This window comes from Mixophyes fleayi, chromosome 10 (genome assembly GCF_038048845.1).
Source record: "Mixophyes fleayi isolate aMixFle1 chromosome 10, aMixFle1.hap1, whole genome shotgun sequence".
Taxonomy (NCBI): Eukaryota; Metazoa; Chordata; class Amphibia; order Anura; family Limnodynastidae; genus Mixophyes; species Mixophyes fleayi.
The window spans coordinates 84,488,120-84,632,298 of record NC_134411.1 but is presented as its reverse complement, the minus strand read 5'-3'; positions in this window follow the sequence as shown (position 1 = coordinate 84,632,298).

Below are 144,179 nucleotides of genomic sequence, written 5' to 3'. Positions count from 1 at the left end.
AAAAATATGTTTTGGTCACATAGGATAGTATTGATTGTTTTATGCATTTTTGGAGCTTTTTAGCACTAGTGCTGCTTGTTGCCTGCTCTTTAGAAGATAAGAATAACTATTAGCTGGTGCTGTTTGGATGATGTCTGAGCAGTGTTACAATTATTTGTTCACCAAGGGATGGGATGAAACCGATAAACTTCTATTTTCTCAAATTTTAGACCTGATAACCAGCAACAAAAAAGTGTGCATGGGGTAAGGCTTTCAAAGCCAATATGGAAATGTTATCCTTTATAATATAAACAGACCTCAGGTGTTGACTATGTTATATAATTCACACTGCAGGTGATTTACAAATATCCACACCAAAAAAACCACTCAGATTTATTTCAAATTATTTATTCGCATTCTGCATAACACTGTGAAATTTATATAATATTGATCTTCTACAGATAGAAAACACATTTAGTCTCGGAAATTTTTATATATACATAATTCATTTCTAGTTTCTTCCACTTGGCATGAGACCTTAGTCTGTTTGGGCATTGCAGCATAATTTCTGATTAATTTGGATACACTTCAGATGCACGCTGTGCTTTACAGTGCAAATAACACAATGCTGTTTACATAGTTTAGTTATCTGTATTGTTGGCTAAAAATGGTTTAGCTAGTTTGATGGCTTGTGGGGTATATGTAAAGCTGTATAAGTAGAATGTGATTATTTTTGCATGAAAACTCAGATTGAAGTTAGCAATATCTAGAATTTGTCGCAGTTGTGTGATAAACTGGCTCTGACAACTTGAGTGGAATCTGTTCTTAAAAAGGATTCTTCTGATCTGATATGAATCACGTTTTATCATTTGATGATTATTCAGCTTCATACACCAAATAGTAAGCACCATTTAACGGTTGCGTAAAACACTGGACCTCAAGCGCAAATGTCATTTTGTAATGTCATGTTCTATTTTTTTCTGCAAATGAATCCATTCATACTGGTAAGTACATAAATTATCAGTGCCAGATGTAGGCGTTCACGGGGTGTAAAATGTTGTATCTTCTGATATAAGTGGCTTGACCGGGAAGGTAATGACAAAGAGTGGTCAGGAAAATGTAATTAATGCTGACATGATTTCATTTTACAGCACGAGACATTTAAACGAGATTGAAGTGTTGGATTATGGGGTTGTTCTCTGTTGTTTCCTCTGTAAAAGACTGATTTTTCCTTTGAAGTATTGGAAACCAAGTCTCCAATACTGTTCTGCTTCTCTGCTGACCAATGCGGAGCTTTCTTTTCAAATACCAGCTCTGTTAGTGGTTGATTGGCAGTTGGTGATCACTATGAGGAAGCAACCTAAGTTAGGTGAACTCTGGCTGTTGGGCTCAATACTGAACATTTAGCCAGCATTTATGCCAATCACACTGCAGGGGCGGATCCAGACTTTTGCTATACCCCGGGCGATTTTAGGGGGGGGCGATTTAGGCCCCGCCTCCTTTCTAATTTCTAAGGCTGCCGGCGGCTGCACAGTATGTGCAGGTCTGCTCGGCAGTGACAGTGTGCTGCTCCGCTGCTCTGATTGTGTTTAAAACACAATCAGAGCAGCCGGGCAGCACACTGTCACTGCTGAACGGACCTGCACAGTGTGCAGCCGCCGGCAGCAAGCCCCTGCTAGGGGGGGGGATCGCCCCGATCGCCATCCCCCCTGGATCTGCCACTGTCACACTGATGGTTGCTCTCACGTCCCTCATACCATGCGGGACACCAGTGTTAGCTATGTTCACACAAAAAGCCTGTTTATATTTGCAGTTGCTGCACAGGAGAACCACTTAATAATCGTATAGTCATTCCATTGATATAAATACATCCCCCTAGTTCTCTCCAGCCCTTTCTCATGGTTTTCTCCAGCCACACCCTCCCCCCTGTTCTCTGTGACCCCAGTGGTTTACTTACTCCTAGGCAGGGCCGGTGCTAGGGTCCACTGCGCCCTAGGCATTTTTAAAAAAGCGGCGCCCCCCCCCCCCCGCAAAAATCGCCGCCCCCCCCCCCCGCAAAAATCGCCGCCCTCCTCCCTCCTCCCTCCTCTCCTTACCTTGTCTCACCACCGCCGCCTCTCTGCTCCGTCTCCTCCCCTCCACTCACTGACACTAGTAAGTGGAGGGGAGGAGACGGAGCAGAGCGGCGGCGGTGGTGACAAAATAGCCTCTTCCCCCCTCCCCGTGCTTCTGAATGCTGTGCGGCGGCCGTGACAGGTATGGTCAGCGGTCGCCGCACAGTTTTAAAGTATTTTAGAATACTGTGGCGCCCTCCAGAGCCCGGCGCCCTAGGCAAGTGCCTAACCTTGCCTAATGGGAGCGCCGGGCCTGCTCCTAGGTGTACCACGAGGAATGGGAGGGGGCCCAGGACTGCCACCAACTTGTTGTGACCTTGCCCCTTTCAGCCGCTATGAAAGGGACCCCAAGAAGTTTCTGTACTAGGGCCCAAATTTTCTCTTGGCAGCCCTGCTTACTGCTCTTATCCTCATATTAGAATCTCTCTACCCTCCTCAGTGGATGGTTGAATCCTTTTTCGACTCTGTGATATACCTCTATACCACAGTACACAGACCGGGGACTCCTACTACTCAGGCCTGCTTAGTGGAATCATTATGCCGTAGTAGAGCTTCTTCCAAAAGGTTTGATATCAACCACTAATCACCTCCTTATCACAAACAACCAAGCACCAAGGGATCCCCATGAGATGAAATGGGAGGAGGCTCTGGAGCAGAACTTGGATCCGTGGGCAGCATGGTGGCTCAGTGGTTAGCACTTCTGCCTAACAGTACTGGGGTCATGAGTTCGATTCCCGACCATGGCCTTAGCTGTGTGGAGTTTGTATGTTCTCCCTGTCTTTGCGTGGGTTTCCTCCGGGTGCTGCGGTTTCCTCCCACACTCCAAAAACATACTGGAAGATTAATTGGCTGCTATTAAATTGCATTTAGTCTCTCTCGGTCTGTGTGTGTGTGTATGTTAGGGGATTTAGACCATAAGCTCCAATGGGGCAGAGACTGATGGGAATGAGTTCTCTGTACAGCGCTGTGGAATTAGTGGTGCTATATAAATAAATAGATGATGATGGTCAAATCTTCACAGGTACCAACATTAATGAAACCAGTGAGGGATACCATGTCCTATGTTTGATTGAATTGCCCTAAGGATACTCCCATTGGAAGAATGTAAATTGTCTCCTCCATGAAATATCAAATATTCAGATTCCTGATTCTTTTTAATACAATTTGCTTCCTTGGCCCATTCCAGGTGTGCTAAATCACACGCCGAAAATTATTTGGCACTTATTGAAAGCTACAAAATGTCAAATAGTGACACACTCTTCTATGTTTAGGGTATAATTCTATTCAAAGAGGAAGTATCATGCAACTGTAACTGAAATATTATGGCATTGTTACATAGATTTAGGGGTAGATTTACTAAATCTTCTAAAAAAGAAAAGTGAAGGTAGAAAGAAGACTTGATTCAAGTTAATATCCACAAATCCTAACAGCAAATGTCCCAGTGAAACAATTATAGCTGAAAGAGGTTGGATTTTTCAGCAAGACAATGATCTAAAACTAACCTCAAAATCAACCAAATACTTACAGCTATGAAAGAATAAGAATTCGGAACGGCCTTCACAGTCCTCTTGCTTGAATATTATCGAAAATCTATGTGAAGATCTCAAACACACAGCGCCTGAAAGGCAACCTAAGAATATTTCTGAGCTAGTTAACAGTTATGCAAGCTAAGAATAGAAAGACTTTTAGCTGGTTACAAATAAAAGTTCTAAAGCAGCAAAAAATAGTAATCATGCATTTAATGTTGTATAATGCATACTACCTGGATGCTGTCTGACCTTCCAGGAGGTTTCTCCAAAACAGGGTTGGTTAATGGTAAAAAGAGGCCATATTATTTAAAGAGGCCATATTATTTACGTTTCTGGGCCATAAGAGGTCCAGTACATCTTTGGTCCAATAGAATTAAGGCACACACTCATACAGTCATATTCTCGTTGCAAGTAACACTTTGGGGTAAATGTATCAAGCTGAGAGTTTTCCGGCGGGTTTGAAAAGTGGAGATGTTGCCTATAGCAACCAATCAGATTCAAGCTTTCATTTTGTAGAATGCACTAAATAAATGATAGCTGGAATCTGATTGGTTTTTCAAACGCAACGGAAAACTCTCAGCTTGATACATTTACCCCCTTATGACTAAATGCACAAACTGTTAGTTGTGATTTGCAAATAAGGCATTCCTATATATCTACAATCAAAGATGACTTCACTCAAAAACATATTTTCCTCTCGTCCACAATTAGCATCGACCTTCTGTTCGGAGGAAAAAAAGAAAACAGAAAAATGTATCATTTATTTTACATTTTTGTATAAATTTTGCTCTTTTGTGGGTCACTTGTCTTCCCTTCACAAACCATTAATCTGCAGAATATAAACTTTTATAGATCTCTACTACCTTCTAGCTATTTTCAACTTATAAAATAAATGGCTTTATAAGTTATATGTACCACATCATAAGACAACATCATCCGCCACAGATCAGGTGTCTCGGTTGCCAGAGATTTAGTCCCCCAAGACGTCTTACACTAATGACAGAAAACAGTAGAAATTGTATTTTTTTTTTCACATGTAATCTGTCACCTAGTGAGCATTTTAAATGCAGATTATAGCCTTGAGCAAAAAAAACCAAGTATATACCAATGCGACCTTTTGGGTCAACATTCTAATTAGCAGACAATTCATGCTGTCTAAGGAGAAAGACGTTACATGATAATAAAGTTAAAAAAAACCCACTAAATGTAATTATCTGGAAATCTTTGTCAAAATAAATGCAATAACTGTTTAAATAGCCGCAAGGCACGTTACTGTCATTTTTTAAAGGGAAAGTATTTCTTGTGCAGCTGAAAATCTTGTTTTTGGGCTCTGAGACATAAAGTGAATATGTATCAATCATCTGCTAAGACAGATTTAACTAGAGATGGGCGGGCTCGGTTTCTTGAAAACCGAACCCACCCGAACTTCGGGGATCCGAGAAGGGAGCAGAGTCGGCTCAGTACTTTCGCGCTAATGTTGATTCCAAAAGGAGGCAAAACGTCATTGTGACGTCGTCGGATCTCGCGATTTTTGGAATCTATAAATACCACCCTCCACGGCGATCTAGCGCCATTTGAGAGAGGGATACAGAAGGGGTAGGACAGAGTGGCAAAGAGAAGAGCTCCATTTCTGAAATACTAATCTACAAGTCCTCGCAGGCTTTTTTTCTGAATTTTCACTAATAAGTATGGGGTCTAATATACAGTTATACACCCAAATAGAAGAGCTGCCTTGGTAATTTTGTCATTGCTGAAATACTAATGTTATACCTTAATTATGTGATTTTAGCCCAAAAAATGGAATTTTGGAAAAAATAGCTAAAGAAAACCAAAACCAAAACACGCAAGGGCGGTTTTGGCAAAACCAGAATCCGAAGGTAATCCAGATCCAAAACCAAAACCAAAACACGGGGGTCAGTGACCCTCTCTAGATTTAACATTCAAATTGTAACGCAGTCTTAAAACAAACTACTTGTTTCCCAAAATGAATGTCCTTACATGGGCTATCAGCAAAGGAATAGGATGCCCAAAAGTTCTTTCACCCTTTCTAAGACACTAAAGTAAAGGCATTATCATAAGTCGACAGACTCTTACACAACGGAGGCAGCCTTTTTGGGACAGAAGCACTGACATATCCCATCTTCACAGGTATTGCAGAATCGAAAAAGAATTATCTCAAAGGGTAGAGTGCTCACTTAACATGCGAGCGGCAGTGGAATTGATGCCTGCAATCTCCAGCCAGTTTTTTGAGACAGCACAGTGGTACAGTGGTTAGCATTGCTGCCCAACAGCAAATGGGTCTTGGTTTCAATTCCAACCAGAGTCCTATTTGTGTGGAGTTTCCTACAACAAGCTAAATACATTCTAGTAGGTTAATTAGCTTCTAAAAAAATTAATCCTATCACGAATGTCCATGTAATAGGGCATAAAGATTGTAAGCTCCTTTGGGGCAGTGACTGTTGTGAATGATTAAATTGTCTTTGTAATGCACTAATGTCTCTGATATACACTTAACATTCTACCCCAGATTCCAACATATTCCAGTAATATATATACACTATCTCTTACTGTATAACGTCATCCCAACCACTCATCAATCCTTGATGAGTGTTTATTTGCTACTGAAATGTAAAATATTCACCCCAACATCCATATTTCAGGCTTTGGTGCTAGTAATGAAAAGTTTCATAATTTAGCTATTCTATGACATCTAGTGTGGCAGAATTGAAGTTTCTACTAGAGAACCTGGTCATGGTTCCAGCAAGCTCATGGGCCTAAAGTAGCATACTTTCCCCTCTAGACTGCCCTGAAGTACTTTGGTGCCCCCAGGACTTGGATAGCACAAGGGAATTACAGTAGGGAAAACATTATATACATATATTAAAATAAAACATGGTTACATGGAACTACAAATCACAGAAAGATCCAACAGCCAGGACTTGTGGTAGTACAAGGTCCAACATACATTGTGTCAGCCATGTAACTGCCATGCTAACAAGTAGATACATGAATTGAGATAACTAGGCCACCATCCGTTTTTGGCCTTGTTAGGCTAGTGAAGTAGGGATGGCTTACTCTTCCATAATGTCTCTGTAATACACGGTGCACACAGTTTCACATATTTATGTAGAAGAATTCCACTGTGTGCTCTTTCCTATACCACAGAGCCGTAACTTAGAATTCTAGGGCCTGGGGCGAGAAAGACAAATGCCGCCCCCCTAGCCCTCAATTTTAACCAAATGAACCTAAAATATTCCTAAGTTTCGCCCCCCTTCAGCGTTTCACCCTGGGCGGTCGCACCTGTCGCAAAGCCCTAGTTACGGCCCTGCTATACCGTATACCGAAAACTCATGGGAGATCCAGCTGAAGTTTGCTGCTGTCTACACGTCAAGCAGTACTCTGCCATACACCGCTTGAGGAAAAGGGTGATACTGTCTCTTTAAATCATTCCAATGTTATGTTGCTATCTCAGCAATATCATTTATAGGAAACCATATTGTATGTTTATAAGAGGTTGCAATCCCTATGCAGCAATTTTCAAGTCACTAGAACAGATTTAATGAATGCTTTTAAGCCTAATTATTTTTACTCACATTATGAATACCATAAATAGAAGTGCAGCTTTTTATTAATTTGTATCTAGCCCTGCAAAATCTTCCATTATTTAAAATGCAGCATTACAGAATTGATTGCTCCGCTACGGTAAATATACAAAGAAAAAGAAAAGACACATTTTTTCTTATTTTTTATTACAAAATTTGCTTAGGATTTCAGACTCCCTCAGTTGTGTCTCTCTTCAAGCCAGCCAACGTCTCATTGTATTTTTATTTCAAGATATAGGGTTTACCACCGTTGTGTTTGCATCAAAGCTGTACTGTCACTTTTATCCTTTCACTATAGTGGCCTCCGAAATACAACAGGTTTATTTTTCTCAAAGAAATGAAGAAAATGCCCCGAGCATTCTCTCTCTCTCTCTCTCTCTCTCTCTCTCTCTCTCTCTCTCTCTCTCTCTTTCTAATTCCTACCATTGACTCTCCTTGTCTTTTAACCAAGAAAAAGTTATATGTGTTGTTCTATATTTGCCACCATTGTAGCTGAAAATAGACACACACCTTTCTAGTTTTGATTGTTCCCTTGTATAATAAACAAAATAAATTTCAACATTGAACTTTGCAGATATGAACGATCAAGGTGAAACATATTGTTCAATGATAACCTGACATATGTCACTTACCTGCTCCACACTCCTGTGCTGCTGATTCCCTCTGTCTCTGTGTACAGGTCAGCACTTCCTGGTTCAGGTGGTCAGTATTGTATTTTGCATCCGGGGGGCGGCCGGCCAGCCTACCCCCCGGCCCTAATAGCAACCTGGCCGAGCAGCCCGGGGGGGCGCTGCCCCCCTGCCCCCCGGGCCAGCCCGCCCCTGGTGGAGATAAGGAGGGGAATGGAGGTATGACCATAAATCATGCCCAACATGCATATGTGTATTACTGAGCTGCATAATATACATGAAACTACTGAATTGTTTATACTTAATTAAGAATGTTAATTAGTCTCTCTTTCTCTTCTCTGCAGCAGGTGGACATACTACGAGCTTCTCTAATTAAACACTCAGATGATTGATGACATCAGATGTGGCCGCGTCAACGCACAGGCGGCCGCATCACATGACAGGAGATGCGGCCGCGTCATCAATGACGCGGCCGCATCCCTTTTCATGGGATGCGGCCGCCTGTGTGCCCCCCGGCCACGCCTCTCCCAGCCCGCGCCTGATCTCCACCACTCTTATCTCCTGAAATAGTCTGTCATACTTTGAACATTCTAAAGATCTGATTGGCTACAGGTTGCTCCATCCACACCCACTTTAACACCTGGGACACACTGCTGTACAGGAGATCACCTTAAAAAGAAATTGACTAAAACTTGCCCCTATACTGCCCAGTACATATTCAGCAAGACAATAGAACAAATTTACTTTGCATGATGGTCAAGCGGTCATACAGTGAGTATAACCAGAATGAATACAACTTCTGAACATTCAAAAATACAGCCAGTGCCTCTGCCTTGCAAACATCAATCAAGATATGCTTACATAGTGTATATTTTTTATATTTCAATTTACAAGATTTTTTTGTCTTCTAACTTATTGTTTTAATGTATTTTCATGCTAACTCTAGTTTAATTACTGCAGGCTTAGTTTTCAATGATAAGAAAATAAATTTGTATCAACAATAGTGGATTTGCATTCATGAAACACTTGTCCTGTTCTAATGATTTTGTAGATGAGACAGTGATAATTGTTAGTTAGAAAAGATGGGGATAGGAGATGACAGCTAAATATAATTGGACTTTGAAGAAGGCTACAGATTGTATGCACAACATGTTAATAGCGGTGTGATTGTAGCTGCAGATAAGAGATGCATATTATACAGAGTTAAGTAATAACACAAATTTGCAATATAAAATAATCTTCATGCAAATGAGGTGGAATGTTGACTGATGCATATACTGAACTGTGATGAAATACTGGGTTCTAATTAGAGTTGCTTTTAAGCGCTCTTTTATTGGACACTGTAAATGAATACACCAAAAATTAAAAATTGTGCAATTATATGATCATGTATCTCTAACCAAAAGCCAAATTTACTGGGAAAAATAGGTACTATTTTTAGGGTTCTCTAATAATCAGCATACGCATACAATAATGTTTGGCGTCAATAACACTACTAGCACTATGGAGTAGATGAGGAACAAAATGGAATGTGTTTAAGAATGGAAACATAAATATGTTATACATTGCATTTTGCATCAGCAACTAGATTTTACTGCCCTTTGCAATTGCTGTGTGACTGGCATTACACAAACTTGCAAAGTAGCTTTGGTGAATGTGCCTTAACAAAGTGATTGGTATTTTTGGATAGGGCCCCTTCTTACACAATTGGGCCTTGCCTCCCGTCATTCTGCCTGAAGCTACATTTGCAGCATAGCTGCCACTCCTCCTATATATCAGTCCCAGGAAGCGCGAGTGTCACATGACCACATGCAAGCTCTTCTGCAGTCATTGTACAGGCAGTACAGTGACAGACTGTGGTAATAGAGGGAAGGATAATTCTTCTTCCATTCCATTATCTGTAGTCACGTTGTTCGTAACACTGAGCTGGTTTTTAATTACTGGGAAAAAAACAATCAAACCTGAGCTGGAGATTGAGCCCATAGAGCTTTAGAGTATACGTGTGTGTGTGTGTGTGTGTGTGTGTGCGCGTGTGTGTGTGTGTTTATGTGTGTGCGTGCGTGTGTGTATCTGTGTGTGTGTGTGTCCTGGTGAACGAAAATGCAGTGGTGAGCAACATCAACCTAAGGGGCCCTGAGGTACTTAAAGTCGTGGTGCTATAGGTTAGGTTCTTACCTATACACACCGTGGAAGAGCTTATACCCAGCCATCTTCCAAGTGCTTGCACTGCCAAAGGCTCTGTCCTTATCCTTTATACAGACTGCCAAAAAACAACGTCCAAGTTTATAACCATAGCCAGTGGATTCTACAATGAGGCTGCAGAAAGCAGTTAATGTCAAGCTCCACTATACAGGTATGTACTCTCCCAACAGCTGTTATGCAGTCATTGCTATTTAATATGCTGCATACCAGTGGATTGTTTCACACAAACAAACAAATTGTCAAGCCCCCCCTTCCTGCATGCAGCCTACCAGTCTGCTCTGACTATGGAAAGATGACTTGGAGAGTGAACACGTGAACACATGATGTTCTGACTTCTGCACCCTCCACTACTCTAAAACAGCCCTGGCCAAAGTTACAAATGACTTCCCCTCGGCCAAATCCAGTGGTGACTTCTCCCTGTGCATTCTCTTGGACCTCTCTGCGGCCATTGACACCGTGGACCACCCCTTCCTTCTAGAGACCCTTCTTTCTCTCAGCCTCTCTGGCACTGTCCTCACTTGGTTCACCTCTTACTTTGCCAACCACTCCTTCTCTGTTTCCACTCCTGACTCATCCTCACTCTCTTCCACCCTCCCCACTGGAGTCCCTAAAAGCTGTGTTCTCAGCCCTCTTCCTTTCTCATTGAACACTAACTCCCTGGGTAATCTCATCTCTTCCTTTGACATTCAACTCTACATCTCTCCTTCTGACCCCCCCCCCCTCCTCTCTCATGTTTCCGACTGCCTTTCTGCCATCTCCTCCTGGACGTCCTCATGTTTTCTCAAAATCAACATTGCAAAAACTGAACTCATTATTTTCTCTCGTTCTAAATCTTCACCCCACCGTGAACTATCCATCACTAATAATACCACCATCTCTGCTGTTCCCCAACTCCGTTGCCTGTGTGTCATCCTCGACTTCTCCCTCTCTTTTTTCCCCCCACATTCAATCTCATGCCCAATCCTGTCGCTTTCAACTACGGAATATTGCCCGCCTCCAGCCCTTCCTCTCTCAGGATGCTGCCAAAACCATCATCCATGCTCTCATCATTTCCCATCTCGATTACTGTAACCTTCTCCTCATTGCTCCCCTACACTCCCACCTCGCACTTCTTCACTCTATTGTTAATGTGGCTGCAAGAGTTATCTTTCTTTCAGGTCGCTTTTTCTCTGCCTGCCCTCTCTGCCGTGCCTTACACCGGCTCCCTTTTCCCCACAGAATCCTCTTTAAACTCTTCATTGTCACTTACACGGTCCTCTCCCATTCCACTGCCCCTTATATCTCTAATCTCCTCTTTATCCACACTCCCGCCCATTCCCTGTGTTCGGCTAATGACCATCACCTTTCTTCAGCAGTGATCACCTCATCCCATGTCAGAATTCAAGACTTCTACCGTGCTGCCCCCTCCATTGGAATGACCTCCCTTGGTCCATCTGTCTGTCCCCTAATCCTAGCTCCTTTATACGGTCTCTCAAAACCCATCTGTTCCTCAAGTTGTTCTGCTCACCTCCCACTTCCCTGTCTCCTCCTATGTCTATTGACCCCTCTCGTGGCTGCTGTCTGATTCCCCTCCCCTTAGTATGTAAGATCTTATGAGCAGGGCCCTATTCACTTCTGTCTCTACACCACTGTACTTGCTATGCCTAGAGATATTGAAGCCTTGGTTATACTCATTTAACTCTGTACTGTTGTACCCTTGTATACTGTCTGTACTGTATTTTTGTATTTTGTATTTTGCACAGCGCTGCGTATACCTTGTGGCGCCATATAAATAAAGAATAGTAATAATAATAATAATAATAATAATGATAATAATAATAATAGTAGTAGCCACTAGGGGCACTATTTTATTGGAATCTATAGCTGACATTTCAGAAGATCAAGCAGTATTACATCTTCCGCTCATTTGATTAAAAGCAGATATGTAGAGAAATATTGATGTAGGAATATACAGATTAACTAAACCTTACTTAATTATAAGTATTATATATTTTCTACATGAGCGAAGTAGGCAGAAAAGAGAAAAGAGATGAATGACTATAAAGTAAAGTATTTGGGGAGGGGAGAAAGTGCACTTGAGACCATCAGAAAATAGAGGCTGGTATATTTTAGGCTGAACATTTCACACAGTTTGAAAAAGTGGAGATGTTGCCTATAGCAACCAATCATATTCTATCTATCATTTATTTATTACATTCTACAAAATGACAGCTAGAATATGATTGCTATAGGTAACATCTCCACTTTTTCAAACTCACAGTTTAATCAATATACCCCCCAGAGAGTAGACAAGTAAGGATTGATATTATAGTCATCTTTCATATTATTTAAAATAATAAACATTTTTTTAAAAAAATATTGTAAAAATATACATTATAAATACACATAATATGAAAAAAAAGGTACTTGTCATGTCACCGTGATAGATTATCATCTTTATCTGAGTTACAATGAGAGGATGATTGTATGTGAAGAAAATAAAGACATTGATATACAATAAAGAGTTGTAATATAAAACTGAAATGGATGATGAAAACGATTCTGGGAACAGATTTGAAAGAAGTCAGCAGCAATAAGGGAAAGGAATACATGTGAATTCCCATCTGCATCAGTCTGAGTAGAAAAACAACATATTTGTTGTGGGATTTGTTGTTCTCTAGATCCAAAGGACTATGCAATCTGTTTTCATTGTGTGGAAAACCTCCACTGGAAACAAATGGTAGTCAGAATGGAAATATCTGCTATGAAAAGTCATTTGTGCTACTAACTCCAGATAAACATTTCTCATACTTCACATGAGTTTTCTGAACACGCATTTACAGTAACTATTGTACAGTGTTCTGATAGGGATTTGCCAGATGCATTGGCTGTTTTTATATTTGTTAGGACCAGGGATTGACCAGTGTATTGCAAAAACTTGAGTAAGGGTCTAGAGATGCTACTGTAGTCTCCTGGGCCCTCCGTCCTTCTCTAGATAGAGCTGAGAAGCAGCATATTGGGCAGCACGGTGGCTCAGTGGTTAACAATTCTGCCTCACAGCACTGGGATCATGAGTTCGATTCCCGACCATGGTCTTATCTGTGTGCAGTTTGTATGATCTCCTCCTGTTTGCGTGGGATTTCTCCGGGTGCTCTGGTTTTCTTCCACACTCCAAAAACATACTAGTAGGTTAATTGGCTGCTATTAAATTGCCCTTAGTCGCTCTCAGTGTGTATGTTAGGGGATTTAGATTGTAATATCCAATGGGACAGGGACTGATGCAAATGAGTTCTCTGAACAGCGCTGCGGAATTAGTAGCGCTATATAAATAAAAAGATGATGATGATGATATTCCGAATAAGCATGGTAAATTGCATGTGCCCCCAGGGGCAGGCTGGGCCGTGGGGCATCTGGTCCCAAACTGGGCTACCTTGGGCTGGGTCACTGAGCCATCTGCATTTTTTCCTCTTTAAAATGTTCCTAATAGGCTGCTGAGTCTAGTCTTGCCCCCTGGGCAAAAATTTGCTCTCCTCTTTGCGCCCTCTATGCATTTCTTACTTAGAGGGGTGCTGCAGAAACTTTGGAGGGTGCAAGAGCCTCAGAGGGGAGGAACTGGCCTCAACCCATTCAACCATGGTAATTCCATCACTGCGTGTGTAATCTCTGGCTATTTAAAACAGAGAATTTAAGAATGAAACAGATGCAGTAGACACTTTACCTTCAGGGATGATGAAACGTGTCCTAAAATGGACACCATTGCTAAATATAGTGTTATCTTTTTCACTCTTTTATAGAAAGGATGTACATCATAGATGATTATGCAATTATTCCTGTTTTTCATGTATAATACATTGATACAATGTGCGCATCTCTAACATGGTAAACATTTTCAGGGACTGGGGCGCAGAAAAAGGTGTTGTACCCAACTGCACTCAGAGTGCATTTAAAAAAAATTAAAACAAGCTTCTAATTGGTTGCTGGGGATTACAGTGCCTTTGTCCCTATACCACTGTTTTCAAATGTTTTAATTTGAACAGACGGTAGCAGAAATTCAAAACTTTATTGGAACATATTTGGTCCCTGTGTAGATATTCAAATTCATTTTTACTGGTGAATGGAACCTGAAACAGTTAGTAGGGAGTTCAAACATTACATTTAGACACTGTAGGCCTGAGTCATTAAGGAAAGTAAAGCAAAAAAAAAGGAGCAAGGAGTGCAAATTAGTTTATTATTTTGCACATAAGGAAAATACTGGCTGTTTTTTGCATGTAGTACACAAATACTTGATAGTTTTATTTTACACTGAAATTTAAAGTTGATCTAGAACATGCCGTACCCTAACTATAAATCAGCCCCCACATTTTAAATTTACTTCCCCCTCCAATGCAACATGGTTTTGCCCAGGTGCAAAGTTACTTCTTTTTAATGCTTTGCTTTCCTTAATGACTCAGGATCTGTATGGTTACTGTATAAATTTTATTAACCCTCTCGTGGCTTGCCTCTTGGGTTGAGCAGCAAAACCATTGTGTGTATGGTTAGCATTAGAAACATCACAAAGGGTTAAACAGTCATTTCTTGTATAGATTATAAAATAAAGGGTTCCCCATTAAATTGAAGAAAAGTCTGTTAGGATCTACTAAATGGAAAGGTGGTAGTATATGCCATAATTAAACAAAATACAAATACACCATCCTTATATCTGAACTAGTCCATTTTTATAGGCCTATATACCGTTAAAACAATGGGCTAACTAATGCAATTTTAAGAGATAAAAATGAATGATGATCAAACGGTCTCATTTCCATCCGACAACATCATTGTCTATTCTTGTTTGCAAATGAAAAGCTAAAGCACAATTTTTCACGAGCCCCTCTTTATGGGGGGCTTAGGTTAACTTAATATTCTTTTTTTTTTTATAAGACTGATGTTCCCATCTTTCAAATATCACTATTTCATTTGCTATAAAACATGCAAAGCCGAACTTCACATCATAAAAGCTTAGCAGTTCTTTTTAAGATACACTTCGCCATTTAGCAATACTCTACATCGCTGATTTAAAAGACTTAAGTGATTTAATTTAATAGCTTGCATGCACCATTGATTTGTTAATCTAAAGATTGGTTTTTGTGAACTGGTTCAGATGAACTCTTGTCTGAGAATATATTTAAAAGAACATAGAGCACTTTGTACATGCAGTAATCCTTTGTTGTCTATTATGAGAACAAAAATGCTCAAAATCCAACTCACCCCTTTCATAAGGCACTAGGATAAAGTGTAATTGATTGAAAGAAATGGTTTCCAAAATAAATTGATAGGAGGGGAAACATGTTTTAAGTTTCAAACCAATGTTTTTTTTTGTTATACACTTTTTCTTTTCTTTTTAATATAAATTTTAAACTGTGAATATAATTCATCATCATCATCATCTATTTATTTATATATTTAGCGCCACTAATTCTGCAGCGCTGTACAGAGAATCATTCACATCAGTCCCTGCCCCATTGGAGCTTACAGTCTAAATCTCCTAACCTGCGCGCACACAGACCGAGAGAGACTAAGGGCAATTTAATAGCAGCCAATTAACCTACCAGTATGTTTTTGGAGTGGGGGAGGAAACCGGAGCACCCGGAGGAAACCCACGCAAATACAGGGAGAACATACAAACTCCACACAGATAAGGCCATGGTCAGGAATCAAACTCATGACAGCAGTGCTGTGAGGCAGAAGTGCTAACCACTGAGCCACCATTCTGCCCACAATGTAACCCCTTTCCACAGGTGCATATAAGGTGTGGGCTCTTCACAGGTGACCTACGTCCATCTCAGGCGTACTCCAGGCTAACTCAGTCTTTTTACATTCCGGGGATCTGTGGGTTAATATGGGCAATGGGTCCTTGCACATCAAAACCAGTTTAGCTTTCGGACACCACAGGTGTAGAATACAACTCACATCACAGTTACTATAATGAATAATTGCCAAACCATATCTTGATTAAATCCTTTATTGAACACCTTCACTATATAATAAATAGTTGCAAATAAATATTTAAAGTGTCCCATGGATGTTGCGCAAGAGCTGACACTCCATGATTTGGGGGTAATCACTCTCACTCACTTTTTCTCTACATCAGAGGTGTCCAAGTTCAGTCCTGAAGGGCTAGCAGCAGGTCATGTTTTCAGGATTTCTGTCTGTAGAAACAGGTGGGATAATTACTGAAATCCTGAATACATGAACTATTGGTCGCCCTTGAGGACTCAACTTGGACACATCTGCTCTACATTGTCTTCTGAAGCAGCACCCCTGATCTCCTAGCATTACGTTGCTCCAATATCACTGCACAAAACAAAAACAAAGCTGCCATAGCTAAGATTCATTGCTCAATAATGATATACACATCTAAACATACCACAGACCCTACTGTCTGAATATTATAGATTGCAAAGTTAATTAATTTCCATAGGAGTACTAGATACTGAAATAGTGGTCATATGATGTTACCAGAAGGTCTAAACTTGTCACACCCAGAGTCGTAGCGAGGGCAGAGTACCTGGAGCAGTGGCTCAGGTGCCCAAGGCAGTGGGGGGTGCCGCCCGGCACAGTTCTATGGGGGAATATGAGCAGTGCTCATAAGCAAACCGAGGGACGGGTTTCCTAGTGCCTGGAACCCCCCTCTAAGCCTGGGGCACTCTATAATTGAGATGTCTGGACCCTGCTCCTGCTTTACATAGCTCTGCTTGAAAATGGAGAACAGCGTGCACCTAACAGTAGTGCACGCAGCATTGCCCATGTATATTATGAGAATAGGAAGAGTTGGAGAGCAGCCAAGCACTGTCTAAAATTATAGCCGCGCCCCCATGCATGCTGGTCACGCCCACTGGCGGCGTTGTGTGGAAACCCCCCTCTATAAATCCTGCGTTTGCCCCTGGTGCTGTGCGCTCAGTGAGAGGCTCTCACTGATTAATGTTCACGGTACTGCACTCTGACGCCACAGAGCCACTGTGTGGAAGAGCAGTGCTGGAGTTACACTGTGAATCCAAATTTATATTGGACAAAACATGATGTCTTTGTAAAGTAGCCACAAAGCTCAACTCTTAGTTAACATTGTAAGATTAGAGAAGTAATGTGTTAAGTTATGATGCTCTGACTGAGTTATTATATATTTTTATTAAAAGTGTGAACTGGTCAGTCCAGTTTATTGAATATTAGAACATTCTACTTCTTTTCTGCATTGGGCTTAGCAGTTCCTTATTATTACCATGACATCCTAAAGATGTCATGACACTGCTTGCGATTTGTGTCTTCTGCCTGGCCCCCTGGGAAGTTCATGCCACACTTCATGTATGTTACGTTTTAAAAGTATATACTTATAACCATAATATATATTTATGTATGCTATATGCTATCTATCATTTGATGCTGCTGTAACTGAACAATGACTGATATTAACAATGTTAATATTTAAGCAGAACTAAAACTTTAATCATACTTCAGTCTCATTGCCCTGTGGGAACAAGAAAATTGGGGGTAATTTGGCAGGATTTAGTACTTATCTTTTAAAAAAATGAGACAAAAAGCTTTGTTGGTAGACAGCTGCTTACACAACAGATACATCTCCAGGCACCTGTCATAGACAGAGATTTTCTTGTAACAATTCTATTCTAATAATTTTAATAATAGAATAATTATATTATTCTATTATAGACTATTAATCTGTTGTCACTTGTAGTCACATCGCTGTAGGTCCACCACTCGGTGGTGGTAAACATGGGGTAAAATTGGTGCAGTAAACATGAGATAATATTATAATATAATATAACTTATAGATTTATGCTTTTTTTTTCCCAACTTCAATTTACCCCTAAATGCTGGCTTCACCCCCTATCTTGCACTTCGGGAAGGGGCCAATGCATGCCTTTGCTCCGGGTACCATGGCTCCAAGCTATACCTATGGTCATACCCAATACAGTGTGTGGCAATAGATTTATCAAAACAACTCCCATCGCCTATAAGGTTTCCTCTTGAGCCCCTCAAATATAGTGTGGGGGCAAGATAATAATACACCAGAATCATAACTCAAAATTTAAGAGCCTGAGGCAAGAAAGAAAAGTGATGCACCATAGTCCTCAACTGGAGCCTGTCTCTGCCGGTCCTCGTGTCCCGTTGCCTAGCAACGAACCGCTATCCTGCCCTTTCGGGTCACAGCGCTTGCATGCGCGGTCCCGGCCGTGTCCCATTGCTAGGCAACTGAACATCTGTACTTCCGCTCTGCGATAAACTACCCACCAATGAAGAACACCCCAGGGAGATATAAGGGAGACACTAGCACCATTAGGGTGTCAGAGTATAGGTTTCACCCCTGCTCCAGCTCTTGTACTGTTTGTGGCTCCTGATATTGTTATTGACCTGGCTTCCTCTGACCTTCCCTTCGGATTCTCCTTGGTACCTTGTAGCCTGTCCTGGTTTCCTGATTTTGGCCTAATCCTGACGCTTCTTTCGGATTCTCCTTCTGTACCTCGCAACCTGCTGGTTCTGACCCGGTTTGATCAACTATGCTACCCTCTGTTTCTTTGCTGGTGGCCATCTTGGAGGACCGCAACCTCTGCACCCCTTGCAGCGAAGCTTAAACTCCCTTGCGGGGGTCTCTGGTGAACACCGGTGGTGCGTTAGACTCTGCGTCTCCTTGCATGGCTGCACCAATACCAGCTAGTATCAGTGCGTGACAAAACCAAATCACCCTATAGCATTCATTATTCTTATAGAATTCCTGTCACACAGCCCTAGTCGTGCCCTCTGCATTGACCAAGCAACCTTGAATTTTGTGATGGTTCAATCCTGAGAGATTCTTCTACTCGTGTTGAAGAATGTAGTTGATGAAGGGACTCTAGGCTTTGGCTACTAGTTAATATTCCTATTACCACTCTGCACCAGAAGACTGGAGTGAGATCGCAGCACTAGGATGGAGACTATTTTATTTAAACTGATCACAATATTTGAAATTATTTTTATTTGAATAATTTTGCACAGATGAGTCACCCGGTCCTTAATGCAAACTTGCACTGAGAGATTCTGCTGGAGAAATGCCATGACTACAGATTAAATTATTTTATAATCCAATGATGACCTCTATCACCAAAACTAGGTGCTATAGAGTGTTTTAATAATTATACATAAACTATTTACATTTTATATAATTTTGGGCATATTTTCCATTGAAAAAGTCCCTTGCTAAATATGCACTAATAATTAGTGTTCAATATTGGACTGCGTGCCCCATGAGTGATGAGTCTAAACTGCATTTCCTTGTACGCTATCTATATTTACAAACAGAATTACGCGAACTACTTTTCCACATCAATCTGGGTCTGAGAACTATCATGTTTGGAATTAGTAAGGTCATATTCCTTTTAAATGATTACTGATTTTATATCTTATCATTGACTACTGGTCACTTCAAAGGGATTCGGGTCGATAATCTTGAAGTCTCATGCTATTATACAATCATCAGTAGACTAGTAAATGGAAATACAATATTTCGGCTTGATTGTTATCATGATCAGTAGAATCTTATTTGATAAAATGAGTCTTTTGCTCTATGACCAGTGGCATTCAAGTTTCAATCTCTTTGACTTATGTTCACTTTACTCATTCCTAAAACAATGAGTAAATACAGAAATTCCAGGAATAACACTTTTATCGTATTTCTTCCTGGAACTGATTTATCTAGTAGAAATAATTCTTGACACTGATAAATCAGAAGAATCAAACAGATCTATGATGTAAGTTTGATCTATAAAACAAAGACTAGTTGGTCTTGTTTTTATAACTGTTTAAAATGAAAAGATTGTGTAACTATTTAATTTATTTTTTTAAAATAAATATTTGGTAAAACAAATTAAAAAAATAAAGTTAGAATTTTTAAGATTTTTTGTTTTTTATCTGAATGTTTACAAATAAAAAGGTAAGAATTTTGAAAAGTTAATCCCATTGCTCTGACTCACCATTACCTAGATTTTTTGGCCACATAAGGCCAATTGCATTGGAATAGTGATTGGTCGGAAATGATGCAATGATGACATTAGTTGGCAATGCCGACATAGGGCTCAGGTTAAGTCCTATTCATACATCCAGACCTCATTTTTTGGGGGCTCGATAGAATCATGGACTCCACAATCACAGAGAAGGAATCTCTATAACTTAGTTAAGAAGTAGCAAGGGAGGGGGTGGGAAACTTTTTGAAGCAACTTTTATAAATGCAGAAGTAGACTTTAATGTGTATGAGCTACCAAATTTTATAATTTGGCAAGATGAAATAAAATATTCAACTCAAAGAACAAAATGAAGAGCAACTACAAAAATTGGTGAACACATTACTGGGAAATAGCTATGTTAACCATTGCAAACTAGGAGATTCTAACTTATAAGTCTAGTACAGTTTAGGAAATGCAAGCTGGTTGGGTTACAGGAATTTTTTTTGCCCAAGTACTTATATCTATGTCATCATGGAACTTGTGCAATTCAACATGAAGCAAGGTCCTAGAAAAATAGCATTAATAATTAAACTATATCTATACAGAATGGAGAGGTGCTGGATGTTATAATTCCAATGAGGAATAAAATACAGTATCATCATCATGATCACCATTTATTTATATAACGCCACTGATTCCGCAGCGCTGTACAGAGAACTCACTCACATCAGTCCCTGCCCCATTGGGGCTTACAGTTTAAACTAACACACATACACAGACCGAGAGAGGCTAAGGGCAATTTAATAGCAGCCAATTAATCTACCAGTATGTTTTTGGAGTGTGGGAGGAAACCAGAGCACTCGGAGGGAATGGATGACTAATTTTGAACGCTGCCCAATTTCACTGTTCCTTATTCTTCATTCACTTTCAAAAATGCCCAATGAGAGTCATTTTAATATATGGATCAATGATCCCTATCCTCTAATTTAGTTAGTGCTGCAGAGGGTAAATCATGTATTTTCTGAATTTAAAAGTATTCTTCTACCAATCCCAAAAGTGTTACATCTGCATTAAAGATGGGACTTATTTGACTAAGTAGGGAAGTGTTATCCTTCAAGTACAATCATATATTTATTAAAAAAAACAGTATAGAAGTAAAATTAAACAAGTTCATAGTCATGGAAACTACCACCTATAAGTACAATCCGAGGGGAGTAGTGAGGGGCCACTTGGTCGAAGGACGAAGGAGAGATGTAAAATGGTTATGGTTCCATAACAATGAGATCTCTGCTTATGAAATATACAGCAGTATAAGTGGGAAACCAGGGAAGGCCATGAAATAATCTGGAAACAATAAATCACGGAGCCGACTTCCCTGACTTCCTCTTTACAGATCGTGAAGGAATCTTCTAGTGAGTTCATTATGAATTGGTCATTTTGGTGACAATATCCTGTCTATATGTTCTGTTCATGATCATCATCATCATCATCAACATTTATTTATATAGCACCAGCAAATTCCATAGTGCTTTACAATTGGGAACAAATATTAATAAAGCAATTGTGGGTAATACATACAGACAGAGAGGTAAGAGAACCCTGCTCGCAAGCTTACAATCTATAGGGCAATGGGAGTTTGAAACACAAGGCCATGTGCTACATCATATTGCACATTGGACCAGCTAGAATGCAAAGGTAAAAGTATTGAGAGGGCTATGTGATCAGTCACACAGCAATGTTGGCCAGAGGGCTGTTGTCTTGCGTTAGCTGTGTAGAGGGTGGTAATACGGGAGATTAAGATGCTGGTTGAGGAATATCATAAGCTTGTTTGAAGAGGTGGGTTTTCAGAGAATTCTTGAAGGTTTGAAGACTAGAGGAAGGTCTTACTGTGCGAGGGAGGGAATTCCACAAAGTGGGTGCAGCCTGAAAAAAGTCCTGTAACCGGGAATGGGAGGAAGTGATGAGAGGGGAAGAGAGACACAGAACTTGTGCAGAACGGTGGTGTCGAGTTGGGAGATATTGTGATACAAGTGAGGAGATGTTAATCGGTGCAATTTTGTTGACGGCCTTGTATGTAAGTAGAATAATTTTATATTGGATTCCTTGAAATACAGGCAGCCAATGTAGAGATTGACAGAGTGGCTCAGCAGAGAAAGAACGGTGTGCAAGGAAAATCAATATAGCTACTGTGTGCAAAATAGATTGTAGGGGTTCAAGTCTGATTTTGGGAAGACCAGTAAGGAGGGAATTGCAATAATCGATGCAGGAGATGATGAGTGCATTAATTAAGGTTTTTGCAGTGCCTTGTGTGAGATATGTGCGTATTCTGGAAATGTTCTTTAGATTCTATCAACAATTGTGTCAATGCTCTATGAAGCATGGAGAAAGTCTTGATTTGGTGGGTATTTCGACTCATCCGAGTATTGGAAAATGATTCCTTTAAAGAATTGTTTATACTGTATTTTTTCTGAACATGATTGTCTTGAAATGTACGGTACTTAGCACAGATCCCTAATTGAGTGCCAGCGTGTATCACACTGTTTAGTTCTAAATATGATGAATTTGTCAATTTATATAGCATACAACACACTAATAGTGTGTTTAGGTGTTGCTCTTTAATGAGCTTTCATACAAATTGTCTACTGATCAGATGTGTGAATGCTAAAGACCAGCAACATATGCTAATAAGTGTACCAGAATAAGTACTTTTACAGTGAAGTGGAAAACACTGATTAATTATAAACCCACCCACATAGATCATATGTCTTGGTAATATAGCAGAGAACTACATAATCACCAATATTCTTGACAAAAAAATTCATACACATTATAGGTGCCGGGACACAATAACATCATAAAGTAAATAATAAGCAAAACAACAAATAAACTGTATTAATTATAAACACTTAAATCGGTGACAGCAATAGCTACTGTTAAAATAAAACAGCCACCATTACTGTGCATTCATCATAAAGAATCAGGTAAGGGGAAGGGGGGGGGGGTAGTGAGTGTACTTCCGGCCAACATAGCAAACAATGGCTAGGGGGACGACCATTGTATGCCTATATTTGCCTATCAATAGAACAGAGCAGGGGGTTCTTCTGAGCATTCGTCCAGTGCACATTCACATGTCAGAACAGGCCTCCACTCTTCCTGTTAAATTTATCCATAGCATTATATAATATACTGTATAAGCTGCTGTGGACTGCAGACCAAATGTTGCTCTACTTGTCAGAATCAAAATATTACAATAGGACATTGGTCTTGCCCCAAACATCTAACACTCCGATAGAACCCTTTGATGAGAGTTACTCAGCGGTAATATTATTATTATTTTTATTCTTTATTTATAGGGCGCCACAAGGTTTCCGCAGCACCGTAAAGAATACAAACAGTTGACCATACATGGTAATACAGTACAGAACCTTAAACGAGTAAAACCAAGACTCCAATAGCTCCAAGCACAGCTAGTACAGTGCAGTTGAAGGAGAAGAAATGCTCTAGAGACAGGAGGGAAGAGAGCCCTGCTCGTCAGAGCTTACATCCTAAAGGGAGGACAAACAGACAGTAAGCACAAGGGGAGTTAGTGGAGGAGATCAGGCGCAAAAGGAGCGCGTAAAGGGGCAGGGGAATAGGGAGGTGTGGAGATCAACCATGGAGAAGGTTAGGTGGTTGGTTGGTAGGCTTTGAGGAACAGATGAGTTTTAAGTGCCCATTTGAATGTGCTCAGATTAGGGGACAACCAGATAGAGAGAGATTGTTCCTGTGGAGGGGGGCAGCCCGAGAGAAATCTTGAATTCCGGTGTGGGATGAGGCAATCAGAGTGGAGGAGAGGCGACGGTCATTGGCCGATCGCAGGGAATGGGCGGGAGTGTGAATGGAGAGGAGTTGAAGATATATGGCGCAGTGGAGTGGGAGAGGGCCTTGTAGATGAGGGTGAGGAGTTTGAAAAGGATTCTGGGGAAGGGGAGCCAATGTAAGGCAAGGCTGAGAGGAGAGGCAGAAGATGATTGGCGTGAAAGGAAGAGAAGTCTCGCAGCCGCGTTGAGTATAGAGCAAAGGGGGGCAGGGTGAGAATGGGGGAAACCAGTGAGGAAAAGGTTACCGTAATACTAATACTGATAATGCCAATGATACTGAAAAAGCTCACCAAGATATTTCAATGTAATTGATTAACTGTATCAATTCTTGTGTATAAGTTATCTTTAATATTAAAACACATAATTATAGGAACATTTTTATGTTTTCATTTCATGTCTCTAATTCCCCTCCCTCTACATTTTATATTTAATTCATGTATTTTGCAACATCCAGACGTCTGCTCTGGTTGCAGTCCCCAAATGTCTTTATTTAATGTATTTCCATTAGCCACCTATCAAAAAAACCTTTCTGATGACTCTTAATACACCCATATTTTCACAATTGATCCAGCGCAGCAAGAAACCTATGGATCTAATCTCATATTTATGAGGGCACACTGTTGCCGTTTTCAATCACTTGCTTTTTTTTCCTGCCAGTGTAATTTATAGCATGTTAAGCTAAGCCCAAAGTACCTTTAGCAGAAAGAGAAAGAAAGAAAATCAATTGCTTGCAAATTCTGTAAAACCCTCCATGCCTTGTCAAAATTGTGAAAAGTTTTCATAAACCACTAGAACATAGCGGAAACAATATCCTCTTTTGTTATTAATATTTCACGTTATGCGCGTCAATGTTTTTATTTTAACTTTGGTATAAAGTTATGGATTGAAATAAGCCTGGCAAATGTGGAACACAGTAGATTTCCAGTTACAACAAAGAGCACGTTTACATTGTCCCTCGGTGCGGATTGCATTTTTGAGGAGTTATAATGCAACATGTAGTGCTAAATAGAACTGAAGTGAAAAGCATATAAAACCCATTGTGATCATGCTATCCATTATCATATAGTATCATTAAATTGCAATGTCAGTCAATAATATAGTAGGACTGATTTTGTTTTTACTAATAATTACTTTTCTTTTTACAGTCTTTATAGATAGCGCGGGAACATAGCATTTAGAATACAAAAAATGCAGTGCTTTAAAATATCACATTATAAGAGAAATACAATGTGGCTTCTAGAATATTCAGTCTGAAACAGTTTTCACACATTCTGATTGGATCGTTTTACATAAAAGCATAAAGCTGGGTACACACTACACTGTTTTCAGCCAATAATGGGGCCAATCAGACGATAAATGACTGATTGGCCCGATATCGCAGTAGTGTGTACCCTGGAACGATGAACGATCATTGTTCCAAAGCACAGAGCATCATTTGAACAGATTGGTCGCACTGCTTAAAAAATCTTGTTTGGTTATAAACAATGTCGGTCCAATTCTGCAGTGTGTATGGAGAATTGGACGGACATTGCTTGAAACACCACTTACCTGTCACTGGAAGTGTCCGGTGCTTCGCTGTCATCTTCCCTCTGTATCCTCCTGCAGACCCTGCTGGTGCTTCTAGCTTTCACTTTCAGAACGCAGAGGCTGCACACAGTGGCGGATCCAGGGGGGCGATAGGAGCAATCTCCCCTAGCAGCACAAGTCCTTTAAATTTGGGTCCAAGACGCCGATCAAAACGTGTGGAGGGGGCAGGGCCAATCGCAGGTGGTGGGTGGGGTTTTCCGGGGCCAGCCAATTAGAATGAAGGAGGGACGTGATTATGCAATATCGCCCACCTAGAAATTACATCTAGGTCCGCCCCTGGCTACACGTAGGGGAGGGGGAGGGTGACCTTTGTGCTGATGGTGACCTTTGAGCTGTGTGTGCACGGCTACGATTTTTTGCATGATTTAGCACCTGGGCTGTGGTTTTTATCATTTGTCATAACCTTGTCTCAAAAGAATGTGACTCTGTGCACACAGAAGCAATATAAATAAAGCACATTATTGCCATTTGATAGACGTTTTGACACTGCACCATGTGGGAGACAGAGACAACATCATAAATTTAAGCATACACGCCCATAAAGGAGTCACTGTTTGAGGAGCTATCAGCAGTTGGTTGTGCAATTGGTTGTGATTTTGAACACACTGCAGGATCGGAACGACATTGGAACCAGATTTATAGTTCTGCTGAATAATCACATGAAATGATGATCGGTACTTTGTAATAACTATCGGTCATAATTTAAATGTACACACAAAAGCGATATTGGCCCTAACGGTTGTTTATCACTCAATTGACCCAACAGTGTGTACCCAGCCTTAGGTGGACTAAATATATATATATCACCCAGAAGGAAACATGGTGTAGGCTTTTTGGGCTTTATAGGCACCATGTCAAAGGTTTAATGAAAGAAGTCCAGAAATAGGTTCACCAGGCTTCTAGGTAATAAGGCACAGTTATTTCTTGTGCGGCAACTGAATATTTCAGGCAAACTCCTAATGTGCTATCGCTGGGAAGCCCCATTCCAGGAGCAGCAGCTGCCTAGAAAAGGAGCCTGCCACGACCCCTATTATATCTTTTTGGGACCAGTGCTGGTATGGGCCCCATACTGCTGTACTCCCTGTACTGTACTCAGTTGTGCTTGATTTTGAATACGGACAGAACTACTCTTAAGTTTAGTGTTCTTTTTTTAAAATACAACTTGCGTGCAAGTTGTGTCCAGACTTAAATCACATACAATGTGTGCATTGTACTCAGATACTCTCCAACACCCACACAGCACATGTCATTGATGCATATCTTGCACTGATGAGATCTATAAAGATTGAAATAGGCTGCCTGGAAGCTGGATTATGACTTATCTCTGGCTATTTCTATGCTAGTAATACAGCAGTTGGGATGCATATTTGCCGAAAAAGGGAAAACAAGGAGGGAGGGCTGTGTTTATCCAGGTTTCCCAGGGAGACATATAGCTCTTTGGTACCATTGCAGGGGCAAACGCAGGATTTGTAGAGAGGGGTTTCCACACCATGCCACCAGTGGGCGTGACCAGCATGCACGGGGGCGTGGCTATAATATTAGCCAGTGCTTGGCTGCTCTCCATCTTTTTCTATCCCTATAACATACATGGGCAATGCACTACTGTTAGGTGCACGCAGCTCTCCCTTTTCAAGCAGAGCTGTGTGAAGCGGGGGCAGGGTCCAGCCACCTCAATTATACAGTGCCCCAGATTTGGAGGGGAGTTTCCAGGCACTAGGAAACCCCCCCTCGGTTTGCCTATGCATTGGATAATGCTGGATGTTATAAACTTGCAGTGATTATACAAATAATTTACAGATTTATTACAGGTTCTTACAGATTTATTGTTAGAGAGCTCTTAGGTTCATTCTAACCCACCTGAGGACACCATTCGGAAAAATGTTAAACAAGTTATTGTTCCTTGCTGATAAAGTCTAAAGATCCTATTCATTATACTCCTACTAATGTTAGGAAACATTTTTCATACATTTCTTATAGTGGGTCTGGCTTAAATACAATCTTGAGTAATAGTAGGAGAAACTCTACTGCTGATGTAATGTCTAACTATCACCCTAGCAGCTACTAATATTTTTTTTGCTTTAGGAATCTGAGCTCTATACTATGAATTAGTCAATAGAAGCGTGTACAGATTTCCTAACAATATGAAAGGACCTATTTATAATACAATATTTTGCCTTAAATTCTGTGAAAATTGCTCTTTCTGCAGGAGTAGGGCAATGTTTAGTATTTATTATGGCCATGCGTGCCCAAAGAGTAGACTGTGGCGGAACCCAGAAATAATCTCTTTCGCGGATATGATCAGAGGCTAGAGTTTAGACTTTACCTTTTGCCGAGACAGCTGCTTATCAGAGCAAGTATCCCGACTTTAGTTTCTGGGCAGCACGGTGGCTAAGTGGTTAGCACTTCTGCCTCACAGCGCTGGGGTCATGAGTTCATTTCCCAACCATGGCCTTATCTGTGTGGAGTTTGTATGTTCTCCCCGTGTTTGCGTGGGTTTCCTCCGGGTATTCCGGTTTCCTCCCACACTCCAAAAACATACTGGTAGGTTAATTGGCTGATATCAAATCGACCCTAGTCTCTGTCTGTGTGTGTGTGTATGTTAGGGAATTTAGACTGTAAGCTCCAATTGGGCAGGGACTGATGTGAATGAGTTCTATGTACAACATTGTGGAATCAGTGGCGCTATATAAATAAATGGTAATGATGATCATCTCTCATCACTGCAAATAGCGGCAATAGGATATGATAGTTAACAGACAAAATTGGCCATGGGTCTTAAATAGGGAAATGGACTGATTGCTGAATTTGCTTAAAAACTTACTGTTGTTAGGAAATGTACCCATGATTGACCCTTGAAATAAATCAGGCAGAAAAAATGTAAAAGATATTGATAAAAGTGAACATTGTTTTCTAAAATGTGTTTAAGAGAGTGCAAAAGCCCATCATATCCTATCAATAGTTTACTATTTATAGGCAGTGTATTATGAAACATCCCTTCAATATGATTACATGGGTGGTGGTCCTTTCTCGGTACTTCGTCATATCACTACTGACACTGGAGTCTATCAGGTGCTTCTTATATATATCACAGTTTTAATATTTGTAGTATGTGTAACCAATTCTGTCAGACTGTCCATCTATGTGAGTGATCTAATCTGACTCTAAAGACTAAGGGGTATATTTACTAAACTGCGGGTTTGAAAAGGTGGAGATGTTGCCTATAGCAACCAATCAGATTCTAGCTATCATTTATTTAGTACATTCTACAAAATGACAACTAGAATATCTTTGGTTGCTATAGGCAACATTTCCACTATTTCAAACCCGCAGTTTAGTAAATATACCCCTATGACCCTGCAAACTTTTCATGTGCACCCCAGTGCATCTGAAAACTTCCATGAGCTCACACTGGTGGGGGCATTTATGAAAACTGTTTTGCAGGTAATTCTGCTGAAAAAACTTGGGATGCCCACAGCAGCTAATCTGTAATTTTTTCCAGTACAGTTTAAAGTTTTCCTAAAACTCCAAAGTTGTTTTTTTTTAACCTAACAAGCATGTGAGTAACTTATATGGCTCTCCTAAAATAGATCTGCAGAAAAACTTTTACAAACATAGGGCCTGATTCATTAAGGATCTTGACTAAAGAAACTTCTTATTTCAGTGTACTGGACAAAACCATGTTACAATGCAAGGGGTGCAAATTAGTATTCTGTTTTGCACATAAGTTAAATACTAACTGTTTTTTCATGTAGCACACAAATATTAACTTTAAATTTTAGATTTCAGTATAAATAAGCTATCAAGTATTTGTGTGCTACATGAAAAACAGTCAGTATTTAACTTATGTGCTTAACAGAATACTAATTTAGACCCCTAGCATTGTAACATGGTTTTGTCCTGGATACTGAAATAAGAAGTTTTTCAAGTTAAGAACCTTAATGAATCAGGCCCATTATTTGCATATTTTATTTAGATCCAGTTAAATCCTGTACAGCTACATAAATAATAGTAAATATAGGTAAACTTGCCATCAAGCACATTATTTTATGATCATTTAAATTTATTTTACAATTTATTTTATAAAAGACAAATTCCATATATCGTTCGTTAGTGACCGCAATACAATAAATACGTATGGTTCAGTGAAAACGATCAGTTTGAAATGTCTTTGATCAAATGTTATCTGAAATTCTCTGAGCCCTTTTTTTCTGTAAAATAATCCCTTATCTAGGTCAATTGATTATTGACACTGAATATCCTTGTTTCTCAAAATCCAAGCAGTGAAAAGTACTGCCTAGTGAGAAGAAAGGTTGTTACATTATATTAGATTATTACACTTTCAAACCTAATTAACCCCATAGGGACTCATTGGTAGCTTAATGCGGATCAGTATTGCAGACTGTATCTCCCTTTCAACTTCTTACAACCGTCAGATACAGACAAGTCTAGTGTTATGGATGATTAGGTCTTTATAAAACCATGAGATTTTTTTTTGTACAGATAATCTTCAGTTGGAATAAAGTATCTTCTATTTCTCAATCTAATATTTTTACTTTGCAAATAGAAACAAGTGAATAGAGGCATTTTAGCTGAAAATACTTTTTACCATACAAACACGCAATACTTGATTTACTTACTACTCCTGTTTCTGCTACATCCATTATATTAGTGGTAGATATGTTTTAAACACCAGGAATTCTAGTAGATGCCAATTTGCGAAATGCGTTAAATTTCGCGAAACGTCAATCCTAGCAGCAAATCAGTGATTTGCTCAAATTTGTTAGTCCGAAACAATAAATCTCAAATCACCTAATACAGTTTACAAAATTCAAGTGTTTTTGTGGAGTGGAAATGACTGAGTGCCCTTCCACAAAGTAAGGAACTCCTTTAAAAGTACACTCTATACCTCTTAATCTCATTTATTTTTACAGCAATAGTTATTAAAGTTTTTCAATTATTGGGGTACAAAAAGCAAATAAGGGACCCATAAAGGTCTAAGGGAAGAGGGTACATAGTGGAGAACCAACATTAAGACACACAAAACAGTATAATCTTTGCCGTTATTGAGAAAAAAACATTGAGAGATCAAAAATGCTGTGTTAGAAAACCAAGAAAAGCGTAACTGGTGGAGAGTCAGGTGAGTGTGTTTGAATCCCTTAATCTCATTTTAATAATCTCACTCTACAAAATCTTAATTTGAGTCCACAAAAGTAGGCAGAGTCCGCTCTTAGTCAGAAAAACCAATGCCAATGCTAAATGTAGCCATCTTGCCCTCTAAATGCATGCACTTTGGTAGAAATGTAGGTGCATTAGTGAAAATCAAAGAGAATTACCCCACCAAAGAGTTCATATTTTGATCAAAACATTTAAGCCTGCATTTGTTATTTCTCTGGTTTTGTTTCAAAATATTGCCTTATTGTCATAGCAGCCGCTCATCAAGCCTATCTATGGCACATTTGGGTGTGGCTCACAAGCTAGCCCTTGCTAGGTATAAACCCCTATACCTGGGAGGTGAGTACATCTGATTTTAACTGTATTTTAATGGTGTTTAAAGCATATAGGTAGTGTAGGACCTGCATATAATGAGGTTCCCTTGACGTTGGGATGCAGGCTTAAGTCTTTTGATAAAAATATGAACTAATACCTCATGTTTTCATTTTGCTAGACACACACAGATATGCAGTGTGAAGGATAAACGCTGACAACTGTCTTTTTGTTTTGTATATAGATATGTATATGTAATTTTAGAAAAATTAAAAACTTGAAATACAACATCAGTCAAAAATGTTCATATATTTTGTCTAGTAGAAGTAGCAAGACAGACAAACTAACCAAAAACAAACAGTACAACATAATAACAGATTGATACATATAACAAAATGTTGATTTTTCTTTTCAATTTAAAATAAAAAAAATAACAGCACTAAATTAGTTTTCATTTCATAAAATACATTTCAGTTTCTCTCTCAGTGGTAGTTTGTCCATAAAATATAATACACAAAGCTGAATTCCTCTTTGATATGAGGATGATCTGGTTAATAATTAGTAAGATCTTAGCTAAAATTGAGAACGATGGAATTTCATTCCAAGCTCTAGTCTTGAAAGGATCCCGTGACACAATCATAAAACGTAATTGCTTTGTTAAATGTATTCCGGTTGAAGACCTGTCAATTGGACATTCTAGCTCTCTGTTTTGCATATACATATATATTTAATATGCATTTTATTATAGAAATATATATTTGAAATAAATATTAAAAACATTATGAGGAATTATTAATGCTCTGCTACCATCACTGTATATAATGTTAAATATTATGTAAATATCAGTTAATACGCTGGAAATAAAATTGCAATATTAAAAAGTATAAATATACTTGAATTTCATCTATGGTGAAACAGAATTGAAAAATCTTAGCCCTTGTTGCTAATTCGAGTCTGGTTAATTTATCAAGTTACTGCTCATTATAATAAGTAATAACAGGCCAGAAAATAAATGCCTTTTTTGCTCTTCAATCACGTAGAAAATCAAGCCCAGAGCAGTTTCGTTCTGGAATACAGATTTTGAAAATGTCAAGCCAGTGGGAACTTCTTATACACAATGACTTAAAAACACTAAGTGATAAATTGGGATAACAAACACAGGTATGCTGTCACATTCCCATTAATCTAAATCCAGATGGATACTTGCAAAAATGTACAGTTATGTTCTTTTCATAAAATGTATATTTAGTTGCCTTCGTTAAAAGAGCAATAACCAACCCTATTTTTTTATACTTTGCATTTTGATTTACATGGTTTATAAATAGAAAATATAACTAGTAGCATCAACTTTTTTCTGCAAGGCATGTTTATCCCTGTTTTTCTTTAAAAGGTCAAAATGGTATTTTATGCCAGTACTGGGGAATAGACAGCATTTAAATTAGTCACACTTAGACCTTCTGCTCAGAGAAACTTGTCATATCTTCATGTCAAGCACATAATATTCATGGGGAAAATTCAAGACCATGTAATGCACCAGCAGATATGATGGTGATCTTCAACCGTGCTCCTTAGTGGGTACTATGGTCCCCGAACATTCATCATCATCATCATCATCATCAGCTATTTATATAGCACTATTAATTCTGCAGCGCTGTACAGAGAACTTACTCACATCAGTCCCTGCCCCATTGGAGCTTACAGTCTAAATTCCCTGACATACACACACACACAGACAGACAGAGACTAGGTTCAATTTAATAGCAACCAATTATCCTGCCAGTATGTTTTTGGAGTGTGGGATGAAACTGGAGCACCCAGAGGAAACCCACGCAAACACGGGGAGAACATACAAACTCCACACAGATAAGGCCATGGTCGGGAATCAAACTCATGACCCCAGTGCTGTGAGGCAGAAGTGCTAACCAATAAGCCACCGTGCTGCTCCCATTGCTGATTTCCCTGCACATATCTATGGGGTGTGAGGTAATATCGGCGAAGATACATTGCCTCAGAGTGCCTTCACATCCATTCTGAAGGCATTCTGAGGCACCTCACGGGGAATTGAGCTGACCCTCATAACAACTACATGTTGAGCATGTTTAACAAATCTAGCCAATGGTTTGATTGAGTGGCTGTTGCAAGGAATGTCAGAGGCATTGTTCATGTCTAACCCATTGTACAACCATCAGAGTACAACTTGAGTGACCAGGGTTAGTGCAGAATAGTATGGAACATTCTCCTTGCACCTTCTTGGAACTGTAGACATTCCGCATGATCAACCAGATACTGTACTTAAATCCAAGGGATGTGCCTTAAGCAACTCGTGATGAGATATAATCTATTGCAATTCTGATTAAGACTGAACACTTAAGAAATCACAATATTAGTGGGTGGGGTAATTAAGAAATCCCTTTACTACATTTACTTGATTTTGAAAAATAATAATAATCCTTATTACAATATTCCAAGTAAATTTGGTGGCTGTCCCATGGAAGTGTTTTGAAGGTTCAATATTAGTTTATTGACAATATATTGCTTCTTTGGGCCAGCACAAAGCAAATATTGCTATCCTTAGTATACCATATGAACATTTTGGAGGATTACATTTTAATTCATATTTTTATCTAAATTCCGTTCTGGTTTTGAATCTGACTGTACAGCATACTCTGATATTCAATACCATAAAACTACTTTGTATCAGACAGTTTCATTGACTCTTTCTCTCTGTCTGTATGTAGGTGTCTATGTTAGGGAATTTAGACTGTAAGCTCCAATGGGGCAGGGACTGATGTGAGTGAGTTCTCTGTACAGTGCTGTGGAATCAGTGGCGCTATATAAATAAATGGTGATGATGATGATGATGATGATGATGATATATGATATATGAGGGGTAAAATGGAGAGATCAGACTAAGTTCTATATAAAGGTCAATTTCTAACGAAAGTACCTTTTTATAGAAATCTAATATTGTTCTCTGTGTTCAGTTCCGCTAATTTCAATCTAGCCTGCAGTCTAATACATTTTAGCTGAGACAGTTTCAGGTTTTTTTTGTCCTCAAAACTCATTAATGGATCAGTGCATGCTCTGTGTTACTGCTTTATCCACACCACTCCTGCTTGTGGAGGCTGCATTAGAACAACAGGCACTGTCCTTCATGCTGATCGTTTATTGGTGGTGCTTGTTGCTTTTTCCTTCCCTAAACATTTGTTCAAACATATGTTTAAGTCACACCTCCTACAGTATGAATGGGGGTGGAGGCGGTAACAATGTTTATCTAACAGGTCTCCGCAATTTGCAAAGGCTGGCCAAGCCAAAGGGATCAGTTATATGATCATTAATGACTTTGCAGATGACCTAGAAAGTATGATGCCCTTATTTCCAGAGGACATTAGAATATGTAGCTTTATTAACACATAGATGGATAACAGCTCATTAATAAAAATTAGATGAAATCGTAAGGTGACCAAGGAAATGACAGGTTAGGTTAAATCTAGATGCAAAATAATACATCTAGGCAATGATAATAATTAAGTTACCTACAGATCACATGTGATAAAATCAGGAAAATCAGTGGATTGCCTCAGCGTCAGATAGCTGCTGCAAAAGCTAATAAAATCACAATATAAATAAAAAGTAGGAAAGATGCACAAAAGGAAACTACTGTACTTATTCATGCACTTATCATCTCCCACATTGACTATTGCAATTCCCTCCTTACTGGTCTTCCCAAAAACAGACTCAAACCCCTACAATCTATTTTGCATGCTGCGGCAAGACTGATTTTCCTTGCAAATCGTTATTCCTCTGTTGAATCACTCTGTTTATCTCTACACTGGCTGCCTGTTTTGTACCGAATCCAATATAAAATACTTTTACTAACCTACAAGGCCATCAACAAAGCTGCACCAACATACATCTGCTCTCTTGTCTCAAAATATCTCCTAACTCGGCAACTCCGTTCTACACAAGATCTGCGTCTCTCATCCACCCTCATTACATCCTCCCATTCCTGGTTACAGGACTTTTTTCGGGCTGCACCCACTCTATGGAATTGTCTCCTTCGCACAGTAAGACTCTCCTCTGGTCTACAAACTTTCAAGCATTTTCTGAAAACCTACCTCTTCAGACAAGCTTATAATATTCCTCAGCCACCCTCTTAACCTCGCTACCTTTAGCCGGTTACACAATTTCACACAAGACAACAACCCCTGACCAACATTGTTGTGTGACGGGATCATTTAGCTTATGAGTCATTTTTACCTTTGCAGTCTGGCTGGGCCAAAATGCAAAATGTAGACTTAACATCATGTGTCAATATCCCATTGTCCCATAGATTGTAAGCTTGTGAGCAGGGCCTTCTCACCTCTTTGTCTGTTTTACCCAGTTTGTTTATTAGTTTATTATGTTTGTCCCCAATTGTAAAGCGCTACGGAATATGTTGGCACCATATAAATACATGGTGATGATGATGATGATACTTCTATCATTGTATATATCACGGATAAGTCACCTCTTGAACATGTAATACAGGCTTCAGCACCTGTGTATGAGACAAATTTAAGTGAATTTTGAGACAGGTTACCATAATAAATAAGGAATAGATGTGTTAAATTGTATCAGAAAGAAAATCAATTTGGGATTGTTTATATTACCAAAAAAGGGCAACTTAGGGGTGATATAAATAATATGTAGAAACATATTTTAATGTAGATGCAAATATTTATTATAGAAAAACTTCTCCTATTCAATACTTCATGTGACAAGAGGACCTACACCCCATCTGGAAGAGAAATATTGTTGTCACAAACATAGAAAGGGGTGTTTTATTGTGATCATAGAACATGTACTAAATGAGTTTTAAAGTTAATTAGAAGCTTTTGCATTGATAACACTCAAAAAAGAAAGGTTTTAGTTCTCATGTAATGAACAATTACAACTACCACTGCACTAACTACCGAAATGGGATCCAGAAGTTAATTTAGAAAAGCGATCATACAATTTTAACAATTTTGATTACACAGTACTTGAAAACTATTGTATTACTTAGTGGATGGTCAGATTGAACTGATAATTTCATGGCATGCTCAGAATCCTACAAATATTTAGATGTCCAATGTGCGTTACTTCTTTCAATAATTTTATTTGGTATATGAAGCATGTTCTGTCTAGAATAAGGCTGGGACTGGCTCAGGGAAGGACTTCCAGGTCAAGGGTCTGGTCACAAATAGGAAGAGTTGTGGTAAGGTATAATAAAAAGCTATGAACTGGATTAAAGCAATTATTTACGCAGTATCTGTCTCCCCAAAGTTAGCTATCCCAAAGTCAGCTATTTCTACTATTAAAATATAAAATTGGTTTAAACCGTTCAATGAAGAATTAGATTGTCTGCTTAAAATGTATAAAAGTGGTGTGTGTTGATAATGAATGAGATCTGTAGGAAGAAGAAAGAAGATGAAATAAGAAAGAAGAAGAAAGAAGAAAGAAGAAGATAGAAGAAGAAAGAAGAAGAAAGAAGAAAGAAGAAGAAAGAAGAAGAAAGAAGAAAGAAGAAGAAAGAAGAAGAAAGAAGAAGAAAGAAGAAGAAGAAGAAGAAGAAGATCCTACCCAGATGGTGTTGCAGCAGATGCCCTGTAGATGAAAGTCTTTTCAAAACATGTAGCTACTGACATGGATTCACTATGTCGACCTGTACTGAAAAAAAGATGGTGCAAATTATGTCACAGCCCTAAGTATCTCTGTTTGAATTGTTTGGGACTCGTTTTTTCTGTAAGTACAATTTTTTACTTATTAACTCATTAATTGTAACAAAATAAACTTTTCATCGATTGGATTCTGTTTATGTTGTCCAGTGCACCTGGTATCCTGATGTTACCATCTCTGTGATTTGATTTAATTCCATAAACTGCAACTATTGATCACTAATGCCATGACCTTCTTTTAACTAATCAGACATGGTTGGTGTAACAATGTTCGACTGGTGCATTGTAAGTGCCCCATTGGACGGAAAAAGTCCAAATCTAGTGGAAAATCAATTATATGTTAGCTGTATTTATTTATTTTCATAAGTTATTTAAAAATGAAACTATTTAATCAAATACATTCTCTGTTGGCAGAGACAGAGTTCTTTATACAGTATAAATATATATGAAATCAGTAAAAGTTTTATGTCTTTAATTGCACATTAATTCCCACTTTGATATGTCCCCCAAAATGTTTAGAATGTCACATGTTAATTTTCATTGTAATACTCTGACAACAAAATGGTCAAGCGGACAGATCATTTTTTATTTTGTTCTGAATGGCATGACCTATATCTGGCATGTCGGCTCATTAAAATAAAATATGTATCTTGTGTTTCTGCTCAAGGATGAACCATCTAATCCAATTAATCATGAAAATCCAAACAATTACTTTACATCTGACAATGTAGCAAAACATCTTAGTTGTCGCAGGAAAATATGTGTAAATAACATGTAAAAAGATCAAACACTTAATGTCAACACAAAGCTAAACTCAGGCAAACAAGTCTAATTATGTTTAAAAAGTACGGGAAATAAATTGGTACAGCAAAAAAAAAACATTTAGAAAGATTTTTTAAGAGTAATAAACAAAGTAAGAGAAAATAGCATTGTCCATGCCATAGATGTCATGCTTCCACAGTGTGTCTGTGTGTTAGTGTGTGTCTATATTAGGGAATTTAGACTGCAAGCTTCAATAGGGCAGGGACTGATGTGAATGAGTTCTCTGTACAGCGCTGTGGAATTAGTGGCGCAATATAAATAAATGATGATGATGATGAAGGATTATGCACTGTTTCAGTATTCTGCTATTATTTAGTCCATGTGTCCATGTTTACTTTTATAGGTCATGTCTACAATGGTTGTGAGAGTAGCAGTAGTTATAACAGATGGATACACATATGTTAGCATGCAGCAATGTCACTTAGGCAGTTATTGTCTCTTAAGCTCTGGAACTGTGTGTTCTATTCTGACACAGGCTGCTGTCTACAGAAATTCTCTGGTCTCCTCCTACGGCTCAAAGATGTATTGGTAGGCAATTCCATGACTATTATTGGTGCAGGAAGTACAGCTGCCACATATTCTGCAGAAAATGTTGAACCAAAGTCTTTGTTCTATGTCCAGTAGCAAAAATAATACAAAAAGAAAAACACGTGGAAGAAAGCTACTCCAGACCACAAGGTAAGGGCAGAAGAATGTCTCAACAAGCCCAAGATCTTCATTGACGGCCATGCAACACAATCACTTGACATTTCAAACTAAATTCAATAAGTATCCAGCCACAGGAGGGGGCTCTTGACATTGATGGCAATTACCCAACACCTGAATTGCACAAAGCGAAAGTCTCATCCAGAACGAGAAGAGGAAGAACGTTTGGTTAAGGACAATTATGTTTGCCAGTAGCTGACTATCTTAAGATTTCTATAAGGACTAGATTATAATTCATGTCTCCACCTTCCACAGTTTTGCATCATAACTGTTACACACAACCAGTAATTACCCAAAACGGGCAATGGCTGCTTTATTATTGGTAGCTAATAATTCTGCTATCCACATACACTTTAACCACCACGAGTTACAATTGTTGTTCGGCCAGCTTATGTGACACCTTAAAGCTCGCTTTGGGCAGGACCATATTTATTGTATCATTGTAAGTAATTTGTGTCATGAACCCCTCAATGTACAATGCTACGCAAGATGTTTGCGCTGTATAAATAAAAGATAATAATAATAGTAATACTTATCTGGAGAGTAGAGTTGCAAGATGTAAATAAGAGACTGTAAATAAACTAGCTCTTTTATTTCATCCTAATGAGAGGGCCTGGTGTATATTTATGTAACCACTGGTAACTGTACCTCACTACACCTCCTGCGTCTGCTTCATTGTTACTAAACCAGCATGTGTTGGGATTTCTGTCTGCTGATGTTTGACTCACAGAAGCCTAAAGAGAGATACACTGAGCTGTGAACTGGGTTACATTGCAAGAGCAGACTTAATCTTATTATTGATAAGACAGGGTAGCGCTAATATCAATCTTCGGTTTGTTGGCAATGTTGATGGGATTTTTACATAGTAAAATACTTATTAATCAGAGGTAGCTTTCAAGTATGTGATTCAAACAATGTGTAGGTTTTTAGTAGTATAAATGGGGAGGTGTCATGATCTGCCTCCTGCAGCTCCTGTCTGCCAAGAGCTATGTTGGACTTTTGCATTTATAGGTATCCAGCTTGCAGTTCCACTGTTCTATCAAAGTAGCCACTGTGGTACTTGGACATATCTCCTACCTGCCAGAGCTAAGCTCGTTACTCCAGGATCCTTAGTACCTGTCCCCGGCCTATATGAACCTGCCTGTCCTAGCAGCCTTTGCCAGATCATATGTTGCCTTGACCTCTACTGGTTCTCCTGTGAGTTATCCTTGTTTGATTTCCTGGTTTTGACCTCCTGCTTGTCCCTTCATTTTGGCATCTCTTCCTGTGACCCCTGACTCGGCTTTGTTATGACAGCACCAACAGTTCGCATCCCGTTTTCAGTATCTCCTGTGTACCGGTCTGCAGATTATTGCATCCTGTGTGTCTTCTTCACTGTCTAGTGGTAACACCTCGCAGACCATCGCATCCTGTTTCCAGTATCTCCTGGGTATCGATCCACACACTATTGCACCCTGTGTGTCATCTCCTTGCTATAACGGCCATCCTCTGCTGACTTTTCATGCCTTACAATTTATTGCATCACTTACTTATGTAACCCGTGTTAAATAAAAACCACTTGTATTTTCTCAGTGGTTTTTATATCGGGAATCCTGACAGGGGGGGGGTGGCAATTCCACACTTCACCTTTTACACAAAAGAAAAACTAGAATTGCCCTTGTATGGCAATTGGAATAGCGCCCATGAAATTTTATATTTAGACTGTCATTGTTTGCATTCAACCATACCTTTACATTTATAACCCCCTGTCCAAATCCAGTCTTTGCCTCTATTTTAACTTGTAATTTAAAATATTTTTACTTATAGATGTGCTACTTTGTGTTGTTTATAAAATTCACCCCATGCTGTAATTACTAACCTGTTAAGCAGTATGATAAATTAAAACTGAAGTCTAATTATTTAGAATTATTTAGATCACACTAATTGCAATTACTTGTTAAAATGTAAATGAAAAACAAAATTGCTTATTTAAAGTGTAAGTTCACCTTTGTGGACTTTTTAAGGGTTAAGGGTACAAAAATCAAAGCTTAGAAAAGGTTATATTTAATAAATATAACCTTTATCCTTTATCTGTTTGTTTGCCAGATACACACTTGAACATAAAAGGACATAGTGGGCCTGATCTGTTAAGGAATGAAAATGATGATACTTGCTGTATTTTGATCAATATTGCACTGTGCAAGCTCAGAAACGGACTATACGCTATTGAATGCAAGTGCATCCAATTCTTCTTTGAATGAAAAGGACGCTTCAACAGCCTATGATTTTATGGACGGAACGGAGGAGGGAAGGGGCATATGCATGTAGTCAATGTACAGTAAGGGCATGCCATTGACAAGCTCACACACTGTAATGGTCTGAAGACTGAATAGGGGTCCAGTTGGAAGAAGGAAGGCAGGCCACAAGAGGATTATATAATAAAGAATGGTCAACAGTAGCCAGGTTCGGTACACAGTAAGGCAATAAGCAAAGGGTTCAGGCAGAGGCGTAGTTTAGGCACAATCCGAGGTTGGTAAATGAGTAGTAGATAACTGGAGGCAGAATGCAGCAACAGGAACAGGAACTAGATCACTGGCAGGAGTACAATAATCTGGTAAGGAAGACAGGAACAGGCCAGGCTGTTATAGTTAGTCAAGGGGAGAAGCTAGAACATGCTGGACAATCAGGAGATCAGTAAAACTGAGCTAGAACACAGAGTAAAGGCAAGGAGCTGTCCAGCAGCCAGAATAACTTAGTCAGCAGTGCCACAGTCCACAGAAGCAGAAGACCCGGGTACAAATCCTGACAGTACTCCACTCTCTCCAGTACGTTCTCTGGACATTTCAGGAGCAGACATCTAAAGTGAAACAATCTGGTTAATCTAGAGGCATGACGTTTTTCTACAGTCTCCCAAAAAATTTCTTCCAGACCATATCCTCTTAATTTTACCAAATATTGTAATCTATTTCTGTGCATTCTGGTGTCCAGGATCTTTTCAATAATAAATTCTTCTTCTCCTTCCTTAATGACTAGTGGTGGTGGGGCTAAAATCTGACCAGGAAAGAGGTTGTCATGATACAGTTTAATTAATGAAACATGGAATACTGGATGTATTTTCATAGAGGCTGGAAGTTCTAAGCAGAGAGCAACTTGGTTAATTTGGGATAGGATCTTTAACGGTTCAATAAATTTTGGAATTTCAGTGAAGGTATCTATTGTTTGAGGTTTTTAGTAGATAGCCAGACTTTGTCTCCAATCTGAAAATTGGGTACAGCTCTACGATGTTTGTCTGCAGCTTGTTTGTAATGTTCTTAAGCTTCTCTCAAATTTTCAATAAGCCTCTTTTGAGTTTCTTGTAAAATTGCAATTTTATCAGTCATAGTTGGAATTGGTGGGGAAACTGGGAGGTTTGTAATAAATGTTGAATGGAATCCAAAGTTGGCAAAGAAAGGACTTTTGGAAATTGAACTGTGTTCAGAGTTATTGTAAGAAAATTCAGCAGTGGGTTGAAAATCCATCCAATCATCTTGAAGGTAACTAATAAAACATTGCAAATATTGTTCAAGAGTCTGATTAGTCGTTTCAGTTTGACCATTAGACTGTGGGTGGAAAACAGAGGACAGATTAATCATTACCTAAAGGGCAGTGCAAAAACTCTTCTAAAGCTTAGAACACCTCAATCAGAAATGATATTTTCGGGGATGCCATGAAGCCTGAACATTTCCTGAATTATAAGATCTGCAGTCTGTTCAGTAGTGGGTACTCTTTTAACAGGGATTAAATGAGCCATTTAAGTAAGACGGTCCACTACCACTAGAATTGTTGTCAACCCTTTTGTAGAAAGTAGATTGACTAAGAAATCCATAGAGATAGAGTTCCAAGGACGAGATGGAATAGGAAGAGGTTGGAGTAAACCCAGTGAGGAGCGTGGAGTTTTGTCTTGGGCCCATGTCAGGCACAATGAAACATATCTTTTAGCATCTGTTTTAAAATTTGGCCACCAGAAGGAATGAGCTAACAGTTCTTGAGTCTTGTATGCTCCTAAATGTTCAGCAGGTTTGGAAAAATATTTTAATACTTCTACTCGTACTGACTCAGGTACTTAAAGGCGATGAAGCTGAGTCCAGTAACCATTATGAAATGTTAAATTACCATCTGTAGAAGGATTTCTGATGAGAGAATCAGTGTCATAACTATTCTTCAAAAGAGAGAGTAAATATGTAGAAACAGTAGCCCCTAAGAAGTTGTGTTCATATAGAATAATTTTTCCAGAGTTTTCTTCTAGATGAGGCTCAGAAAACATTCTAGAGAGTGCATCTGCTTTGCTATTTCTGGATCCAGGTTGGTAAGTAATTATGAAGTTAAAATGAGAGAAGAATAAAGTCCATCTGGTCTGTCTAGGGGACAATTGTTTAGCAGTGCGTAAAAATTCCAGATGTCTGTGATCGGTGAGAACTGTCACTGGATGGACAGAACCCTCAAGAAGGTGTCTCCATTCTGAAAAAGCACACTTGATGGCCAGTAATTCCTTGTATCCAATATCATAATTTTCTATGCTGATGTCATCTGGCGAGAAAAATAAGAACAAGGTTGCAATAACATGTTCTCACCAATACGTTGAGAAAGAATTGCTCCCACTGTGGAATCAGAGGCATCAACTTCGGCAACAATGGGTAAATCAGGATTTGGATTTATCAAAATTGATGCTGATGTAAAAAAAAGTCTTAAGTTGGGTAAAAGCTTTTTGTGCTTCAGGTGACCATTCAAATGGAACACACTTTTTGGTGATCTGCACAATAGAAGAAATTATTCCAGAAAAGTTTCTTATGCGTTTCCGGTATAAATTTGCAAAACCAATAAACCGCTATACTTTATTTTCATTCTTAGGTACAGGCCAATTACTTACTAATCGATCTTACTAGGATCTATGCTCAGACCATCAGGGGAAATTATATATCCTAAGTATTGGATTTTAGCTTGTTCAAATTCACACTTTTCCAATTCGATATACAATTGGGTCTTCCGAAGTCTTTCAAGTTCAGTACAGACATGTTTGCAATGTTCATCCAGATTATCGGAGAATATAAGAATGTCATCCAGATAGGTGACAACAAGCTGATCTAATTGATCTCATAAGATGTCATTGATGAAATGCTGGAAAGTTGCAGGGGCATTGCAAAAACTGTAAGACATGACCAGAGATTCAAAATGTCCATATCTTGTCCTAAAGGTGGTTTTCCACCCCAAGTCGAATACGAACAAGATTGTATGCTCCATGTAAATCAAACTTCATAAAGATCTTTGCCTTCTGCAGCCTCTCAAACAATTCAGGAATTAAGAGTGAATAACGATTCTTGTTCATAATATTATTCCGTTCCCTATAGTCAATACAGGGGCATAGAGTAGAGTCTTTCTTTTCAACTAAGAAGAAGGCTGCACAAGCAGGAGAAGTAGAATGATGAATGAAGCCTTTTTTTAAGTTTTCATCCAGAAATTCCCACAGGACTTTTAACTCTGGTTCGGACAGAAAATAAAGCCGCCCAACAGACAGTGATGATCCCGGTATTGGCCCAATAAGACAGTCATAAGGGCGATGGGAAGATGATACATTTGCATTCTTTTTATCACAGACATCATAGGAAGTCAAGGGGATAAGCTAGAACATGCTGGAACATCAGGAGATCAGTGAAGCTGAGTTAGAACACAGAATAAAGTCAAGGAGCTGTCCAGCAGCCAAAATAGCTCTGTCCACAGAGCAACAGTCCGCAGTAGACCTGGATTAGAATCCTGACACGCACATTCATCCGATTTAAGCTCTGGGCAACTCTCAGGTATGTGATATTCAGCCATACCACTTGCCCCAGCTACAGGGCAGGCGTAAGTGCAGAGCGATAGTGATGACGGATGTGTATTCATGCTAGAACATGTGTTTGCAATTAGGAACGACTGTAAAAAATCATTTTATATACAGCATGGATTGAGAACATCTCGATAAATGTATTTGGTGGGGGAAAAAGAACAAACATTTTTTAAAAAAAAATTTCACTCTTGTTCTTAATGATTATATAAATATCAGGTGACAATAATTTAATACTTGTTCTTTCTGTGCATTCTGATGGGACTTTAAATTGCACTTATATGTTATTTGTATCATGCACTGTGTTGTGTCTATCTCAATACGGTAAGTTCTATATATGCAGAGAGTACCTACACCTTTTCAACAATAAACATTTATTCAGATTTGCTTGTAGTTGCATACAGATGTGCGTTTGTCCGAATTACGCGTGTCTTCTTAAAAACACACATACGTTTGTTGAGCGTGCCTTTATGAATCAAACCCAGTATACCTGGTGCACAGAAGTTAGAGAATCTTCAGCAAGGAAAAATTCTAGATACACTGGAGAAGTAGATAGGTGTAGGCAGGAGTTATATAAGTAAAACTATTTTGTACATGAAACTACCAGCATTCTGAAACAGTATATCTATGGCATAAGACAGAGCAGCCAATTAGAAATAACTTTTCATTGTGCACCACACTGATGAAATGTTTTATTTGATTGGCTGCCATAGGTTAGAGCCGATTTAAGACGTTTCTCTCCTCTATTTAATAAAGCTTAGACTAATTTAGATAGCATGTTTTCTAGCACTCTATGTAAATTGACATACTTCACAGAATAGATTTACTGACATCAAAATGAGAGCATTAGTAGTGTTACTGTGCAAAATATTTCTTGAAGCCATGACATGATATCTTTATGGATTTCAAATTTATTGAACATTTCCATACCATCCCCAATTAGGTTAGTAATTATGTGGAAACATAATGGATTCATGTAGTATTAATGCACTAATGGAAATGCCATATTTTTAATGTCATTTAGGAAGAGTAATGGCGTAATATTATTTCACTGCCGTGCTGGAAATAGATTTCACGATTACCACCAACAATGCACAGTGGTATGACATTTAATATCTGCTTTCATTTTTTTTCAAATGCACATCTATAGAATATCAACGTAATGATTCCCAAAAGAATATTCTCAAGTACAAACATTACAGAATGGTTTTCTAATAACTAAATATAGACAGGTCCTCCACTTATAGAAATGTCAAAATAGTTTTCTATCTTAGGAGCTGACCCAGACACGTTTTCTGTTAGTCTGATCACGCATTTTTTTGGGTTCATTTAAGAATGGTGCTTTTTGCACAAATGCAAGTAACACAGTAGCCAATCAGAAGCTTGCTTTCATTTTCTAAATAGTACAAGAAAAATGACATCTGGTTGGTGCTATGGGTTGCACATTGTCATTAAAAAGTAGAGATGGTCACTGACCCCCGTGTTTTGGTTTTGGATTCGGTTTTGGATCTGGATTACCGTCGTGTTTTGGTTTTGGTTTTGGTTTTGCAAAACCGCCATTGCGTGTTTTGGTTTTGGTTTTGGTTTTGTTTGGTTTTGTTTTGCTATTTTGTTGGAAAATACATGTTTTTGTGCCTAAAATAACCCAATTTAGTGCTCCAACTGTTTTAGAGATAAGTAATCTAATTGTTGAGGTAATAAATCATCCAAAAAAACTGTTTAATTCTTCGTTGGTAGGCCTTCATTTATTCTACACACAAAACAGATTGTCTTCCTATCCCTCTATGCATATTGGCAATGCAGCCATCGTCTTTGGATGTATATTACACCCTACACTTATAGTTAAATATGTAAAGAAATGGAAAAAGACAGTTTGCTTTCTGTCTCTATAGCCCCCCCTCCACTTTTTTAAAAAAACAAAAAATTCAGCCATTATAGACTGTACAATATTAATTGACATGGAGAAAGCCAGTTTGGTTTCTGTCTCTCTAGGCCCCCCTCCACTTGTATAAAATACCAATAAATTCAGCCGTTATATACTGTACAATATAAATTGAAATGGACAAAGGCAGTTTGGTATCTGTCTGCATCAGATCCTCTCTCCACTAGGAGTAAAATAGAAAACTATTCAGCCGTTATATAATCTAGAATATAAATAGAAATTGAGAAAGGCAATTTGGTATCTGTCTGCATCATAATCATCAACATCATCATTAGCGCCCTCGTCGCCTACACAAATCTCCCCCTCATCCTCTTCTAATTCCAAAGTGGCATCCTCAATTTGGGTATCACCGGCTACACTCGGGCTATTAAGGCACACATCAGCAGAATGCTCACGATTAGACATCCCACTGTTGGATGGACTCTCCACAGGGATTGTTGTCATTTGTGAATCAGAGCAAATATTCTCCTGTAATGCCTCACTGGTATCTTGCAGCTCAGCTTTGACGCGTAACAGTAGTTGTGCACCAATTGTAGCCTGGGTAACTTTTTGGGATCTGCCACTAATAGCCAAAGGTGAAGGCCTCATTCTCTCTTTGCCACTGCGTGTGTAGAATGGCATGCTTGCAATTTTTTTTTTATCGTCACTTAACTTTTGCTCAGTTACACTTCTTTTTCGCTTCAATACAGTAAATTTTTTTTTGGTTTTTGTTTTTTGCACTAATTTGAAAACACTCTGTTGTTTGACATCGCCTTGGCCAGATGACGTACTGGGAACACTAACATCAGGACTGGTGACAGAACCTGGTTGCTCATTTAGATCATATGTGGACTGCTTTGAATCCATTGCGTAGATACTGCTGACAGATATGACTTTTGACAGCCAGAAATATTAATGCACAATTAGGGAGGACACCCCAAAAACACTGAGGAGTGCTAAAATTTATTGAGTAGATACTGCTGACAGATATGACTTTTGACAGCCAGAAATATTAATGCACAATTAGAGAGGACACCCCAAAAACACTGAGGAGTGCTTAAAATTATTGAGTAGATACTGCTGACAGATATGACTTTTGACAGCCAGAAATATTAATGCACAATTAGAGAGGACACCCCAAAAACACTGAGGAGTGCTTAAAATTATTGAGTAGATACTGCTGACAGATATGACTTTTGACAGCCAGAAATATTAATGCACAATTAGAGAGGACACCCCAAAAACACTGAGGAGTGCTTAAAATTATTGAGTAGATACTGCTGACAGATATGACTTTTGACAGCCAGAAATATTAATGCACAATTAGAGAGGACACCCCAAAAACACTGAGGAGTGCTTAAAATTATTGAGTAGATACTGCTGACAGATATGACTTTTGACAGCCAGAAATATTAATGCACAATTAGAGAGGACACCCCAAAAACACTGAGGAGTGCTAACATTTATTGAGTAGATACTGCTGACAGATATGACTTTTGACAGCCAGAAATATTAATGCACAATTATGGGGGACAACCCAAAAGCGCTGGGGAGTGCCAAATATGAAGAAAAAATAATAAACCTCTATCCTCCTCTCTGCACTAGCGATTTTGGTTAGAGCAATTGCAAGAACAATATTGTATTCTTTCTCTGTCCCTGCTCTAATTAGCCTATGACTACACCCTGCTCTCTCCCTCTGTCAAATGGCGATGGATTGCTGTGGAGGCGTGTATTTATAAAGTTGAAGTATCGCGAGAACCGAGTCCCGAGATCCGACGACGTCACAATGACGTTCGGCCTCGATTTGGATTCGGAATTGGCGGGAGAGTACCGAGCTGCTCAGCTCGGTACTCGGATACCCAAAGTTCGGGTGGGTTCGGTTCTCGGAGAACCGGACCCGCCCATCTCTATTAAAAAGACACAAGTTAATGTTAGTTTAAATTTATGCGATTTTACTAGAGATGTTCACTGACCCCCCTGTTTTGGTTTTGGATCTGGATTAACTTCCGGTTTTGGTTTTGGCAAAATCGCCCTGGCATGTTTTGGTTTTGGTTTTGGATTTCTATTTTTTTCTAAAATTTCTATTATTTTTCCTAAAATCACATAATTTGGCTCTTTTTTGTTCCTACATTATTATTAACCTCAATATCATTATTTTCCAATAATTTCCAGTCAATTTTTGTCAAGTGACAAGAACACTGCCACCCCTCTGTGTGAGCAATGGCTCTGGATCTCCTTGGGAGGGAGGTACTTATGGAATCCAAAACCCGCGAGATCCGACAATGCAACAATGACGCTTTGCCTCAGCTCAGATCCGAGGACGCGCGAGAGTACCAAGCCGGCTCGCGAGCCTACTTGGATCCTTTAAGTTCGGGTGGGTTCGGTTTTTAGAAAACCGAGCCAGAGCATCTCTAATTCTGTCACTGTGATTACACTTTGGGAACCAGTCAGGATATTGGTAGGATAAAACAACTCTGGTTTGGTTAAGTATGCTGGGAAAACTACAAAAATGTCATTCTTCATGTTACAAATACACTATAAGGTTATGTTGGTGATGGAGGATAGACTGATTAACAGTAGGAAATGCAGGGAGTAAATGTTTTCAAAAAAATGCTCATCTAACACAAACGTATAGCTGGGAATCATCTGCAGGAAACCAATTGTCCATAAACTAACCATTAATAGGTAAAGTATATAAAAACATATAGTATTAAATACAGAACGCATTTTACATAGAAATATGTGCAAGGTCAGACTAGGGATAGTGACTATGGGAATCAATAACTTCCCATTGATCTGTATGGTCACACGCCTCCCAGACTGCGTGCACGGTCGAATGCACTAAATAACAATAATAACTTACTTATTCTCAAGTGGTAATTGCGGGGAGCATGATTAATAGCGTCACTGCGCAGCGGGGTGCGTGGCCATGATGACCCGATTCGCAGCACCTTGCGTCATCATGGCCGCCGTCGACTTCACTAGTAAAGTGTGTGGCATGCGGGAGGATGGTCTACTCTCCCAGGGGTCTTGGAGGGCTCCCCAAAATACTGGAGTCTATTGGATGTTCTGGGAGACTAGTCAAGTATGAATAATAATAACAATAATACATATTTTCTGAGTATTAATTGCAAATGCATAAACACACAATGTTTTATTTCCTCGGGGAGGAAGACATTATTAGAAAGGCTCTGGTCTTAGTGTTGGGAATGTGGCTTACGCTAGATAAAATGTACAGAGACTATGGGGTATATTTGCTAAACTGCGGGTTTGAAAAATTGGAGATGTTGCCTTTAGCAACCAATCAGATTCTAGGTGCCATTTTATAGAATGTACTAAATAAATGATAAATAGAATGTGATTGGTTGCTACAGGCAACATCTCCACTTTTTCAAACCCACAGTTTAGTAAATATACCCCTATAACTTTGTAATAAAGAAAGCTAACTTATTCTTTGGATAAATTAGTGTAGACCTGGTACCCCAAAGGACGTGGAGACATGGCTCGCCATTTTCACCCAAATGAATCAGATACTATACTCCTAGAACATTGCAAGACCATATCCAATGTGATTGGGAAGATGAAAGCAGGCGAGGAAAAACTTCCCACACTATGATTTCCAGTACCAAAGTAAGTTAATCAGTTCTGCATAATTCAACTACAAGGAAATAATCTGGAGATTCTCTACAATCTCTAAGGACACAAACAGCCTCTCATGGATTACAAACATGGGTTATCCTCCTTACTCACCCCACCACTGTGCCTTTCACCTCAAAGGTCATGTCTAGTAGTTCCTACATGTCTAATAGTTCCTATTGGGAGGGAGAAAAGCTCCCACAACCCCACTTTTGACACACACATTAAGGGCTAAGGCTGAAACAAAGATGGAAACAAGCACCACAGAACGGTATAAAGAATGAGGATACAGTCAGCCCCATACATTGTTTAATAGACAGGTATGTACAGTTTTTGTGTATACTACAGGAGGGTGGACAACTCCCACCAAGGACTAGATTTACTAAAATGCGGATTTGAAAAAGTGGAAATGTTGCCTACAGCAGCCAATCAGATTCTAGCTATCATTTTTTTTTAGTAAATTCTACAAAATGACAGCTAGAATCTGATTGGTTGCTATAGGCAACATCTCCACTTTTTCAAACCCGCAGTTTAGTAATTATACCCCCCATGTCTGCTTTTATACCCAGCAGTAGCTAAAATACTAGGCCAATTTAGGACATACTACGGCATGAAAACAACTAAAAAGCCACTGTCAAGGTGTTTATGCTGAGCCAGGTTGGATAACCAGGACTATTATCAAGCTCAGTTAACTACAAGACAACATAGGCAATTGTCAGGGATGTGGAGGTGTCTGACAGACTACAGGACTTAAATACATTTGTGGTGGTTCTGAGAGAGGAAGCTATTCTTCATATATTAATGGATGCTCTCATCTAACACAAACAGACAGTGAAATGTATTCAAGCCGACAACATAGATATAAATTACTTTAAAAGTGTCTTGAAGACTGGCAGTGGAAATATTGGTGGCCAAGAAGCTGAACCATACTTGGTTAGCACCCAGCAGAGTCTTGAGTCTTATGCAAGAGCTCCAACCAGACATAGTCACACTAGAATTCTGGGTCTCTGATCTTAAGCATGCAATGGGTCCCATAGATTGTAAGCTTGCGAGCAGGGCCTTCTCAACTCTTTGTCTGTTTTACCCAGTTTGTTTATTAGTTTACTGTGTTTGTCCCCAATTGTAAAGCGCTACGGAATATGTTGGCGCTATATAAATAAATGATGATGATGATGATGATGAATGGGTAATTCTAATGCCAAATACATTTATACACTAAATGTATGGGAAACACATCTATACTTTAGTTTACTCCTTTTAAAAATATATGTGCCATATATGTGTTCATACTATACTCCTTAGCTGGAGCTTATAGTTCCCTGAGAGCCAATCCTCATAGAGTAGATTGGTGAAACCATTCAATGATACATTGAGTTTGTTCTTCCATACTCTCACCTAGAACCAGAAGAGGCAAAGACGGCCTTTAACACTAGGCTGTAGTGATCCCTCTGCCCAATTCCCCATCACCTCCAATTATTACTGACCCCCGCACTACACCAAGCAGGGTTCGTTAGAACTTTCCTAACGTCTGGCAAGACCTCTCCTCCCACAGCCAGAGGGGTGTTTAAATTTTTAATTAGTGTTGTTTGCATTTTAATTCTGAGCAGGAGGACAAGGCAGGACAAGATCACAAAACTCTTTTCGCTCATAGATTACATAGGTGTGAGGTGGCTCATTCTATATTTAATTAACTCAAATTTTGGTAAATGTTAGAAATTTTATTTAGACCCTTTATTTAAAAAAAAAAGCTTCACCATTCCTTGTTTCATTGACAACTCTACTGTCATTATCTAGTTTGAAAGTTTTAAAGCAAAAAAAAACAACAATATTTCAACCTATTTCAAAAATGATTGAACGGATTATCCTCAACATTTCCACAAATCAATTCACCTTGCCAAAAATCTCTACATGTCCATTTATATTAGAGATGGTCACTGACCCCCGTGTTTTGGTTTTGGATTCGGTTTTGGATCTGGATTACCGTCGTGTTTTGGTTTTGGTTTTGGTTTTGCAAAACCTCCATTGCGTGTTTTGGTTTTGGTTTTGGTTTTGTTTGGTTTTGTTTTGCTATTTTTTGGGAAAATCCATGTTTTTGGGCCTAAATTAACCCAATTTAGTGCTCCAACTGTTTTAGAGACAAGTAATCTAATTGTTGAGGTAATAAATCATCCCAAAAAACAGTTTAATTCTTCGTTGGTAGGCCTATTCTACACACAAAACAGATTGTCTTCCTCTCCATCTATGCATATTGGCAATGCAGCCATCGTCTTTGAATGTATATTACACCCTACACTTATAGTTAAATATGTAAAGAAATGGAAAAAGCCAGTTTGGTTTCTGTCTCTCAAGGCCCCCCTCCACTTGTATAAAATACCAAAAAATTCAGCCATTATAGACTGTACAATATTAATTGACATGGAGAAAGCCAGTTTGGTTTCTGTCTCTCAAGGCCCCCCTCCACTTGTATAAAATACCCAAAAATTCAGCCATTATAGACTGTACAATATTAATTGACATGGAGAAAGCCAGTTTGGTTTCTGTCTCTCTAGGCCCCCCTCCACTTGTATAAAATACTAAAAAATTCAGCCATTATAGACTGTACAATATTAATTGACATGGAGAAAGCCAGTTTGGTTTCTGTCTCTCTAGGCCCCCCTCCACTTGTATAAAATACTAAAAAATTCAGCCATTATAGACTGTACAATATTAATTGACATGGAGAAAGCCAGTTTGGTTTCTGTCTCTCTAGGCCCCCCTCCACTTGTATAAAATACTAAAAAATTCAGCCATTATAGACTGTACAATATTAATTGACATGGAGAAAGCCAGTTTGGTTTCTGTCTCTCTAGGCCCCCCTCCACTTGTATAAAATACTAAAAAATTCAGCCATTATAGACTGTACAATATTAATTGACATGGAGAAAGCCAGTTTGGTTTCTGTCTCTCTAGGCCCCCCTCCACTTGTATAAAATACTAAAAAATTCAGCCATTATAGACTGTACAATATTATGAAAAATGGACAAAGCCAGTTTAGGGTCACTCTGTCTATGACACCCTACCCTTAAGGATAAATTGCCCTAACAGCAGCCTTTCAAGATGGTATGTGATATGGAAATGCCACAAGTCCCTTTCCTCTTTGGGGGTAGATTGCACCCTACACTTACATAGAAAGTTTTAAAAAGATGTTATCGGCATCATCTTCAGCTTCATCCTCACCCTCATCAGTGTTATCGTCATCATCACAGACTATCAATTCATCGCCGCTTGAATCCGCCATTAGAGAACAGTCAGTGCTTGCATGTCTTGGATGGTGAAGGCCTTCCTCGTGGAAGATGTAGTTCATTTTTATAAACATCATTTTCTCCACATTTTTGGGAAGTAACCTTCTACGGCGATCACTGACTAAGTTCCCTGCTGTGCTGAACACTCGTTCAGAGTACACACTGGAGGGTGGGCAGCTTAGGTATTGCAAAGCAAGTTTGTACATGGGTTTCCAAATAGCTTGCTTTTCTTCCCAGTAAGGAAAGGGACTGTCTGACATTTCCATATCAACTACCTCTTGAAAGTAATCCTCCACCATCCTTTGCATGTTTATACTCATATTGGATGGACTTATGGGCAAAGTGACACTTTTTTTTGAAAAATCCTTCAAACCAGCCCAGATGTTAAATTGTTCTCGTCTGCCCCCTGTGTCTTCCCTGCTTCTTTTTTGGAAATTTAATTTTTTACGAGCAACAGCTTGAGAAAGTGAAGGAGGACACGTCGTCAAGCCGAGGCCCAGTTCAGCGGCCAACTTGCTGAGCAATAGCTCCTTGCAAAAGTTCACATCTCGCTCATTTACAAGTAAAGACTCAATGTAGGTTTTAAACCTTGGATCAAGCACAGTGGCCAAAACGTACTGATCCGAGTTCAAGATCTTAATAACTCGAGGATCATTGTGAAGCGAATTAAGTACTTGATCGACAAGGCCAACATACTTTGCTGAATTGCTTGCTTTCAGCTCCTCCTTCATTTTCTCAAGCTGCTTTTCCAATAGTCTAATTAAAGGAATGACTTGGCTCAAACTAGCAGAGTCTGCACTGACCTCACATGTCACAACTTCAAATGGTTTCAGCACCTTGCACAGCACTGAAAGGATTCCCCACTGTGCAAGAGTGAAATACATCCCCCCTCCTTTCCCAATGTCATGACTTGTGCAATATGCTTGGATGGCTTTGCGCTGTTCCTCCATCCTCTGAAGCATGTACAGGGTGGAATTCCACCGAGTTACCACCTCTTGCTTAAGTTGGTGGCAGGGCAAGTTAAACTGCTCTTGGAGCTGCTGTAATCTCCTACATGCTGTGGCTGAATGCCTGAAATGGCCTGAAATTTTACGGGCCACCGAAAGCATCTCCTGCACCTCACGGTTGTTTCGTAGGAAGCTCTGCACCACCAAGTTGATGGTGTGAGCAAAACAGGGAATATGTTGGAAATCACCCAGCTGTAATGCTCGCACTATATTGTTGGCGTTATCTGAAATTACATACCCTGGGGAGTGTCCGAGTGGTATAAGCCATGCATCAATCACATCTCTCAGTTTGCGTAACAAATTGTCAGCCGTATGCCTGTTAGTGAAGCCGGTGATACAAAGAGTGGCCTGCCTGTGACAAATGTTACGTAGTGGTGTACATGCTGCTGCTGTTCCTGCTGGTGAAGGTGAATGACCAACCCAGTGGGCTGTCACAGTCATATAGTCTTTGGTTTGGCCACTTCCACTTGTCCACATATCTGTGGTTAAGTGAACAGTGGGCAGAATGGCATTTTTCAGCGCAATCTCTACATTTTTACACACTTTTTGGTATAGTTGTGGAATAGCTTTACGGGAGAAATGGTGTCGCGATGGAATTCTGTAACGCGGACACAAAACCTCAATTAACTGTGAAAAACCAGCTGCGTTTATGGTGGAGATTGGACGCAGATCTAACACTAACATTGCAGCCATGGCGTCTGTGATTCGCTTGGCGACTGGGTGACTGCTGTCATATTTGCTTTACCTCGCAAAGGATTGTTTCACAGTTAATTGCTGAAATGTAGGACTGCTCATTTTATTCACCTGCCTCTGGGATGACGATTCACCCCCAGCAGCAGCAACAGCAGCAGCAGGACTAACGCTTTCTTCAGAGGAATCAATAATAGTGCCGGAGTCATCCAGCCTTAAGTGGGATGCCGGGCTAACTCCGAGCGCTACTGAGGATATTGATGAGGATGGTGTGGTGGGTGTATTTTGTGGCCGTCGGTATGTCGGTGAGCGGAGGGTCTTAGCTGATGAGGGAGTGCTTGTATTCTTTTGGGAAGAACTTTCAGCTTTTCCCAACACTTTGCCATGAACTCTCGTTAAATGGCGTAACATAGACGAGGTTCCAAGATGGTTAAGGTCCCTCCCTCGACTGACTGTGGCTTCACATACACTACAAATGGCTATACAATTGTTGTCTGGATTTGGGTAGAAATAATTCCACACATAAGAAGTGGATTTTTTTGTTTTATGCCCAGGCATGACAATGGCCTTTTTCTTGTCACGTGCCAGAACTGCTGCCACTGGTGCAGGACTTACACAAACAACCTCATCCTCATCAACATCCTCATTAGCGCCCTCGTCGCCTACACAAATCTCCCCCTCATCCTCTTCTAATTCCAAAGTGGCATCCTCAATTTGGGTATCACCGGCTACACTCGGGCTATTAAGGCACACATCAGCAGAATGCTCACGATTAGACATCCCACTGTTGGATGGACTCTCCACAGGGATTGTTGTCATTTGTGAATCAGAGCAAATATTCTCCTGTAATGCCTCACTGGTATCTTGCAGCTCAGCTTTGACGCGTAACAGTAGTTGTGCACCAATTGTAGGCTGGGTAACTTTTTGGGATCTGCCACTAATAGCCAAAGGTGAAGGCCTCATTCTCTCTTTGCCACTGCGTGTGTAGAATGGCATGCTTGCAATTTTTTTTTTATCGTCACTTAACTTTTGCTCAGTTACACTTCGTTTTCGCTTCAATACAGTAAATTTTTTTTTGGTTTTTGTTTTTTGCACTAATTTGAAAACACTCTGTTGTTTGACATCGCCTTGGCCAGATGACGTACTGGGAACACTAACATCAGGACTGGTGACAGAACCTGGTTGCTCATTTAGATCATATGTGGACTGCTTTGAATCCATTGCGTAGATACTGCTGACAGATATGACTTTTGACAGCCAGAAATATTAATGCACAATTAGGGAGGACACCCCAAAAACACTGAGGAGTGCTAAAATTTATTGAGTAGATACTGCTGACAGATATGACTTTTGACAGCCAGAAATATTAATGCACAATTAGAGAGGACACCCCAAAAACACTGAGGAGTGCTTAAAATTATTGAGTAGATACTGCTGACAGATATGACTTTTGACAGCCAGAAATATTAATGCACAATTAGAGAGGACACCCCAAAAACACTGAGGAGTGCTTAAAATTATTGAGTAGATACTGCTGACAGATATGACTTTTGACAGCCAGAAATATTAATGCACAATTAGAGAGGACACCCCAAAAACACTGAGGAGTGCTTAAAATTATTGAGTAGATACTGCTGACAGATATGACTTTTGACAGCCAGAAATATTAATGCACAATTAGAGAGGACACCCCAAAAACACTGAGGAGTGCTAACATTTATTGAGTAGATACTGCTGACAGATATGACTTTTGACAGCCAGAAATATTAATGCACAATTAGGGAGGACACCCCAAAAACACAGAGGAGTGCTAAAATTTATTGAGTAGATACTGCTGACAGATATGACTTTTGACAGCCAGAAATATTAATGCACAATTAGAGAGGACACCCCAAAAACACTGAGGAGTGCTTAAAATTATTGAGTAGATACTGCTGACAGATATGACTTTTGACAGCCAGAAATATTAATGCACAATTAGAGAGGACACCCCAAAAACACTGAGGAGTGCTTAAAATTATTGAGTAGATACTGCTGACAGATATGACTTTTGACAGCCAGAAATATTAATGCACAATTAGAGAGGACACCCCAAAAACACTGAGGAGTGCTAACATTTATTGAGTAGATACTGCTGACAGATATGACTTTTGACAGCCAGAAATATTAATGCACAATTAGAGAGGACACCCCAAAAACACTGAGGAGTGCTAACATTTATTGAGTAGATACTGCTGACAGATATGACTTTTGACAGCCAGAAATATTAATGCACAATTAGGGAGGACACCCCAAAAACACAGAGGAGTGCTAAAATTTATTGAGTAGATACTGCTGACAGATATGACTTTTGACAGCCAGAAATATTAATGCACAATTAGAGAGGACACCCCAAAAACACTGAGGAGTGCTTAAAATTATTGAGTAGATACTGCTGACAGATATGACTTTTGACAGCCAGAAATATTAGTGCACAATTAGAGAGGACACCCCAAAAACACTGAGGAGTGCTTAAAATTATTGAGTAGATACTGCTGACAGATATGACTTTTGACAGCCAGAAATATTAATGCACAATTAGAGAGGACACCCCAAAAACACTGAGGAGTGCTAACATTTATTGAGTAGATACTGCTGACAGATATGACTTTTGACAGCCAGAAATATTAATGCACAATTATGGGGGACAACCCAAAAGCGCTGGGGAGTGCCAAATATGAAGAAAAAATAATAAACCTCTATCCTCCTCTCTGCACTAGCGATTTTGGTTAGAGCAATTGCAAGAACAATATTGTATTCTTTCTCTGTCCCTGCTCTAATTAGCCTATGACTACACCCTGCTCTCTCCCTCTGTCAAATGGCGATGGATTGCTGTGGAGGCGTGTATTTATAAAGTTGAAGTATCGCGAGAACCGAGTCCCGAGATCCGACGACGTCACAATGACGTTCGGCCTCGATTTGGATTCGGAATTGGCGGGAGAGTACCGAGCTGCTCAGCTCGGTACTCGGATACCCAAAGTTCGGGTGGGTTCGGTTCTCGGAGAACCGGACCCGCCCATCTCTAATTTATATGCAAATTGCTTCTACTTTTCCAAGTTATTTTTTACCTGAAAATAGGGGGTCTTTTAGCCTGCTTTAGCAACATGTCAAACCTAATGTATATAACAGCAGGAAATAATTAGCTAACGTTGATTCATGTTTATGATTTTGGATTAATGTTTTGATTTAAGTTCAAGTTTGCTCCTTTCAAAATTCTTGTTTTATCCCAGAAATCGGATGGATCTTATCTACTATATAAATACCTAGTGGCGTGTGTGGAAAAAACAAACAAGCTGCAGCACCACCTGCTGGGCAGAGTTATACACTGACCTATATATTTCTTGAAGGAGAAGTGACAGTTGGGATTGGTTGGTGGTTGCCGGGGGTGACAGTGGGGAGTTTTTAACACCTTAAGTAGCTTGATGAAGGATGTAGCGATGAAGATGAAGGATGAGGTGATGGAGAAAAATGATGAGGTGGTGACATGTGGACAAAACCATGTTAAAAAAGGGCACTTGCGTCGGGAAGTAACGCTCTTCCCCTGAGGAGGCCTGGGCTAGGCCCAAATGCATGACAAAAACCTTTTTAACACCTTAAGTAGCTTGATTTGACTAGAGTGCATGAGTATCATGCACGGGTTAACTTGTTTAATATATGACCAATAAACCTGTTCCAGTATTTTACATAGTAATTTGCCAATCCACTCCATTTGGGAAAAAAATGTCAGTTTGATGTTAAATAATTTCTCAAAATAAATGTAGGCAATTTCTATTAGGTTTCATATCCTTAAAGTAATTTAACTTTGAGCTGGCAAACTGTAATTAATAAAAAAAAATGATGTAACCAAAAGTGGATTTGATATATGAAACTTTTCCGTCAGTGAAGACAGCAGCGCACTTCATTTCTTCGGGCAATAAAATATACATTTAAGTCAGATGCATGTTCTTACACGTCTGCTACTTTTGATGTTTCCAATCTGTTTCAACTCTAATCCTTAAATGGGATTACACTAAATGGGTGAGAAATAACCCAAGCCTCTGTGTTGTGAAATCTGACAACTTCAGGTGCAGTTAGAACACATGCAATCCTACTAAAATGTTCTGGGGGATATAAAGCATGTATTTTTTCAGCTGCTGCAGGCTGCTATTACTTAAAGTACTGCCTGTCCCATCATGCCATTTTATCAGTGCATGCAGCGCTGGTGGCAGCGTACTCAGTGCACCACATCACATGCAGTGCCAACTTCCTAGAAGCATTGCTGCATCACAAAGCAGGATGAGCACAGAGTGCGCGTAGGTTAATTTAAATATTTGAACACACCCTATCCTTTCGGGTTGGGTACGTTTTAACGATCGCTATTAATGCGACATCGCTAATGCCTCCAAAAAACCCCCCGAAACAATGAAAAAGCGACTTGAAAATAATGAGGCATTCCGATTGGAGAACTGACCGCTAATGCAGCCTGACGTCATCACGACGTCTGCCACTAAAAATTTAAAGCGGCAATGTGAGGTCAAGTGTTTAAACACTTAACCTTAGGGGTCCCCACATTGCCGCTTTAAATTTTTAGTGACAGATGTCGCAATGACGTCAGGCTGCGTTGCCGGTCAGTTCTCCAATCGGAATGCCTTGCTGTCATTATGCTGCTTTCTTTGGTGATCTCCAGCGTCGTCTTGAAGGTAAGTCTGATTATTTTCAAGTCACTTTTTCAGTGTTTCGGGTTATTTTTGGAGGCATTGGCGATGTCGGAATGGTGGTAATCGGAAAAACGATTACCACCGATCATTCATTGTCAGCATGTCACACTTAGGGGCCGATTTATCAAGGCATGCATTCTGAGCGCAACCAGAGTTCAGCATTATCAGCACGTATTTAGGCTTTGCATCCGCATGAACTCAGCAAGGCACGGATCCCAAGACACGTGTGCTTTTGAAATCGGGGGCAGGTCTGCTGTGCTCTGCTACAACGGATGCAGCAGGATGCACCCAATACCTATGATTTTAAATTTACAATAGAATGCAGAGTAAAATAAAAAAAAAACTTGCATTATTGTTACCTAATAATAATAAAGGCGTTAATGTTAAAACAGTAAAGAAGATAAAAAAAAGTGTTTTTTGTTATCTTGTTCCCCATGAAATACATTTATTAGAATGTTGTTAATGTCTACTGAGCAGAAAATAAATTTTTACAGTTGCTTGGCATTGCAAACACATGTTATAGCATGCATAAGAGACTGTCATCATTGGTAATGAGGACATAGACTAGCCCTTTAGCTGGAACAAGAGATACGGCAGAAAAACAAGTACATTTTAGACACTCTGAGCTTGATTGGGACGTGGTGCGTGCACTTGAGTTTGGCACACCCCTTCTGTAAATTCACTATGGCAAAATGCCCCTTCCCCACCCCAGTTCAGTTCCCGAAATAGTAGGCTGTAGTTGTAAGTGTCCTTTGCACTCACAGGCGCTCGGATCAGGGCTGCATTCATGGACGTTTCTGACAATTCTGGGCATGCGCAGAGTGAATTTGAATACAGTACGCTCAATATCAGCACATACGTACCTTGATGATTCAGGCCCTTACTCTAATTAGCCCGAAAACTTCACACAGATGTCAATCAAGCTAAGTGGCAGACAACTGGTCCTGTCTGCTAGATGGCAGTGAACAATCGTCTGAGCTCAAGTACTGAAAAGTGATAGGAAACATGTTCACTACAACAAAAATGGATGCTAGGGGAAAATGAATAAGACATATGTGTAATGCACAGGAATTTATTTTAAACATTTAGGTATATGGGCTTGATTCATTAAGAATCTTAACTTAAGAAATTTCTTATTTCAGTCTCCTAGACAATCCATGTTACAATGCAAAGGGTGCAATTTAGTATTCTGTTTTGCACATAAGTTAAATACTGACAGTTTTTTTCATGTAGCACACAAATATCAACTTTAAATTTCAGTGTACAAATAAGCTATCAAGTATTTGTGTGCTACATAAAAAAAAACAGTCAGTATTTAACTTATGTGCAAAACAGAATACTAATTTGCACCCCTTGCATTGTAACATGGTTTTGTCCAGGAGACTGAAATAAGAAGTTTCTTAAGTTAAGATCCTTAATGAATCAGGCCCTATGTTCTTAAAGTTTAATAAACACACTTAGATGCTTGTAGTTCAAAAATAATGTTGGCGAATGGACCTACACACATACATACATACATTTTCTGACACAAAATCGCTTTACTTTGCTTCATGTCAACATACAGGATTCTTGCAAAGCTCAGAAACATTAATGTTCAATAATATATAATAGATTTCACAGGGAATTTTAATTAAGTAAGGAGTTAACTAAGATTCAGGAAAACTGAGAACATGCTTTTAACACTGTTAACTTTAGGAAAGACTAAAAGGTATTGCTCACGCTTTTAACTAGTGTAGTTTTTCAACACCTTGTGTGAACGAGCCCTAACACATTTGGTTGTAAAAAAAAAAATCATGTTTGGGTTGAAGTTTTAATTTAACACACCATTTTTTTCACCCACTTATGTACATCCAAATGCAGCTTGGCAGATGTTGGAGGCAAATTAAAAATACAGCTTACTTTGCACCTCTTCAAAGCTCTATGAGAGTTTTAATTTACTGGGATGGGCTATTATGACTTTAAAAGCGGACGCATCTGCGAGCCAACAGTGCGGTTCATTTCTACAGATAGATGTAGTAGAAACAATGAAGAAGGAATTAGGGATGGTGGAATGTAAGACTTAACAGGAGTTATGTTTAACAAAATGTACCTTTTCCATTCCTTCCTTCTATTAACTAGACTGGGGCTCACGGAGAGGTTGAAGCATTTGCGTAAGCAGGAAAAGACGCACACATGAAAACAAGTATTTACCTGTGTATCTTTAATTGGAGAAATCTCATGATGCATCCAACTGTACATCACTAGCGTAGGCTCACGGCAAGAGTAACAAGTGAGTATACTAATGCCCCATAATAGTGTAGAGACTACAGATAGCATTGAGATGAGGCTTGCCAGTGTTAGTAGTAAATGGGAAGGTTGCATTAATCTGTTTGTACACAATATTATAATGCAATGGAGTGGTAAATCCACAAGATAGAACAGTCTCTTGTCACTTATTAATAACTGCAAAAGTAGCATTTATCGATTAAAATATAAATAAATACAAACATGAATACAAACTCAGTTTGGTTCGATTAATTATAAACATCCATTGTTTTACCATTTAATAATATAGGGCCTGATTCATTAAGGATCTTAACTTGAGAAACTTCTTATTTCAGTCTCCGGAAAAAAAAACATGTTACAATGCAAGGGGTGCAAATTAGTATTCTGTTTTGCACATAAGTTAAATACTGACTGTTTTTTGATGTAGCACACAAATATCAACTTTAAATTTCAGTGTACAAATAAGCTATCAAGTATTTGTGTGCCAGATGAAAAAACAGTCAGTATTAACTTATGTGCAAAACAGAATACTAATTTGAACCCCTTGCATTGTAACATGTTTTTTTCCGGAGACTGAAATAATAAGTTTCTCAAGTTAAGATCCTTAATGAATCAGGCCCATAATCTTCATCCTGCCGCAGTCCAAATGAAGATATCAAATAAACAATGTGAATAGATGCTGCAACTTCATATAATAAAAATAAATCAGCCACACTAATAAGTTAAGTATTATCAGCTCTAAGGGTTAATCCACAATCAGCCAATGTGGGTAGCTAGTGCTACCGATCGTCATCAGGGCTTCCCATTGCACTAGCCTTCTAGCACCAACAAGAGCTATGCCTCCATGTATACATCTGTCTGCATCCAATTACAGGAACACACCCTTACTGTACACTTCCTTCCCCTAACTCCGCCTCGCCAAGGCATAAGGTGTCGTAATATATAAGATGCAGCAAAATCTGTATACAGAAGTGTGTGTACGCATTTTCGGACCTACGTCCAACTCTACTTGAGCTCCACTATTGCATCCAACCAGAGGATCATTTAGTAGCTATGGCCAGTCTAAGCTTGAAGACAACTTAAATCCTCTTCAACCACCCGTTTGCATATGTGACATGAGATTGCAGCCAAAGGTTTGGAGTCTACGTTTTGTAAGCTTCAAGTCAACAGAGCCAACGTTTTGACGGTCAACAAATAAGTAAATAAAATGAATGAGATTTGAAACAAGTTGTGTGTATGAACTACTTTTGTCTTCATCGACAGGATCTTTACAAGAATATTTTTCATCATCTTTCACTATCTAACTTTCATTGGCTTTAATTTGAAAGGCAACGGAAAAACTGCAAACAGATTCATCTTGGTTCGTAGCAGTCAGCATAATTTAGCATCAACAGGTTTAATTTCTGCATAAGTTGTTTAGCTTGGTGTTTTCGTTACTACATTTTTGGCTAGTGAAAAATACTGTGCTGTAGTGAGCATTCGGATGATCTGATTGGCTGCAGTTTGCTCTAACCCCACCCATTTGAAAACTGGGGAGATCCCGGTTTTAAAACAAAAAGATTACAAAGCAAAACAAAGATTGTTATAAGAGAAGAAGAAGCTAAAACAATATATTCCAGCTGAGCAGGAGATGAAGATTGTACATTATAAGTTAGATTCTGTAGGAATTCCCTTTAATAAGTAGCATAATAACAATCTGAAGGTGAGACTTGATTTTGAAAATTGCATTGTGCATATTATAGCTCCCAGCACAAAGTAACTCTCAACGTCAACTGTTTTGGTCGGTCTTATGTCAAAAACTGTCATTAATAAAAAAGAAATCCTCATTAATTATACTTATAAGCAGCAAAAAAGGAGATAATTAAAACCAGACAAGTCTGCAATTGTCACATAAATTTACTGCCATGTGTTTTATTAATTTAAATCATCCTGTCAGAATTTTGTTTTAAAGTTGTTAATAATATGGAATACTCCTTCGTTCTAATGGGAATATATTTATAATCTGAAGGAAATAAATTGTTCATATTTGTTTGAGCCACAATTACTGAAGCTGTAATTCACTGTCTTGCTAAAAGGCTTAAGAGATTACATTAATTATAGGATATATAGACAAAAAAACATAGCAAAAAATACTAAAGTAGATCACGTGACCACAGTACTTCCCCAAAAAATCTGCCATATTGGTATATGATATGCTACATATTTGCATTAGTTGTACTAATCTGACTTTCCAATAGTTAATAAACTGCAAATCCCATTAAACCTGATCATCCTCTTAGTTGTGGTTCAATAATATCTGGAAAGCCAAGGTTTACCTATCCCAGAAGTAGACTTTCGCTCGATTTAGTAAGCAGCCTGTTGCCAACTGGCACCCTAAATATCTCTGTCACTATAGTTTTAGACTGGTGTCCAGTCTGCACATGATGCCACTTATATCCTCCTGGTGTTCAGAAAACCACTTGAAACCCCCCAGTCTTAAACTATGATGGTCTCAGAATCCCAACCCATAAGAAGATCACAGGTCCTGCAGAGTTTTCTATATCTGTGCTTTCTTCTACTAAATACTTGAGACTCAAAGCATCAGGGCCAGTGCTACCACAAGGTAATGTCACACATTCAGAGTCTGTGTTTTCACCAGCCGCTGACATGTAGGGGCTGCAGTCTGCAGCTTCTTACCTGTGAAGATGTCGACTGTTGCTCCTCCATATTGGTTATGGGCTCTGAGTGCGGCACTTGGATATGATGTCACAGCCATGCACCACACTCCCAAGAGGCGAGCATGCTGCTCTGCCACTGCTCCCTGCAAGATAAGAAGTGGGGTGGGTGCAGGGCAGTGCCCAACAGGAAAGGGGGGATCAGCCAACAGGATGTGGGTGTGGTACCCCCTAGGGTGCCCAGTAAGCATGCGCTGGTCTTGGACAACATGAGTGTAGGGACAGGAGAGGGACAATAAGTTTTTCCTCTCTTCTCCCTCTACTACACCCATCCTATTAGTCACCATGGCTCTAAGGCAGTGATTAAAGGAAGAGTGAAGGTTTCCTTAAACTGCTTCCTACAACCAATTATTGCAGAGAGTGACCGATAACTGGAGATTTGGGGGAAGTTGTTTAACGCAGTACTGAGTAGAATGCAATGAATTGTTCCCCTCGTGGTCTCATAATGTACTAGACCAGGGTGTCCAACCTTTTAGCTTCCCTGGGCCACATTGAAAGACGACGAGTTGGTTTGGGCCGCACATAAAATACAAACAATATATACCACAAGGGTATGTAATGGGGAAGCCTAGGTGACCTCCCGAACATCATCATTGGCAGAACAAATTCCATAGCACCATACAGCAAGGAATAAAAACACTATTAACAACTATTTGCCAAATAGATTTACTTTACATATGCATTTTCACTGGAATTTGTACTTGCGTCTTATCACGCAAAACCAAACGAAAGTGTATATGAGATCTAAGAAGCCAAAAAAATGCATATCTAAGCATCAAATGCGGTGGAAACTCATAACTCCTCTTCCATATGTTGTTTTGTTTTCCCCACTCTCACATTCTCACTGCATTTATTAAGTTTGTTCATATTTTCCTTATTACATTCACCTTTTTACTTCTCTTTACATTTCTCCTCTTTGGTATAATTCTTCTTGATTACTAAATGCACTGCTGCTGATCGCGAGTTCGTGCTGGTGACTCCTCTGTGCTGCGCTCTGCAATGGATGTTGGGCGTGATGACATCAAGTGCCGCACAGAGGAGGAGACCAGGGAGGGAGCCGGAGCTACCAGCTGACGTGACCGCTTGACCGCTAGGTAAGTATTTTCTTTTCTTTTTTTTCCCCAGGATTTTTTTTTCATTAACAGCGCTTCCCCCTTGCCACAACCAAAACTCCTGCCGGGCCACATTTACAGGTGCACCGGGCCGCGGGTTGGACAAGCTTGTACTAGACTAATAATCTACTGGACCACCTCTAGATCAGATGTAGTGTATCACATTCATTCCAGTTGTTGTAGGGCTACAATTCTCAGCATCCTCTAACAGTTAAAATGAACATGTTTATTAATTTGTTATTGTTGTTTTCTATTTTAGGAAACTATTATGAATTACTTTCTAAAATGCCAATTTGTTGCAAGTTCATATAAATTCTGCTCTTCAAGCTAATAACAGTAGAAACATTATTATAACATTCTGCTGTAATTTTGTGCTTATTTTTTTGGGGGAGTTTACAGGTTGCCTATCTGTTTTCTAGATAGACTTTTAGGAACAATAATTCCAATCACAGCACAAATATATACCATAATACCTCCTTCCAATCTTCCACATTACCTTAGACTTATTCAACTCAAGGACCTGGCTGAGCTGGATTTTAGGGTACGTACAAGTTCAGATTAGCATTAAATTTAGCATCTAATTAATTATCTGATAAATTACTGAAATCTTAAATTACTAAGAATATATGGGCCTTTATGGACTGTGTTGGGTAACCATGCTAAATAATTATCTATTCAAACAGGTGAACAAAGGGATATATTCAATATATTTGTACTACATACAGATCATGGTAAAATGTTGGTTTAGTAGTTACTCAACTTGCAGGTTCGAAATTTCATCCTGAATTTACTAAGCCGGTGACATCACTTCCTCTTCTAAGTCATGATTTCCTGTTTCATATTTTAGCAGAGATGCACTGAAGCCAAGATTCAATTTAGATTTTGGCTGATCACTAAGAGTTTGTTCTATTCCTAGAAATTCTGTTCACCACGTTTCAGACAGATACAATCTCAAAATTTGCAAATCATCTCAAAATTATTATTTCCTTCATTCCGCTTATAAATGCTCCCATTTGCTCCAAATCATCAGTTCTGATTCGTTACGTCCACTTCTTATAAGCTATCTACAACCTTTCTGAGAGAAGCAAACAGCACAGCACTACATGTGATAGCTTGGGAGGGTGATTAAATGTTTAAATTATGAGTATTTTATTTGCAATGTTTTCGTATAAAGCAGCTACAGCAATGTTTGAAAAAATGATAGTTACTAGGTACTTGCCATATTGGTTCTGCACAAGACATCAATTATTGAAATTAAGTAAATTCAACAATTTTGAAAGGAATCTAAATATATCATTTTTGCTAGGTTTGCATTTAAGGGCAAGTAGGATATCTCTTGGGGTATTTGTGTACTTGAATAATTCAAGCAGTGAATGTTGGCATCAATAGTAATTGGCTAGTTTGGAGTTCCACCTTGGAGTTACTACAAATATTAACTAATGATCATTGAAAACTTAGAGTTTGCAGCCTTAGAAGCAGAATGATCAAAATCATCATCATCAACCTCATCAACATCAACAAGGACAACAAGCTTTGTTCCATAGTGACCTCTACTGACCAGTGTGCATCATCATCCTCATCAACATCATCAAGGACAACAAGCTTTGTTCCATAGTGACCTCTACTGACCAGTGTGCATCATCATCCTCATCAACATCATCAAGGACAACAAGGTTTGTTCCATAGTGACCTCTACTGACCAGTGTGCATCATCATCCTCATCAACATCATCAAGGACAACAAGGTTTGTTCCATAGTGACCTCTACTGACCAGTGAGCATCAAGCTTTGTTCCGTAGTGACCTCTACTGACCAGTGTGCATCATCATCCTCATCAACATCATCAAGGACAACAAGCTTTGTTCTGTAGTGACCTCTACTGACCAGTGAGCATCAAGCTTTGTTCTGTAGTGACCTCTACTAACCAGTGAGCATCAAGCTTTGTTAGGTAGTGACTTCTACTGACCAGTGAGCATCAAGCTTTGTTCCGTAGTGACTTATACCTACCAGTGAGCATCAAGCTTTGTTCCGTAGTGATCTCTACTGACCAGTGAGCATCAAGCTTTGTTCCGTAGTGAACTCTTCTGGCCAGTGAGCATCAACTTTTGTTCCCTAGTGACCTCGACTGACCAGTGTGCATCATCAACCTCATCAACATCAATAAGGACAACAAGCTTTGTTCCGTAGTGACTTCTACTGACCAGTGTGCATATACTGTGCGCTTGACCGTTGACATGTCATCCATGTCACTCAAAAAGTTACCAAACATACAATTATTAGGCTTCCAATGACATCTTGCCTTTTATACAATGTATGACTTATTTCTTATTAATTAGGTTGTAGGTGATGGAGAACTAGGAGTCATAAGTCTGTAATGTTTCTAATGTGTTAAAAAAATGTTAAATCACTTAAGAAAAATTTGAGTACCAACGCAAATTATACAGTTAGCTTTTTTTCTGACAAAATAGAAATTCACGCAGTGTCATACTGTGGTCTTTAAAGGCAGCGCTAGGCAGTAACATCTATGTATGTATAAATGCTACAGGATATATTGGTTCTTTATGAATAAATAATAACAGTCACAGTTGGTGTACTGTTTGCAAACAGGAAATTCAGTGCATTAACATAATCTTACACTGTATAAAACAATTTCACTCTGCTCATTCATTCAGTTATAACATGTCTTAATGTATGTGCATGCCAACAGCATTGTGCACAACATTCTATAGACCTGGTCATATTACCAATCCAATGAATTAATGCATTATTAAACCTTTTGTGAGGTGAAAAAGAACAACAGCAGGTGCCATGAGGAGAGGAGTTTTATAAACAATAACACAATACAGTAAATGACAAAGGATAATTACTGTGTCTGTAGAGACTTGTGAATTTACGTAGTAAAAATGAGTGTGATTTTCAAAACTGCTGCGCAAAATATTTGGCTCATTCTGCATTTGTACACAAAATTTTGCATGTTTTGCCGGCATAATTTGGTTTTAAGTGTTTCTAGTTGTACCCCCACCACACCACAAACCAGTGTTGTTCCAGCTCTATTCATAGACTATAAATATAACAAAATTTGAATTTACAAACATGGCACCAAATGGTCTTCTGCAGATAGGAGAGTCAAATGCTCAACTCAAGACTGTGTTGCCGGGAATGCCAACTCCACCAATAAATTGGTGAAAAATTTTGCGGCAACTTTGCTCACCTCTACTATATTGCTGTCAAGATACATTGGTCTGCTTTTGTTAGTTTATATTACTCCTGAATTAGGTAATCTACTTGCTGTAAAAGATTTTTGAGAGCAAAGTGGAGACCTCGGGAAGGGGGGGGACTTGGAGGGGATGGACGACCTGGCCCGCTTCACCTCCTGGCCACATGCACCCCCTGTAGTTCCAGAATTGATTGGACCAATTAGTAAGCAATAAACTCTGGAATATACAGAAACAGACCGTTGTCATTGGTGGTCAGAGATATACGGAGGAAAACGGCCCTGTACAGGGGCAAACGCAGGATTTGTAGAGGGGGGTTTCCACACCATGCCGCGTGACCAGCATGCGTGGGGGTGTGACCAGCATGCATGGGGGCGTGGCTATAATTTTAGACAGTGCTTGGCTGCTCTCCAACTCTTCCTATCCCCATAATATATATGGGCAATGCTGCGTGCACTACTGTTAGGTGCACGCAGTTCTCCCTTTTCAAGCAGAGCCATGTGAAGCGGGGGCAGGGTCCAGCCGCCTCAATTATACAGTGCTCCAGGCTGGGAGGGGTTTTTCCAGGCAACAGGAAACCCCCCTCGGTTTGCATATGATGTAGCCGAACACCACATGCGACAACAAGCCCAGAATTTCATGTCTGTAGAGACCTGTAGGCAAGGCAGTTAAGTTTATATTTAACTCTCTATTTATTGCAATCATCATGACTTTGATGGTCCATGTGTTTGTATGGTTTGCTATGTTTCTGTGTGTGTTATGTTAATCAAAGAGCTCCTTGTTATACAATCATGGGGATTTGAAGGATGTTTCTCTACATTTGAGTACATTCTGCATTAATTTTGTGTTTGGGCATAATCCATTACTCGTATATACTCTAAGAATGATGACAATTGATTTGAGATACATGTGCTTTATACAATGCTGATTATTGGGAAATTTCTGATAATGAGAATAGATGACAAAGGATCAGAAAAGAATATACATAGATAGAAACAAAGTCATAAATGAATATATTAACTATACCAGCGGTGGCCAGCCCGAGGATCTAGAGCCACGATGCGGCTCTTTGACCTTTGAAAGGTGGCTCCTGGCCGGGAGCATCAACTAAGTATAGTGTTCCAGGTGTCAGCAGGGGAAGATTGTAAAACATTCTGTTGCTCAACTGACCGAGAGCAGCCAAGTCTTATGACCTCCTCTACGCAATGCAGGGAGGGGTGGGGTACTAATTAAAGAAGTAAGTCTGGAATTTTTTAATGTCGCTGATGTTACGTTCAGGCATAATTTGTCTATGAACTCATTGACGGTGTTATCAGCACAGTTAATATCATTACCACTGGTAGGGAGATGAATCTACATCTAATGTTCCCTGAGGAAGCCTTATAGGGCGAAACGCGTAGGTCCTGATTCATTAATCAATTTTTAGCTCATGAGCTGTCACGCATATTAATTAAACTCATACAACCAGACCGGAGCGCTCAAGCGCTGTGCATGCATGGAAAACAGGACCTGCTACCCAAATAAACATTTGTGTAGCTAACAGGTATGGCTAGCTAAGCGGAAGGACGAAAGATGTGGACCGGGCTTCCTGGGCAGCTATCCAGGTATACAGGTGAGTTCATCGATCTCCCCCATCCTGCTATTACCAGCCGCCGCTGCAAGGTATTGTGTGTCCACATCTCTTTCATATGGACTGTGCCTATCACTTTTGCCACTGGCAGACTATATAGATAGGAGTGGACTGTAGACTTTATCTCACAGGTCTGTACTATTGAAACTTCCTATTGCAACTTCATTTTGGTTGTGGACTTTTTTGGTGATTAAGAACTTTATGGATTACAGAGGAAATGTTTTTCTCACCTTTTTGTATCAGGCAAGATTCGGTTTAAATCACTGTTACTCTCTAATAATGGTGTACAATATCGTTGCATCCCATCCACTGATTGTCCTGTCTATTATATTGTTTCCATCTTTGCTTAAAGATTGATTGCAGATATTTATCTATATCAGTGCACTGATTTATTTTTATGTTTATTTGCATCATCTACTGATTTTAATATATTTGGTTCTTCAAGAAACTGCATGGGCTTTGAATTTACCTTCTGTATAGAGGACTAACCACCACATACCTATACACATTTCTGCATATTCACCAGCATTATTGACACAATCTTTACATATTTCTTATTGTGCCTAAGAATTATTTGCATTTGAACAATAACCTATTCACTCCTGTTGGCAGCACACAGATTTATACCATCTATAGGGAATCGTGGGTCCCCCCCCAAAATAAAAATAAACCAGAAACAAAACACTGGGTGGCTCGGTCATCTTTAGTTTAATGCATAGTTGCCAACTCTCCCGGAATGTCCAGGAGACTACTGAATGTTTGGGAGCTCTCCCGGACTTCCCGGACAACAGGGCAACATTCCAGAACCTGCCCAGATGAGCTGGTTACCACTAGTCCATGGGGACAAAGTCCATGTTGTCCCCCTGATAAAGCTGCCAACTAGCACCAGACTATGTTGGTCACACTATAATAGTGAACTCCACAGCATCGTCAACACAGGGATTCATTTCCTATGGAGATTGAGCCCGCAAACAAATGTACAGCCCGTGTTGAAAATCCTGGGGCACTTTCTGGGTGGACCAGTTGGCATAATGTGTAAAACAATTGAAACTTTATTTTAACATGTGGAACTGCAAGTCCCAGCAACCCCCTGCAGACACTGACTGCCTTTGGATGCTGGCGATTATAGAACTACAAGTGGCAGCATGCCAAGGCAGCCAGGGCCGCTGGAACATGTACTTCCATAAACCTAACTAGTATAAAATTAACACACAGACTTTCAAAGCAGTTTAATTTAAAAAATCCCCCAAGCCCTCATTAACCTTTATTTTATTAAATACCTAAATACAAAGGGAATCTTCTTCCTGGATACGTGACTAATTAGGTCTAAGAGTTGGGTCTAAAAGGTTAAATTAACCTTATCTGGCTAATTAGGTCTTAAAATCTTAACATGTGTGAGCACCCATAGAGCTAATTTACATGTATGTGATTGCCCAGAGAGCAGAGTGCATTAACATGTCATGTCATGTCATGCTATAATTAGTGACGAAGGATAGAACGGTATATTAGAATTCTTTGCATTCTACTTACTAGTACTACTATTACTACTAATACATAATTTACACTGAGGAAGGGATACATTACAGTATGTGTATTAGAGATCTGCGCATACCCCCGTGTTTTGGTTTTGGCTTTGGTTCTAAAGCCATCTTCGTGTTTTGGTTTTGGCCAAAAATCCTAATGTGTTTTGATTTTATTTTTTGTTCCAGGTTGAATGAGGTTCTTTCGGTTTCAAAGAGTTAATGACTCATGAATGCAAAATTTATTGTGACGTCTACCTTTATTTTTATGATAAACATAACATAAAAGAAAAAGTAAATCAAATACTTGGCTTCTAACATGTTCAAGTAACAGTCAATCAACTTACATATAAGGGTATAAATATATTTTCAGACTTGCTATTGGTACATAACTGATAAGAAATAATATTTTCTCGCACATGTGCAGAAGCATTATTATTATTATTATTATTATTATCATTTATTTGTTAGGCGCCACAAGCTTTCCGCAGCGCCGTACATAATAAAAACAGGAGACCATACAGGGTGACATAGTACAGAGCAATAAACACAAAGTACCAATACTTCAGAACTCCGGGCAGACATATGAGCGAAGATGGAGTAGAAGAACAGGTATGGAGACAGGAGGGGAGAGGGGCCCTGCTCATACGAGCTCACCACCTAAGGGAGGGTGGACAAACAGGCACAGAAGAGAGCCATTAAAGTAAGGGAGAGAAAGGCGGGGCTGGTGGAGAGAGGGGAGAACGAGAGAAGGATGTTTGCGAAGGTGCAACAAGGTAAGGGTTAAGTGGATTGTTGGTAGGCTTTGAGGAACAGGTGAGTTTTGAGTGCCCGTTTAAAGGAGCACAGACTGGGTGAGAGATGGATGGAGCGAGGGAGGTCGTTCCAGTGGAGGGGAGCAGCTCGGGAGAAGTCTTGGATTCTGGAGTGGGAAGAGGTGATCAGAGTGGAGGAGAGGCGACGGTCATTGGCCGAGCGCAGGGAGCGGGCAGGGGTGTGAATGGTGAGGAGGTTGGAGATATAGGGGGCAGTAGACTGGGAGAGGGCTTTGTAAGTGGTGGTGAGGAGCTTGAAAAGGATCCTGTAGGGGAAGGGAAGCCAGTGTAAGGCAAGGCAGAGAGGGGAGGCGGAGGAGGAGCGGCGTGAAAGAAAGATGAGTCGGGCAGCCGCATTGAGAACAAAGCAAAGGGGGCATTTGAGAAAAAGCATTTGAGACAATGCCCTGGCGTTAAATGTGGAGATGTCTCGGCCCAGCCTTTGATCAGATAAACATTTTACAATACACACATAAAAGTATGAATATAACAAAAATGGAGTTCAGTGGCCATTCTGATAGGTCTGTTACAGTTTTTGTTCCCACATTAGTATCGATAGCATTCATGTTCATTCACAATCATTTGCAGTCTACTACTCTAATGATTACTTCACAATTGTCAAAATTTTGACCAAAGGCTGCGGCGAGCTGGCTGGCTAAACTTTATGACAGACTAGTGGTACGAATACGTGGCAGTTGAATAAAAGATACAATCCTTCTGAAACATAGTGGCACTGTGGATGAAGTGTGGAATTGCACCTCGTTATTACCTCTTGCTTCAGTTGGTGGCATGGCAGGTCATTATTTTTAAGCTGCTGCAATGATCTATATGTGGCCGTTGAATGCCAAAAATGCCCATAAGTGTTACGGGTCTGTGCTGACCTCTCATTTTTAAAAAATTCTGCATAGCCAAGTTTTGTGTGCCAAGCATGGTACAATCCCTATGAAATATATTGGAAGAGCATTGGCTGATAGGATGGTTATTTTAGAAAAGAAAATAGAGGAAGTTGGGCCTGACCAAAATATGGTGGGAGAAAGATCCAAAATTTTCAATGTTAGGCAGCATGTGTCTTGGGAAATAGGAAGTAATCAGAGCTAATTAGAAATAGAGATGGGCGGACTCGGTTCCCCGAGAACCGAACCAGCCCGAACTTCCGGAATCCGAGTCCCGAGCCGAGTCGACTCGGTACTCTCCCGCTTATTCGGATTCCAAAACAAGGGAAAACGTCATTGTGACGTTGTCAGATCTCGGATCTCGGATCTCGCTATTTTTAGACTAAATAAATATCCGCCTCCACAGCGATCCAGCGCCATTTGAGAGAGGGAGAGAGAAGGATTAGGTCGCAGGAATAGAGTAGGACGAGAGCAATAATAGAGTAGGAAGAGAGTAGTAGGAGGAATTTTTCCTAATTTACACTACAAGTGTTTGGGGTGTCAGATATTCCCCTCTTTTAGAAAAGCTATTTTCTGGTGTTGAAATTCTAATATACCAGCACTATATATTTCTGAATTACCTCACTTATCTAAGAAACAGGTGAAGCGCTCGTTGCAATGTGTCCTAGATGTGCTAGGAACTGTCGTGTGTTTGAGTCATTGCTCTGTCGCTTACCATCCAGACAGATTGCTGCACTATTTGGCTGAAAGTGTAAAAGCATACAAAACCAAAACACGCAAGGGCGGTTTTGGCAAAACCAAAACATGTATCAGTAGACATTTTACACAAGTTGATACATGGTTTCAGCGCTGTGAACCACTCTTGATTGCAGCTGAAGTGTCTAGTGGCCCCCGAGTTCGTATACCAGTGGTCCTTCTTGTGACTGTCTGCTACAATCAATGCTGACTCATTAGGTATATCACCACTTGTATCTCTCAGGCTACATTCAGATTCCTTGTGCTCCATCTTGTGACATACGAAGCGTTTATTCTTGGCCTTTTTGGACGTCGCACCTTTTGTGAGTAGAGCAGTACTCTCAGCATTTGCCTCAACGGGAATTTTCTGTTGGAACTGCAGCAGCTTGGCTCTCACTATTTCTGTCGTCAGCTAGGTATCGTTGGACTCCAAAGCCACTACTAAAAAATCGAACTCTGGGGTGAGATTCTGCAGCATCGCCATCGCAACTTCCTCGTCGTCCACCTGTGCTCCCACAGATGTCAACTGCTGGGCTATTGTCAGCACTTTGTCTATGTACTCGCTCATGTTCTTTGTCCCGTACAGTCTACGCCTCAAGTTGATCTTTCTCATCAGACCTTTGTCTTCATATGCAGTTTGTAAAGCAGTCCACATGTCATTTGCTGACTCTTTATTGTTAATGATGGAGTACACGTGCTGTTCTACAGCCCGGCCTATGGTGATCACGGCTCAATCCATCTAATCAGAATTTGTCTACTGGATCAATCGTGACTTTCCACAACTTTTTCCGCTTCAACTGCATTTGCATGGCGAATTTTCATTTTGCATAATTCTCAGAGCCTTTTAATTTTGCAAAGCTCATACTGGCGTCTATGCTGCGTATTTTTCTTTGTGTACTGAAAAAAGGACTTTTCTGTAGTATCAGCTTCCTTTAATTCTTGCGTACCTTTTCTAACGTTCTTTTTTTTAAGCGTTTACTTTAACACACGGTGCTGGGCCCATAACCTATTGGTTATACCTTTGATTTTGTGAAAGGTGTCAGCGGTGTTAGGTGGATGTGAAGCAACAAACACTTTTAACTTTAAAAGGCTGCTGTTTATTGAACTTGGTAACAATCAGACTTGATGCAGGTACTCCCAGTTGGTAGTTACTTGTAGTACAATAGCAGCAGGTTATACAGTTGCCTTCTCACGTCCGTGCTACTTATGTTGTGGTGCAGGTTCTCCTATTACTATAGGGTGCCACCGCGTCACTTTACAGGTCATTTGGGGATTTATATAGTAGTATAGGAAACAGCTAGTAAAGATGCATCCATTCTGTATCAGACTCTGATGGAAGTCTGGGCATGAAAGCCAAACTTCCAGTTTTGGGGTTTGGCGCATGTCAGTAGCGCATTCAGGACTCAGACATCCTGCCCCACTTCCGGTTCACTAGACCGCCAGGGAATCGGGCTGTCATTGAGGAGATGGAGCGTAGCGCTCCTTTATTCTAACATTTCACACTGTCCAACCCTCTGTAAGCCACTTCATGAGCACAGGATTGCAGAAACGTCCCACCCACATGCTATCGCTTTTTAAAATGGCAACTGAGAACAGGAAATAAGGGCTTCATATAGAAGATATCGATGAAAAACTCTGATATTTTACTGGAAATTATGTTTTGCCTCGTATTCCGATCAGAATTTGGCCTGAGAACCCGAGATCGGATCTGTTAGATTTCTCAGCATCTCAACTGCTCATCTCTAATGTGTATGGTTAAAAATTTATATATATATATACATATAGAGCCTGAGTCATTAAGGCAGCATGCTGAGCGCATCGTGCCGTTGTTCTCAACGGCACGTAGATCGGCTCTGCATTCTCCCAGAGTCAGCAAGGAACAGATCTCAAGATACGTGTGGTGTTAACTACAGGTGTAGGTTCACTCTGCTGTACTAGACCAGACACTGCAGGATGCGTACAATACGTATGTGGAATAACAAATCTCAAAAGAACACACAGAAAAAAAAATATTAATCAATTAATGTTACCTGTCAATAATATAGTCATTATGATTGGAAATGGTAATTGTATAAAAAAAAAAAATGTATATAATTTTTCTTTTCCGTTGAAAAACATTAGGGTTAGGCTGTCCTTAATGTCTACTGTACATAAACTCCATTTTTACAGTTGCTCTTGATTGCAGACACATGTTATAGCATGCATACGATACTGACGCAGGACTTAGACTAGACCCTTAGCTGGTGCAAGAGATACATCAGAAAGACAAGGAACTTTCACACACGCAGAGCTGCATCCGCTTGAGTTTGGCACGCCCACATTGTGCATCGAGTACAGGCACACGCCCCTTCCCCTCCCCATTCACTCCCCAAAATCGTAGACCGTCGTAACTCTCATCTGTGTTGGCATACGCAGCGGACTTGCTTTCGTTGACATCCGAGTGTCCTCGTTCTGGGCATGCGCAGAAGGAAATTGTGTACGATACGCACAAAAAAACAGAGATACGTTCCTTAATGACTCAGGACCATAGTGATCAAAGTGGGCTTGTCTACCACCACTTCTCCTACTGCATTTATTGTAAAACTGTCAAATTCGATTCAAGTAAATACAGGTGAATTGTACAATGTAATCCGCAGCCTTATAGTTGTTGAGAACCCATGACTCCATAGCAGTATTTCATTTTCATTATCATCATTACCTCTATGCAGAACTGACTGTTATTGAGCTATAAATTACAACCCCATTTATACTCTGATAACAATGAAAGACTTTGACCTGTGTCAAGGTAATCTCTGCAAATGGACTTTTTTTTTTTTGCTTTCCTGAAAATCAGATGCTTTTGCATATTGTTTCTAAATTCTTAATTGAAGTCTATTGCTTTATTATTATTATTTATACTACTCCTTGTCATGCATTATATAAATTAGTGTACCACAGAGCCTTGAAATGACCTCTACAGTCACCATATATTTTTCCAGCAATGATACCTCTCATCTTTCCATCCTACATATTGGTTCAATATATTATTTGAAATGGAGATGGTGTTCCCAACAGAGACTGCTTATATTAGCCATCAATGATCTCCTCTACTCATTGAAAACATTATATTTCCTAATGGCTCAAAATGTATTTGGCCTAATGGTTCAAGAAAGCTGTTCTTGTATACGTTTCAAATCCAAGGCTAGTAAATAATTTATTTGCATCTTATGCATCTAAATGTCATAAGTGATGGTTTCCTGCTGCCTTGTGCTTATTGTATCTGCATCAGGTGCTCAAATCATGTTTGCAACTCGCTGAAAGAAAGAGGATTTACCTATTGATTGACATTGTGACTCAGTCGGAATGACTGGACCAGGTAGGATATGCCTTGCTGTGCGTTGATAGCTGCCAAAGTCTAACAGGGAAAGTGATATACGTTCCCAGGGAGATCTTATACACAAGGAAAGTAATGGGTTTGAAAAAAAACAAACTGCAGCCCTTAATGGTGTGAGATCAATAACATTACTATCACAGGTAGAATAGAATCCCATGTATTATTAAGGCCGTGCTGAAAATGCAAAGACATTTCAAAAAGTAGCAATATTCTCACTATTACTGTATAAAGTATTCATGGAGCAGGTTGCGAGAGCCAGTTGTGTGTGTGTATTACTTTTCTCACTTAAAAGCCCAAAAAACAGCCCTCTCCTCTACCCCCACACGCACATAAATAGAATGCATAAATACTAAAAAGAAAAGAAAATAATTAGAGGTATCACAAAATTCCACAGGATGTCTTTGAAGACTTGTAGTTGTTTGGCAACCTAACACATGCTTCTCCCTAATTAAAGTGGACTGGGAAAAATCAAGAAAGAAAGAACCATGAAAGCAACGAAAAAGGGCACACGTAACAAAAGTACACAGATGGCTGTGTAATACTGAAAATAATACATTCCATGCACAGGACATTATGCCTTCTTTTTCATAATTGGTGGACTGAAATTGGGAGACAAAACGCAGGAAGCCTGCAAGGTGATCATCAGTAAATCAATGACATATTGTTGATATGGCTCGTTTAAAAGTTTTGCAACTTCTGCAGTTCCTGACTTGACAAAAACGTGAGCCTATTGCATGCAACACATGTGAAGAACTGACAAGTTCGCCTGTACATAGCGTGAAAAAAAATGACATAAAAAAATTAATTGGTTCAGAACCACAATTATGGGGCTCATATAGTTCAATTTCATAGAGATCCATTGTTCCAGTTTTCACATATTTCCATATAACAACAGAGGTGAAAATAGAAATAGCAAAGTAATGAGACATACTGGGGTACTGGGGCAGCACGGTGGCTCAGTGGTTAGCACTTCTGCCTCACAACACTTGGGTCATGAGTACAATTCCTGACCATGGCCTTATCTGTGTGGAGTTTGTATGTTCTCCTTGTGTTTGCGTGGGTTTCCTCCGGGTGCTCCGGTTTCCTCCAACACTCCAAAAACATACTAATAGGTTAATTGGATGCTATCAAAAAATTGATCCTAGTCTCTCTCTCTCTCTCTCGTTCTGTGTATGAGTGTTAGGGAATTTAGACTGTAAGCTCCAATGGGGCAGGGACTGATGTGAATGAGTTCTCTGTACAGCGCTGCAGAAACAGTGGCGCTATATAAATAAATGGTGATGATGACGATGATTCAGTTCTAAGCAATGTCCTGTCAGACATCACCGTCATGTGCGGCTGTGCACGTTTCCGGGTACTGCGATACCCCAACAGCGCAGGTTTTCTTGTGCTCCTCTATGAGGTACACAGTATCTAGGAACATCTTAAGCTCTGTAAGTGTGTGTAACATTATTATGACTCCCTAGTGTCTCCTTTTTCCCAAGACAATCCAATTCTTGCTACATATAATCCTTTCCTTAATGTTTATATTTCTCAGAGACCCGATGCACTTGATTGAACTGCTTTAGTGGGAGTAGGTCCCCAGTCTCTTCCCTCTAGACAATAGGTTCTTAACCCGGCAGGTAGTCTATTTAAGAGGGATTGTAGCAGTACATGTACCATCGAAATCCTCATATCACTATTGTCATCTCTGGATATATAAGATTTTCTATCACTGCAATAAGCTTCGTAGCTCTGTATAGAAATAAACTCCTTAGTCTGTACAGTGGAACAGCATGAAACTATAGTATATACATTCCCTTGTGTTAGGCACCATTAATCATTTTTTTTTCTAATTAAAGCACCAAACCAAAGCAAAAGAGGAAAGACATAAAGAGAAAGAAATATGGACATCTCATTGCTTGGTCACCTATAGCCATTTGGTGACATTTCAGGAGCTCTGAATCAAATATGTGTTGCAAATTATTATTATTACTATAATATCTAAACTGTCTTTAAAAAGCAACATTCTAGACCTTTAATAATAACCCATAATTCCAAGGGTCTCTAATATAGGATATATGTGGATAGGAGGTGTAATCCATTTAGAGAAAATGACAGACACTCAGGAAGCAGCAACATAATTCGAAGGACTTATATGATACATCGAATATTTCGAGTTCAATTCAGATAGAAATTGGAAGCTACTGAAGGGATTTGCCTGGTGGAAAAGTGTGCTGGAAATCTTTACATTTATCTAAGCCTCTGGGAGAGGAAATGAATGGTCTTTTTTTAATGTGCAGCTTGTTGAATGCTGAGGTTCACCAACAAGTCCTTGCGCATTATCTGCAAAGCTAAATATCAATTTACAGCTAAACAATGACATTATAAACTAAACATTTTGACTATACAGGATTCCAGGGGACGGGCGCTATTTACGCTAGCTGCCGTTGATTGCATCTTCTAATACTACATTTTTTTTTCAATTCAACAAGATCTATCATAAATAATAAATGGAATAAACACATTGGCTTGTGTCAAAAAGAAAAGACTCTCGGTTGATAAACCGTTGACAGCATTTTCTCATTATTAAAGAAGAGTGAAGAAAAACATACAGCCATATGGTACTCTTTAACCCTAGCACTGCCACTGACATAAGAGACATGTACAGTATATACAGTATATTCATAGCTGCCTACTCTCACGGAATGTCTGGGAGACTCACAATTTTTTGGGAGCTCTCCCAGACTCACGAGAGAAGGACAAATTCCGGGATCATGCCCCGTTCATTGGTGAAGTGGGTGTGGGTGGGGTGCGGGGCTTTGCGTGTCATCCTGGACCCTCAACCTGCTGTGATAGGCTGAAATTGACAGCGTTTGACAGAGGGTGCGGCCTAATGATGCAAATCTTGTGGACACGCCCCCATGATGGAGCCACCTCCCGGACAGTTTGATGCCATTGTCTCTCTCTCTGTATATATATACATATATATATACACACATATATATATATATATATATATATATATATATAGTGCAGTATGCAACTGTTTTTTTTAATTATCGCACCCATCCCCCCTTTCCCTAATGGGAGTTGGGGTTGTGCTAGACACATTGTCTTGCACATATGCATAGACACATTGGCCCTGAGTCATTAAGGCATACATCATGCTTAAGTTTAACATTATCAAATGTGCTCAGAGAACCTATCAAAATTAATTTGTCCAGAAAAGAAAACATTTTATTGACATTTATTTAGATAGTGACTACATATTCTGCAGCGTTTTGCAGAGAATATTTAGTCATTAACATCAGTCCCTGCTCTATCGGATCTTGCAGTCAAAGTTCTGAACCACATGAACACACACAATAGGGCTAATTTTATCAGAAGCTAATTAACTTACCAGTAGAGCAGCGGGAAGAAACCCATGCAAACTAGAGATGCTCAGGCGACCAAACACACCCGAACTTAGCAGATCCGAGTACCGAGCCGAGCCGAGGTGATATTGGTGAAACAAGATTCCTAAATTGTTATTAAGTTTGTGACATGTTTAATAACGTTGCACATTGAAGGTCTCATGGGATTATTTGCCTACATTACTGCTACTTATCTGCCGACGTGGTTAAACCTTTCTAAACTAGTATGACTTTTTGTATGTATGAATGGGTATTTGTGTAGATGGATGACTATCTTTATGTATACATGTATGCGGATATATATACATATTGATATATAGGTGTCTATATCCATTTGAATGTTGTTTATACCTACTTCCGTCTTAATACCTGGATGGAACTTCAAAATGTTATGGATGTAAAATTTACCCAAATTATACATTTATTTTTCTTGTCGCTAAAGTCATTCATTAATTATTTATTTTTAGAAATGCGATTAATTCTAAGTTGGGAGCATTATTTGCAATTTTCGTATGTTGTAGTTCCTATTATAGGATGATTACAGTAGAATTGGCGATTCACTGGCTCCCTAACCTTACAATAGATTCTATAGGGGTCGAGGTGTCTAGACGTTTAGGAGTTAGTGTGATGCTTCATTTCGCTTATAATGCGATCCTTTGATGTTATATCTGGTTTATTTAAAGCTGATAGTAAACTTTAAATAGGTAGTAGAGATTGGTTCAGCTTTTTTCTTTTTTTGTGATTTATTTTTGGTTTTAGGCATTAGTATTAATTTTTTTTTTATTATGTTTAGCTTTTTTAACATTTTGAATGAAGTGTTTTAATGCATAAATGTATTTGAGATGATGCAACCAAGGTATTTGAGAAGTCCAGACCTTAATTGACTGCCGGTTACACCCACCTCTTTTGAGATATTTTTCTCTACATAATGATCATGAGGAGATTTAGGGGCATATTTAAGAAAAAATGGTATTGCACTATCGTGCACTTACTAATTGTGTAATTTGGTCCAGAAAGTGTCCAACGCAAATTTATTAAAGTCCCATCGCACTGATGACTGATGAAAATGACTGCTTTTCACTTCAGATCGTTTTTGGGAGCAGTCACCATTCAACAGAATGGTGACTGCTCGTGGCCGCAATCTAACAAGTCCCGAAAAAAACATTTTTTTCGGGAACTTGTCATGTTAATGTACATCATCCGAATTGAAGAAATCTAATGCTGTCAGCTCTGCTCCGAAGAGCAGAGCTGGACAGCGCATGTGTGGAGGGATCACATGATCCCTCCCTGTCACTCAGCGCGCTCTCTCTGCAACAATGCGCAATTGAAGAATGAAGAGAAGACCCGGAGACAGCGCTTCCGAAGAGGGGGGTAAGTATGATTTTTTTTATCACTGAAACAGCAGTTTTTCGGAACTGCTGTTTCTGTGCAGGGCTGTACATAAATGTGAGAAATAGTTCAATCCTTATCATTGCGATAAGGATTGAAAACTACTTTTCACTTTATGTGAATATTGATAAATGTGCCCCTTACTTGGCAGCTTTGAGCAAGTCCCGTTGATGGGACAAAACGCATCAGCAGCGGTTATCTCTCCCGACAGCAGTGGCATTTCTATTTTTCATTGAAGCCAGGAACCTTTCTGAAACAGGAACTACTATTTGTCTTATTAAGTTCCCGGATAGAAAAAATTGGAACATACACTTACTGGAATGCACGGCTAACCAGCGGAATGTACAGCTAACCAGCGGAATGCACAGCTAACCAGACTTCCTAACTGGAGTTCAACTTCCAATGAGTGTGGGGTTAGTTTCTCCGTTTGTCTATTACCATCTGAGGATTTCTGGGATCCTCTAATTATCTCTACGGAGAGCTCTTAAAGAGAATTTATTGGACTTTAGATTGGAATGACTATATAATTTGTTCTCTTACACGAAGGAGCTTTGATTAGTGGCTGGACCATTGGCCTATTATGACATTTTAGTTAATAGGATATTTGCATACTGTTTTTGTGTTATCTATTAAATTTTATACTTGGGACCAAACTAATCTCCTTTATCTTTGCTTATTATTTTTTATTTAATACACTTTTATCTGGGTGATTGGCTAATTTCCTCAGCGTCATTATTTCCAAGTGATTAAACCTTACACCTCAAGTGAATACACCCACAAGTTTATGCAGTCTTAGTCCTGTGTCTCTTTCACAGCTAGGCTATGATTGGCTGCAATTAGTATTTAGGACAGGGAGGGCTTAGCCTCCCTGACGGTTAAAGCGCTCCAGTTCTGTACTGTTGCTGACCTGCTCTGGTTTTCTGAATTGCTGATTACCTGTTGTGACCCCCTGCCTGTTTCTTGGACCTTCTCTGTTTGCCTGTGACCCTGACCCTTTCGCTCGTATCTTGGACTCTGCTGTCTTGCCTGTGACCTTGACCTTTGGCGTGTTATTTGACCATTCTACCCTGCTAGTGACCCCTGACCTCGGCTTACGTCTGCCAATCCATTACCATCTCTGCTGCACCCTGGCCTACCGCTGCGGTACTGTATAACGAACCTACACTGTATTGGAGTGAAGTCCTTGGGGCATCCGAGTACCTGTGAGCCCCTAAAGCTCTACGGGAAAGGCGGCTGCTATAGGTGAAGACCTCCGTCTATCAGTTCTGCAGGTTCGTTACCTGACCAGGCAGCCGAACAAATTCTCAATGAAATGTTCATTGTCATTTTATAAAAGTTGATTTCATAATCATCCCCTATTTTTGTTCCATTAATTGTAGCAAATTTTTTAATTGCTAATAAAGATTCATGCTCATCTTAATCTGAATTTTATCTCACAAACATTTCCTCGTCTTTGCCAGGCACAATCTGGAAAATACATAAGATATAATGGTTTTTCAGAGTCACTGAACAGGAACTTTCCTTATGCTCGTCCATCAGTATTCAACACTTTTCACATTTCTAAAAAGTCAGAGAGGTCAGCAAATATTAGCGAACAGATTGATGAAGAAATAACCATTAGATTTGAAATTAATATCCACAGGCCTTAACAAAAATAAGTAAAGCAAATTTAAAGACTAAGATAAAGATGGGAAGCACAAGTCAATGCTAATTAAAGGCTTAGCCATCTGGTAGCCATGTCTCTTAGCAGATCTTAATATTTTATAGAGGAATTTAAAGCAATATTAAAAATTCTATCTCTCAGCCATGTTTTATTCTTTTGTTTTAATTTAGAAAACCTTTTATTAAGATGGTCCTCGTTGGAATTCACAGCATTTTATTTCCAAGGATAATAATATTATTTTCTGCATTTAATTATATTTTCGGGATCGAACATAGCTATAAATATACTCTCTGGATTCATAACTGCATTTGTAAGAAGAGCTAATGGGCAGCATCCATAGCTGTCAACAGCAACACATCATCATCATCATCAATGTTTATTTATAGGACGCCACATATTTTGTTGCAGCTGACAACCATTGTATGACATATATGAATATAGTAAACAAAATAACAGATACTTAAATACAATAAAGCAGAATTAGATGATCACGAGTTAATCATGGATGATCACGAGTTAACAATTACAGCTAGCACAGATGCAGATACAAATTCCATACGTGTGAGTGGAGACCTGTGCTGGTATTTCCAGTGCCTCCATGCTGGAAGTTTGCGTATGTGCCTGCACCCTCCCCCCAATGCCTATTCCGATCCTTGCTCTGATCAGTGTTCAGAGTAGGGACTCAGAGGCTAAGGGGGAAGGTGTCCGGGCGAGCAGGCAGGGCACCTCAATAAATGTGGCACTCTCTTGATTCTCTTTTGCCGGCCATGCAGGAGCAAACAAATAGCGTAAGACATGACATCAGGGACAAAAGAGGTGGACAGACATGAGGTTTAGTGTAGAGACCCTGCCCATGAGAACTCACATTTTCTATAAAAGAATTCATTAGAGGAAGTAGCTGCAAATGGTACAAGAGCGGATGTGGTGGATGGAAGAAGTAGAGGGTGTAGACATGAGGGTCTAGGAGGGGGTACAGTAGGCAATCATGCAGAGGTGGGTTATGAGTAGAGATGCTCAGGCTCGGTTTCCTGAGAACCGAATATACCCGAACTTAGCAGATACGAGTACCGAGCCTTCGCGCTTTTTTGGATTTGAAAACGAGGCAAAAAGTCATGGTTACGTTGTTGGATCTCGCGATTTTTGGATTCCTTTTTACGATCCAACATAATGGTGGGTGGGAGGGAGGGTGGGCCCAAGGACAATTCCATCTTGCACCATTTATTTTCTGCCACTGCTGTGTGCCAATGTGTCCTAGATGTGCTAGGAACTGCCGTGTGTTTATGTCATTGCTCTGTCGCTTACCATCCAGCCAGGTCGCTGCAGTCTTTGTCTGAAAGTGTATGAAAATAATATTGTGATCTGTGAGGGGGTCAAAATTGACTGCAAATGACTTGAAATCAGTGATATTGAGGTTAATAATAATGTAGGAACAAAAAAAAGAGCAGAATTATGTGATTTTAGCATATTTTAGGATTTTTTCTAAAAATTCCAAAACCAAAACACACGAGGGCGGTTTTGCCAAAGCCAAAACACGAAGCTAATCCGGATCCAAAACCAAGACCAAAACCAAAACACGAAGCTCTTTCAGATCCAAAACCAAAACCAAAACATGGGGGTCAGTGAGCATCTCTAGTTTTGAGGGACCACGTGAAAAGTACGCTATTTCAACAAATGGTGGAATTTATTTAAGCTCAACTCTTTAGGTCAATCACAATTTTAGGCTCCCAGTGGCTCCCTGATCTTTTTACTTAGCTTTTAACCAGAAAGTATGATATACAGAGCTGTAGCCAAGTGATATGGCACCCGGGCTTAGATCATAACATAGCACCCCTCTCACAACCCCGATCAGCCCTCACTTCCCTGTTCACCCCTTCAGGCACCAAATTCACAAATTCATTTGTTTTGAACATTGATTTTATTTTCACTGTTATGGAGAAAGAAGCCAAGGAGGATACAGAAGGCAAGAGGAGGTGAGAAGTATCGGGGAAAGCAAATATTTGAGTATTATCTGCCATACATGACAATACATTACCTATGGGGTTTTAAGCCCTAAGTAGGGTTGGGTGATATAAAATAATGTAACCACAAGGATGATTTTAAATATATATAAATATATAAAACTATATATATATCACAATAAATATTTGATACACACTGATCACTATGCACACGGGTCACACTGATATAACACACCTGATATGCACAGGTCACATTGATAACACACACCTTATACACACTGATCACTATACGCAGGTGACACTGATATCACACACCTGATACTCACTGATCACTATGCAAAGGTCCCACTGATATGACACCTGATATGCACAGGTCACATTGATGTCACACACCTGATGCACGCTGATCACTATTCACAGGTCAGAGGTCACACTGATATAACACACCTGATACAAACAGGTCACACCGATACCACACACCTGATACTCACTGATCATTGTGTAAAGGTCACACTGATATAAGACAACTGACATGCACAGGTCACATTAATGTCACACACCTGATAAAGACTGATCACTATACACAGGTCACACCGATACCACACACCTGATACTCACTAATCACTATGCACAGGTCAGAGGTCACACTGATATAACAAACCTTATACAAACAGGTCAAACCGATATCACACACCTGATACGCACTGATCTTTATGCACAGGTGACACCAATATTGCACACCTGATACAGGATTATCAATATACACAGTGTCAAAGCCGAATAATTGGATGAAAGAAAGTATATTGATTAATATTGTTTTACCGTGCAATTGCGATCAGTGAAAACTTGTGAAAACTAATAAACTAATCTGCACCCCTTGCATTATAACTAGAGATGGTCACTGACCCCCGTGTTTTGGTTTTGGATTCGGTTTTGGATCTGGATTACCGTCGTGTTTTGGTTTTGGTTTTGGTTTTGCAAAACCGCCATTGCGTGTTTTGGTTTTGGTTTTGGTTTTGTTTGGTTTTGTTTTGCTATTTTTTGGGAAAATCCATGTTTTTGGGCCTAAATTAACCCAATTTAGTGCTCCAACTGTTTTAGAGACAAGTAATCTAATTGTTGAGGTAATAAATCATCCAAAAAAACAGTTTAATTCTTCGTTGGTAGGCCTATTCTACACACAAAACAGATTGTCTTCCTCTCCATCTATGCATATTGGCAATGCAGCCATCGTCTTTGAATGTATATTACACCCTACACTTATAGTTAAATATGTAAAGAAATGGAAAAAGCCAGTTTGGTTTCTGTCTCTCAAGGCCCCCCTCCACTTGTATAAAATAGCAAAAAATTCAGCCATTATAGACTGTACAATATTAATTGACATGGAGAAAGCCAGTTTGGTTTCTGTCTCTCTAGGCCCCCCTCCACTTGTATAAAATACTAAAAAATTCAGCCATTATAGACTGTACAATATTAATTGACATGGAGAAAGACAGTTTGGTTTCTGTCTCTCTAGGCCCCCCTCCACTTGTATAAAATACTAAAAAATTCAGCCATTATAGACTGTACAATATTAATTGACATGGAGAAAGACAGTTTGGGGTCACTCTGTCTCTCTAGGCCCCCCTCCACTTGTATAAAATACCAAAAAATTCAGCCATTATAGACTGTACAATATTAATTGACATGGAGAAAGCCAGTTTGGTTTCTGTCTCTCTAGGCCCCCCTCCACTTGTATAAAATACTAAAAAATTCAGCCATTATAGACTGTACAATATTAATTGACATGGAGAAAGACAGTTTGGGGTCACTCTGTCTCTCTAGGCCCCCCTCCACTTGTATAAAATACCAAAAAATTCAGCCATTATAGACTGTACAATATTAATTGACATGGAGAAAGCCAGTTTGGTTTCTGTCTCTCTAGGCCCCCCTCCACTTGTATAAAATACTAAAAAATTCAGCCATTATAGACTGTACAATATTAATTGACATGGAGAAAGACAGTTTGGGGTCACTCTGTCTCTCTAGGCCCCCCTCCACTTGTATAAAATACCAAAAAATTCAGCCATTATAGACTGTACAATATTAATTGACATGGAGAAAGCCAGTTTGGTTTCTGTCTCTCTAGGCCCCCCTCCACTTGTATAAAATACTAAAAAATTCAGCCATTATAGACTGTACAATATTATGAAAAATGGACAAAGCCAGTTTAGGGTCACTCTGTCTATGACACCCTACCCTTAAGGATAAATTGCCCTAACAGCAGCCTTTCAAGATGGTATGTGATATGGAAATGCCACAAGTCCCTTTCCTCTTTGGGGGTAGATTGCACCCTACACTTACATAGAAAGTTTTAAAAAGATGTTATCGGCATCATCTTCAGCTTCATCCTCACCCTCATCAGTGTGTACGTCATCATCACAGACTATCAATTCATCGCCGCTTGAATCCGCCATTAGAGAACAGTCAGTGCTTGGATGTCTTGGATGGTGAAGGCCTTCCTCGTGGAAGATGTAGTTCATTTTTATAAACATCATTTTCTCCACATTTTTGGGAAGTAACCTTCTACGGCGATCACTGACTAAGTTCCCTGCTGTGCTGAACACTCGTTCAGAGTACACACTGGAGGGTGGGCAGCTTAGGTATTGCAAAGCAAGTTTGTACATGGGTTTCCAAATGGCCTGCTTTTCTTCCCAGTAAGGAAAGGGACTGTCTGACATTTCCATATCAACTACCTCTTGAAAGTAATCCTCCACCATCCTTTGCATGTTTATACTCATATTGGATGGACTTATGGGCAAAGTGACACTTTTTTTTGAAAAATCCTTCAAACCAGCCCAGATGTTAAATTGTTCTCGTCTGCCCCCTGTGTCTTCCCTGCTTCTTTTTTGGAAATTTAATTTTTTACGAGCAACAGCTTGAGAAAGTGAAGGAGGACACGTCGTCAAGCCGAGGCCCAGTTCAGCGGCCAACTTGCTGAGCAATAGCTCCTTGCAAAAGTTCACATCTCGCTCATTTACAAGTAAAGACTCAATGTAGGTTTTAAACCTTGGATCAAGCACAGTGGCCAAAACGTACTGATCCGAGTTCAAGATCTTAATAACTCGAGGATCATTGTGAAGCGAATTAAGTACTTGATCGACAAGGCCAACATACTTTGCTGAATTGCTTGCTTTCAGCTCCTCCTTCATTTTCTCAAGCTGCTTTTCCAATAGTCTAATTAAAGGAATGACTTGGCTCAAACTAGCAGAGTCTGCACTGACCTCACATGTCACAACTTCAAATGGTTTCAGCACCTTGCACAGCACTGAAAGGATTCCCCACTGTGCAAGAGTGAAATACATCCCCCCTCCTTTCCCAATGTCATGACTTGTGCAATATGCTTGGATGGCTTTGCGCTGTTCCTCCATCCTCTGAAGCATGTACAGGGTGGAATTCCACCGAGTTACCACCTCTTGCTTAAGTTGGTGGCAGGGCAAGTTAAACTGCTCTTGGAGCTGCTGTAATCTCCTACATGCTGTGGCTGAATGCCTGAAATGGCCTGAAATTTTACGGGCCACCGAAAGCATCTCCTGCACCTCACGGTTATTTCGTAGGAAGCTCTGCACCACCAAGTTGATGGTGTGAGCAAAACAGGGAATATGTTGGAAATCACCCAGCTGTAATGCTCGCACTATATTGTTGGCGTTATCTGAAATGACATACCCTGGGGAGAGTCCGAGTGGTATAAGCCATGCATCAATCACATCTCTCAGTTTGCGTAACAAATTGTCAGCCGTATGCCTGTTAGTGAAGCCGGTGATACAAAGAGTGGCCTGCCTGTGACAAATGTTACGTAGTGGTGTACATGCTGCTGCTGTTCCTGCTGGTGAAGGTGAATGACCAACCCAGTGGGCTGTCACAGTCATATAGTCTTTGGTTTGGCCACTTCCACTTGTCCACATATCTGTGGTTAAGTGAACAGTGGGCAGAATGGCATTTTTCAGCGCAATCTCTACATTTTTACACACTTTTTGGTATAGTTGTGGAATAGCTTTACGGGAGAAATGGTGTCGCGATGGAATTCTGTAACGCGGACACAAAACCTCAATTAACTGTGAAAAACCAGCTGCGTTTATTGTGGAGATTGGACGCAGATCTAACACTAACATTGCAGCCATGGCGTCTGTGATTCGCTTGGCGACTGGGTGACTGCTGTCATATTTGCTTCCCCTCGCAAATGATTGTTTCACAGTTAATTGCTGAAATGTAGGACTGCTCATTTTATTCACCTGCCTCTGGGATGACGATTCACCCCCAGCAGCAGCAACAGCAGCAGCAGGACTAACGCTTTCTTCAGAGGAATCAATAATAGTGCCGGAGTCATCCAGCCTTAAGTGGGATGCCGGGCTAACTCCGAGCGCTACTGAGGATATTGATGAGGATGGTGTGGTGGGTGTATTTTGTAGCCGTCGGTATGTCGGTGAGCGGAGGGTCTTAGCTGATGAGGGAGTGCTTGTATTCTTTTGGGAAGAACTTTCAGCTTTTCCCAACACTTTGCCATGAACTCTCGTTAAATGGCGTAACATAGACGAGGTTCCAAGATGGTTAAGGTCCCTCCCTCGACTGACTGTGGCTTCACATACACTACAAATGGCTATACAATTGTTGTCTGGATTTGGGTAGAAATAATTCCACACATAAGAAGTGGATTTTTTTGTTTTATGCCCAGGCATGACAATGGCCTTTTTCTTGTCACGTGCCAGAACTGCTGCCACTGGTGCAGGACTTACACAAACAACCTCATCCTCATCAACATCCTCATTAGCGCCCTCGTCGCCTACACAAATCTCCCCCTCATCCTCTTCTAATTCCAAAGTGGCATCCTCAATTTGGGTATCACCGGCTACACTCGGGCTATTAAGGCACACATCAGCAGAATGCTCACGATTAGACATCCCACTGTTGGATGGACTCTCCACAGGGATTGTTGTCATTTGTGAATCAGAGCAAATATTCTCCTGTAATGCCTCACTGGTATCTTGCAGCTCAGCTTTGACGCGTAACAGTAGTTGTGCACCAATTGTAGCCTGGGTAACTTTTTGGGATCTGCCACTAATAGCCAAAGGTGAAGGCCTCATTCTCTCTTTGCCACTGCGTGTGTAGAATGGCATGCTTGCAATTTTTTTTTTATCGTCACTTAACTTTTGCTCAGTTACACTTCTTTTTCGCTTCAATACAGTAAATTTTTTTTTGGTTTTTGTTTTTTGCACTAATTTGAAAACACTCTGTTGTTTGACATCGCCTTGGCCAGATGACGTACTGGGAACACTAACATCAGGACTGGTGACAGAACCTGGTTGCTCATTTAGATCATATGTGGACTGCTTTGAATCCATTCTGAGCGCAAACCACTGAGGAGTGCTAAAAATTATTGAGTAGATACTGCTGACAGATATGACTTTTGACAGCCAGAAATATTAATGCACAATTAGGGAGGACACCCCAAAAACACTGAGGAGTGCTACAAATTATTGAGTAGATACTGCTGACAGATATGACTTTTGACAGCCAGAAATATTAATGCACAATTAGGGAGGACACCCCAAAAACACTGAGGAGTGCTAAAAATTATTGAGTAGATACTGCTGACAGATATGACTTTTGACAGCCAGAAATATTAATGCACAATTAGGGAGGACACCCCAAAAACACTGAGGAGTGCTACAAATTATTGAGTAGATACTGCTGACAGATATGACTTTTGACAGCCAGAAATATTAATGCACAATTAGGGAGGACACCCCAAAAACACTGAGGAGTGCTAAAAATTATTGAGTAGATACTGCTGACAGATATGACTTTTGACAGCCAGAAATATTAATGCACAATTAGGGAGGACACCCCAAAAACACTGAGGAGTGCTAAAAATTATTGAGTAGATACTGCTGACAGATATGACTTTTGACAGCCAGAAATATTAATGCACAATTAGGGAGGACACCCCAAAAACACTGAGGAGTGCTAAAAATTATTAAGTAGATACTGCTGACAGATATGACTTTTGACAGCCAGAAATATTAATGCACAATTAGGGAGGACACCCCAAAAACACTGAGGTGTGCTACAAATTATTGAGTAGATACTGCTGACAGATATGACTTTTGACAGCCAGAAATATTAATGCACAATTAGGGAGGACACCCCAAAAACACTGAGGAGTGCTAAAAATTATTGAGTAGATACTGCTGACAGATATGACTTTTGACAGCCAGAAATATTAATGCACAATTAGGGAGGACACCCCAAAAACACTGAGGAGTGCTAAAAATTATTGAGTAGATACTGCTGACAGATATGACTTTTGACAGCCAGAAATATTAATGCACAATTAGGGAGGACACCCCAAAAACACTGAGGAGTGCTAAAAATTATTGAGTAGATACTGCTGACAGATATGACTTTTGACAGCCAGAAATATTAATGCACAATTAGGGAGGACACCCCAAAAACACTGAGGAGTGCTAAAAATTATTGAGTAGATACTGCTGACAGATATGACTTTTGACAGCCAGAAATATTAATGCACAATTAGGGAGGACACCCCAAAAACACTGAGGAGTGCTAAAAATTATTGAGTAGATACTGCTGACAGATATGACTTTTGACAGCCAGAAATATTAATGCACAATTAGGGAGGACACCCCAAAAACACTGAGGAGTGCTAAAAATTATTGAGTAGATACTGCTGACAGATATGACTTTTGACAGCCAGAAATATTAATGCACAATTAGGGAGGACACCCCAAAAACACTGAGGAGTGCTAAAAATTATTGAGTAGATACTGCTGACAGATATGACTTTTGACAGCCAGAAATATTAATGCACAATTAGGGAGGACACCCCAAAAACACTGAGGAGTGCTAAAAATTATTGAGTAGATACTGCTGACAGATATGACTTTTGACAGCCAGAAATATTAATGCACAATTAGGGAGGACACCCCAAAAACACTGAGGTGTGCTACAAATTATTGAGTAGATACTGCTGACAGATATGACTTTTGACAGCCAGAAATATTAATGCACAATTAGGGAGGACACCCCAAAAACACTGAGGAGTGCTAAAAATTATTGAGTAGATACTGCTGACAGATATGACTTTTGACAGCCAGAAATATTAATGCACAATTAGGGAGGACACCCCAAAAACACTGAGGAGTGCTAAAAATTATTGAGTAGATACTGCTGACAGATATGACTTTTGACAGCCAGAAATATTAATGCACAATTAGGGAGGACACCCCAAAAACACTGAGGAGTGCTAAAAATTATTGAGTAGATACTGCTGACAGATATGACTTTTGACAGCCAGAAATATTAATGCACAATTAGGGAGGACACCCCAAAAACACTGAGGAGTGCTAAAAATTATTGAGTAGATACTGCTGACAGATATGACTTTTGACAGCCAGAAATATTAATGCACAATTAGGGAGGACACCCCAAAAACACTGAGGTGTGCTACAAATTATTGAGTAGATACTGCTGACAGATATGACTTTTGACAGCCAGAAATATTAATGCACAATTAGGGAGGACACCCCAAAAACACTGAGGAGTGCTAAAAATTATTGAGTAGATACTGCTGACAGATATGACTTTTGACAGCCAGAAATATTAATGCACAATTAGGGAGGACACCCCAAAAACACTGAGGAGTGCTAAAAATTATTGAGTAGATACTGCTGACAGATATGACTTTTGACAGCCAGAAATATTAATGCACAATTAGGGAGGACACCCCAAAAACACTGAGGAGTGCTAAAAATTATTGAGTAGATACTGCTGACAGATATGACTTTTGACAGCCAGAAATATTAATGCACAATTAGGGAGGACACCCCAAAAACACTGAGGTGTGCTACAAATTATTTAGTAGATACTGCTGACAGATATGACTTTTGACAGCCAGAAATATTAATGCACAATTATGGGGGACACCCCAAAAGCGCTGGGGAGTGCCAAATATGAAGAAAAAATAATAAACCTCTATCCTCCTCTCTGCACTAGCGATTTTGGTTAGAGCAATTGCAAGAACAATATGGTATTCTCTGTCCCTGCTCTAATTAGCCTATGACTACACCCTGCTCTCTCCCTCTGTCAAATGGCGATGGATTGCTGTGGAGGCGTGTATTTATAAAGTTGAAGTATCGCGAGAACCGAGTCCCGAGATCCGACGACGTCACAATGACGTTCGGCCTCGATTTGGATTCGGAATGGGCGGGAGAGTACCGAGCTGCTCAGCTCGGTACTCGGATACCCAAAGTTCGGGTGGGTTCGGTTCTCGGAGAACCGGACCCGCCCATCTCTAATTATAACATAGTTTGTCCAGGAGAAACTTTACTCATTTTTTTGCTTTGCTCTCCTTAATGACTCAGACCCAGTGTGTGTATGTTAGGGAATGTAGACTGTAAGCTCCAAAAAGTGGCGCTATATAAATAGCTGATGATTGAGTACAGTTTAAACTATCTTTTTAGCAACATTTAACTTAATTGGGTTATTAATTATGGCCATTTACTTTTCCCTTCAAGTGAGGGAGTATTAGCAAACATTGCACATTGTAAGTACAGCCTTGCAGCTGTATTTGTTCATTCTTATTTAGTGAACAACCCTTCCTTTATTAACTTTACTGAGTAGAGCAGAGTTGTCAGCAATTACATATGCCCCACGCATACATCAAATAAGTACCTGAAACCGGTACAGTGCTAGTTTTCCATGCACAATTCTGGTCTCAGTAGATGCAGATTTTGTCTATAGGAAAAATACAGCCCTATAACTGAATCTTTAGTTTGAACAAGTTCCTGAATATTTTGCAGCATGCACAAACGATACATGTAGGCCTCTCATTTGGAGAAGGCAGGGGGAATTTGCACATAAAGCACGTCAATAGACACCGTACATGTGTAATTATTTTAAAGATTGACAGTTGGGTTTTCATTGTCATGCACCACTGAATATAATTTATTCTCAACAGAGGCAGGTAACTGCCACTGGCTCTATATGCATGCATAAGAACATACACATAATCTTCTGACACCTCAATGTGTCATAAATAAGAATAGACAATAAAAAAATCAAAAAAAAAATCCCATTGCTGCCGCTGATTGCTTCAGTTTGCAATTCGTAACAATGCATTTGAGGGGAAGAATCGTAGTAATCACCAATCCAATATGGCTTCAGCAATGTATGATTCTATTTGATAAATTGAGGCATTTTCAAAGTCAATGAGATTTCAAAAAAATGTCTTGATTAAGGCCGACTATTTATTGCAGCTACAGTAATTGCCATCGACCTTATTTTCTTTGTCTCTCTTTCATTATCGAGTGTGGAAAGGTGACTCCTTGCACTGCAAATGCCTAAGGCCTTCTATTAATTTTGCATTGCTTGATCCTACAATTGCAGCTATGATGATTCGCTTTTCTCCAAAAAAAAAAAAATCTACGTGTGGATTTTTTTAAAAACACTTTGCTTCAACAGCAGCTAACAACAATTTTTACATGTAGTTCTGGTGATCATTTCCCCACAAGACGCTGTCATTTCTGCTGTAAGTAAATTGGCGACCATTTTGTTTTTCCTTCATACATACATCAAGGAGGATTGTTATGCGATCTACATGCAGAGAATCGAGAATATATAATATAATTATTGTATGTTATTAATAACTGCACAGTAGTTTATAAGCATTTGGAGTTTGACCATTTCCATGTCACCAAGATTAAAATGGTGACGTTTTCAGTTCAGCAAAATGGCTGCTACCCTACAAGCTTGATCCACCAGCATTGTAGAAAAAATATCTTCTGCATTTAACAATATTGTGAGGTAAAAGAAGATCACAATTATTTCTCAAAGATGATTAGTTCTTAATAAAGGACAAACATTGCCTATAGACAGTGAAGGCAGCTTCATTGTGAGGAGCAGAACCATTATTCTTGAAAATGTACCCAGTGAAATCACTATAAAATGGCTGCTTTTACTCTGTGAGGACAGCAAGGGGTTCATTTAGTCTTGAACGCATTTGCACTCTGAAGGCCTGAGTCATTAAGAAGAGCAGAGCAGAAAAAAGGAGTAGCATTGCAACTGGGCAAAACCATGTTGCATTGGAGGGGAGGTCAATTTAAAATGTGGGGACAGATTTATAGTTGGGGTCGGGCATGTCGTAGATCAACTTTAAATTTCAGTGTAAAAATAAAGCTATCAAGTATTCGTGTGTTACATGAAAAGACAGCCACTATTTAACTTATGTGTAAAATAATAAACTCATTTGCACCCCTTGCATTGTAACATGGTTTGTCCCAGGGAACATTTTCTCCCTTTTTCAGCTTTAATTTCCTTAATGACTCAGGTCCTGAGTGTACGCAGCATAAGAAGCCACAAAAAACTTTTACTTACTTGTATATGTTTAGCCAGAAGCATCTTAGGATGCATCCAGCTCAATAACAGTAGCATTTGCACCAGGCGTACTTCAATCGTACTAGTGTGTGTACCTACGCCTTAAAATAGTGCCGATATGGGGCTTGACCATGCCAGTAGCACATGCTAAAGTCACATGACCCTACTTGAACACTAGATAATAATGTAATGACGTGTCACATACACAAGACACAAGAGTTTGATAGTTATTATTAAATGAGAAAGTCACATTTTCCATATAAAATATAATTAAACACAAGCACCACCGCATCTGTTGTTTACCACTTTAAAAATAAAATGGGATTCTTCTTTCCTGCAGTTGACCAAATGGAAATGTCAATTAATGCGAATAGATGGCTGTAATGCTAATGATTACTATAATGAGTACTATCAGCTGCAGAGGTCAAAACACCTTTAGTCAATCAGAAGCAGCTAGATAGTGCTGAGGATAGTCATCACCCTCATTGCATATTGTTGCGCCCGCAAGCGAAAAGAGGGGATGTGCCCACATCTTATTGTGTCACAATACTGTGAATAAGCCTTGACTGCACACTGTTTACGCTAGCCCGGCCCTGCTCGCCCCATTCAGCCTCTACAAGTACAAGGGGTGCAAGTTGATGATACACAAGAATCATATCTGCCAACTTTTCCTCACTCCTCTTCAGGGGATCCCAGCCGGTAAGTGTGGGAGGGACACGGTGACTAGAGATGCTCAGGCTCAGTTTTTTTGAGAACCGAACACACCCGAACTTAGGGGATCCGAGTATCGAGCCCTTTTGCGCGCCCTCGGAATCGAAAACGAGGCAAAACATTATCGTCATGTCGTCGGATCTCGCAATTTTTGGATTACTTTTTAAGATCCAACATAATGGTGGGCCCGGGAGGGCGGTTACAAGGACAATTCCATCTTGCGAGCGAGGGCGGTCCCAAGGACAGTTCCATCTTGGACCATTTTTCTTTCCTGCCACTGCTGTGTGCCAATGTGTCCTAGATGTGCTAGGAACTGCCGTGTGTTTGTGTCATTGCTCCGTCGCTTACCATCCAGCCAGGTCGCTGCAGTCTTTGTCCGAAAGTGTATGAAAATAATATTGTGATCTGTGAGGTGGTCAAAATTGACTGCAAACGACTTGAAATCAGTATTATTGAGGTTAATATTAATTTAGGAACAAAAAAAGAGCAAAATTATGTGATTTTAGCATATTTTAGGATTTTTTCTAAAAAATCCAAAACCAAAACCAAAACACACGAGGGCGGTTTTGCCAAAACCAAAACACGAAGCTAATCCGGATCCAAAACCAAAACCAAAACCAGTTCACGGGGTCAGTGAGCATCTCTAATGGTAACACTATCAAGTCATCATAGCCCTGCTAGTGTTGTGTTTTGCGCTATTGCACGGTGAGGTTTAACAACGCAAATCTCTCTGGCTGGGATCCAGGAGATTGTCTGTTCTTCCTGGAGTCCAGGAGGTCTCCCAAATTGTGGAGCCTCCTGGTCATAGGCAAGTGTGACAAAAACCATAGATGCATGCCTACACATTTTTGGTGTGCAGGTGCAGTAGGGAAATGCGTATATAACGTAAATCAAATTGCCTACATCCAACATTAAATAATCCCACAAGTGCAGCTTAAAGTGTAAAGGATAGCAGGGATTCAACTCTTTCAGGATATAGCAGCAGCTGTAAGTTAGAAGACTTGATACATCACTAGACACACACACACATTTTATGGAATAATCCTACATTAATTAATATTCTGTACTTGTAAGTAGAGCTTTGATATTCAGACATTCATATTTTAAATGCATGCTACAGTACACAGGGCACTTTGTAGCCACAAGGGGGCACCTGTAGTTCTATCCTGATTCTTTAGATAACTCGTCAATAGTGCTATATGCAATTAATACTTGTTGACCTTTCTGACTTAATAGGATGTGTGCCTCTGCTAAATCCTGACATCATTTTTCACTTCATTTATACACTGCACAGATTACATGAAACATTTACTTTGCTGGGATGTAATCACATCCGCAAACGGATGATTTAATCATATTGCATGTAAAGCATTCAGAATTCCTAATGTGATGTACCCTTAATCTACCTTATCCTGGGCAGCTAACTACTGTAGCCAAATTATCTTTCATCATCTTTCTCTGTCACACAAAGCCGCAAACAAACGGTCGATTGATAACATAAATAAGGATCATCCGGAGTGTCCCAGAGAAAGCATTTACCAACGACTAGCAGGAGTAGGAAATATACTAATTTAGGTATAAGCGCTCTATTGTTGCCCATTCAGATTTTGCAAGCAATATGGGAAATAGTGTTGCATGCTCTATAAATTTGTCCGGACTCATCAGAAAACATTTTCTGATTAAAAAACAGTGATACAGTCAAGCAGAGCAATAATATGGTAAAGCTGCTGCGTACGGCGTAATATCGCCTCTGCAGAGGAAAACAAGAGACTTTTTCAGCAAAGAATAATTAGCATTTTGATCTTGACAAGCACTTTGCTGTCTGAATAGCAATTCCTAAGTGACTGTTGTCACCATGGAAAGTTGAAGCTTTTATTGTTTATGTGGTATCGGAAAGGTTTCATTTCTACGCTTCCTGGAAGCACTCGATCTGATGCTTAGCCTCTTCACATAAATGTGTTGTAAGGACAATTTTTGCTAATTTACCTGCATTACCAAAATGCACATCCAGACTGCTGCTGTTTTGATGCACTTAATAATGCTTTATTTTATTGCCTACTTTTGATGCTCATAAATATGCAGATTGAGATACGTTTTAGTCTTTCTAAGAGGGAGTGTGCAGAGGTCTCGCAGCCACTTGTGCAGAATAATGTCAAATAATGTATGAAAAGCTGTGGCAGCGTTCCACAACCACTTCATATATCACCAGGACCATGCCTACATTGAAGCCATATAAGAATCTTGGTTTAGGTGGCACAATTTTCACGGTCTAGAGCATACTTACCAACTTTTTTAAGTTGGTGTCCGGGAGACTCTCTGCAGCAGGTGGGCGTGCGGGGGGCGGGGATTTGGGATTTTTTTGGGATCTAATTCTGCCCACTTCACTAGGAAGTGGGGCACTTCCTAGTGAAGTGGGCAGAATTCGGGAGATTCCCACACTCGCCCGGGAGTCCGGGAGAATCTCGCAAAATGCTGGAGTCTCCCGGACATTCCAGGAGAGTTGGCAAGTATGGTCTAGAGATGTGTGAACACATACGGCCTGATTCATTAAGGAAAGGAAAGCAAAAAAAAAGGAGTAACTTTGCACCTGGGCTAAACCGTGTTGCATTGGAGGGGGAGGAAAATTTAAAATGTTGAGGATAAATTTATAGTTGGGGCAGGGCATGTCCTAGATCAACTTAAAATGTCAGTGCAAACATAAAGCTATCAAGTGTTCGTGTGCTGCATGAAAAGGCAGCCAGTATTTTCCCTAGGTGCAAAATAATAAACTAATTTGCACCCCTTGCATTGTAACATGGTTTTGTCCAAGAGCAAATTTACTCCTTTTCTTGCTTTGCTCTCCTTAATGATTGAAGCCCATAGTGTCACTTATCAATGGATGAATCCTTGTACAGTCTCGGTTTTAGGAGTGTGATCGATTGCTCCACCTGTTTCGTGGATAAGTGAGGTAATTCTACAGCTATTATATGGCAACAAGCGCTGACCCCGCAGGGATGTGTTCTTTTATCAGACACACACCAATCCAGGTTGCCAGACAACGCACTAGAAAGAGCTATTGAAATCCAAAGTAAAAAGCCAGTTCATCAGTGAGCTTAGAATCAGACCCAATGAACTGCTTTAAGGACGCTATTAATCAAAATGACCACCCTACACTTATAGTGAAGGTTACAAAAAAGCAGCCTGCAAAGACTGTACTATAAATCAAAATGACCAAAGCACCTTTTCTCTTTGGGTGTATATTACAAACTACACTTATTAGTGCAAATTCAGAAAAATACAGTTTAATCCCTGCTAGGCTCTCCTTAAACAAGCTATCAATGGCCTAAAGGCATCTTAGACCAACAGTGATGTGAAGTGAATTCTACACTGTCAAGAAATATAAAGTGCTATCTTACAATTTTAGCACTCAGCAAATACAGGTTTTTTTGACGGGGGAATATGACACCCTAAACGCTTTGTAGTGCAAATTCAGATATATACTTTGCTGATATATTTCTATTTCAGCAGTCAGCAAATAGTTTTTTTAGAAAAGGGGAATATGACACCCCAAACACTTTGTAATGCAAATTCAGAAATGTACAGTGCTATCTTACAATTTCAGCAATCAGCAAATACAGGTTTTTTTGAGGGGGGAATATCACACCCCAAACACTTTGTAGTGTATATTAGGAAAAATGCCTCCTCTATACTCCTCTATTCCTGCTCTATTCCTGCGACCTAACCCTTCTCTGTCCCTCTCTCAAATGCTGCTAGATCGCTGTGAAGGCGGCTATTTATTCATTCTAAAACTGACGAGATCCGAGATCCGACGACGTCACAATGACGTTTTGCCTCGTTTTGGAATACGAATAGGCGCTAGAGAACCGAGCCAACTCGGCTCGGTACCCGGATTCTCGAAGTACGGGCGGGTTCTGTTTCAAGGAAACCGAGCCCGCCCATCTCTATTTGAAACGGTTCAATTCATCATTCCAGATTAATACCTTAGTTTCATACGTGTTGTAATTTTGGGGGTATTTCCAGCATTCTGGCTTTTCCATTTGGAACCTGAAAATCAGCTATGGAATAACTGGCCCCTGAAGCCAAAATGTGTTCCATTGTTTCTCGTCCCTGCCTTATGTCCAGCTAAATTTTTATACTAACACTAATAAAAATAATGTTTCAATATAAAAAAGATTAATGGCTAAATTTATCATGCTGCGGGATTGAAAAAGTGGAGATGTTCTCTATAGCAACCAATCAGATTCTAGCTGTCATTTTGTGGAATGTACTAAATAATTGACAGCTAGAATCTGATTGGTTGCTATAGGCAACACCTCCACTTTTTCAAACCTGCAGCTTGATAAATTTACCCCTAAGTGGCTTCCTTTAATCATTGAGAGTGTGGCTGCTACTTTATCGCACTTTATATTCTTTTTAGGTTGCATTTTATATTTGCGTGGAATAAATGGAGAACAAAAAAGTTTCAAAAAAATATATTCTCATGCTTCCTCATGGTTCAGTGAGTACTATGGTACTAGAGGTGCTAGCTCCTTGACTAAATTACTGCTTCTTGAGGATGATCGTAAAGGATTGTGACATGTTTGTCCTTGCTATCTCGCGTCTTGATTAGGACCTTAATCTGCTTAACTATACTATTTTGCTGATGTAGAAGACAGGACCTGCGAAAAATGGGATTGTTGGAGAATGTGAGCTTGAACCCAGTCTGACATAAGCACAAGTTCCAGTCTAGTTTTGTAAAATATGGCTTTCACTACCACTGCTGCCAACTCTGCACCAACAACTCTTGACTAAGCCCAGTAGCAGCTGTTAACCCGATATCTAGGCCCATGCTCATAGCTTTCCCAAAGCTACATCATGTCTAAAACTGAATTAACCATCTTCCCTCCTTCTATAGTCTTCTCATCCTCAAACATCTCTCTCACCATTAACAACACCACACTAGCCTCAACACCTCAAGTCTGTTGTGTCATCCTTGAATCTTCCCTTTCCTATAATTATTACATCCAGTCTCACAACACATCTGTCGCCTCCACCTCCGTAAACCTAGAATGTGCCATTTTCCTATGCCTGAAACAAAAATCTCATCCTCTCTCACAATGCTGCAAACTCCTATCACCAACCTATATGCCTGATACAAACCACTCTCAACGCTGTGTTGCTAATCCTTACACTGGTTCTCCATTGCCTCCAGAGTCCAATTCAATTGCCCACAAGCCCACGAAGCCCTCAACTACACCTCTCCCTCTTACGTCTCTAACCTCATCTCTTTCTACACTGCCTCCTTACCTCTCATTTTTAAATCAGATCTGCCCTTCACCTCCTCACTGATAGTCACCCAAGACTTCTGCCCCCCCTAATGGAACTCAAATTTATGCCCAATCAGACACTCACCCATCCTCCAAAGTTTTATTACATTCCTGAACACTCTCTCATCTACCCCAGTCTCTTTCTGTCCCTCTCATTGACCACGTAGCACAAAATATCCAGTCTCAGCCTCCATCTCACTAGATTGTAAGCTCTCACAAGCAGTGCCCCCATTTCTCCCTGTCGTCTTGTCCATTTCCAACATCACTTATCCTATATATCTTTGTGTTATGTTTTATGTTTGTACTGTTTCCAATCAGTGCAGCAAGTGGAATTTTGAAACATATAAATTAACACTTAAAATAATAATAATAATATCTACAGCAGCAACAGATTAACATATACTGTTCTTACCAGTAGAAAACTTCATAAGTGGCATTGCAAGATAATGATGGAGCAGTTTCAAAATATGGTTCAAGCTCCACACAACCATTAGAAAGATTGAACCAAAGTTGGAGTCCTAGTACATTCCACACATCAGAATACCTAGCGGGGAATTCAGTTTCCCACAGAATACTGCTGCTGTAAACCTATTACCGCTAATACCGTGATTTTACCACAGATTTCTGCTTTGAGGCTTTTTACAGTAACACGGCCAATTAAATTCCTCTCCCTAAAATCTGAATTCTAAAGGGTGTACCCAAACACATAAAGACATTTACTTAGAAGAAAAGAGGGAAAGGATGTGTGGATCGGGGCACTCTTTGACACAATCCACACATTCTTTCCCTCTTTTCTAACCAAATTATATTACCAACAACCAGAAACAGAGAAGTGGTACCAGATATATAACCAACACATAATACCAGAGCAGTGGTACCAGGTATATCACTAACATACACAACCAAGCAGTGGTACCAGGTATAACACCAACACATAGACCTAGAGAAGTGGTATCAGGTATATCACCAACATACAGAATCAGAGCAGTGGCATCAGGTATAACACCAACAAACAGAACCAGAGCAGTGGTACCAGGTATATCACCAACATACAGAACCAGAGCAGTGGTACCAGGTATATCACCAACATACAGAACCAGAGCAGTGGTACCAGGTATATCACCAACATACAGAATCAGAGCAGTGGCATCAGGTATAACACCAACATACAGAATCAGAGCAGTGGTACCAGGTATATCACCAACATACAGAACCAGAGCAGTGGTACCAGGTATATCACCAACATACAGAACCAGAGCAGTGGTACCAGGTATATCACCAACATACAGAACCAGAGCAGTGGTACCAGGTATATCACCAACATACAGAACCAGAGCAGTGGTACCAGGTATATCACCAACATACAGAACCAGAGCAGTGGTACCAGGTATAACACCAACACATAGAAAGAAGATTGAATAATATTCTTATCTCATGTTCTATGAAGTTATAATATAGGGATGATATTCTTGGGTTACTAGTGTACAGGAAATTGATATTAGGTAAGTGAGTGAGAAACAGGTATATCTATCTGTATACATAATTCATATTGTGATAAACTCAATCCATACTAATTAGCAGTATTAAACTTATTGAGTTTTAATCTCTTTTAGAAGGATTCTTATGGTTTATATGGTTACAGTAACCCTCTCTGTGTTGTACCTTGCATTGGTTATGTACAAAATAACCCTGTGTTGTACTTTTTATTGGTTAATCTTATTAGATTGTAAATTCCTTGAAAAAGAGATCCCGCCCAGTTATGGTTCTGTAAGGATATAGAACAATATGTATTTATGTTCATGTCATCCATATTATATTATATTATATTATCTTTTAGGCTTACACCCTCCACCATCCCTGGTTGCTATTGTGATCCCTTATTAGTAATATGAGGTCAGAGCCAATTATGACATCGCAACATGTGACATAATTTCCATAATGACCAGGACATTGTGATGTAATGATCATGATATAAGGACCAGAAACTGCTAGAGTCAGTCAGTTGGGAGACTGAAACCCCTGAACACTGACAGGAGCAAAGCATCTCTCTATCTAAGGTTTCACAGACGCAGGAAGGGTTTAGTCACTGGGGCATGGTACTCTCTCCTTAAATTTGCATGCGTAATATGTAGCTTCTCTTCCCTTTGCCTGTTTTCATTACTTAGCTGAAAAGTAAGTTAGATTATAATATATTATAAATTCAATAATTATTAATTAGAAGGATTTACCTCGTTCAATGTTCTCTTTTAGCAGTCATTTGAATAATAAATTCTATGGATATAGTAACCCTGTCTGTATTCAACCTTCTATTGGTAATAGAGAGTAAGCTGTGATGACCGACTTCAATCTGCAGGATTATGGGATCTCTACAGAAAAGATCTAATCATACATTTATCTCATATTGTATAATGTTATAATATAGGGCTGAGAGTAAACTGTGATGACCGACTTCTATATGTGGGATTATGGGATCTCTACACAGAAGATCTAATCATACATTTATCTCGTGTTGTATAATGTTATAATATAGGGTGGAGAGTAAGCTGTGATGACGGCATTCTATCTGTAGGATTATGGGATCTCTACAGAAAAGTTCTAATCATACATTTATCTCATATTGTATAATGTTATAATATAGGGTGAAGCTGTGATGACCAAATTCTATCTCCAGGATTCTGTGAGCTCTGAACAGAAAATCTAATCATACATTTATCTCATATTGTATAATGTTATAATATAGGGTGGAACATAAGTTGTGATGACCGAATTCTATCTGCAGGTTTGTGTGAGCTCTACACAGAAGATCTAATCATACATTTAACTCTTGTATAATGTTATAATATAGAGTGGAGCGTAAATTGTGATGACTGAGTTCCATCTGTAGGAATGTGTGAGCTCTACAGAGAAGATTGATTAATATTATTATCTCATGTTCTATGAAGTTATAGTATAGTGATGATATTCTTGGGTTACTAGTGTACAGGAAATTGATATTAGGTGAGTGAGTGAGAAACAGGTATATCTATCTGTATACATGAATCATATTGTGATAAACTCAATCCATACTAATTAGCAGTATTTAACGTATTCAGTGTTAATCTCTTTTAGAAGGATTCTTAGGTTTGCATTGTTACAGTAACCCTCTCTGTGTTGTACCTTGCATTGGTTATGTACAAAATAACCCTGTGTTGTACTTTTTATTGGTTAATCTTATTAGATTGTAAATTCCTTAAAAAGAGATCCCGCCCCGTTATGGTTCTGTAAGGATATAGAGCAATATGTATTTATGTTCATGTCATCCATATTATATTATATTATATTATCTTTTAGGCTTACACCCTCCACCATCCCTGGTTGGTATTGTGATCCAATATTAGTAACATGAGGTCAGAGCCAATTATGACATCCCCACAGGTGACATAATTTCCATGACGACCAGGAAATTGTGATGTAATGATCATGATATAAGGACCAGAAACTGCTAGAGTCAGTCAGTTGGGAGACTGAAACCCCTGAACACTGACAGGAGCAAAGCATCTCTCTATCTAGGGTTTCACAGATGTAGGAAGGGTTTAGTCACTGGGGCATGGTACGCTCGCCTTAATTTTGCATGAATAATATATTGATTCTTTTCCCTTTGCATGTTTTGATTATTTAGCTGAAAAGTAAGTTAGATGATAATATATTATAAATTCAATCATTTCTAATTAGAAGGATTTATCTTGTTCAATGTTCTCTTTTAGCAGTCATTTGATTAATAGTTTCTATGGATATAGTAACCTTGTCTGTATTCTACCTTCTATTGGTAATAGAGAGTAAGCTGTGATGACCGACTTCTATCTGCAGGATTGTGTGAGCTCTACACAGAAGATCTAATCATACATTTATCTCATATTGTATAATGTTATAATATAGGGTGGAGAGTAAGCTATGATGACCGAATTCTATCTGCTGTATTGTGTGAGCTCTACAGAGAAGATCTAATTATACATTTATCTAGTCTTGTATAATGTTATAATATAGGGTGAAACATCAGCTGTCATGACCAAATTCTATTTCCAGGGTTGTGTAAGCTCTACAGAGAACTAATCTTACATTTATCTCGTCTTGTATAATGTTATAATATAGAGTTGAGCGTAAACTGTGATGAACAAATTCTATCTGCAGGATTATGGGAGCTCTACACAGAAGATCTAATCATACATTTATCTCATTTTATATAATGTTATAATATAGGGTGGAGCATAAACTGTGATGATCAAATTCATTCTCCAGGTTTATGTGAGCTCTACACAGAAAATATAATCATACCTTTATCTCGTCTTGTATAATGTTATAATATAGGGTGGAACATAAGCTGTGATGACCAGATTCTATCTCCAGGATTGTGTGAGCTCTACACTTAAGATCTAATTATACATTTATCTCATCATGTATAATGGTATAATATAGGGAGTAGCGTAAGCTGTGATGACCGAATTCTATCTCCTGGATTGTGTGAGCTCTACACAGAAGATCTAATCATACATTTATCTCATCTTGTATAATATAATAATATAGGGTGGAGAGTAAGCTGTGATGACCGACTTCTATCTGCAAGAGAGTGTGAGCTCTCCACAGAAGATCTAATCATACATTTATCTCATCTTGTATAATGTTATAATATAGGTTGGAGCGTAATCTATGATGACCGAATTCTATCTCCAGGATTGTGTGAGCTCTACAGAGAAGATCTAACCATACATTTATCTCATCATGTATAATGGTATAATATAGGGAGTAGCGTAAACTGTGATGACCGAATTCTATCTGCTGGATTGTGTAAGCTCTACAGAGAACTAATCTTACATTTATCTCGTCTTGTATAATGTTATAATATAGAGTTGAGCGTAAACTGTGATGAACGAATTCTATCTGCAGGATTATGGGAGCTCTACACAGAAGATCTAATCATACATTTATCTCATTTTATATAATGTTATAATATAGGGTGAAGCATAAGCTGTGTCGACCAAATTCTTTCTCCAGGATTGTGTGAGCTCTACACAGAAGATCTAATCATATATTTATCTCATCTTGTATAATGTAATAATATAGGGTGGAGCATAAGCTGTGATGACTGACTTCTATCTGCAGGAGAGTGTGAACTCTACACAGAAGATCTAATCATACATTTATCTCGTCTTCTATAATGTTATAAAATAGGGTGGAGAGTAAGCTGTGATGACCGACTTCTATCTGCAAGAGAGTGTGAGCTCTCCACAGAAGATCTAATCATACATTTATCTCATCTTGTATAATGTTATAATATAGGTTGGAGCGTAATCTATGATGACCGAATTCTATCTGCTGGATTGTGTGAGCTCTACACAGAAGATCTAATCATACATTTATCTCATCTTATATAATGTTATAATATAGGGTGGAGCATAAGCTGTGATGACCAAATTCTTTCTCCAGGATTGTGTGAGCTCTATAGAGAAGATCTAATCATACATTTATCTCATCTTGTATAATTTAATAACATAGGGTGGAATGTAAGCTTAGATGACCGACTTCTATCTGCAGGATTATGCGAGCTCTACAGAGAACTAACCATACATTTATCTTGTCTTGTATAATGTTATAATAAAGAGTAAAATGTAGACTGTGATGACCGAATTCTATCTGCAGGAGAGTGTGAGCTCTACACAGAAGATCTAATCATACATTTATCTCATCTTGTATAATGTTATAATATAGGGTGGAACATCAGCTGTGATGACCAAATACTATCTCCAGGGTTCTGTGAGCTCTACACAGAAGATCTAATCATACATTGATATCGTCTTGCATAATGTTTTAACATAGGGTGGAATGTAAGCTTAGATGACCGACTTCTATCTGAAGGATTATGCGAGCTCTATAGAGAACTAACCATACATTTATCTTGTCTTGTATAATGATATAATAAAGAGTAAAACGTAAACTGTGATGACCGAATTCTATCTGCAGGATTATGGGAGCTCTACACAGAAGATCTAATCATACATTTATCTCATCTTATATAATGTTATAATATAGGGTGGAGCATAAGCTGTGATGACCAAATTCATTCTCCAGGTTTGTGTGAGCTCTACACAGAAAATATAATCATACCTTTATCTCGTCTTGTATAATGTTATAATATAGGATGGAGAGTAAGCTGTGATGACTGACTTCTATCTGCAGGATTATGGGAGCTCTACACAGAAGATCTAATCATACATTTATCTCATCTTGTATAATGTTATAATATAGGGTGGAGCGTAAACTATGATGACCAGATTCTATCTGTAGGATTGTGTGAGCTCTACACAGAAGATCTAATCATACATTAATCTCATTGTATAAAGTTATAATATAGGGTGCAGCGTAAGATATGATGACCAAATTCTATGTCCAGGATTCTGTGAGTTCTACAGAGAACTAATCATACATTTATATCGTCTTGTATAATGTTTTAACATAGGGTGGAATGTAAGCTTAGATGACCGACTTCTATCTGCAGGATTATGCGAGCTTTACAGAGAACTAACCATACATTTATCTTGTCTTGTATAATGCTATAATAAAGAGTAAAATGTAGACTGTGATGACCGAATTCTATCTGCAGGATTATGGGAGCTCTACACAGAAGATCTAATCATACATTTATCTCATCTTGTAGAATGTTAAAATATAGGATGGAGCGTAAGCTGTGATGACCGAATTCTATCTGCTGTATTGTGTGAGCTCTACACAGAAGATCTAATCATACATTTATCTCATCTTATCTAATGTTATAATATATGGTGGAGAGTAAGCTGTGATGACCGAATTCTATCTCCAGGATTGTGTGAGCTCTACACAGAAGATCTAATCATACATTTATCTCATCTTGTATAAAGTTATAATATAAGGTGGAGCGTAAGCTGTGATGACCAAATTATATGTCCAGGATTCTGTGAGTTCTACAGAGAACGAATCACACATTTATATCGTCTTGTATAATGTTTTAACATAGGGTGGAGCGTAAGCTGAGATGACCGCATTCTATCTCCAGGACTGTGTGAGCTCTACACAGAAGATCTAATCATACATTTATCTCATTCTATAAAGTTATAATATAGGGTGGAGCGTAAGCCATGATGCCTAAATTCTATGTCCAGGATTCTGTGGGGGGTATTCAATTGTTAGCGTTAACGAAAAAAAACGAGCGCTCAAAAAATATTACCATTTATATGGTAATATTGCGCGTGAAAAGCGTTAATACGGTAGTTTGCTCGCGGAATTTCAGCTCGCCGCTCAGGGAGCAGCGAGCTGAAATTCCGCGAGTAATTACCGTATTAACGCTAAGATTTTTTGAGCGCTCATTTTGTTTCGTTAACGCTAACAATTGAATACTCCACTGTGAGTTCTAAAGAGAACTATCCATACATTTATTTTGTCTTGCATAATGTTTTAACATAGAGTGGAATGTAAGCTGTGATGACCGCATTCTAACTCCAGGACTGTGTGAGCTCTACACAGAAGATCTAATCATACATTTATCTCATCTTGTATAATGTTATAATATAGGGTAGAACGTAAACTGTGATGACCGAATTCTATCTGCAGGATTGTGTGAGCTCTACAAAGAGGATCTAATCATACATTTATCTCATTGTATAATGTTATAATATAGGGTGGAATGTAAGCTTTGATGACCGACTTCTATCTCTAGGATTGTGTGAGCTCTACAGAGAACTAATCATACATTTATCTTGTCTTGTATAATTTTATAACATAGGGTGGAGAGTAAGCTGTGATGACCAAATTCTATCTGCAGGATTGTGTGAGCTCTACACAGAAGATCTAATCATACATTTATCTCAACTTTTATAATGTTATAATATGTGGTGGAGAGTAAGATGTGATGACCGATTTCTATCTGCAGGATTGTGTGAGCTCTACACAGAAGATCTAATCATACATTTCTCTCATTTTTAATAATGTTTTATTGTTGGATGTTATAATATAGGGTGCATAGTAAGCTGTGATGACCGACTTCTATCTGCAGGATTATGGGAGCTCTACAGAGAATATCACATTGGATTAAGTTTGGTCATTTAACTCTGCACAGCCTCTTAGTGTCCAGAGGGAAGGGCGGTCCTTCTAGCCATGGCTCCCAAGAGGTTTCCTCCACAGGGGGTTTTTCCTCTCCTGAGTGCAGAAGGATGACTCTTTGTGAGTCCAGAGGCTTCCACCATCTTGGTCCTCTTATAGGACAAGTTTGTAAGAGCCACAGGAAAATTTTATAATGCAGAGCAGAAAAATGACGTTTTACATGTGATAAAACCTGTATTAAATTCATTTTAAAATATAAAAAAGTAATAATAATTATTGAGCTATCCAATAAAACAATTTGAAAATAAAATCTTTGTGACTCTTGTTTAAAAAAAAACACAATTGTCAAATAAGGTATAACTAGGTAACTGGTTATCAATGTAGTTTCAACAGGAGAGGTGCTGATTAGATAGGTAACAGATAGAGCTCCGGCCCCAGCAGTGCTGAATTGTGGGTTGGAGGAGTGACTGCAAGAATAAATTGCTTCCTATTGGTCTGCATCGTCACCCCAATAAGCCTAAGAGTCCCATGAAAAATCATATACTGATGACTTGGATTCTTTTTGGGGTCTCTGAGCACCTCAGATACAGACTACCAGTTGATATATGGAGGAGGATTGCTTATAACCAATTAGTGGTTTAGAAAGACATGAGCCTTCAGCAGCTTCTAAATTGGTTCACACTTCACTCAACTAATAGAAAGATTAAACCAATGCTGGACTCCTAGTACATTTGAAAGTAGAGCTAGGAAATTATAAACTAATCAAATTGTGGTTAGTTAATTCATTTCTATCTATACCAAGATCAGTGGTATCTCATGGTTCCCCATAATAAAACAACAAGAGCAGTGGTAGCAGACAGAGAACCAACTCAGAACCAGAGCTATGGCGCCAGCTAAAACACCATCACACAGAAGCAATAGCACCAATTATATTACCAGCACACATAACCAGAGCAGAGGTATCAGGTAAATCAACTCAGAGAACCAGAGTAGTGATTTCAGGTAAATTACCAACACAGAGAATCAGAGTAGTTGTACCATCAATAACACCAACACACAGAACCAGAGCAGAGGTACTAGGTAAATTACCAACACATAGAATACCAACACCTCTCCTGAGTGCTGAAGGAAGAACAACAATGGTGGCCTTTTTTTGAAGCCAATGAGCACTAAAACAATAACACATCCCCACAAAAAACGTGTCTTTCACTGCAAACTGTTATAGTTTTTATGCAGGCAGGAGGAGGAGGTGCATAGTAGTTGTGTCCTCCTTCAAAACCCCAAAACTGTTGTAATTTAAGTCTAGGGGGGTTTCTGGGCAACAGACCCCTCCAGGGAGTCCACTGACACACACTAGGGTAAATTCCATCATAAGCCAGTTAACCTTCTAGTACATCTTTGGAGCGTCGTAGAAAACTGGAGGAATCCCACGCAAACACTCGAAGAGCATGCAAACCACAAAGATACGGCTCTGAATGGATCGTGTCCATGAGGTAAGACATGGGGACAGGCTAGAAATAAGGGGCACCAGATAAAGGGAGACAGACAAGTGGGACGGATAGTGGGACAGACAAGGATCATTTTTTTTCCTATTTTTAAAAGGGGCAAAGCAATGAGACAGTGGGGAGAAAAGACAAGGGGGTAAATGTATCAAGCTGAGAGTTTGCCGGCGGGTTTGAAAAACCAATCAGATTCTAGCTATCATTTATGTAGTACATTCTACAAAATGACAGCTAGAATCTGATTGGTTGCTATAGGCAACATAATCCACTTTTCAAACCCACCGGAAAACTCTCAGCTTGATACATTTACCTCAAGGAGGGCAGAAATAAGACAAAAAAGCCATAGAAATAGGAGCAGACATGCACTATAGGGACTGGGGAGACAGAGGGAGCATGAGAGATAAAAAGAGAGACAGATGGCAAAAGAGACACTTAAAGGGGCTCTTGCTCCAGGGGCTTGGAAACCGACTAATATGATCTTTGACCAATACCCGTATAAGTATTAAAGTAGCTATGCATCTAATGAAAGGGTGAAAAAAGCCATAGATGCTACTTTCAGGAAGGTGAAAGAACATTTAATAGTACAGCTGTGGTGTCTCTTAGTCATAAACCCTGTATTCAGAAATTTATAAACACCATAAAAGAAACGGATAATAGATCCCACACCTCTACATGTCTTTAATAGGTCATGTCTTGAATAGGTCTTTAGCATAACTTTCTATGCTAGGAGTCATTTTAAGTTTTAATTTGCTTACAGTATTGGGCGTCAATAACTTTTGATACAGTAAGTTGTGCTTACAAACAAAACCACCCATGGGAATAGAGTAAGCTCATATGTTTTATTTAAGTTATAAAAACTACAAAAACGTATTCTTATATGTTACCAATAGTCCTTTTATTTATAATCATTGTATGTTATTTTAGTAGTCTTTAATCCAATAAAATTGAAAGATGCAATGGGAACCTTGGTTGAATCATTCCATTATCTCCTTTTGCTATCCAACAAGTGACTTTGTCACTTTATGATCCACATTCTCGAAACACGTAGGGGTATATTTAATAAACTGCGGGTTTGAAAAAGTGGAGATGTTGCCTATTGCAACCTATCAGATTCTAGCTCTGTCATTTTGTAGAATGACATAACTAAAATCTAACTGGTTGCTATAGGCAACATCTCCACTTTTTCACACCCGCAGTTTACTAAATATACCCCATAGTCTGAGAACTCAATATCAATTGGCTTAGATCCAAAATTGTTGCTGGGGAGAAGCCCAGTGATCACATGTGATTTATATGGTCTTCATTCAGCAATGTCTACATGCTCATTATTGATCGAGAATCATTTGAACAATTTTGCCTGTTTCTTTATTTTTGTCTAGTGCTCTCCTACACTTAAAAGTTGTTTATTTTAACAAATATTTTATTACAAGTTAACCCGTGCATGATACTCATGCATTCTAGTCAAATCAAGCTAGTTAAGGTCTTAAAAAGGTTCTTGTCATGCATTTGGGCCTAGCCCAGGCCTCCTCAGGGGAAGAGCGTTACTTCCCAATGCAAGCGCCCTTTTTAATGTGTGTTCATGAGGTAAAATTGCCTCACGAAAATGAGTTTGACCCCTCAACTTGTAAATTTAGCCTTTACTACCCCTCCCACGGGGGTAAGGGGGGATGATGGAAGTTAACTGACTTCACTATTCTAATTTTTTTGTCAAATAATGTCAGTATACCAAATTTCAGGTCAATTGGATGAGCCCTTTCTGAGAAAATAGTTTTTTCCACACACACACACACTAACACACGCCGCTAGGCTTTTACTTTTATATATTAGATAATGCTAAGAATTTAGTAGGTCAGTGTATAACTCGGCCCAGCAGGTGGCGCTGCAGCTTGGTTTTTTTTCCACACACAGACTAACACACGCCGCTAGGCTTTTATATTATAGATTGAGGGGATAAACTTAACTTGTTTTCCTTTAACATATATACACTGGTCAGAGGTCTTGGTGACCACTATATATGAAGTCAATTGTTCTATGACCTATAGGATGTATGGTGTTAAATGCAATCTGCAAGGTTAGTATTAGTACACCACCTGCACTACACTAGGATAATTTACTTCCTATAACTATCTGTACACCAGCAGCATTGAAAGTATACAACCCTGGTGTAAACTTCACCAAAGGCACAAGGATTATACTGAGGGATTTCTTTCTCACGCCTCACATTACAGCTCTATGGTGCAGTAAACTGCATTCTGGTGAGTCTTTTAATAGTCACTGTTGTATGTCATGAACATAGGAGATTTGATAGAACCATTTTGCAATTCGACGGCAAACCTAATTTGTGAAATCGCATGGCAATGGTTTGATCACCTGGTTTTCTTATTGCCAATTTATGAAAAACTCAACAGTGGTCACATTTGAACATTGTGCATGTAATGAGCCAGCCTTGTAGATATGTTAGGCAGGCCTAGAATCTATAATTTCTCAGAGATAGCCTCTGTCTGTGGGGGTGACAATACAGGGTATTTCTAGATAAATGTGAGCTGATTCATTCATATTCCTAAAATTGGCTGGACTCTGATGTAATGTCTTTACTTTATCTACTGTGTTAAACCACTTAAAGACAAGAATGTTTCTGCAAAAGTCACCCCAGGCCACTAATTTAAATAAAAATTTAATCTTTATTAAGTTTGTTAAAATAATTAATTACACATATCTGAGCCTATTTAAGGCAAACTATAAAAAAATATATAGAAATTTGTGAAAAAGATTGAAGAAGCAAGTGTGAAATTTTAAATATGTTCAACCGGTCTGTAAGTCCGAGAAAATATAGTAAATTTGATGGTAAATATTAACTTAGTAACTATATTCCAACTTGAAGAATTATTTTCACCATATTAATATTTTTTTTATTCACTCTCAAAACATGGGATCTGTAGTGTTTCTCATATTGGTTATTTCCATGAATCACTGAACAATTTTATTTTTCATTTGCACATTGTGTATCAATATTTCACACTTGTTATTAGATTTGGTGGGCATTAGCTGTTTGTGTTATTATACTAGGGAGTACGACCAATTATTAATCATATTATTATATTTCCATATCCCTTAGTTTCAGGTACAGACAAATTATTCATTATATCCAACCTCTTGTTTTGCTTTTTCTATATTATAAATACCATATGTGCAGAAGTTGGCAAATATAGTCTATATATACTGTGGCAAGAGCCCGCTACTGCTGAAGCACACGCGAACAACTTCTTCCTTTTTATTGTCAGGATGGTAAATGTTTTGACACCGTACAGATTTCATAGCAATACTTGGAGACCCTAAACACTAGCTAGACATAGCTCAGTTCTCTCAAGACCAGCCAGCTTACCCAGCGTTGATCTCAGTGCACAAATGATATAAACATGCTTTTATACCTGATACTCCTCCCCCAGCCTTAGCTTGATGGACAGGTGACACACCCACCTTCTCTTTAAAAGGAAACACCCATCACTGGCTCTGTAATTCAAACAGACACACCCTGTCTAATTGCTGAGAGGAAGGAGTTCAAGTCATGTAAGTTAAACCAAATTTAAACTATTGCTTTTCATACATAGGTCTTTACATTCAATCTAGGTGCATTACTGCACAAATGTTTTACTCTACTTCCCTGCTTTCTCTGCATATTGCCAGCTAAATGTCTCCTTATGTTACAATATATATATGTTGTAAGCTTGTGACAGGGTTCTCCTACCTCTCTGTCTGTCTGTATTACCCAGTATTGTTTTATTAATGTTTGTTCCCAATTGTAAAGTGCTACGGAATTTGCTGGCGCTATATAAATAAATGTTGATTATGATGATGATATATGTGTGTGTGTGTGTGTGTGTGTGTGTTTGTGTGAAAAGCGTGCAAACAGATAGCTCCTCACACAGGTTTTTCTGAAGCACTTTGACATTTATTTTACTTGTCAGGATGGATGAACAGTTTTGGCAGTGTCTTCAACAAACAAATGAAACATTCACAACAGTAAGTATAATCCAATAGCCCTCAACTTTGGCTATAACAGTTAGGTCCCTAACTGGTCACTGGCTACTTGTTGGCACCAGTCTCCCACCCACAACACAAGATAGATACTGATGCCTCCTCCCCAGCACTACTCTAGCTGGTGCCTTGATTGCTTAGACCCAGGTGCTCCTGTGCTGTGTGTGCTTGTGTTCGTATACATATATATATATATTGGGGCAATAGATAGTGATATACAGCAAAAACAAAATATAGCTATGTTCTGAAGTGCCATTAAAATCATGGACCACTGTCATCTCCAGTGATGTTTTGGCATCTTGGGTCACTACTCTGGGGATACTTTGCACCCTGGGCATTCATGCTGCCGACATCTTGACCAGAGGACCAAGGTAGGCTGCTTGTAATGGGAGGTGTTTCCCAGCTCTGCTGGAAAATATACTACATTTTATTGTAGCCAAAAAAACATGTAATAAGGGGCTTGCACTTGTCACCATCCTTGTCTTTCCTACTCCCTTATCCTCAAGCGCTCACCCAAGGGTGACTCATTGTCTGCAGTCATTACCATGGGAATGCATCAAAACCTTTCTATATTTTTTCTTTCATGTAATTTTTTTACTTTGGAGAACAAATATTTTCAGATATTTTATGCCTATTTTCTTAAGTTTATGCCTCCCCTTGGCACAATTTTGCGCCCCCAAAAACCTTGCGCCCTAGACTGCAGCCTAGTCGGCCGATTACATAATCAGACCCTGGTTTGCGGCATATATTAAAACACTTGGGGGAAGTGGTTGTGCTATGTGTTCTAATTAACATGTAAACCAAACCTGTCCAATAAAGAATATTCAACAACTATAACTATGTTTCGGTTGGTAGCTGAGAACAAAAATTTGGATTGGGATCACTCTGCATCTGGGATATCTGAGCTAGACTAAGGTATCACTTTTAAATTGCTTTGGGTACATCTGTGATGAATATATGTGTTGTTTAACAAGTAGAGCTCTACTAAACCTATAAATATGTATTGTTTTTCGAATAAATTATCTTTCAGTATCTAAGACAGTAATTTATTCTTGTGTTAAGCATAAGTAAAAACGGACACCTACTGCTTGTTGAGGCCATGAGGAGCCAACATGATGTGTCCCCCTGCTGTTTCTGTTACAGCTATTGGAAAGGCTTATTTATTTCTGATGTAGAACATTGGATCGTTCACAACATATTCAAAGGGCAGGCAATATCCCATTACGTCTTTTAGTTTACATACCTCTCTATTATTACATTTCAAGGCACAGAAGCTTATACGTAAGCAAACACATGAATGAAAATAACTAATGCTACTCAGAAATATGATTGATGCTGATTTCCTAAGTAATCTTTGAGGCTTTTGAAGGCTTCTGATAGAAAACACAATTACCAATGTATTGCCTCTTAACAGCACTGAGACGTGTAACATAACAGATGAGCTGGAGATAGCACAGAGATAAATCTAATGACTTTCTTGGGCGACACTTGGTTTATGATATTACCGAAGCCCCACAATGTATTTTTCTAAATTACGGTATATCATTTATCCCAAACATCTCATGTACGTTGAACACATTTAATGACAAATAACCGGAACTACTTGGCAATAAGCTACAGATCCTCAGCACGCACACATACTGTAAGCTCAACTAGGATCTCTCTTCTTAGTTTATTAATGCTGCATTGTTTTATCAGGCAATCAAGGGAAGTAGCGATCTTTTCTAGACACTTTTTTACACTTTATACAGTAAATTATATAGAGTATCAAAGGGTGTTTCAAATGACATGATTTGGATAAATGAAAAAAAAATACAATTCTTTCTTTATGGCAATTGCTAATTAAGACGTAAAGGGATACACAATGTTTTTTTGCTGGGTTAACTCTTTATAAGGGTAGGTACCCACTACAGAATTTTCCACCAACTTTTTATGCCGATCGATTTTACATGCGATCGATATTCCGATCGCTCGGCCCATGGGCTGCATACACACTAGCCTTGTTTAGGATGATAAAGGGAAGAGCGGACTTCCCTTTAGCGACTTTTTACAGCCTTGTTGTCATGAGCAATGACTGTAATTTTGTACTCACTGTTGTGGATCGGTCAGAAGTTTATACAGACTACACAGCGGAAACGAGTTTGGAACGAAAATATTTAACGGTACGACCAACCAAATGAGGCAACAATCGTCCATTTGGGCAGACTTTCGACCATCATGTCACTGCACACACTGACCCGACTTTTGAACGAGCGGTCGTATGTCGGCTGATTTAGCCGATTATTGGATGAAAACTGTGTAGTGTGTACCCAGCTTTAGTATAAAACGGTAAGTATAAGAGAAGTATAAGATAAGTTCATTCATAGAAGGAACAATTACTGAACAGATTCACCCAGAGCCGGATTTAGACCTCATGGGGCCCTAGGCAAGATATTGGTTTGGAGCCCCCTCCCTGAAAAAATCCATAGCACTATAGTTTTTAGCATAACATATAGCCTTATTCAGGGCCTGGCTGGCAGACTTTAGCCCAGGGGGGCAAGCACATAGCACTGTCCCATAAGTAGTGGCCCATTTTTAAAGGTTGGTCTCACCGCCAGCCCTGGGAGGGCCCTCTGGGGACCGCTGAGCCCTAGGCAAGTGCCTAGGTTGCATAGTGGTAATTCCGGCCCTGGATTCACCAATAACATGCTAATTTACATGCGCTGGGAAAATAAGTAAAACACATGATAACTAATATGCGTTTTATGTTAGTTTTCCGTGCACGTTACATATGCTGTGCTTTCCGATACAAACTGGTAGCGTGTGTTAACACATGAGAAATAGATCATGCCACAGTCTATCATTTGAAATGCAGCATTAAAATTAATCACGGTGGTCGGAACAAGCAAATAAGAAAACATTCATCTTATTTTTAATGCAGTTGCAGGGATGCATTATAGCAGCTGAAGAGCGCATTAACAGCAGATAGGTGCGAGCGAGCCCTTAGGTTTTGTTTTGCAAAGTTTTTCTAAACTTCCTAATAGTTAATGCTTTCCATTGTGATGCAAGGTAAGTATCACATTTTGTTTTAAAGACACTGATAGATATGCTACATACAGTGTAGTAATATATTATAATAATATATTTTATTAGATTAGATTTTGTTTATTATTTTTTACCTAAAATGCTAGTAGTGTCTTTTATCAATATATGTACATGTAATACAGACCATTTAGTTACTTGGATAGAGCTAAGATATGACTGCATTCATACTGTTTAAATGATGTTTTGTTGACATATGCATATTTCATCACTAACTATACTGAATTATGGCAATCCAGCTACAGCCCGAAAGAAAATACTTTCTTCTCTTTCCTCATCCATCCTGTAATAATCCTCAGTTTTCTGGCATTGACCATGTACCTTGGACTATTGACCATGTACCTTGGACTATTGACCATGTACCTTGGACTATTGACCATGTACCTTGGACTATTGACCATCTATCAATAGATCAAGAAAATCCCAGGATTCCATAAACCAAGAAGTTGAAAAACAACAAACCCACAAAAAACTAATAGTAAAGGATTATTATTGGAGGGGGGCTATGAGGAATACAAATGGATAATAATAGACTTTTGAACACTTTGGAATTTTTCTTGCCAGGAAAATTCTTATTGCTGAGTATTTCGGTGGTAGTCATATTATTGACTACCACTATACTGACATTGGATAAACCTACAAAAAAACAGCGATTTCAACAATCGGTATGTAGCATAAGGATGTCGAGGATGTACACTGTCATTTTTATTGTAAGTCATTTTTTTCTTTTTGTAGACATTGTTGAAATTGCTATTTTTTTGTAGGTTTATCCAATGTCGCTATTACCACCGTCGTTAAATACTACCCAACCCGACTGCTTGACATGGACCATAGAGTACCATTGGAGAACGAGGGTGCTCTCCCACAAATGTTAAGGATTCTCCAGTTTATCCTAATTAAGCACTATAATATGATATTTTTTCACCTACCCCTGGGTGGCAGGTGTACATTGTCAAACTTGACAGGTAAATACAACTTGTAATGTCAGATTTACGACAAAGGAACAATAAATTGTTCCTACATATCCTCATCGCACTCAACAGCTAAATTGATTTATGTGACCACCCCAGCATGGGGGGATATGTCGTATATGTTGAAGTTTAATAATTGGATGAAAGTGGTAAAGAATCATTTCTGTACACTACAATCGGTTGCGATGCAATTAATATGCAGACTAATTATTATTGTAGCAACATGTAAATAAGTATACGAACACGCCGGAGTTGAAGAATCCGGACATTAATACATTTACCCCCCGGTGTCCTTTAAATTGCTTTGCTCTACTCTTTGCAGATAGTGGTTCAATTAGTCCAAACGGATCCTTGTCTCAAATGTATTACGCAAGTGTGTTCTGCTGCTACAATGCAGATTATCTGTAAAAATTGTTAGAGAACGTCCAGTGTTTTTTTTTTAATCCATGTGCAAACATCTGGGGGTAAATGTATCAAGCAGAGAGTTTTCCGGCGGGTTTGAAAAACCAATCAGATTTTTAGCTATCATTTATTTAGTACATTCTACAAAATGATAGCTAGAATCTGATTGGTTGCTATAGGCAGCATCTCCACTTTTCAAACCCACCAGAAAACTCTCAGCTTGATACATTTACCCCCCTGATGAAATTTCCATTAATTTGCAACTCATGGAGAAAAATAATCCTCTATCTTTTGATTCTTGGAGCTATCTAATCATAAAATAATGGTTAGCAATGACCTTTTTTTTTTCTACATGGCTGAAAATACCTCCTTGGTTTTGTGGTCTGGTAAATGCTGGGTGCATTGTATAAGGGATGGAGACATGGAGCTGTCATTCTTGTTCTGTTATCCCGTGTCCTCAGTAAACCTATATAGGTCTATTGCTGTGTTTTTATTCTATTTAGGACTAGTGTCTTCAATCTGTAGATGTACTTGGTCTGCAGTCTTGACAGGGGTTTCTGTATGTCAGATTTGTGTCTTGGTTCTTCTTTATAGCAATTCCTATAAAGCTGAGATAAAGGTCTTTATTTGGCTGTTGTGATAACTCTTGAAATGCTCAACCAAGTGCTGTGAGAGTTTATTATGTTTCATACCATTCTTAGGTTCTAGCTTTTTAGTTACAAGTATTCTTCCTGTTCATCCAATGTGTTGTAATTTCTACGGCACCCATATCGAGCCACAAGAGGATTAAAATGCTCCAAAAAATGAACGTAGCCTATGTTTGAGCATACACCCAGAGTAGCTGAGAGGGGAAAGGGGAGCGCTTAAAAAGTGTGTGGGTCTGTCTTGGTGGCCTGGTGGTAGAGGACACTAATGTGGGTGGATGAGACAAAAGTCTGAGACCCAAAGGGGGATAGCAACTATAGCCAAATTAATCTATCAATGCCCCCATCAGAGCTGGATTATAGGGTGATAGATAGGACAGATGACTGCAAAGACCTATAGCTTCCTATACAGTAAAGACTACCCCATCTGTAGTTGGAGAAGAAAGTGTGTGCAAAGAGATGTTTCATCACCATCATCACCATTTATTTATATAGCGCCACTGATTCCGCAGCGCAGTACAGAGAACTCACTCACATCAGTCCCTGCCCCATTGGAGCTTACAGTCTAAATTCCCTAACACACACACAGACAGAGAGACTAGGGTCATTTTTAATAGCAGCCAAGTAACCTACCAGTATGTTTTTGGAGTGTAGGAGGAAACCGGAGCACCCGGAGGAAACCCACGCAAACACGGGAAGAACATAAAAACTCCACACAGATAAGCCCGTGGTCAGGAATTGAACTCATGACCCCAGTGCTGTGAGGCAGAAGTGCTAACCACTGAGCCACCGTGCTGCCCTTAAATTGATCAAGATCGCCCAGGGCACCACAGTGCTACAAACAATACCTTGTTTATTGATACATAGCAATCACTGTGAAACACTGGTTTTCTGTCATGCTTGAAGGCTCAATTTAATTACTTATGTGTGGCAGGTAAACAAGGTTCACCTTTTAGTTGTGTGTGTCATTAAATACTAAATACTGAATACAACTTTTACTGGCTCTAAAAAGGCGACATTCAGAAACAATAATGTGACAGGAGCTTTGATCATTTTCCTCCATAAGCTAAACTGGGATTGATAACCTTAGGGGATCATTCCCATATCAGCCCTTCATTGCACTGTGCATGCAGTATGGCTTGACCAGGCTGGCACTGTGTGCTAAAAATTGAGGGGACAGTGGCTGTATTCATCTTTACAACACAGAACTTATCCTGTTCACAGTGATGCATGTTAAAGCAAAACGCTACACTGCACAGTGTACAGCATTATAATTAGTATCCTCATTAAAGCCTCGTAGGTGTAAAAAATATTTAAATTAATTATTTTTAGTTGTTAGAAACCCAGGAATATATTTATTCATACGATCAATCTGCTTACTACTAATTTCAATCTAAAATACATTTACTTTGTAATTATTTTATGCCAGAGCATCAGTAAAATATACACTTTAATGTTCGGAGTTATTGAGGGCAACACAGTGGCTCAGTGGTTAACACTGCTTTCTCACTGCACTGGGGGTCATGAGTTTGACTCTGTCCAGAGCCCCGTCTAGGTGGACTTTGTATGTTATCCCTGTTCGGTTCGGTGCACTGGAGCCCATGAAGATAATAGGGCCCACTGCACAGGGCCCAGTCCTCTCCTCTCCGCTTCCCTGCACCAGGGCCCACAGCTCACTAGTTCTACCTCTGCAGTGGCCTGTAAGCTCCTATGGGGCAAAGACTGATGTGAATGATTAATATTCTCTGTACAGCGCTACATAATATGGTGGTGCTATAAAAATTAACAATTATAATAATCAACCAGTGAAAGCTAGGTTTCTTTATATTGCACCACTGATTCCACAGCGCTGTACAGAGAACTCATTCACATCAGTCCCTGACTCATTGGAGCTTACAGTCTAAATTCCCTAACATACACACACAGACAGAGAGAGAGAGAGACTAGGGTAAATTTTTTTGTGAGAGCAGCCAATTAACCTACCAGTATGTTTTTGAAGTGTGGGAGGAAACCAGAGCACCCGGAGAAAACCCACGCAAAAACGGGGAGAACATACAAACTCCTCACAGATAAGGCCACTGTTCGGGAAATGAACTCATGACCACAGTGCTGTGCTAACCACTTAGCCACCGTGCTGCCCCAATGAACACAAATGGTGTGTTAATAAAAAATGAATAATAAATCTCCTAATATCCTTATAATTTTCAATTATCCCATATTTGTATTTTTCCCAGCTCTGTCACTTCTTCATAATCCACCATATGAATATATATTATTTTTGTTCTACTACATAATAATTGCTCCTTACTCCATTATAAGGCAAGTCATATTCTCATAACCGCACAACAGTTTCTTATTAACATGTACACTCTCTTTGTGAGTTCCATAATTGTTTTGTTCGGCAATGCTGTGCATGGCTCTAGTGGCATTTGCCCGCTGAGGACCTGTGTCAAACATTTTCTGTAGATTTCCCAATGGCCTCTGCACTTTTTGACAGTTCCAACCTATGCTGCACAGTATCAAGGAAATTTCCCAAACACTTACAGCCCCTGAAGCAGTCAGCATTCAGCCCTGAATTATAATGTGCTAATCTGCCAGAGGTGACACTGTGCTATTGAGCTAACCGGCAAACTTAAGCAATGATAGTGTATAACAATTAATGAAGTATAGTTTCTAGAAACTGCAGCATATGTTTCTGTATAATTATTGAACATGCCAGGAATGGAATATTAACACAACACCATAAGCCATTAAAATAGATTATCTAATTCTATACAGTAATTGTCAATGGTGAAACAAATGATTTTATTTAAATATATGCTAATATTAACTACAACTGAATTTAAAGAAGGACCAGCCACTTTTAAAATAACATTTTGGCTAAAAATAATCCTACATTTGTGAGTTATTGGGGTAAATGTATTAAGCTGAGAGTTTTTCGGTGAGTTTGAAAAGTGGAGATGCTGCCTACAGCAACCAATCAGATTCTAGCTATCATTTTGTAGAATGTACTAAATAAATGATAGCTAGAATCTGATTGGTTTTTCAAACCCGCTGAAAAACTCTCAGCTTGACACATTTACCCCCTTCTCTTTAATGGGGACTGGTAACAAGACAATTTCATGTTCTTTGTCAAACGTGAAGGACATAGGGTTGGAAGATTTCAAAATTTGGGGAAGGTCCATAAATTTTTGTCCAATCTCTCGAGACCTCTGCTTTTCTGAACATATGCCGCTGTTTTGTGACAACATATAGGGGATGTTGGTACAGGTAGGCCCATACCCTGTGCTAACTAAAATTCGAGTTGTGCAATTTTGTTTATAAGGATTCACTGATCATGTTAAGAACAGACCCAGAAAATCATATTGGGCCTGAGTCATTAAGGAGAGCAAAGCATTAAAAAGGAGTAACTTTGCACCTAGGCAAAACTATGTTGCATTGGAGGGGGAGGTAAATTTAAAATGTGGGGACAGATTTATAATTGGGGTAGGGCATGTCCTAGATCAACTTTAAATTTCAGTGTAGTATTTGTGTGCTACATGAAAAAACAGCCAATATTTAACTTATGTGCAAAATAATAAACTAATTTGCACCCCTTGCATTGTAACATGGTTTGTCCCAGAGAAGATTAACTCATTTTTTTGGCTTACTTTCCTTAGTGACTCAGGCCCTTTCACTGTAATTCAAGCACTCTGGAAATGCAATAATGAAATCTTCAACTAACAGTTATATTGATAGTCTGTTGTGAAATGCAACATTGTTGATATCTCAAGTTATAAGGGAACATTGTTTGGTAGTGAAACAACAAATTGTAAATATCAAGTGTAATGGTAGGTAAGTGAAGGGGGACCTCAAAAGTAATGGATTTGATTATGGCAACATAAAATTTTAACAAGAAGCTCGAACTTCAAATTAAGTTCATGATTGTACCACTAACAAGTTTGAGGCCCTCAAAGAAGACAAATGTAATCAAATTTTGAATCAGTTAAAACTATTTGGGGCATATTCAATTAGCTTTCCGGTTCGCGGTAACGCGCGTTACCGCCAATCCTGCGCACTATTGCCGTTATTATGGTACCGCATTAACGCAGATTTTCATACGCAACCCTATGGGCTGCGAACGAAAATCCACGTTATTGCGGTACCGTGTATTGACTACGTGGCCCGTTCCGGTGCGATCCTGCGAACCGGAAAGTTAATTGAATATGCCCCTTTGAGTCTGTGTAGACCTAGCTAAAGTGTGTAACTAACTCTGTGATGGTCTGCACCAGGAGCAGATTGGGAACTTAAAGGTGCCCTGGAAATAATTCTAAAAGTGGTCTCATGTAGGCAGGACCAAATAAATGGCAGGCAGGGCCAATACAAAATTAGGCATGTTTAGTAAACCATTATCCCAAGCCACATCGGTGGTAGACAAGGCCAATGCAACACGCAATGGTAGACAGAGTCAAAACAATGGCAGGCATTTTAGGAACCTATATAGGAAGCATTTAAATGACTGATGTACAATACAGAGTGCATCCCAGAGACCGATATGCAATATGGCGTGCATCCCGGTGACCAATGTACAATACATATTGCATCCTGGAAACCGGCGTACAATACAGAGAGCATAAAAACAATGTTCATAATTCGAAGTGACCGCCATATTTTGTTTTTTTTTACATGAAATACTGTACATAAATCAGGATGTTCTTAAATTGTACTGCAATAAGAACATCCTAATTTATGCATTTCATGTAAAAAAAAAAAATATTATATGCATTTTTATTGATGATTATGGTATTAAGAGTTCCCCATGCATTATTTCTATTGGGCAGCACAGTGGCTAAATGGTTAGCACTTCCGCCTCACAGCACTGGGGTCATGAGTTCAATACCTGACCATGGCCTTATCTGTGTGGAGTATGTATGTTCTCCCCGTGTTTTGCTTGGGTTTCCTCCGGGTGCTCCAGTTTCCTCCCACACTCCAAAAACATACTAGTAGGTTAATTGGCTGCTATCAAAATTGCCCCTAGTTTCTCTCTGTCTGTGTATGTATGTAAGGGAATTTAGACTGTAAGCTCCAATGGGGCAGGGACTGATGTCAGTGAGTTCTCTGTCCAGCGCTGCGGAATCTGTGGCGCTATATAAATAAATGGTGATGATGATGATGATGATGATTACACATATGTGTATCCTGCAGTCTGTTCTGTCTGTCTGCATACAGCAAGTTCCGCATAGCCAGATCGTACTTATATTCAAATGGAAATGTTTCTTGTGTGTGCAAATTACATTGGGTTTTAGAAACGCAAAGTGCGTTCAAATTGCGTTCTTGGTTAAATCAGGCCCTTAACGGTTTTCTACGTACACGTTCAAAGTATATAATTTACAATTGAACTTTTGATTTAAAAAAAAAATTAAGTAGCATATGGAGATGAATTTTCATGGGAAAATACTGATGCCTGTAAATAATTAACTATTTCTAATCACAATAGAAAAATTACAAAGCCCTTTATTAACTTGAAAATGGTTGGCCATAAACAGTTAAACTTGTGATATAGGCTCTTTTTTTTACTCACTTAAGTCAGAGTCAGCAAGTTTGCAGCTGTGAGCATTTGACTTTCAAATGATAAGTATAACAGTACTAGAAGTCCAGGATACATAAAAAATGATTAAAGATTGCAGTTGAGGAATATTTAATAACTATGTATTTTATAATTTGATTTATACAACACAATTTATTACACAAATCTAATTTACATCGTATTACATCACACAAAAAAAGTCAGGTTGTTCTATATTTTTCGGAGTGGGCGAAAAGGAAATTATTATTTTTTATTTAATTTCCTTTAAATAGATTTGAAAATGCAGCAATAGGTCTAAAGTATATAAAGTCAGTGCTGCATTATTACCATACGAACGAAGTGTAGAATATTTTTTCACAAGTTAACTTTTAGTATCTAAAGGCTTGGAAAACTTTATCACATTTTCGGGAAGTGCTACCACCTTTCGGCAAGAGGCAAACTTATGCTTCTTTAGTGTAACCCTTGAAAATTCTCCTATTGAAAAGATTAAAATAAAAATAACAACTCCTCGAGTTTGCTAATATCTTGATCATATGATAAGTAGGAGTATGAATAAGAGCATTGGTTATATGAACGCTCATTACTAACTTGTACGTAGGCTCAATTTTGCTGTTGTTACTATGTAACAGTGAAGAGCAAGTCCCCATCGAAAGATGTCAAAGCAAAATAGGAGATTGGTGAATCCTCTGTCACAGATCTGCAACTCTGCAAACTGGAGAGAAGTCTCATTGAAAGAGGACTTGTAACCTCTATGGCAGATTCTCTTTCCATAATTATAGACTAGTCAAGGCTTGTTGCAAAAAGAATAAATTAATTCACCCCTTTTCCTGTAACCTGCTTGCTTGGAAGTGACTATGTCCCTTTGACGGCTAGCATGCTGATCAGGTAATTAGAATGTTAAGGATTCTGTCTCATATTGTCTTCAACCTGCCCCTGCTCTACATCAGTATTCGAGACCAGTGAAAAGCAATGGGATGGAGCAACAGGCTGGCAGAGAAGAGACAGGGTGCTACTCAGTGTTTAATTAATATTATTAAGAATTAAGAATGCTTCAATTTCTGGGAAGCATGGTGGCTCAGTGGTTAGCACTTCTGCCTCAAACCACTGGGGTTATGAGTTCAATTCCCAACCATGGCCTTATCTGTGTGGGGTTTGCATGTTCTACCCGTGTTTGCATGGGTTTCCTCTGGGTGCTCCAGTTTCCAAAAACATACTAGTAGGTTAATTGGCTGATATTAAATTGCCCTTAGTCTCTCTCGATCTGTGTGTGTGTAGGCTAGGGGATTTAGACTGTAAGCTCCAATGGGGCAGGGACTGAGGTGAATGAGTTCTCTGTATAGCGCTGTGGAATTAGTGATGCTATATAAATAAATAGATGATGATGAGGATTTGTGTTAGAGGCTTTCAATAATTTGTAAATGAAAAAGGGGTGTGTATTGGGAGGGAGATCTTCTAAAATCTGCAGCAACACAAGTTCTGAGATAATTGTGCAGTGCATTCTACTTTATATAAACATATAAATGACAAGAACACAGTTTACAATAAACATTTGTTTAACCCTAAAAAGTTCAACAATTTAACAAGCATCTACAAGGAATTAATATATATTGAATCTCTCTTACTCCTGGTTGACAATACAGTGGTGCTAAAAAGTTTGTGAATCTTTTAGAATTTTCTGAATTTCTGCAAATATGCGACTTTAAAAATAGATAAACTTAGAGAAACCTATACGTCAAGTAACATGAAAAAGGATAAACGTTTCCATTTGTTTATTGATCAAATTTTACTATTCAACTTTAAATTTCTTTTTTGGAAAAAAACATGTGAACCTATGCTTTCAGTAACTTGTGTTAGCACAATGAGCAGAAATGACTTCGGTCAAACTTTTATGGTAATTATTGATCATTTGGTGACTTTGTTGAAGTGGTTTCGGTCAAGTGTAGAGGGTCGAAGCTGATTGAAGAGGATCGATAAGAAAGCAGAAGGAGAGCATGGGTGTCAGACTGGTGAAGATATTGTTGAAGTCCTTCAAGAATTTTGGATGCCAAGGGGAGCAGAGAAAGGGGGTGGTAGTTGGAGAGAGGGGTAGGGTCAAGAGTGGGCTTCTTGAGAATGAGAGACATGAAAGCATGTTTGAAGGCGGGGGGAATATGCCAATGGAGAGGAATATGTAAAATAGGTAGGCAGGATGCAGTAAGATGCAGTAAGCATTGAAGTAGAGGGAGCAGAGGGGAATGGATGAACTGGGTTGAGGGGGAAGGTGGTGGCCAAAGAGGAAATAAGAAGAGTGAGGACAGTTGTAGGAGGGGAGGAACTGAGGGTGGAAAGGAGAATTTCTAAACTGCAGGTTTGTAAAAGTGGAGATGTTGCCTATAGCAACCAATCAGATTCTAGCTTTCATTTATTTAGTACATTCTACAAATTGACAGCTAGAATCTGATTGGTTGCTATAAGAAACATCTCCACTTTTTCAAACCCACAGTTTAGTAAATATACCCCCAGGTGTTGTGAAACTACAAGTCCCAGAATACCCTTCCAGCACTAAGTTCCTATATATTGGCAAAGCATGCTGGGATTTATAGTTTCACAACACCTGGATGGTCACAGGTTAGCTTAAGCTTCAAGTCCACTTGTAAATTAGGCCCATTTGGAAATAGTGCTTCGAACTTTCTCTCGCTGTATTATTTTGCTTGCTTTCTACATTAAGAATATAGCCTCCTGCTATCAGTATGCAATGTTCCAGGTTAACTCAATTAACACTGAAATAATTTGCTAAAGTTAAATTAGAGTTTGATGGCTTGAGACGAAATAAATAACTTCAGGGATAAAACCATTGGCACCTATAACTAATGGAATCATTTCCCTTTGATAACATTGAATAAAGCTACATAAATAAAATGATATTTCATTTTTTAAATAGAAGTATTCATAACATTTTTAAAAGAGCGGCCGACGGGATATAATAATCCTTAAGTGTTGAATAGAGCTGAGGGAAAAGCTGGCAAATTTGTTAAAAAAATTAGTGTTTTATAGCTGGTAAACAAAACTTGGCACAACATAGTCTTTTAAGATGTTTTAAAGAGGATCTTATACTGTCAATTCTGAAAAACAATAGCAAAATGATTACATTTATATTCTAAACAAGTGTGTATCCTTTAATGTTTTTTTGGTCCAGTACTATAAATTGTCCTATATGTCGGTAGAATCTGTAATCTATAGTGGTGAGTAAAAGAAACCTTTTTATCCCAGAGGATGGAGTTAAGAAACCAAGCCAGGTCAATAAATCCTAACTAAAAGGACGAAAAAAAAAAAAAAAAGTTTATTTATTTATATACTTACTCATATTTAGCAAAACATGTCTAAACAAGCTTTTTATGAAGATATACAAAATAATACCAACAGACATCAATTGAAAAGTGCCCCAGTTATCATGTATTGAAGGCATAGCCCAAAAATTACTTTTGAATGAACCCATCAGACATAAGCATGATTTTATCCAGTGGTAGTCATTACAGGAATACCCCGACATACTAATTGCGAAGGCCGTCATTGCCGACATACTGCAAAGACAGACTGCTTGAAAAACTGACAGGCAACAATTGCGAGATAGTAGAGAGGATTAAAAGGATGTTAGTGTGATTTAGCGTATTAGCTATTATTGTTTCTATGAATCTTTGTGCAACTTATAATAAATTGCTTATTTCAAGTATAAGGGCCTGATTCATTAAGGATCTTAACTTGAGAAACTTCTTATTTCAGTCTCCTGGACAAAACCATGTTACAATGCAAGGGGTGCAAATTAGTATTCTGTTTTGCACATAAGTTAAATACTGGCTGTTTTTTTCATATAGCACACAAATACTTGATAGCTTTATATTTACTTTGAAATTTAAAGTTGATCTACGACATGCCCTATCCAAAATATAAATCTGTCCCCACATTTTAAATTTACCTCCCCCTCCAATGCAAGATGGTTTTTCCTAGGTGCAAATTTGCTCCTTTTTTATGCTTTGCTCTCCTTGATGTCTAAGGACTAGATTTACTAAGCTGTGGGTTTGAAAAAGTGGGGATGTTGCCTCTAGCAACAAATAAGACTCTAGCTTTCATTTATTTAGTACTTTCTACAAAATGACAGCTAGAATCTGATTGGTTGCTATAGGCAACATCCCCACTTTTTCAAACCCGCAGCTTAGTAAATCTAGCCCTGAGGCCGCTTGCCTCCTAATGTGGATCCAGTGAAGCTAAAGGAGCCTCCCCAAAAAATCTGAGTTGGTTCCTGGGCTGGTCCTCTCCCCTGGGTAATGTGATGACGAATGTTAAGTAAACTGAATATAGAGTTCCAGATTCCAGATGATGCCCTCAGTGTTGAACTTGGTAAGATAGTGAAAAGATGTGCTCTATGAGAAAAAGGAGTGGTGATGAAGAAAGATAATTCAATAAGGAGTAAGGAAATGACTTTCGCATATAGCATAGAAATGGAAAATCTAGCGCTAGCACATCTTGAAGTAGAAAGCGGAAATTTGGCAAACGGTATATACATCACTGTGTACTTCCACCTACGGTCATTACTTCAGGAAGATGTCCTTATCAGCTGCTGAATGGGTGGAGGAGAGACAGGCAATGGTTCATATGACACTTTGTGCTGAAAAGCATTGTGATCCGAGTTATGGAAAAAAAGAGTGCCTGCAACGCTCTGTGTGTCCTTGTGATTTTAGTGTCATTTTCTTCTTTAGTAAAACTGTCAAATATTTAATAAGTAGAATCTGTTCCATACAATTTTCATGCTAAATAGACAGAGTAGTTTTTAAACTAAGCAGACAATTTTAAATGATGGATTATCTATAAACACAACATAAATTCTAGACAAGGATTATATGGTATATTCTATAGTGATACTTTATATAATTGGATGAGACAATATATCATATTACAGAGATGTGAATCATGATGGTAGGCCAACATTGAATTCAGTAGCAGCACTAATAAAATGTGAAATAAATCACATTGGACAGCCTACATTGTATCACTTTACATATGTATAGTAAAAGACTAGAACAAAAAAAACGTTTATAAAAAAATTTCTTCCATCTATGTTAATATAATGTGGTGACTCCAAACTTTCTTTCTATCAGTTGCATAGGCTAAATGGGGCATAGCATCATTTCACTGTCCCAGGGAATAAAACAATAAGTAAGGAGGCCGTAAATGAATGATGGATTGTACGCTCCTTTGAGCAGGGTCATCTCTCCTCCTGTCTTCACCACTTTTAACTCTGCTCTCCAGCTACCTAGCCCTCCTCCTCGAGGACCCTCTTCCTCCCGTCCCCTCTCGCTCCCTCCTCTCCCCTCTGGGGGTTTCCCTGTCATCCGTGCCCTCCCTCTTGGGCTCCGTTGTATGCGGACCTTCCCCTCCCCCCTCCCCCCCACCCCTAGCTGTGCTTTGAGCTCACTGAGTTACTGTGCTTATTGTTTACTGTACTGTGCTGTCTCACCTCGTATTGTAATTTTGTTTGTCCCTGTACGGCGCTACGGACACCTAGTGGCGCTCTATAAATAAATATTAATAGTAATAATAATAATAATAATGATAATAAAATATCTTTCCTCCCATGTGTCTCAATGTTTCAGCATCCTCTTTTCAATTAGAATGCTATTGGTGGAATTTTGCAAGGGTCCAGGTAAGCTTGATTGATGACAGGAAGCATGAATGGTAGTAGATTGTTTTGATTCTTAAAAAGATATAGATTTGGCCACAACAATTCCAGTTTAGAAGTTTGGAGACATATTTTAAAATCAAAATTCCTTTGTATTACACTACAGGTCAGAGACACCCACATTATTACACAAATTAAATGTAAAAGTTCAATGAGAGAGGGCAACAAGTTTTAACATAACGGGCAACAAGATGTAGACTTCCATTGATGCTAGCTCATTTGCTTTGGTAAGCTTACTTTGCCTAAATCTATGCAATTAATGATGGAATAAAAGGACTTTCTTTGAACAATAAATAACAGTAAGCAATCAAACTACAACCTAAATTTATATTCCCACCTTCAACTACTTTGCAAAAAGTTGGCTGTCTGAACTTCTTTGTACATAGAGAGAGCTGCATTTAATACCACAATCTTTCTGTGTCAGTCTTACAGAAACCTAACATTTCTGGTTGGAGTACCCGGCTCCTTCCATTATCTAATTCAGACTGAGGAGTCCATTTTTTGTTTCCATAGTTACAAACGTTGCTAAAGAAAGTTAGTTATGAAAACACCCTGTTAAATGGCAGCAACAGTGCATTTCTGATATTTCAACCGACTTTTTCAGGCAGAAATAAAAGTTTAATTATTAGGAGTTATTTAAGTAAGTTGTAGTACCCACAATAAAGACAGGATGTGGGCGGTAGGATGAACTGAGCATAATCCAGGAAAATTCATAGGGAACAAGTGCTCTAGAATAACAGCTGAGCAAAACAGCTGCCACTGTGGCTTGCCAGACAATACTACTGTTCCAAGTCACCAAGACCAGGATTCAAATCCAATGTAGGCCACCTCTCCTTTTACATCCTTTTATATACAGGAAGTGTTTGCACAGTTATTTTCTCTACGGAATTAGTCTCTCCAATATCTTAATAGGGCTGCATGCAGGGCAGGATTAACAATAGGCCTGTTTGGCGTCAGCCCCAGGCCTCTCCTCTGTGTATCCAAACTTAGCTAGTGGCTCTCCAATCTCCGGTAGAGATGTGGTTGTCTCAGGCACAGTACAGTGGAGAACAAGGATGCCCCAATTATAAGGGACAAGATAGAACAGCAAGAGACAAATTCAACACCTTGAACTCTTTGTCATGTTCCTCAAACAATTAATTAACAATTTTTGCAATGTGGCAGGTCGCATTGTCCTGCTGAAAGAGGCCACTGCCATCAGGAAATGCCGCTGCTATACAGAGTGTGCTTGGTCTGCAACAATGTTTAGTTAAGTGGTATGTATTAAAGTAACATCCACATGAATATCATTACCCAAGGTTGCCCAGCAGAACATTGCCTAGAGAATCACACTGCTTCCGTCAGCAAGCCTTCTTCCCGTACAGCATCCTGGTGGTATCTCTTCCCCAGGTAAATGAATCACGAGCACTCGGCTGTCCACATGATGTAAAAGAAAAATTGAATCATCTTAGCAGGCCACCTTCTTCTATTGCTCCATGGTCCAGTTCTGGCGCTCATGTGTCACTTGTAGGCCCTTTCAGCAGTAGACAAGGGTCAGCATGGGAACTCTGACTCGTCTACTGCTACGCAGCCCATACACTGCAAGCTGTAATGCACTGTGTGTTCTGACACCTTTTTATCATAGCCAGTATTAACTTTTACAGCACTAAGTTAGACAGTGTTTCTCCTTTGTTGTTGCTTTTTGTTCAAAGCTGGAGGAGGGAAGAAGAGGAAGGTTTGGGGAGAGTGGGTTCAGATACAGTATGAGACAACATTTAAAAAACTATTCTAACAAAAATTATTTTAAGTATATAATGGCATGGCCTGAAATAGCTGTAAAACATCTAAGTAAAATGCGGTAGCTTATGTGTCACGAAAGATCTTGTCTTGTACGATCATGAGAAGGACCTGGAAGCGCCTTCAAGTATGGTCAAAGACATATTTACAAGACGCCAAATACTATACCCTCCTGGGAGCTGATTTAAAAACCAACCACATCAAACAATATAAAAAATCAATATGACCACATATATGTATATAAAATCATAGCATCGGTGTATAAAAATATACACAATCATATATATATATATATATATATATATATATATATATGCCACTTTAATGCACCAAATGAAACATATGTAGCTCCTTAATAAATTGGTGTGCCTCTAATTCCTAATATTTATACTTTATGAAAAATTAGAAGCGCAGAAACATTATTTCCTCAGTACAGATAGATACCGCTCACAAAATATATTTTTACAATTATTTATTAGTTTAAAATAAAAAAATGCAAATAAGCCATATTATTAAAAAAAAACATTAGAAGCATTCTAAAGTAAAGTGAACAGCATAAATAAACAAAGCAGCTTATAAGTCTGAATGGTGTCTATTTGATTTTTTTCTTTAAAATGTCCTTGTCAGGTAGCTGATCATCAGAATCTTATAATATGTAGGATCATCAATAGTGCACAGCACCTCTTATTACTGCAGCATCAAAATGTACTTCCCCGTACTTCGGTATTCCAATTCTTAGTCTATTTAGAATAGAAAGTGGGTAAGGAATAGCAGCACTTTAGTTTACAAGTCCCATCGATCTGTGATAGATTTCTAGATTACAATACTTCGTAAGGTTTGTTAATAAAACAAACTGACGCATTTCTCAGTTTCTCCACACTGAATTGTGGATTCTTCAGAGATAACAAACATCATGTAAAGGTCTTCTTATAAATCTATATGCACCTATAAAAAAGCATAACGATAATAAGATAATAAGGTGTGTATATATATATATATATATATATATATATATATATATATATATATATATATATATAAAGCCTTCTTTTCCACAATTACACCTGCTTAATCATCTTATACATAGATTTCTTTCTATTTATTACTCAGATATAGAGTAATATATTACAGAAATCATGAATAAATGAATGAATAAATAGATGTCTAGACATTAATATCCACTTCTAATTATGCTTAAACTTTAGTTAACACAGATCAATTAAAGAGTTATATAGATTATTTTCTTTCATCTAGCCTGGGATTTGAACTTCCAACCTTAGATGTGTAACCTATGCTGTTCACTATCTATTATAGCTATTTTTTCATTCACTCAACAAATATATTTTCTACCCTCAAATCATTTTCTTCTTTCTCTTCTTATTTTTCTTTTTCTTTGTATTAAAAAACAGTTTAAATAATGAATGTTGCGGTTGGTTCTTAGACTTTATACACAAAACTATTTTTCAAAAATCTCGTTAATCCGAAAATTGTGAATGAAGAAATACTTTAAAGTGATCCATAACCAGAATAAAACTCACAACCTTCTATATCTTAGGTAATCTCTTTAACGTAAGACCATCCAACTTCATACTCTGTCTTAGATGTTAAGACACTCTTCATTTTTAAATAACTATAAGGGATCTCCAAACTATAACATCTTTATGGCTATACCTCAAAACAAAATGGAAGGATTATAAATGACACCTATAGAACATACTAAGTCAACAGAAAGAGGAGGAGATCGATTTGTTTCCCTTTGTAAAACGGAAGCCTTTTGGATTTTTGCTATGGATCCAATGTACCCAAAAGGACTTAACATTTGTGTTGAACTTAATATGTTTTAGATAGTGGGATTTTTTTAATTTCTACCTATGTCCATGTCAAATTATATAAAAACATTTTTTGAGGTATAGCCATAAAGATGTTATAGTTTGGAGATCCCTTATAGTTATTTAAAAATGAAGAGTGTCTATAGTTTCCCTATAGTTAGCTATAAATTAAATGTGTCTCAACATTCCGTCCCTCAAACAAGTTTATTGCTTGTGAGGTCCGCTCCATTCACAGATACTACAGGAGCGAAAGGAACAAATAAATTTGATAAAGAGGTAATGCACCATGGAAGTGCCCCCGTCTGTTTAATATTTTATATATATTTATACATAGATTCAAGTTTAATTTATTTCTTTTTCTTAAGTTCACGCACCCTGTACTTTGTTCAATGTTAAAAACCTGAAAATTTGCATTTTTCATATATGTTTTTGTTAAAGCACTTTATAAATACATATAATCAACCATTGTTTGTATTTTTGTCTTCAAAGGTCAATAATATAACATACTTTTACCTCTCAATTCTCCCAATCTCATCAGGATAGTCCTGAATTTATGGGAATATCCTGATCAGCCAGGAGCTTGTCCCGGCATGAAGGACAGCTGGGATGTATTTTCAGTGTTTACTTTACATACATGCAGTGTGATCCAGTTATTGGTGCACTCTTTGTATAAGGGAAGATGGGAGGGAGATGTAGGTGGTTGGAGGGAAGTGCAGGCTATGCCCTCCATAGCTGGCCACACCCATACACCACTGGCCACACCTCTGGTGGGTTGGCACTTCTCACAATAAGTCCTTTATAATTTTCAGCCCCAGGCCCAATCTGTCCCTGGCTGCATGATTGGATATTACTATATTTGGAAAGTTTATACCACCATTAGTTTTACATTTTGACTATTAATGTCTTGACTATCTTTGGGTAGTTGCAAGACAGAAAGTGTTTGATGGAGATATAACAATGTGGGTATCTAAATACTTTTCAAAAGACTTGCCCTGCCCAAATAGAATAGCCAGAGATAATTTCACTCCGAAAATAGTCATTTTAATTAGGCAACATCATTTCTGAATAAAGTTAACTTTTAGACGTTCCCTTTATCCATAATGTATGATGCACCTATACTTAAATTACATCTATAGCTACAATTTTATTTTATTTTTCATAGCAGGATCTTTTTTCTTCATATGCAAATTGGAGGCTACCCTTCGCTTTTGCAGCTGGTAAAGCAGCGCGAAGAAAGCAATTTTATGTTGAAGTACGTACATTATTTATTTGCAGTCATAGAAATATTTTATGAAGGTCTTTGCGAGAAGTGAACCAACATTAACTCTGTTACAGCATGTTCGGTGTCTGCTCTTTATATGTTGTGTATATAATACAATGATATTGAAAGGAACTGTGCTTAGAAAATGCATTCGTTTGGCTTTCTTGGTCTACTTTTGTTCAATTATAGATGTTTGCGAGACTCTAAGGAAGTCATGCAGTTTAATTGTTTTACAGGCGCTTATCAAGAGCTGTGCAAGGGCAGAAAGAATTTATTTTGAATGTAAAATACAATTATGGAACCTTCAGCAGGCATTAGTGTTTGTTTAAGAGATATGAAGACATTCTTCTAATTATTTTTATATATTATAATTTACTTAAATAATTATTTTTATTAGTCAAGACAAATGCCCCCCAACTTCAAATGCCATGCAGAACTTTAGGTGCCTACTTGGTTTACAGTGTCACCTGCCCTCCTCAAAGGATCAAAAGGAACATGTGGGAAGCAGAATTGTGGATCTGCAAGACTTCTCTAGAGGCCGGAATTATTGCAAACTATTTCTCAAGTGTATCACCCCTGACTCCCGTTTAATTCCACCCCCCCCTCCCCGCCTCACAGGTAAGAAGCAGTCTGTGTTTAGCGTGGGGGAAGCTAAAACAGTGGATGAGTGAAATCATATGACTTAATCAGTATTTTAGGCACCCCTAATCCTTGGTGCCCTAGACAACCTCCTTAGGTTGCCTATTGCTGGTTCCGGCCTTGAGTGGGGTAGGAAATAATATTGTTTAAATAATATTATCTATCGTTAGGGTTTTCTGCTTCTTAAGCCACTGTGTGCCGGAATTCTCCTTTACCTTTGAATCTGTTAAATTGGAAAAAATTCCACTCCAGAACTTTGTTTTATATAGAGGAGTTCAATTCCCAAACATGGTCTTATCTGTGTGGAGTTTGTATCTTCTCCCTGTGTTTGCGTGGGTTTCCTCCGGGTGCTCCGGTTTCCTCCCACACTCCAAAAACATAATGGTAGGTTAATTGGCCGCTATCAAAATTGACCCTCGTCTGTGTCTGTCTCCCTCCCTCTCTGTCTGTGTGTGAGTGTGTGTGTATGTTAGGGAATTTAGACTGTAAGCGCCAATGGGGCAGGGACTGATGTGAATGCGTTCTCTGTACAGCGCTGCGGAATTAGTGGCGCTATATAAATAAATGATGATGATGATGATGATAGAGGTACATTTACCATCACAAGCTTTCTGCACCAGATTGACAGAAACCTTGCATTACTCCTTGTCCCACTGACCAGTGTAAATGATTTCAAAAGCACCTTTAGGAAAAAAATCTTCCATCACTACAGTTAAAGCCTGGGCTCTGTGTATATTATATAACTAAGTAATGAACAACCTTTAATATATAAATGAAAATACAGTCTTTATTTGCTCTTTAAATATTTTATTGACAGTTTTATAAAGAAAAAACCTTGTTACAATATAATATCACTTAAAGATCATAGGGAGTCTTGAATTGAAAATTAGGAATTTTACTCTAGGAGCTAGGCAACTTCTGTTAGAATTTTAAGAGCCAGACGTTTTGGGTTGTTTGGATTATTTTTAGCAATACACAATAGAAACAACTGCGCACTAACCAAGAGCTAGGTTTCTGTGAAGAAGCTAGGTGCAATATGCAGAATGATCCAACCTGCATGGGAAATGTACAATATATATATATATATATATATATATATATATATATATATATATAGACCAGCACTAACACATGGGGCCTGATTCATTAAGGATCTTAACTTGAGAAACTTCTTATTTCAGTCTCCTGGACAAAACCATGTTACAATACAAGGGGTGCAAATCAGTTTTCTGTTTTGCACATAAGTTAAATACTGACTGTTTTTTCATATAGCACACAAATACTTGATAGCTTATTTGTACACTGACATTTAAAGTTGATATTTGATATTGGACTTCATTTCTCAGTTTGTTATGATATTGTTTGGATTTTGTTTAATAAATTCTTCCCGAAGATCAGAAAGTGCATAACATTTTGTGTGAAAATTCACACTCTCCACAAAACGTCTTAGATCGCCTTTATCTTTGTTTCGCGCGAGAATACTTTCTGTTGAGTTTGATGCTTTGAATTTGCTATTATATGGTTTCATGCAATTACTATGATACATACTCAAAGTGCAACTTCTTTCAAATACTTCATCATTAAAAAATATTGATGTGTCCAGAAATCTTCCAGGTTCACAGATGCGGAAAAGTTGTGCATCTTTCTTATGTTTGGACTGGTTGCAAGTAATACATACTGTAGTTTTTAATCCGGGTGTGCGTTTTATTTCTTATTGATTTTTTTGAGCCTGAGCACTAAGGAAAGTAAGGCAAAAAAATAACAGTAACTTCTTTGGGACAAACCATGTTACAATGCAAGGGGTGCAAATTAGTTTATTATTTTGCACATAAGTTATATACAGGCTGTTTTTACATCTAGCACACAAATCAAATAGCTTTATGTTTACACTGACATTTAAAGTTGTACTAGGACATGCCCAATCCCAACTATAAGTCTGTCCCCACATTTTAAATTTACCTCCCCCTCCAATACAACATGGTTTTGCCCAGGTGCAAAGTTATTCTTTTTTTATGCTTTGCTCTCCTCAATGACTCAGGCCCTTTGTGTCTTTTGACGTACCTTGTGATGATTCTTGGTGTGAGGTTTTACCCTTAAAATGTAAGGTCTATTGCATGTCATAGGCAACAACATTATATTAAGCATCAATAAATGGGGCAGCACAGTGGTTAGCACTTCTACCTCACAGCACTGGGGTCATGAGTTCAATTCCCGACCATGGCCTTATCTGTGTGGAGTTTGTATGTTCTCCCCGTGTTTGCATGGGTTTCCTCCAGGTGCTCCAGTTTCCTCTCACACTCCAAAAACATACTAGTAGGTTAATTGGTTGTTATCAAAATTGATCCTAGTCTCTCTCTCTCTCTCTCTCTCTGTGTATGTTAGGGAATTTAGCTCCAATGGAGCAGGGACTTATGTGAATGAGTTCACTGTACAGCGCTGTGGAATCAGTGGTGCTATACAAATAAATGATGATGATGATGAAATGTTCAAGAAAAAATTAGGGGGGAGGGTCAAGATAATAGCAATTTTTCAAAAATGACTACAAGTCTGAACATGTGACTACTTTTTAAACTCTACACATAGTACAACTCGTCAAAACAGAACTTCTGCCTCTAAAACTTCCAACAGAACTCTCCTAGGCGCTACATTATTTAGTCCTATATTCATATACAAAACCATTGATGTTGTTAATGATATTTCTAACTTAGTAGTGTCAGTAGGGTGTTGCATTTTTTTAATGAGTTCTCTTTTTTTCTTACTGAGGGAAATAAATGGCAATTCCTTTACGGACAGGGCCAGCTATGACTGACAGTAAGCAAATATTGCCAAGGAACAAGCCAAATGCAAGAGGCAGGCAGAATAGGATTGTAGCAGAAGAAAAAGCCAACTCTACGTATTCAGTCGTAAATAGAGATTAGAGAAAGGATGCAAATGATTTGGAATTCAGCCAATCACTGTCAGCGAATACAAATTCATTTAATAATTGACGCCCACTAGAGAATCAGGCCAATCACTGTGCATAGAACATTAATAAGCCAATCAGCAAGGCTCTAGAAATGTCTATAGCCATATAAAAGAAGCTAACAGCCCCTTGGACACTCATTCTTCCTGGATTGTATGAGGGGAAAACATCTGTGGAAGTTCTCTGTAATTTTTAGTGGTGCAGACTACACTCAACTCATGCAAAGCTGCATTTAATACACAAATGTAAACAGTACTGCAACATTGCTTGTCAGATTTACCCATTGTATTTTCTTCTTACATATTTCACACCCTCACTACAATACACTGACCTCCACTGTGTCAGCCCTTGTCATAGTTGCTGCTCACTTGCTAGGGGTAAAAATACACAAGCAATTCACTGTGATCGCAACCATTGTATTTGTTTAAATGGGCACATTCTTTTGCTGCACTGAGTCAATGTTTACCTACTGCCAAGAAAGGCTTAAACTCTTCAGTCATTTATACACCAAGAAAAGGAAATATGTGGAAGAAAAAGACATCAGTGTGTTCACAACAACCTCACATCAGTGATAATGAACATAATAATGAAATCCAACAAACTGACACCAACATTCCCTCCCAGGGAAACAGAAAATCTATTTACAATGCACAGCGATCTATTTGATGTGAATGATGCACATTAATTCAGGGGTGGTTAAAAGTTACCCAATTCTGCAGTTTATGGGTAGAAAATGGAGGAAGCATACCCGAATTTCCTATAATATTTCCACCGGAATGGGATATATATATATATATATAGATAAAGAGAGAGAGACAGAGAGAGGATGTCACACTACACACAGAACTCTGAGGGGCGTTTCAAACCCTGTCTGCTCTGCATCATGTGCCATGTGACTGTGGTTGCCATGGTAGTCCAGAATCATAAATCATTAATAGCAGCTTGAAGAAAGAGATTGCTGCTTGAAACTGCATATATTTTTTATTAATAAAAATTGTAAAATGTTCTAGCAAAACCATCTTGAAACCTGCCCCATAGGACAGGTCTTAAAATGATATACTTAAGCAAATATACTGATTTATACAGATTATACATTGGTTTATTTCATGTCTGTACAGTCTCGTGGTTTTTGCTTTTTCATATGATTTGAAGAGATACTAATTTCATACCACAGAGTTAAAGATTAAAATCAACCAGAGAACGGATATTCATTGAACATCAAGTTATATGTGAATTATACATTGGATACTAGAAAACCAGGAACACTGTATTATTATACATGAGCATCTTCAGAATCTATTGATATGGCAAACAGCATAAAGTAGTTGTTAAAATAGTGAAATATGTATTGATAATAAAGTGTATATTTATTTTATTTTTACTGTGTCGGTACTTTAATATTTAAAAGTTTGTCCGTCCATCCTCAGCATTGCATTTTTTCTGACTGTACATGGGTTATGTTTGGCCACCACTTCCCTCTCCCGTTCCGCCTCTCAAAGTCTTAGGCAGTCGTAAGTGTCATTTACGTTCAGACATAAATTGCATTCATTGGCGTAATGTCCATTTCTGGAATTGCGCAGAGCTATTTGACGCAAGCCATGTGACTGTGGTTCCCATGGTAGCCCAGAACCATAAATCATTAATAGCAGCTTAAAGAAAGAGATTGCTGCTTGAAGCTGCATATTTTATTTATTAATAAAAATTGTAAAATGTTCTAACAAAACCATCTTGAAATTAATTATTATTTATTATTTTTTATTAATAAATAATATATGCAGCTTCAAGCAGCAATCTCTTTCTTCAAACTGCTATATAATGGTTTATGATTCTGGACTACCATGGCAACCGCAGTCACGTGGCACATGATGTAGAGCAGACAGGGTTTGAAACGCCCCTCAGAGTTCTGTGTGCAGTGTGACATCCTTTTTCTCCCCCTTCTCCCATCACATGACATGTTGAGATCTTTGAGCCTGTGTCTGGTGTAGCAGACTGACTGTGTATGTGTCTGGTAGCCATGTAAATGGACGCATGTCTGAAAATGAAGCAGGATCTTTGTGTTTAAGTTCAGGCCAATTCTCAGAAATAGTCTTTGCGGGTCAAACATCATAAACAGTAATCTACCAATATAAGACAATGCCAGCAACAGCCTTTATGCTATACCTCACACATTGCAACTACCATGCCTGTCAGCCCCTTTGTATAAAACAAATAGTTACAACTGTGAAAGTGCACTGAGGAGCTGTGACAGGATTTTTATAGAAGGGCATAAATTGCTTAGAATCCCCAACCACTGTTGCCTGTAAGATTTAGGTCAAAAAAGCTCAACTTGTCAAGAACAATCCACTGTGCATGATTGCACTGAACAGCAGATTCTCAGTGCAGCTTTTTATTGTGCAGCTCCGATTTTCATTTAACCTTTTAACACTTTAATTACCTCAAATGTGTTTGGAATAGCTGACTTCCCAGGCAAGCTAAACGCATTACACTACTCTTCAGTAGGGTATCCCTCATCTGTCAGTATTATATTATTGGATAATCTTGAGGTTTGCAGAAAAACAACATAAAACAATGGCATGCGTTGTCTCTTTAGAATGGATGCTATAGATCACTTCTGTATCAGTGTGACAGACTTCTCAGTGCTACAAGCCACAGCTTACTGAAGCTACAAGCCCACACCAACTGAAAATGACAGCAACACAGACTATACCACTTATCTAAAGGCAATATCTCATGCCCACTGCCAGAAAGCTCAGCGATAAAAAAAAATGGTAAACTATGACATATCCCAACTCCTCATTGCCAGCTTAAATCAAATACATTAATAGTGCACGTTAGTTGAATGGATAAATATTACAATGAGAATTAAAACAACACATTATTGCCAGGGTCAATAATATATATATATATATATATTAGCAAAGTTAATGCTGATACGATTTGTAATGTGTACCAGTTTCTATGTATTAACAACTTACTTGGTAAATAAACCAAACATGCTATTTAGAGGATAAGATTTGTTGCTTTGTTGCATTTTTATTATGTCATGTTGTGGAGAGGTTTCCTTCCAGCAGTCAAACAATTATTTACAACCAAAAAGCGATGTGTTCAATATTTGTCGCTATGTGGTCTGTTAGGTTAATTTTTCGATACTGAATAACTATGTAAAATTTGGCAGCTTTACCTAGAGAGCCGTGGAAAATATTTGCCAACAAACAAACAAACAAACTTCTTGTATATCTATATATATATCTATATATATATATATATATATATATATATATAGATGTATGTAGTAAACAATC